The sequence below is a fragment of the Lathamus discolor genome, chromosome 6, assembly GCF_037157495.1.
Source record: "Lathamus discolor isolate bLatDis1 chromosome 6, bLatDis1.hap1, whole genome shotgun sequence".
Taxonomy (NCBI): domain Eukaryota; kingdom Metazoa; phylum Chordata; class Aves; order Psittaciformes; family Psittacidae; genus Lathamus; species Lathamus discolor.
This window is the reverse complement of record NC_088889.1, coordinates 29,009,059-29,111,178: the sequence shown is the minus strand read 5'-3', so window position 1 is coordinate 29,111,178 and position 102,120 is coordinate 29,009,059. Positions and strand designations below refer to the sequence as shown.

General features: G+C 41.8%; 1 protein-coding gene across 1 annotated transcript; it reads right to left on the bottom strand.

Moving 5' to 3' along the window:
- Positions 1–14,158: 14,158 nt before the first annotated feature.
- On the bottom strand, positions 14,159–91,953 carry CLMN (calmin). Its single transcript, XM_065685514.1, has 13 exons — positions 91,722–91,953; positions 39,844–39,905; positions 36,808–36,903; positions 35,466–35,549; positions 32,647–32,739; positions 31,211–31,401; positions 29,205–29,398; positions 28,125–28,207; positions 25,365–26,681; positions 24,171–24,352; positions 21,267–21,327; positions 20,195–20,256; positions 14,159–18,633 (listed from the first exon to the last, which is right to left on the bottom strand). Exons 1-13 carry the CDS (start codon positions 91,801–91,803, stop codon positions 18,480–18,482), a joined length of 2,661 nt encoding a protein of 886 aa, XP_065541586.1. The 5' UTR covers positions 91,804–91,953; the 3' UTR covers positions 14,159–18,479.
- Positions 91,954–102,120: the final 10,167 nt, after the last annotated feature.

Sequence of the window (102,120 nt, the reverse complement as noted above, 5' to 3'; positions counted from 1 at the left end):
CTGTACTCGCCATCTTGGGGGGGGACGGACCTGCCGAGGCCGCCTCGAGGGCAGCGCCTTTCCCACGGAGGCAAGAGCGAGTAGAGCTGGCCTGCCGTGCGGCTTCAGGCAAGCCCTAGGAGAAAGGCGATCCTTTCGGCAGCGTCTGGGCAGAACCGTGCTGGGTCATTGCTGTGTAACAAGATCCCACCTTTCCGTACTTGCAGGCAGTCATTTCCATCAGGAATGGCCTTCCTGCCAAAGGCAAAATGCTGCTTTTCCACCAGGGAGCTGGCGTGCTCAGCTCTTGCTGGTGCTAAGCCCAGAAGGTGGAAGAGAAGGCTGCATGGAGACCTGATAGCAGCCTTCCAGTATCTGAAGGGGGCCTATAGGGATGCTGGACAGGGACTCTTCATCAGGGAGTGTAGTGACAAGACAAGGGGTAATGGGTTAAAACTTAAACAGGGGAAGTTTAGATTGGATATAAGGAAGAACTCTACTGTGAGGGTGAGGAGGCACTGGAATCAATTGCCCACGGAAGCTGTGAATGCTCCATCCCTGCCGGTGTTCAAGGCCAGGTTAGACAGAGCCTTGGGTGAGATGGTTTAGTGTGAGGTGGCCCTGCCCATGGCACGGGGGTTGAAACTAGATGATCCTGAGGTCCTTTCCAACCCTAACTATTCTATGATTTTATGAAGAAAGGACCACTGGAGGTGGTTAAGTTTGTGTACTCCCCAAGCAGCATCACTTTTGTCGTCGTTTAGGGCAGGTTTTTGACTAGCTGGACCTCACTCCAGTGAGGAGTCTTTACACCAGTTTCTTGTCAACACTCACTTGTTTGAGTGACATTCCTGGCTGCTACTATTTTTTTTTTTTTTAAGTGCCCTTTAAACAGCTAAACAGTTAAACCACTTTTTTAAGTGCCTAGATTAAACAGCTGATGTAGGATAACTCTTTTCTGCTCTCAAACCCTTCAGCCACAGATGAAGAACCGAAGGGAAACATGGTGCCAAAACAGGGCAACATAATTCTCTTGTGCCCCTAATGCTGCCATTTTCCAGCATTTATTTTCATTACAACTGACATAAAAGTCTGGAAGCTGCATCTTTAGGAAACTGGAGAAATGTAAGACAATGAGAAGGCTCTTACAAGACTGCCATGCAACACCTGATGTAGAAGGTTCAGGTGTAAGTGTGAATAACTGGTCACTAAGGTAGGACATAGGGCTGGAGTGAATCAGTTTACAAGAGCTAGCATACATGGAGGTACCTTACAGGTTTTTTTTAATTCCAATCTCAGTTAATTCTAATTCCATCATTCCCACCTCCCATGGCATCACCTACCAACATCATTCGCTTTGTGAATGGTGAGAAGATTGAACCCTCCTCAGAGAGATGTAGCTAATAACCAAACCTGCAGGCTTGCTTACTGCATGACTTAGATCCATAGCCACAGCCTGGACCAAATAGATGCTGTGGGCAAGCAATGAAATGGGTAATTCTTGAAAATCATAGAATTATAGAACCATAGAATAGTTAGGGGTGGAAAGGACCTTAAGATCATCTAGTTCCAACCCCCCTGCCATGGGCAGGGACATCTCCCACTAAACCATCTCACCCAAGGCTTCATCCAACATGGCCTTGAACACAGCCAGGGATGGAGCATTCACAACCTCCCTGGGCAACCGATTCCAGTGCCTCACCACCCTAACAGGAAAGAACTTCCTCCTTATATCCAATCTAAACTTCCCCTGTTTAAGTTTTAACCCATTACCCCTTGTCCTGTCACTACAATCCCTGATGAAGAGTCCCTATCCAGCATCCCTATAGGCCCTCTTCAGATACTGGAAGGCTGTTATGAGGTCTCCACGCAGCCTTCTCTTCTCCAGGCTGAACAGCCCCAACTTTCTCAGCCTATCTATCTTCATACGGGAGGTGCTCCAGTCCCCTGATCATCCTCGTGGCCCTTCTCTGGACTTGGTCCAACACTTCATTGTCTTTTTTATGTTAGGGACACCAGAACTGCACACAATACTCCAAGTGAGGTCTCACGAGAACAGAGTAGAGGGGCAGGATCACCTCCTTTGACCGGCTGGTCACGCTCCTTTTGATGCAGCCCAGGATACGGTTGACTTTCTGGGCTGCTAGTGCACACTGCCAGTTCATGTTCATTTTCTCAACGACCCCAAGTCCTTCTCTGCAGGGCCGCTCTGAATCTTTTCTCTGCCCAGCCTGTAGCAGTGCCTGGGATTGCTCTGACCCAAGTGTAGGACCTTGTACTTGGCATGGTTGAGCTTCTTAAGGTTGGTATCAGCCCACCTCACAAGCATGTCAAGGTCCCTCTGGATGGCATCCCTTCCCTCCAGCATATCAACCGAACCACACAGCTTGGTGTCATCGGCAAACTTGCTGAGGGCGCACTCTATCTCAGTGTCCATGTCAACGATGAAGATGTTAAACAAGAGCGGTCCCGACACCAGCCCCTGAGGGACACCACTTGTTACTGGTCTCCAGCTGGACGTTGAACCACTGATCACAACTCTTTGTGTGCAGCCATGCAGCCAGTTCTTTATCCACCGAGTTGTCCATCCATCAAGTTGATGTCTCCCCAATTTAGAGACAAGGATATCATATGGGACAGTGTCGAACGCTTTGCACAAGTCCGGTTAGATGACATAACTGCTCTACCCCTGTCCATCACTTCCATAGCCCCATCATAGAAGGCCACCAAATTGGTCAGGCAGGATTTCCCCTCAGTGAAGCCATGCTGGCTGTCACCAAGCACCTTGTTGTTTTTCATGTGCCTTAGCATGCCATCCAGGAGAATGTGCTCCAAGATTTTGCCAGGCACAGAGGTGAGACTGACTGGTCTGTAATTCCCCAGGTCATCCATTTTCCCCTTCTTGAGAATAGGGGTTATATTTCACTTTTTCCAGTCATCAGGAACTTTACCTGACTGCCATGATTTTTCAAATATGATGGCCAGTGGGTTAGCAACTTCATTCATCAGCTTCTTCAGGACCCATGGATGGATTTCATCAGGTCCCATGGACTTGTGAACATTCAGATTTTTAAGGTGGTCTTGAACCAGATCCTCTCCTACAGTGGGCCCAAGGTCTTCATTGTCACAGTCTCTGAGTCTACCTTCTAAGACTTTGGTGGTGCGGTCAGAGCCTTTGCCAGTGAAGACCAAAGCAAAGAAGTCATTCGGAACCTCAGCCTTCTCCTAATCCAGGGTAGTTAGTTCTCCCGAGAGCTTCCTCAGGGGACCTATGTTGTCCCTAGTCTGTTTTTTATTTGCTACTTACTTGTAGACTCCCTTCCTGTTATCCTTAACATCCCTGGCCAAGTTTAATTCTAACTGGGCCTTAGCCTTCCTGATCTTGTCCCTAGCTTCCCAGACAACATCCCTGTACTCTACCCAGTCCGCCTGTCCTTGCTTCCACCTTTTACGAGCCTCTTTTTTCATTTGAATTTTCCTCAGCAGCTCCTTATCCATCCAAGGAGGTCTCCTGGCCCTCCTGCTGCACTTCCTTCTTGTTGGGATGCAGCACTCCTGAGCTTGTAGCAGGTGATCCTTGAATATCAACCAAGAGCCTTGGCCCCCACTGCCCTCCAGGGCTATATCCCATGGAACCTTACTAAGCAGGTTGCTGAAGAGGCCAAAGTCTGCTCTCTTGAAGTCCAGGGCAGTGAGCTTGCTGCACGCTGTTCTCACTGTCCTGAGGATCTCGAATTCAGCCATCTCATGATCGCTGCAACTGAGGCTGCCCAGGAGCATCACATTCTCAACAAGCCCTTCCCTGTTGGTGAGCACGAGGTCAAGCATGGCACTTCTCCTTGTCACCTCCTCTATTACTTGCAGAAGGAAGTTGTCTTCCACACAATCGAGGAACCTCCTGGATTGCTTGTGCCGGGCAGTACCGTCGTTCCAACAGGTGTCAGGGTGATTGAAGTCACCCATGAGAACAAGGGCCTGTGAGCGTGAGGCTTTTCCTATCTGTCTGTAGAGTGCTTCATCCACAGGTTCTCCTTGATCAGGCGGTCTTTAACAGATCCTCACAGTAATGTCTCCCACAGCTGTTTTCTCTTTAACCCTGACCCACAAACTCTCTGTAAACTGCTCACCTGTCCCCAGACAGAGTTCCATACTCTCCACCCTATCCCTAACATAAAGGGCAACTCCCCGCCTGCTGGGCCTGTCTTTTCCAAAGAGCCTGTAACCTTCCATTCCAACACTCCAGTCATAGGAGCCATCCCACCATGTTTCTGTGATGCCTATTATATCATACCCCCATAGACATGCACACGTCTCTAATTCCTCTTGTTTGTTCCCCATGCTATGGGCGTTTGTATACAGGCATCTGACCCGAACTCTAAATGAAGCCGGCTCGTTGGCTGGAGTGGCTGGAATATCTCTACATTGCTCCAAGCATTTATTACAGGTGTTGGCAACTGACTGGGTGTGTTGGGATGGAACGATGCCCCCCTTCCCCAGCACACCTAGTTTAAAGCCTCCTTGACCAGTCTGGCAAGCCTCCTACCAAAACTGCTCTTCCCCTTCATTCAGACCAGCTCCACCAGCCCCCAGTAGACCTGGCCTACAAACTTTGGTCCCGTGTTCAAGACACCCAAACCCCTGACTATGACACCACCCTTTTAACCATTTATTAACCTGGCTAATCCTCCTAGCTTTTTTAAGGTCCTCCCCTGTGTCCTGGAGAATTGATGAAATGTGGAGTTTGAGATCAAATACAAAACATGAGACATTACCTGGACTTGTCCAAGACAATGTCCCACACAACATCCTTGCCTCTAAACTGGAGAGGCGTGGAATTGATGAATAGACCACTCGGTGGATAAGGAATTGGCTTCATGATCATATCTAGAGAATTGTGGACAATGGCTCGATTCCTAAGTGAGACCAGTGACAAACAGTGTCAAGGTCTGTACTGGGACTGGCCCTTTGTCAGTAATATGGACAGTGGGGTTGATTGTGTCTTCATCAAGTTTGCTGATGACACCAAACTGTGTGGTGTGGTCAACATGCTGGAGAGAAGGGATGCCATTCAGAGGGACCTTGGCAGGCTTGAGAGGTTGGCCAGTGCCAACCTCATGGAGTTCAACAAGGCCACGTGCAAGGTCCTAAACCTGGGCTGGGACAATCCCAGGCACAGCTACAGTTTGGGCAGGGAAGAGATTCAGAGGAGCCCTGTGGAGAAGGACTTGGTGGTGTTGGTCAGCAAGAAACTGAACATGAGTTGGCAGTGTGCTCTCAGCCCAGAAAGCCAACCGTATCCTGGGCTGCATCAAAAGAAGCGTGATGAGCAGGTTGATGGAGGTGATCCTGCCCTCTACTCTGCTCTTGTGGGGCCCCACCTTCAATGCTGCATCCAGCTCTGGGCCCCCCAACATAAGAAGGGTGTGGACGTGTTGGAGCAAGTCCAGAGGAGTCCACAAATCAGAGGGCTGGAGCACCTCTCTTATGAAGACAGGCTGAGAGAGCTGAGCTTGTTCAGCCTGGAGAAGAGAAGGTTCTGGGGAGACCTTAGAACAGCCTTCCAGTATCTAAAGGGGGCCTATAAGAGATCTGGGGAGGGACTTTTTACAAGGTCATGTAGTGGTAGGACAAGGGGGACAGCTTTAAGCTGGCAGAGGGAAGATTTAGATGTTAGGAAGAAAATCTTTACTATGAGGGTGGTGAGGCACTGGAACAGGTTGCCTGGAGAAGTTGTGGATGTTCCCTCTTTGGAGGTGTTCAAGGCCAGGTTGGACAGGGCTTTTAGCAGCCTGACCTTGTGGGAGGTGTCCCTGCCCATGGCAGGAGGGTTGGAACTACATTATCTTTAAGGTCCCTTCCAGCTCAAACCATTCTATGATTCTATTACTCTATGAAAGTTCCTTGGCATAGTGTAAGTCTTGATCGATCATCAGAGAGATGAAGGCAGTAATCACATCCCAAAATAAATGGCAGTTTATGGAACCAGAGGGGAATCATTCACCTGAATATCTACCTGTCGGTTACAATAGTAATGGAGCACAAAATTGCTGCTTCATCTTGAAGAGCTGTATTTGGAAGTGACCATGAAAAAACTGCATCTGATTGAAATCACACTGTTCTTCAATGGATTGCACTCATCTTTTGCAATGTCAGTGAATGTTTGTCAGTGTCAGTGTTTGGATCTTCAGCTTATCCTCTCTGTATGGAGAGGTCACATAAACTTGCACAGGGACTGGAGATCATCCTTGTTGCCCACTAAAGAGGAAAACTACGACCATAAATGCAAAACAAGGCCATTTCTCGCCAGCCACTCTCCTTTCAAGCTGTGCTGAAGGCAGTGTGTATGCAACAGAAGATCTGCCGCTGTAGGTCTTGCCTCCCTCATTCCTCTGCACTCTGTCAGGGACTTAATGTCTTCCTTCATATAACTGCCTACAAAATCAGTATGAGATAAAGCTAAGTGGAGCACTCTGAGGTTCATTTAAACTAACCTTAATAAAATTATTTCAGATTAAAAGTGATATAGAGGCCCATGGTATTATCAAATTAAGTGTTTTCTTGGCTCAAACTTCTATTTAGAGCATGTCTTCTGTAATGCCCATGTTGTTAAATATTACAGCATTAGGTATTTTTATAGCATTGAAGGGGCATCCTTCTGGTTTTTATGGATGGAAGAATAATTATATACTGTGACAAAAGCTTAGAAAGAGGAGCAGCTGTTCAGTCTTATCCAGTGGGAGCTGTCAGAACATATGAGTCTATTTTTCCAATTTTTGCTGAAGTACTGAAGGAAATTGGCATTCTTGATTTTTCTAACATAAAATAGAGCAGAGAGAAACCCTTCCTAATCCTCTGCAGGCCATGATTAAATAATGAATTTTATCCAATTCAAGTAAGGCTCAAAGAAAAGGCAAGCAGAATACTTAAAACACAGAAAACAAAACACATGAATGCCAGGAGAATTCTGGAAGTTATTTTGATATATAAAAAAAGGTTATCTTTCTCCACAGTTACTTCCTCCCTGAGCCTGCCTGCTGACAGGAGCATTTGATTTAAAAGCACATTAGGGTAAAATTTGTGCTCTTCCTTATTATTCTATCACCACTATCCTCTCTCCATTATATGAAAGGGATATGTCCTATGCTTGTGTAGTGACAGCTAACTTTCAGAGTTTAAGCCCAAAGAAAAAAAATTACATTTATGTTGATTTCACAAATTTCTGACAAAGATTTTTTAAGTAAGATGAACTTGTCAATATGATATACAAAAAAATGTACATATTTTACACTTCTTGGCATTCAGTGTTTGGTAAAAACCACAAACAGGCCGTTGGATGAAAAGAATAGAATAGCCCAACTACTTAAAATCCAGAACAGAATAAGTAATAATGTAACACATTACAGCTTTCCCCATATCTTTAGTACTGGAAATACTGATTTTTACTCTACGGGGTAACTGTGGTAAAGCAACAAGAAAACAGAGACATTTATCTCCCCTTAAAAAAAAAAAATCTTATCAGTAATAGATGGGTGTGTATGCGTGTGTGTGTGTTCTGGATTTTGGTTTGTTTGGGTTTTTTTTCCTGTTGGGTGAGAGTGAAAAAAAAATCCCTTTGGGTTAGGAAAGAGGAAAATTTCAACTAAAAGAAATTAAATCACTGTGTTACAAGTAGTTGACTTTGTTCATGCTATCATCATCATCATGGCTTGACTTCATGGATGAAGATTTGGGAAGGGCTTTACCCACACTTACTACAAGCGCACTGATGACTAAAAAGGCCAAAGTGGGATAGGGAAATCCGGTTGCAAAAAGCATAGTGAAAGGTCTCCTTGGGTGGTATAGGCGGGACGTGATTCTTTCTACATTGTCTTTCCTCCTCAAGGCTAATTCTGCATTTGTTCTCAAAGGAGACAATGGCGCTATGGAGCGACCAATGTCCTGAACCGCCTGCATGCAGGGTTGGGTCTGCAGATTCCAGTGCGCCTTATCACCTGCCGTTTCGTCCCTCGCCTATCGCTACAGGGCTTTGCAAGCGTGGGTAAACCCTTCCGGCCTGCACAGTGGGTTTTTTAGGTGAGGCACAGCATGCGCGGAACTGGCCCCACCCTTTACACCTGAGATTTATCTGCCAGGGCCTAGCGAGCTTGGATGGTGACAGCAAAGTCCTCAGGTCATAGGTTTGTTTAGAGTATCCTTCTCTTAGATGGATGGCCTTACAGAGCTAAATGAGCTCCATCTGCCCGGGTTTGAAGTTAGAGTTGTCCTTCTCCTAGGATGCTTGCCCAAAGGCTGGTGAGCCCATCCTGAGAGTTGTCCTTCTCCTAGGATGCTTGCCCAAAGGCTGGTGAGCCCATCCTGCCCATGGACACACTTTGTCTGACCCTTCAGCTGAGACCTGTCTGGAATGGGAGACCCTACCAGAAGCATATGCCACCACCAGCATAGCTCCCAACCTCACAAGGGCATGCAATCTCTTTCCCCACAACAAGGGGGTGTCCGTGAAAGAGTGTTCATGCTATAGAACTGTGTAATCATGCCAGTGGAGACCAGGCTGTGTGCTTTTTGGCTCTACATGTCTCACTAGGTTCTAAAATGGACTCTGAAGAGATTTCTTCCCATGAGATGATGGTGACCTGTGTCATTCCATCCTGTTGGTACCAGCCATGATGCTAATTTGTTATTGCATCACACACTATTTCAGTAATGCACTTGGAAATGAGCTGGCAGTTACCAAAAAGATATGGGCCGGAGTGTTACGTTCAAGTTTGTGGCCAAGAAAGTATGTGTCTGTCCTGCACTCCACTTGACAAAGTTTAACTTGAGACTCCTCTCAGACAGCCCCTCGTCTGGCTACCAGATTTTCGGTTCATAGCTGTGAATCACTGCAGAAAAGAGCAGTTGCAAACATTTGAAACCACAGTGCTAATAATAACACCTGCAATGTATTATGAGAAAAAGCTGCTGGTATGATTTTAGAGGAGGAAGTTGGAAGAAGGAAAGAAAAAGCCTATTTTGCAAAGATTCCATTCCTAAAATTGGAGCTTAGATTTTAAACAGGTGTTAGGTTGCACAAACATGTTTCTACCCCCACCTATTTTAAAGGGGCTTTGGGTGTGCTTTCACAGTTCAGTGATCCAGACTTTATAACTCTGAGTAAGGGTGTTTTCCCTGGTGCAAGAGAAACTTCAATATTTTTAACTGCTTTAGTGTTGGGGGGGAGAGGAGGAGGATGGGGTAGGTGGAGGGTAGTGTTGTCCTGTTTAAACTGCGGGTTTACCTTTTAAAATCAGTATAAAAAATAAGATATCAACTCATTCACTCTTCCTATGCAGAGACACAGCATTGGTGACAAATGCCTAAAAAAAGTGGTGCTGTACCTGAAGGTGGAAAGCCATTGCTCTGCAGAAGCATAACTGTGAATGTCTTTCCATCCACCACTGACTTAAGCAAGTCATGTAACTTCTGCATTTCACAAGCAGCTGCAATGACACAGTGCAAAAGATCTATCATACAATAATTAACAGAAGTTAATATCCTTGAAATATCTTTTTTATGCTCCTTTTTGCCTAAGAACTAAGAAATACCAGTTTGCAATGTCTAGATATACTTAGCTGTTGTATTTATCCTTATTCATGATAACATGCAGAAAATACTATAAGCAAAGTGATAAATCAGTTCCCCAGAGTACAGATCATCCATAAAAAAGTAATGCAAAAATAATCAATTCAAAGTATTTACAGCAGATGGAGCCATACATTTTGCTTTGATCATATGTTACATGATACTCCAAGGTAAGGCATATGGTTTGGCAAGGATAGAGAACTGCCTGGGATGCCACCTAACCAAGAAGTGGAGTTAGGCACTAGAAGGCGTTTCATAAATGTATTAACTTCTGGAAATAATTGTTGTAACATCAATAGAAACAGCAGCTTAAGAAAAGATTGTTGCTGTATATTGGTATCTTAATAGAAGTCACTGCTCAAGTCTAAGGCTTCATTATATCTGCCCAGTAATTTGAAGGAACTCCTGTGCCTGCTGGCTTTTGTTTATAGATCACGTAAAATAAGCCCTGAAGAGAGAACAAAGGTTTCAGTACACGCTATCAACCAGAATATATGTGCAATGTTCGTGGGGCATACTTGGAAGGTCTGAGCTCCTTCACAACCGAAGTGTGCATACTGGGTGCACACACTGGCATATTGTTCTTTATCTGAAATAAACACCATGCTTATTTTTACTGCTGCCATGATCCAGATGGGTATGTTTCCTACGCTGCATCTGCATCTTGTGTAAGCTACAAAACTTGTGTTTACACAGAAAGAGTAAGGGAGATTATTTTTGCAGTTTCTATCAGAATGACTTTTATCCCAGTGCTGTTAAGTCCAACAATTCCTATCTTACTGTATTTTAATTGGAACTGAAGTTTGGATCCCATATGCTTGTAGAAGCTTATTCTACTCCCGTGTTCTGAACTGAACCATTTTACATATTTGAACTTCACTCCCTGCAGTCCATGTGCAAATTCGTAACCACAGTGTCAGCTGCAAAAAACTAACTGAAATTAGAAAAAAACAAAACAACCAACCAAACAAAACCCCCAACATCACAACTTTTTTATTCTCCACTTCAGTATCCGCTTAAGTATCACTTGTGACACCAGTAAAAGTAACTGGTCTGAAATTGTATCTAGAAACTTCAAAGATACAGTAATGAAGAAATTGTAGATGTCCTGACCCTGGAAACATTCAAGGTCAGGTTGGAAAGGGCTCTGAGCAACCTGATCTAATGGAAGGTGTCCCTGCTTACTACCGGGGAGGGGTGGACGAGATGACCTTTGGTGGTCCCTTCCAACCCAAACCGTTCCATGATTCTATGACTCAGTAATGCTAACAGGACTGGACCCAAATATCCCAAATTCTCAACAGCATTATAAATATTCCCTTACCACCTAGAAGGATTAGGTGTGGGAGAGGATGGTCCAACAGGCAGGCACCAGCTAGTCCAGCTGTTGTGAGAAATACATTCAAAGCATATGAGGTGGCTGATTTTGTAGAAGGAACAGAAGAATATTTACAATTCCTAAAGCGTGATGACCACCAAACTTTTAGAGAAGCAGCACTCCTCCTCCCTTCACCATGTACTATATATACTCTGTCCAGTTTAGATATATTTTTCATCATCATGTGGCTCACTCTGAACTGTATTGCATCTCTGTTGTACTTCATTTTCTCATATACTGCAAAGTGAATTAAGGTGTAGGGGGAAGGACATAGTAAATATGAATCAGTACCGCACCTAGTAATCTGCTAATCCATATGTCTAAGCATTTATATAGAAACACACCAGATAAACTGCATTGTAAGAACAGTCTGTAATTAAGCATAACTGGTTTTGTAAGCTTTCCCATGGCTTGCCTTTATAATGCCAATTTCTAGGCACTGGTAAATTACTAAATATTCACCTTTATAAAAATTTTAAATTCATTCTGTTTGATGTCTGGAATAAAAGTTTAGATTCTTCCCAAAATTAAAAGTCACTTTTTGGGTAAGTGGGAAAACAATGCACTTTATTAATTTGCTGTGTTTACTTACTAAGATCTTCTCAGCTAAAAAGTGAGAAATATTTCTGGGCATGAAAATGAATAAAACCCAATATAATATATAAAATATGTACTATACATAATGCAAAACCAATTTATTATTATATTATTAATAATAATTTTTATTTTTTAAGTAAGAACTAAATGGTGATCTCTCCTGAGCTGTCTGAAGACATTTTCTCATGAGAAAAAGGACAAAAGCACAGATAACAGATTGTATACAGGAAGACTGTCCATTTATTTCAAAATTGGAGATTTCATAAAATAAATTGGAACTATTCACTAGTAAATACTATTCTTATTATGGCATAACAGTTTCTAAAAACATTTTCTTTTCTAGTGTACCAACTATACAGAATAATATATTTCTTTCTCACGAAAATTAGCTCTGAGCAACAAAGTGCAAACACTTAATACATACCACTGACTGAAAGCATTCAGAAGAAATGTATTTGAAAGTACATTAAAATACATCTCCTTCAGTATATCTTTTGGTACCGCTCAAATCCTCCCAGCATTTGCTCTCATTTAAATAACTATCATTCTTCACCACTTGCCAAAGAGAAACATTTATTTTAAATACCACATTCCTTCCTTATAAATTATTTCTCCAGGATAAGAAGTCCCTTATTATCTCTTTAGCAAACTAGCACTCCAGAGTGCACTTTAAACTGGAGAACTTTAACAAGAAGGGTAAAAAAGTTTATTCAGTTTTTTATACAGCAGAATACAATAGCACAGTGGTACGCCTACTAAAATATGTTTTAAGACAAAAGAAGTTGAATTTTTATTACAATAAAAATATACTTATTTGACTTGTGTAAGTTATTTGACATAAAAAGGTGACCACATTATTTCTCTCAAAAAAAACGAGCAGCATAGAATTTGAAAGTGACTTGATTTAAATCAGACCAGTAATTTCTAAGTAAACAGTAATGATTTTCTCTTACAGTCTTAATAATGGCCATGAATCAGGATCTCACTGTACAAATTGGTCCTCAGACACAGAGCAAATCTATTCCATGAATCAAGGAGATTCCAGGAAGGCCCAGTGAAAGTAATGAAACTACTTGGGGAATAAAATATTACCTGAACTAACACAGCAGTGAGGGCAGGATCGATCCTTTTTTGGAATGGTAGGTTTTAGTATTTCTCACTGAGGTAAAATTATTTGTATTGTTCCTTCTAACCTTTTCATGACAAAAGAAGTATACTGATCACTTGCGGGCCCATTTTATGTTCAGAGACATTCCCCTCATGGTTAGAAAATCCTACAGGTCTCATTTTCCAATGTCAGCAGTAGCAGCTACCTGGAAAGGAGTCATCAAAAGTGCCACTGAGGTGGAAGGAAGTTTCCCATGTACAACATTTAGAGGAGAGAAGAAATATTTTGATGTTCCACAATTTTAGTTAACCCTGAAATAGACATGGCACTTGAAAATAAAAGGGTTAATTTTTCACCCTTTGTTAGCTTTGGAGTCATGTCAAGCAATGGACAGAATAAGCAAGCCATCCTATTCAGACTATGACTTTTCCAAATCATTTCCAAATCATACATCTACCTCTCATTCTCCTGCATGAATAGCTTCATGATATTGTGGTGGCACGGGTGGGAACAAGCCATACTGCAACTCCTGTTTAGATACAAACCTGGGACATGAACAATCCTAAGTTGGGCAGCTGTAAATTAGTGTTATCACTGATATGTCAAGGGGAAGAATTTGATGTTATTTACCTGACAAAAAACTGCAGAGTGTGGAAATAACAAAACTTAAGGGTTTTTTACTTCTATTGCAGTCCACTACCTATAAGTTCAATGGAAAACAGCAAGCAAACTATTACCAAGGTAAGAGCTTTCAGCTGTACAGGTTTGGGAACTTTAATGGCCACATCCCAGCCTATAACCTCACCATCATCTTCCAGCCATTTGTTCCCTGCTGCTGTCTCTTAATAGAAAATGGAAGTAGCTGTTAACTTCCTAAAAGAAAGAGAGTGTTGATCCTGCAGAATTTAGGCAAACAAATGCTATTCGTATACTGGGGTTAACTGAAGTCAGTGGCACTGTGTTTGTACATTGGAGTCGAGGGGATCTTGCACTAAGGGCATTGCAGAGGCTACAGCTACTTCCTGGCCTGTGTTATCAACCCGTTTAAGTTCCCTGGAGGACAGATCCTGTAGTGTGTGCTTAGCACACAGATGTGTTGCATTGACTTCCACAGAAGTAGAGGAGCTGAACACATCACTAAATGCATTCAAGTTTGCGCTTGGCAAGAAGGGACTCTAAGTACTTAAAGCTAGCATAAGTGATAATGCACTATTATAACTATTATCTTGTTAGACAGTTGAGTATGATCCCAAATACGTTGGTCAAATTAATCTTTTAAAGCTCTGATTCTGTGGGGATTGATGCAGAAAACCATAAAACCAAAAATCACTGGGTATTGCGTGGTACCCCTGTAAATTCAGTGGAACACTACTTGCATAAAGCAGTTACAGTCAGTCTAGTGGGCTGGAGTAAACTTGAGAGTCTCCAGAAGATGTAGAAGATTTAAATGTATTTAGACACCAAATACCAACATGTAGAAATTTCAGCCTCAGGAAGTTTTAATGGAAGGAAGTAGCTTAATCACTCAGTACACTTTGCAACTGTAGCTGAAAGTTTAATATCACAAAATAACATATTGCTATGCAGCTTTAAGAATCACACAATCATATTCAATCATTTCCCATATTTTTCAAGTTACTGTTCATTACAAACTCTTCTACTATTTGCAGTTCCAGTTTTCAAATGGATGACACAATCGATGCATAGCTTAATGTTCATTCTCACAACTTGTAATTAATAAATAATCATATCACATACATAGAATTTTATAGGTACTCTTAAAATGGTTTTACATTACTATTAAATATATAGATAAAATAATCACTGCTATATAAAAAAATCATTTTGAAACAGCTGAACTCCCAAGCTTTGCATAAAATTCTGTAGACACATTCATTACAATCTAGAAACTCAATAAAAATGCATTTTAGAGCTCAACCATCAAAAATATTCATGGCATTGAAAAGTGATTGTCATTTTTTACTGTAATCTGTGCTTGCCCTATCTTTGCACCGATCATTTCTTACAATTTGGCAAGGGCTGTGTTCAATTTTTTGTAGATTATGTGACTCTAAATAATTTCTTGAACTCTAAGACATCTGTCCTATAAATTTTTAGCAGGGTTCTGTCTTCAATAGCATATTTTCCTTGCACTTCCAATAAAATCACAATGAAACATTTTGCGGTTAAGTTACATGACTACAATAACATTGAACCATCCAGTATAGTTGTCTCTCAGTCTTTAATGGCACTTCTGTGAACACAATCCTTTATCCAGTGATCCTCAAGCACTTCCTGACACTTACACTTCACAATACTCTGCTACCCACACATTTCTTCAACAACAATGGATTTTAGAAACAGTCTTAACAGATCAGTACCCTTGTGTATCTGAATTTGATGCTAAATCAAAATACCAAATGCAGTCAGTTCAAGTTTAGCATTTTTCAAAAACACCAACAAAAATTCAGGAAAAACTGTCTTATTCAGACATATGTTATGGAAAATGGATTGATGATGGATCATCCACCAGCCTTTAAAACCTGCACTACTTCAAGCCACTCCTCTAGCCACCAAGTTAAAATAGGCTTTGCCATAGTGAATGCTTCACCATCAGGCTTTTAGACTGTTAGCTCAGAATAGGACACAAAGTTCGACAACAAGAAATGTTTTCAGAATAGGGCACTTACACAGCGCCTGGATCTTGCACTGTGGAAGAGGTGCAGGCTTATAAGTCAATGTAAGTGGGGGAAGCTGCTGTTTATGCAGATGACATTTTTGCAGTGCGAAGTAATGGCAAAACTCCTGAAGAGTACAGTCTCTTCTTATGCACAGTTGACCATACCAGTATAATCAACCTTAACTCTTTATCCTGGATATTCTTACCTACAGGACAGCTGAGTGAGGTTCACTGCCTCTGTTATAGCAAAACCACAAACAAACCCAAATATGGAAAGCAACTTTCAGTCCAAATTGCGAACCAATTGAGTGCTTTTTTGATCTATTTTGTATGGAAGAAACAATCTCCATTTCTTAATGGGATAGGCTGGAAAGTGTACATAAGTTTAAATATTGGGAGATGATGATCAAGACAATTGCTGGATGCTGTTTGACATTTAAACTGCTCATTTTGCTGTTTCAGTCACTGTTCATCAGTGGGAGGTAAGAAAGAAAACCTTGGTGTTTCTCCCTCTTGGAAGAAAATACTGTGTAATGAAATTGCCAGCATCAGTGTATTCGCTTTTTCATTCTTTATGGATGACAGTTGTTCAGATGAGACAGCCAAAGACCTCTTCATTCTGATTCATTTTCATAGCAGGAAGAAGACAGAAGGGAGCTTACTTGATTGAACTTTGATAACTTTGATAACTGTAAAGCTCCATGAAGTCTGCAATCTAACCCCAGATAATCTCTGCTGAAGACTAAGAAACATGGAAGAACCAGAGAGGCTCAGAAAGAAGAAAAAGGCTCAGAAAAAGTTGTCATAAATTAAATGAGCCTTTGAAGAGTGGCAAGTAATGAAGAGCTGTCAATGCTTTTGCTCTGAACTAACGTACATTGCTACTTGCTGCTATTAAATAGCTGCTGTACCTCAGCCTGGTGTTCACTGGTTTTCAGATTAAGGATATAAAGTTTCTTGTATTGTTTTATTCTTTCAGTGAAAAAGCACTGGCCCTTCAATGTCGTATTTTAGCCTACTTCAAGAAAGCATCTTGAAAAATTCTAATAAGGTTTTCTTTCGGAAGAAAGTACCACTGTCTTCTTCAACAAGCAGAAACAAGTTCATGCATCACAAAATCAGATGACTCAAAATAGTGAAAATTTTCATCAGAAAAATTAAAAACTTTTTTTTTTTATTTATGTTGACTTACACTGAATTAAATTGGGAAGTTTCGATCTCTTCCTCAATAAGCACTAAAGATCTTAATTTTAATCTCTAGTCAACAGTGACAGGACAAAATAGGAAAGATCTCAGTTTTATATTGACTGAAAGAGGATCAGAATTTTATCTTCAGTCTTCAAGATCTCCTGCCATGCATTGCTGCTACTGAATTCTAACTTGGAAGAAAAATCCCAGGGAAACAAAAAGCTTATAAAGAACAATGAAGTATGATGGACAGTTAGGATTACTCCAGCAGGTAACATAACTACAAACAGGTTTTAAATACCTGCAAATAAATTGCTATATATCTGATGTGTCCCAATCCCAGGTATTTTAGCTGAAAACTAAGCCAGGGCAGAGATACACCTTATGCTAAAACAAAATATGTAAAACTTCTACACATGTGTTGTAAGTTTCTCACAGCGTAAATTATGAAGCCCCTCATTTTAGGAGGCACACTGCAACTAACCTAATGAATTTTCAGGTGGAAGCAGCAACAAGATGTAGTCTCATAAAGCATACTATCAAACTAAAAATGTGCTGATGCAAAACAGTGACTTCACTGTAAGTCACACAGAGAAAAGTTACTGCTATTAAACTGAATTTAAAAACTTCCCTTTTATCCTGCAGTGCATGGGTGCACCTTCTCTGGCAAATATCCTAAATCAAATATCCTAAAGTGATCATTATGTGGACAAAAATTACAAGATGCAGAAGTGGCTCAACAGTGCCCATGGACAAGCCACAGGAGTCTATTCAATTGCACTAGAAAGTCAATACCAGCTGTCAACATTTCTCTGTATTTAGTTTTACACGTCTTTTTTTTTTTTCCTCTATTGGCTTGAGCACTTAAAGGATATTTCTAATCCTTTTACCATGCATTTGCGCCTTAACAGCACCCTCAGCAAATCAGGTTACCTATTATTTTTTTGTATCTTCAAGAAAAGAGAAATCTTCACATATCTGGTAAATAAAAGCAGCAGAGAAAAGGGAGCAGAAGCAGCCTCAGAAGCAGTGAGGTGCTTAAATAAAAACCCAAACCACCCAAAAACCCCAAAACAACAAAAAACCCCCTAAAACCCATGGTATCTGTTCCTGATAAAGTATTAAGCTTCTTGAACATCTTTCCAAAGATGGCCACCATCAGTAACATATAAAACATGTATTTCTTCAGGTATTCTCTACAGAAGTTTCTGGGCTAAGATTTCCCATAGGATCCCTCCTAAGAAGCAGCTAGCATGTATGTTCTTCACACTTCTCTACACCCAACTTATTCCTGCAAATTAAACATAACAGAAGGTGCAGAATAAAAATTAATTTAAGTCCTAAAAACCCAAACTCCCCTACCCAAATAAAACCCTTAACCTGATTTTATTGCTCCACTGGATTGCCATGGGAGTTGTAATCAATTCTTGCGGTGTGTTCCACCACCTGCAGCTCTGCTCTGCCTCTAGCTCTCTCAAAGAATTCCATGGAAAACATGACAAAACATTTCTGTTCAGGTGGGCTGATTCAAGGGCAAGTCAACACCACCCCTCTTCCACAGCTGTCAGACCCTACATAAGCAAATGAAGCCAGAAGAATAATTTTTGAAGACTAGAGCTCTGAACTGTTTATATTTCTACTGATAATTATCTGGTTTTATTTAGCATCTTATAAAGCAAGGCACAAATGTACAAAATTGCATCTACTAAATCAGGTAATTTTTATATATATTTACACAGTTATCATAATATAAAATGTGCCAAGACACTGTCATAGCACAACAGTAGAGGAGTTGAGGACAACCTGATAATAAACACAAATACCAGGTCCTACATTTCTGTTTGTGCTTCACCTGAAGGAACATATTCATACGCAGATACACAAAGCAATCCAGCCACCATCCATTACTTTTCCACACATCATAGAGATCAAACTTTGTTGCTAAGAAGCTGTGGAAGGAGTAAAAGGCAGTAGGCCAGCACCCAGAAGAAAATTATGAAGTAGAATAGCTCTGGCTGCTCAGCAATTGTAATTTCATGAGTTGGTGCTGGAGTCTCACTTGCTTCCAAGTCCTTTTTCTTCCTGAAAACAGGAGAGAATTTGGTAAAAGGCAGGAAAAAGAAGAAAACTCCCCTCACTGTTAATATTTAGTGTAAAGATCAAAGGCTGACTAAAAGACAACACTTTAATGAACCATTTCAGTATAGTCAGTTGGAGTCCAAGCTAGACTAGACAGTGCATAATGGGATTCAGCACTGTGCTCCCTTAGGAGCCAATGTACATAGCCATTAATCCTCTGAAAACTCTAGACAAATTCTCAGGTACTTTAAATACATGCTGTTACAGCACAGTTGTTTGATCTAAGGTGATTTCCATCAGTTAAAAAGATGCCTTTTATATCCAGAACAGTAAACACAGCTGTGGGCAACACATCACATACCACACTTTCACAATTTTACTCATACACTATATCTGACTTGATACCTTTTCCTAAAGCCATCTATTTTCAGAGCTTCTCATGTCAGACACCAGAACATTAAAAAAAGTAAAATTAAGACTTCAAGAAACCAACTAGCGGTTGGGGTTTTGCAGGACAACTCCAGAATTCCAGCTTTCCAAAATTCCAGTTGTGGTTCATAAGGGCAAAGCTTGATGGACTGTCAGCCCACTGAGCTCTCATAAAGATAAGAAAAGGACTTATTTAAAAAGGCACAAGATTGCACACTCATTTTATGATTTTGCAGTACTATACGGATCACCCTCTGGTAGACTTTTTGTAAATCTACTTTTGGAGAAAACTGGTTTTTGGCCTGTTTTAATGAGTCCTTTTTTCTGGCTTGGGGCATCCTACTTGCTCAGATATTATACTGGATATATACCTGAGTATTGCACAAAACTTGCTCAATATCAGCAGTCTGCAAACAGGCATAACTGTGACACATATTCATGCTTGTTTCTTTTTAACAGAAGCATAAATGAGACCAGGATGCTGGATCCCAATAATATTTTCTGTGTTTTCTGCATTTAATGCAACCATTATTTTAACTAGAAGTTCTCGGAGGTACAATCCAGTATCAGCTAGGAGGGGAAATCTAAAGCAATCTTTGTTTCTCATAGATATGTAAGTCCTAATACCAAAGGGATACACGTTCTGCATGCAGGATCCGTCACCCTAAGTCTAAACTAAACACACATACAAATTATTAAAACTCATGTGTGCTCTAACAGAGGCCAGAACTCCACTGAAGTATTGTATTTCCTTAGCACTGACCACACTAAACATTGTCTAGACAGTCTTCCAAACCAGGAAAGAGTCATCACTGTCTGAAGACCTCACATTTGAAGTCATCCCACTCTTTTCCTTGTCTGAAATATCCACCATGTGGGGAAAGTGCTCACAATCTTGCTTAGACAGCTGAAGCTTTCCTCTCAAGTCAAGAGAAAGCATTTTAGTCAAGAGGGAGATCAAGCAGTGAAGAAGTTTTGTACCTTACACCTATGGGAAATATGGGCTCCGAACCATTACACAAGACATGAAGTCAATCTCTACCATTACAGGTAATTTCCTTTTGTTAGCATTGTTAGAAGCACCTAGGAGTTATGGATTCCATGCAAAAGGCTTCTCTGAATAAGAACCACTCACCTGATGATCAATGGATCTTCACCCATATCTGTCATCTTCTGCTTGTTTACACCATGGGTTTCCTTAAGCAAAACAGGAATTGATTATATAAAAAAATAAATCAGCATGTCACAAAGAGGTAATTGTGTGTGTGTTTTATGCACAGTAAGTCCAACTTTTGCTCAAATAAAATAAAAGTGTGCTTATAAATTTATTCCCTGCCAGGACACCTACCACTGCAGTCTGGCACATGCACACAATGGGAAAAAAATGTGAAATAAGATTTTTTTATTGCTTTCAAGTGCTTTCATTCATCTGAAAAAGCTTCCTCATTCATATATATGTCAGTAGCTCTGACAGCACTGCAAAACTAAAGCATCTATGTGAAATCTCCATTTCATTGAACATTGGGATGCTCAGAGTTTTATTTTGTGCCAAAAAAGAGCCATATTCCTATCTGTGCTGAGCATACCCAGATTACTGATGCTGTCCCTCCCTTCTGACTTAGAAAATACAAATCCAGAGCTCAGTTGTATAGTGTGTCTCAAGAAACCAGTATGAATTACATCTGCCATTGAGGATGCAGTTTCACATTACAACCAAAATTATTCTAGGGTTAGCAGCTCCTATTGAGATAATACAGCAGTACTATGAAGGAAAAGGAAAGAGCCCAATCTGTCATTAAAAAATACACTTCAAAAGGCACTCAGCCTTTTTGCATGGCTGTGACCAGCACACTGTTGAACATGCAAAGAATGTACAAACAAAACAAAACTCCAACAGCAAATCAAGGCAGCTTCAAAGAAGCAAAGTGGTTAGTACAAATTAAGCCTCAAAGTTAAAATAATTGTAGTATTATCTATTTCTTTGTGGGTTTGTTCAAGGTTCAATAAGGTTCAGTTCCATATATTTAGGAGAGTTCAATAAAGCTTTCCAGCTATGCCTGGTTTTGGCACTAAAATTATTAGAAGTCACACGGCTTTGTATTATTACAGAGCTTTCTATACAGAGTAGACTCTTTTCCAGTATGTGATTTTTTTTTTGAGTTTAAGAGAAATAGAGAAACAGCAATAGGAAAATTTCACACACTTACCTCCTCAGAAGTATTAGGAGATCTTTTTCGGAGATAAATGTTGGAATCACCATCACTGGTTCTGAAATGTGTGTAAAAGCAAAGTTTTTAAATTCATAAAGCTAAGTTTTGTTTGCACTTCAAAGACAGCCACTGCAATTGCACATGCTAGTTTCAAACTATGCAAAACCACAAATATGCACTGTAGCATGTATTAGAATATGGACTTGAATTTATCAGTAATATAAAAAATGGCCTTAGGAAATCTGACCCACAATAAAAAAATCCATATGCTCAAATTACAGTCTTTTCTGGAAAATGGTATCTGATATGGTTCTTTCATCTTTGACATCATTGACATCTAAGTAAGAGTATACCCCAGGTTTTATGGATGTCTATAAATAAAGAATTGACAGACTTTGTAGGGAACAGAAAGCTTGAAGGAGACAGCACCTCAGCTGTCTCTCTAACCCCCTGCCTCAATGGCCAGTAGGCTTGGTCTGAGCAAGAGGCTGGGAGGGGACATGACTGCAACAGCTGACCATGACTGACCAAAGGGATATTCCATACCATATGATGCTGTGCTTAGCAATTGAAACTAAGAGAAAGGAGTAAGCTGGCAGAGGGACACACACACATTATTAAGGCATTTGTCTTCTGAAGCAACCACTATGCCTGTCAAGGCTCTACTTCCCAGGAAGTAGCTGGACACTGCCTGCTGACTGGAAGTAGAGAATATTATTTTTTTTCATAGAATCATAGAATAGTTAGGGTTGGAAAGGACCTCAAGATCATCTAGTTCCAACCCCCCTGCCATGGACAGGGACACCTCACACTAAACCATCCCACACAAGGCTACATCCAACCTGGCCCTGAACACCGCCAGGGATGGAGCACTCACAACCTCCCTGGGCAACCCATTCCAGTGTCTCACCACCCTAACAGGAAAGAATTTCCTCCTTATATCCAATTTAAACTTCCCCTGTTTAAGTTTTAACCCATTACTCCTTGTCCTGTCACTACAGTCCCTAATGAAGAGTCCCTCCCCAGCATCCCTATAGGCCCCCTTCAGGTACTGGAAGGCTGCTATGAGGTCCCCACGCAGCCTTCTCTTCTCCAGGCTGAACAGCCCCAACTTCCTCAGCCTGTCTTCATACGGGAGGTGCTCCAGTCCCCTGATCATCCTCGTGGCCCTCCTCTAAACTTGTTCCAACAGTTCCATGTCCTTTTTATGTTGAGGACACCAGAACTGCACACAATACTCCAGGTGAGGTCTCACGAGAGCAGAGTAGAGGGGCAGAATCACCTCTTTCGACCTGTTGGTCACACTCCTTTTGATGCAGCCCAGGATACGGTTGGCTTTCTGGGCTGCGAGCGCACACTGCTGGCTCATGTTCATTTTCTCATCGACCAGCACCCCCAAGTCCTTCTCTGCAGGGCTGCTCTGAATCTCTTCTTTGCCCAACCTGTAGCTGTGCCTGGGATTGCTCCGATCCAAGTGTAGGACCTTGCACTTGTCATGGTTGAACTTCATGAGGTTGGCATCAGCCCACCTCACAAGCGTGTCAAGGTCCCTCTGGATGGCATCCCTTCCCTCCAGCATATCAACCGGACCACACAGCTTGGTGTCATCGGCAGACTTGCTGAGGGCGCACTCAATCCCACTGTCCATGTCAGCGACGAAGATGTTAAACAAGACCGGTCCCAACACCGATCCCTGAGGGACACCACTCGTTACTGGTCTCCAGCCAGACATCGAGCCATTGACCACAACTCTTTGTGTGCGGCCATCCAGCCAGTTCTTTATCCACCAAGTGGTCCATCCGTCACATTGATACCTCTCCAATTTAGAGAGAAGGATGTTGTGTGGGACAGTGTCAAACACTTTGCACAAGTCCAGGTAGATGACATCAACTGCTTTACCCTTATCCATCAATTCTGTAGCCCCATCATAGAAGGCCACCAAATTGGTCAGGCAGGATTTCCCCTCAGTGAAGCCATGCTGGCTGTCACCAAGCACCTTGTTGTTTTTCATGTGCCTTAGCATGCCTTCCAGGAGAATGTGCTCCAAGATTTTGCTGGGCACAGAGGTGAGACTGACTGGTCTGTAATTGCCCGGGTCTTCCATTTTCCCCTTCTTGAAAATGGGGGTTATATTTCCCTTTTTCCAGTCGTCGGGAACTTCACCTGACTGCCATGATTTTTCAAATACAATGGCCAGTGGCTTAGCAACTTCATTTGCCGTTTCTTGTCTCCTTCCCCTTTGCTTCCACATGCGGCCTTTGCTTTTTTCATCAGGTAATGAGGCAAACTGCTTTTACCTCAACCCATCATTTTTTCACCTTATTTTCTCCTCCTATCCTGCTGAGGGTGGGGAGAGAGTGGCCTGGTGCACACCTGGTGGCCAGCCAAGGTCAATCTACCACAAGGCTGTTCACTTGTTCACAGACCAAAAAAATGTCTAACAAATATCTGTTGGAGTAAAGCAGTGTCACACTTCTACATAGTGTCATAATGCACATAATGCACATTTCATCTATGTTACAAAAAACTCTTTCTGTTGGAAAAACAGTTGTAACACTGCCATGTTCAAAATGCATGGGGTTCCAGTTGGGTTTTGTGTAGCAAAGTTTGTATAGCAAAGTCAAATCAAGTCCCATTGGCAATAAATCATTCAACATGTTTAAGAGAAACAGATGAAGAAGCCAACGAGTCCTAGTACACTGCTCCAAAGAGAAGTCCACAAGGAACACAGAATCACAGAATCATAGAATAGTTAGGGTTGGAAAGGACTTCAAGATCATCTAGTTCCAACCCCCCTGCCATGGACAGGGACACCTTAACATCCAGCGGACCAGGAACTCCTCAGAAGACCAGGCATTCATACCAGTTAGGTACATTCAAGACAAAGTTAATGTGAAATACCTGGTCAATTCCTGACAACCAGCAATTTCTTCCAGTTTATCTTGTGACAGAGTAGTTGTGGCAGCTTCTGAGATTTGCAAGTCTTCTTCTTCTATCATGTTTTCCTCTTCTTCCTCCCCATTACTACTTTCTTCTGATCTCTTTACGTCTATTGATAAATCCTCTACATGTTCTGCTATGTCCTGTTGGAATTAAGAAACATTTTGCGTTAGACAACAACACTGATTCCCCACTTTTCCAAGTATTTTAGTGGTGCAGCCTACTCAGATGCTAAATTGCATGTAGTACGAGATTGAAAGTCTAAAGAAAACAAAAAGCAATTCATTTCTTGAAAGTCATTCTGCATATATGCAGCTATAAAGCATCATCAGTTCAACATACATACAATTAGTTGTGAGTTCTTTTTATGTAAGGAATCATGGCGTGACATGGCTCTTTGAAGTAATCTGTTAAAACTTTTAAATTTATCCTGCATTAGTCTTTGAAGCTAACAGCAAACTGACTGACTTCATTTGTCAGGACCAAAACATGCCCAGCATGTCTAAGCAACATGTAGAGTAACATCAAATAGACACTCATTCCTGAATAACACTATCTAAAATAACTGCACTGGAAAACATATAAGACAATTCACAGTAAATGTCTGCAAGAAGAGCTGCAGTAGCAAATTGCCTAAATCCAATATATTGAATAATTACCAAAAATCTCCCCTCCTCCTTCAGTGTAGAAAAGCCTTCATTTTACCCATGTAACTTATCCTACTCAAATTGGTTTAAGTTTTTGTAGGCAAATTTATTCGGATTCAGACAAAAATTACCTTTGCCTGTATTCTACATCAGCAATGCTACTTTCTGTTCATCTCATTACAAGTTATTAAAATACCCTCTGTGACAATCTTTACGCGTAAGGATTATACAGGAGCCTCAAACTACTTTAAATATAATTAAAATTCACATTTTTTGCCGTACTCTTAATATTTGGAATTGCTCTCTCAGCGTCAGAACTTCTCAGGGATTTGCAATTCCATTCATTCCAGTGGAGGGCTGTGACAAACTGTTACGGGACAGGAAACCAAGTATATGTTAACATATTTCTACAAAACGTGGCAAAATTAAAACATGAAAACCACTGAAGTCAGATGTGGATCTCCCATATACACACAAAGAAATGCTGGTAATAACAAAAAAAAAGTACCTCAGGATGCTGTAGAATAGTGGAATCTCGATGGTTGGTGATCTTTTTACCATCTTCTTCAGTTTCTAACTCTTCTTCTACTAGTAATGGCACTTCCTTTTCACTGGAAGAATTCACGTGACTGTTAATATCTGTTGTTTCCTCCGTGCCATTCTCACTATCTGTTTTGGATGAACGGACATCTGGCTTATTCCCTAAGTCTGGCTCTGGAGCATCTTCCTTGTAGTCCTGTTCTGGTAAGCCCTCCTCATGTAAAACATCTGTGACTTTTTCAGAAGAAGCTTTATCATTTGCAGCATCATAGTCTTCAATACAGGGCTCAAGGTAAGCATTCAAAACTGCTGATATGGGAACATTATAATGTGGATAATAAAAGAGATCATGGGGTATTACAGATACTTTCGAAGAACTTGGCAGCACTTCAGCTGAAGACTCAACTTCATCACAGCTGTCCAGGTCTTCTGGACTTTTAGGTACATCTGAGAGAGAGTCATCAGATATTTCATGCTGCGTAGATAATTCTTGACTTTTGAGATCAGAACCATTCAGTGAACAATGGTTAGTTTCTATCATCTCAAAGGTAGGTGATTGCTCTGTATGCTCATTTTGTGGAATATTCAGTATTTCCTCATTTAGAAGATGAAGAACATACTTACGTGTATCTTCTTGTTTTGAGGTATCTTTTGGTAAAAGAACTGAAGTCTGGGGTTTACTTTCTTCTACCTTATTTATAGATTCATCTGTAAGTATACCTGAAGTCGAAGATAATGGACTTAAAGAAGAAGTATTGGCTGAAAGGCTCTTAGTTTCATTGTCATATTCAGTAGAGGTTTCTTTAGTTAATTCTTCAGAGTAGTCTTCGAAAGAGTCAACAGAATTTTTCTGATCTGTCAGAACAGCTGGAGAAAGGTCATCGTTCTGTTTCAGTGGATCATCAGACATGCCCCTTTCACCTGGTGTGAATTTGTCACTTAGAACCTCCCAAGAGGAACTGGATTCTAAACTGACAGATCCTGCAATTTTCAGTGAGGTAGGCCGCTGAGGCTCCTCTTCAAACGTTTCCTGTGAATCACCCGACATGTGATTCAATTTCCCATTGCATTTTTCAGAAACGGTTTCTGATAGGATTCTGTCAGGGGTGTCATGAATATGAACCTTTGGAGGAGCAGGATGACTCCTTTCGTGATTAACAGTATACATGTTTTCTTCATTTTCACTTAAAATCAAGATTTTGCTTTCTTTTTCTGATGGTGTGTCTTTGATGTGAACATATGTGGACTCAATTGGAAGCTCCTTGTCAGGATCTGTAAAGTCCTCCTACAAGTGATGATACACCATTAAAAGACAAATCATACCTCAGATACCGTTTTACTTTTCTCAAACACTACAGGAAGAATAACTGCTTAGCCATCACCCCATTACCTTGTGAATGGCCAATTCATAACTCACTTATTTTGAAAGTAGAGAAAACAATTTGGAAAGTCAAGAGGCTTGAACAAAGCTGAGCGTCAAGAAGCCACTTTTACAGGAAGATTAGAATGCAGAAAAGGCCACTCCTCAGTTGTTAATGTATTCATCTCTCCCTGCTGCGCCTGTAGTGACAACTGACATGGCTTCTTGAAACAATCCCAAACCCTGGGAATAAAATAAATCTAACAAGCTCACTAAATTCACTGTGAAATTATTAATACAGTAGTTCATTCCATTCCAATAGACTGTATTTAAAAAAAAGTAGTCTTTTTCTTTGTCCATTAAAATGTCCACAAGACTTAATGCCAACAAATCTTACTGCTCATCTAATCTAAAAATAATAATTAGATTATTAAAATAATTTTAATTCCAATGACTTTAGTAATGCCCACCAATTTTATAAACTACAAAATTCATACCAACTGGAACCTTCAGTCAAGAAAGGAGAGGAAATGCCTTTCGTGCAGGAGCAATCATTTATGTGCATATACTCTAGCAACAAACTTACCCAGATACTAGAAGGACACTGAGTCCCTTAGGGATCCTTTCAAACCAAAAAGATTACATTGAACTTGGTTTGTCTGGAACCACAAGTAGCCTCCAGAAGAGTTTTTCAGCTTACCCAGATCTTTTCCCCAGTTCCTGGGACTTCCTATTTTAGCTTGCATTTTCTGTCTCCTATCCCTTAGTTCTTTTGTAAATTTACCCTCTGTTTCTCCAAAAGACCTGTGTCAATACCTGACTCTGTCAGCCCCTACTTACTACTCAGCTCTCTGTTTCTGATGAAGTCTGCATTGAAGTCCTGGCCCTTTAATCTGCAATGTATTTTGTGCTTACAGTGAGGGCTTTGACTGCTGCACTGAAAAGATCCAGCCTCTGGTATCTTGTGTCTGATACTGGATAAATTCAGATTGATTGTGGTCCTCAAACTTGAGAAGATAGAAGTCTAAATGAAATTCGAAGTCCAATGAATCATCATAGATTAAGGGATAAAATTCAGCCTTATTTAAGACTAATACAGCAAAGTAGCAGAACCCCACGTAACCAGGTCTAACTTCTGAAAGTTATAATTGCATGTAAATGTTTAAAAGCACAATTCTACGTAAAGCATTTTAGCAATCACCAGTGAAAGCCCATTTGACTGGATTTAACAAAATTGTGAACAATTAAACCTGAGTTTGTGATTTATTTTAAATAGAAACCTAGAAGATAAATACAGCAATATCTGACTTTCTTAAGTACACCAAAGCAAATTAAAAACAATGACATGACGTAGGAATAAACACATACCGCTTCCAGCTCCGGGAAGTGTTCCAGAAACTGCGCCACATACGTCACAATTGACTGTTCATCGGGTGATTCCACCATGATATCTATGGAGACAGACACAAGGTGCTTGAGCACACATGGCTCTAAAACGTTCTTGAAGAGGAACAGATCATCAGGCATTTATCCTGCCTTCATAATGGAAGAAACAGCAGCTACAAACACTTTTGTGACAGATGAAAGAAGTACTTTTCACTTTTGATGGTACTCAAAAGAGTTCTCAATGTCTTACTCTTATCAATTTTTTCCTACTTCCAAACACGTACCGAACCCTAATCAGGGTCCCTTTTAATCCACCTTCATACTGTCATTTATGTTGTTGTCACTAGACAGTGATCTTGTTGAGTGACAGCACGGACGTTTATTTTTAGCAGGATGGCCCAGTCACTTTACAGGTGATGCATGAAAGCCCACATAACCAATCTGTGCCTTCAGTCATAAAAGCAAGGCCTAATACCTGTCTAGTACAGTTCAGTAAAAAACACTGCAAAAAGCTTCATTTATATACATATATTTATATGCACACATATATACTTATGTTTACATATATAAATATATATATGTGTATATATGCATTGTAAAGGAAAAACCGGGAGATGAAAACACATCTGAATAGGTATCTACCCATTTTCCTGGTATGGCAGACTGATACACTTCATCCTGGAGTGATGCTTAGTGTCTGCAGACTGTAGGTCTTACAAAATGGTGCTCAGGTATTGAGACACCTCTCAGCACAACAGGGTGGTGATTAATCCCCACTAGTAATGCAGATGTCACATAGCATCTAAACATTAACCAAGACCACCATACGCAACTAAAACTGTAGTAAGAACTCTGCTCCCAAGTAGTTTACAAATATGACTGGAAGCATACAACTACAAGCCAGTGACCAATTCTTTTTTATTTTTCTTATCAATCAACCTAACACACTGATCATGTCAACAGCCTAATCACTGGGAGGTTTTTGGTAGGTATCACAACGCAATATTCATGAATTCATTATAGTTTGAATGTTACCCAACAAGGCTGATGTAGGCGTTTTACCTTCTGGTTCTAGGAGCCGAGGAACACCCAGCTTGTTTTGTGCTATGCTGAAAGCATCCTCCAGGTTTTCTCGAGCTGATTTCTCCAGTGCTTGCTTCATGTCTACCAAAGTACAGTCTATTGCTTTTATGACAGCTAAGAAAGCAAGACCACTCCTCCAACTGCTTGTAAAGTCCTGAACTGCAACACCGTACCTAAACAGAATTACACACAGTTCACATGGATGGTTGTGTTACAAAATCCAAAGAAAAAGCATCATCATTTTCAAAGCCTCCTGAAGGTTACAGGTAAGGTTGCTGAAGCTGCACTAGTCACATCCAAGATCTTTTTGGATTTTGAAACACACAAAATACATCCATAAAACACACATATTCACAAACTGGATCAACGTGGCCAACAGCTGACATCAACCTGCCTGTAGGAAGCAGTTAGTAAAAACAAAGCCCTCAAGAACTCAGCAACCACATTTAACATTCACAAAACCAAATGTCTGTGTGATTCCTGTTCCTGTTGCTCTCCAGCATTTTAATGCCATAGTTTGGGAAGACTGCCAACACTTAAATGCTTAAAAACATAAGCATGAATGATTCACATTCTTGTGTACTTGGCCTTCTACAGCAGCAAACTCTGCTTTGCCAAATGCAAATGGTGTCAGTATATGTAGAAACCACGAGTGTGTTAGATGCTCAAAGTTTTGGAGGAAAAAACAACTGTCAAACTTGCAATGAAGTACAGTCCCAGAACAGAAACTTCTGCACAGATCACTGCATAACAGGATTATAATGATGCTATTATGCTTTTCATAGTGAAGTTGCAAGAACAATTTTCTCCTATGTTTTCAATTTGTACTCTTTGTCTGAACTGAAAAGCCTATGGCCTTTACTTATCTTGTCCTCACTCTCCTTATACCACCTCCTTGTTAATGACAGTATCAGCATTATTTTGGGACTAAACCTGTGGTTCCTTTATCGTCTGCACTGGCAACAGTGAGCTACGGACCTTGATGGGACAGGTTTATTTGGACAACAAGCACCCTTAGCTTCACTGAAGATAACCAAGGGATGATGTGACCTGCAGGATCAAGTATTTAAGACGTAGATTTCTATTTTCAATACTAGATACAGAACAGTTGCATTCATAGACAGATTTGGACGTAAAAATCCACCAACAGACAAAAACGACGAATGTTCAGTTATCCAACTTACAAGTAAGTTTGACCAAGCCCTCATTAATACTCTCTGGCAGTCATCGCCTCAGATAACAATACATATAAAATACATTCTAGGCATTTACACGTGCACTAGACATCTTATATTAAAGTTTTTTAACCTAATGTTGCCAGGTTAAAGTATTACTATACAAAATGCTTTGGCGAAATAACTGCCTTTTTATTATAGAGAGATGTGTTGAGCGATGGAAATGGATCCAAACATTACATGTTCATGAGAATCGACTTAAGATTTACCCCCTTCCCCTCTCTAATTCTGAGGAAACAGTGACTTTAATAGGGGCTCTGTCCTTCAAGGCACTCTGCAGCACACGAGGAGCTGCCTCAGGGCTGCCACTTAATTTAAAAGGCTGTTGCTGAAGTCTTTCAATATCCTGTTTTTTTCAGTTCACCCCTTGTTCATGCCTACCCTTTACTTAGTGAAAGATATCAAACAGACTGCAGGAAAGCCAGGGGGCAGGAGGAGGAGGGAACGATCCTGTTTTAAACAGCACCAAGCAGAGTAGTGCAAGTTAACATTTAACACTCAAATCATTAAGCCAGCAGCACACACAGCTTCAGGGTCAGATGGCTGCTGTAGACACATGGTAACAGCGGTAATACCCCCCTGCAGAGACCCTGCGCCTCCTAACTTAGAAAGCAGAAGAAGCCACTGTGCACAGTAACACACACACGGGGCAAAGAGAAAGAGAAGGAAGAGAAAGGAAAGAGAAGGAAGATTCAGCTTCAAGACGGCAGGTGGCAAAACACGATTTTGTACATGGGTTTGTTAGCTTACTTTCTGGTTTTCCTCTGTACCCAGATTAAAAGGGCTCTGATGGCTTTCCGCTGATCCTTCACTGTAATGGACATATTCCTCTCCACACTAGGAGTGCTGGGGTGGGATGTATCTGACTCTGGACCACTGGGCCCAGAGGACAGGCTGGAGGAGGAGGAGTTCCTGTTGAGGTTGCCTGTCAGCTCCTTAATCTGCAATAAAAGGCAAAACACACAGTGTTCTTGTTTAACACTGGCTGCATAGAGAACTCAGAGCTTGTTCTCATGAAAACTTTAAAGATAACAGTGGCATAACTGAATTTTAAGAGGTAGTTATAGACCTGCCCATTATAATTCTCAACTTGCATTGTACAGGCGTGACAGCCAGCAGCAGCCCAGCTGCCAACCCCAGGAAAGAAAAAGGGCAAGGTACCAGTGCAGGCTGAACTGAGCAAACTTGTATTAAACAAAAAGCACAGACACATGTCCTTGACAATGCTTAACTGAAATTGTTCTCTTCGCAGGTCTTGCTTGAGTGAAATATTTTTAGTCAGGAAACGGTGACCTGCAGCAGCACTCCTGTCCCTGGTCAGCACTGATATTTGATTCCAAATTATCAACTACGCTGCTCTTAGGTCCCTCGTGCCCTCTGCTGCTGATGCAGCAGATTCTGGTCACAGCATCCTTGCCTGTGACTCCGTCTGGCCAAACTGGTGCTGTGCAGCACTGTTCAGCATCAGGAGCCCAGCCAGGGAGAGAAACCCCAGTGCAACTTTGAGATGAATTTTTAAACCTATAGCCATTTTTTAAATGGAAGAGAATGAAAAGCCTCGCTGTCTTACAAGAGCTGCAGAACCCTTCTGCCATCTCTCTCTGTTCATTACAATTTGCTATTGTCTAGAAGGTAATTTAAAAAATAAATGTAGATTATAGACCAGTTTTAATCTAAGCCTGGGGCTAAATCAATTTTCAAGCTCAAATCAGTTTTATCAATTCCAGGCCCTTCAAGATCTTGGTCTTCTACATCAGTTGCAAATTTTTGCCATGTTGAGTAAGCCTCCAGAGATCAGTGATTCTACATGGAATTTCCCACCACATTGTACCAAATCCAGAAAAGGTTATTGAAAATAAACTGTGACCTGGAACCAAACCCAAGACATTGGTTCAGATCCAGGGAAATCTGGAACAGAACCCTGACAACGCACAAGAGAGAAGGGAAAGTGGTAATATGAAGCCCTAATTCTGGTCCAAGTCAAACGAAGGCTTAAATTGTTTCCTATTTACACCAAAATAGTTCAAATGAAGTAAAATGAAACAGCTGCAGGTATAAAATTAGGAGGCAAAAGCTCAGGTTTGTTCTTTAGAATGAAAAATAAATTTGAAAAGCAGTGTTCAGCTGGAATCGATTGATACCAAGAAGATTGTTCATTTATGATTAAAGTATTCAAGTTGTATTACCTGAAAAAACAAGATTATATTCCATATTAGTCCAAGAACCAGAGAGGAATTTCCATCTGCTATTTCTGCTGCATCGATGCTAACAAGCTTTACCTGTAGAAGAGATCATAAATTCAGAGCCAAATTCAAAGAAGCAAGGTAAATGCAAAAAATGCACCCAGACTTTTGGGCATGTCCAGAACACTTCTGCCACTGACTGACCAGCCAAAAAGCAATTCTGAAATCTTATGTTATTGGTAATTTGCCCTGATCACAAACACCCTGCTCATGGAACTCCTATCTCAAGCCCCCAGCATAGTCTGCAGAACAGAAATGAGTCCAGTTCTGCATCCTGAGGACCACAAATGCATTTCCTCCTTATAAAAATTGAACAAGATGGTGCCGCCTCCAGGGGATCCTATTCTTAAAAAGTAGAGTCACTTCTCATACAAAAATAAAGTCCTAATAAGATCTGCTTAATTCTGTTTTGCTATGCATCTCCCTTCTCCTTGCTTATCTCACCTCACATAGCTTGTCACAGAGTTCTGATTAAATCAGTTAGCAAAGGATAGAGTTGCCTAATCCAAGCAAACTCTAGACTTTCCCACACTGTGGTTTCTTCCACCTGATAACACCAGGATGTTATTCCCTTCAACAACACAGACTTGGTTTTGGCAAAGGTCATGGAGGAGGGAGGAAGCAAGGAAGCTGTCCGTACTACACATGGCACCCAGACAGAGTTAAAGCCCAGCATACAGCTCATTTATCACTGAGAAATCCTGTGCATGAAAAATCACTTAGCAGCGCTTTACCCTGCTGCTCCGGTTCTACAGAAGCGTCCGCTGATGAGTTCCACCCACTGTGGTTTAATATCTAACCCTGAAGCTCTTGGCAACCAAGGCATTTTGCCAGCACTTTCATTACCACCCTTCACTAACCAGTTTGGTTAAACTGAAAAAAAGGAAAGCAAAATAACTTTTATGTAGTGGTTTGCACAACAGTTTTCAATCTTAGCAAGAAGACACCTCTAGCTGTCATATTTCAAGGCTCATATTTCTTGCTAGCTCCAAGATATTTGGCATGGGAAAACTTTTAAGACCTAATACGTCTGAATAGCAGTTTCTTCAAAATGGTGAGTGAGTGGCATTTATCATTAGATTGCTCTCAGTGTCAGCTCTGTCCTCTCACTGCTGCTTGTGTTTGTCACCTAGCTCAGCAGAGATACCTGGCTACAAGATACTGGATGCTTACCCTTAAGGAAACAAGAAATCCATAGAAAAAGTAGGTGGTTTAGCACTACTAATTAAAAGGTTGTCTGTGTCTAAGGCTTCTCCTGGAGCAAGGCCTGGCCTTGCTCATTTTGATTCTAGGTTGTCCTGTAGTGAGTTCCTGACAACTAGACATGCTCCAGCTGCAGCTCTGTAATGTGCTGGTATCAACCAAGAGAAAAATAATGCCATCTGCCAGTGGGACTGAGCTGCATTTGGGTAGAAAGCATCAACTGGGAAACTGTTAAGAAATATGTGAACATGTGAAATATTTCTCAGCAGTTCTATAGCAGGACACATAGACATACACATTGAGGGCCAGATCAGCCCCTGCTGATGGAGTTTCAAAAAGGAGACTGGAATACCTGGAAGTTTCTGGACAACTTCTTAACCTTTCACATCATCTCCTGGGGAAAAGCACATAAAAATATGCAGCGAGAATACCTACAGAGTCTTAACCTTTTACATCATCTCCTGGGGAAAAAGGCATAAGTAGGTTAAACCTCCCACATCCATGAGGTGGTAAATGAGAGATCCAGTAAGAACCTCACATCATGCTCATTCCCGCACAGGGTTCTCAGTGACTCTCCTGCATGACTAGCATGGTGCCACAATCTCCAGAGCAAGAGCTAAGCTCACTGAAGGGAAGCAGCAAAGTGACATCAGTTGCTGTTGTGGCATTACATGCAAGGCAGGGTTTTGCCCATAAGCACACACTGGATCATTCCTCACCCATAAAGTTTAAACCTTACTGCAGTCCTTTATAGGACATAGTTTAATAATTGTTTTCTCCTTCTGAAAGATCTAGGTATACCATATATATGAGTTGTTACATGGCTGGGATTTCCCTTGACCCCATTGCTTCTCACATTTTTCAAGAGCAGCAGTTTTTCAAAACACAAGCCACATCCACAGGGCTTTGCAATAAAGCCCTAATGGGAGAAATAATAACTAACTAACTAACTAAATAGATAAATAAATAAATAAGAACAAATAATTTTCAAGCTGCAGGCTCTCATCTTGCTTGGTCACTTAGAATAGAAAGTGATGGTGCAGTAATACCACACTGACTATGAAGGAAGTTATATCCTTATAAGGTTTTGATTCCTGGAATTATACTTTTATGTCATGTTCCCAGATTTATTTTTTTCCTGCCTTTGACTCATGATCAGCTGCTGCAGGAGTCTGCCAGATAAATACATGATTTGTAATACTGTAAGTAGTACTGACAAAGTCATCTACCTTCAGCGGAACTGAAGCAATGCCACTAAGACCCAGTTCATAAGAATTACTTGCATTTCTTTGTACTTCCTTTTAATATCAAATTCCTGATCCTTTAATCCCGTTGAATATTTACATTATAAAATGAAGAAATAATCCTTGTTTTAGACTCTGTAGGTGTTCTCGCTGCGCATTTTTATGTGCTTTTCAGCCTTGCTGCTAAGGTAAGTCATAGTGCCTTTAAGTGGTACATTCCTCTTACATACATGCAGCACATCAGACTAATTACAATTTCAATATAATTTGCAACATACATGGAGAGAAAACATTAAGACCTTTGGAAATACTCACATTACTGTCCTCCAAGAACTTCAGTGCTTTGGCTATGTTGTTCAAACGAAAAATGCGATGGCTTGAAGATTTGTATTCATGCATCTAGAAAAAATAAAAGCCACACTGTAAAAACAGTAGAATTATTCACCATGTTGTATGAAGCTTAAAAACTATTGACACAGAGGCAAAACAAGGCTAAGGTAACCTAGCTATATAAAATTACTGTCATCTTTGCTGATCAGTAAAATGCTTCAACTACATGATCTGCCCTTGCTGTAGCAAAACAGGGTTAACAAACAGCTTTCCTGCTTTCCAGATGTTATCGCTCTCTTCAACCTGCCACATGGATTATTTATGTAATCGTGCCCCAACCATGTTCAGTCACAGGATCAGATTTGCCTGAAAATTTATAATAATGAATTTATCTTTTTTCTTAAATTGAACTGAATGGTATGATCCTAATTAGGAAGTGTGAGCAGCTTTCGTTGCAGGCACAGGCAGGTGGGAGGCAGATACCTTCACTTCGGCAGAAATGAAACAGATTTGTTGCATGCCTGTCTCCCTGCAGTTCCACTTTAGCACACAGTTTCCATCACACGTGTGCAGACACACCTAACTGCCAGTGCAACAAGTCCAGCCAGCTGACCTTACCTCCTTCCTCGCCCTCCTCCCTGACCTGCTGGGCACAGCCTCAGGTTTACCATGAGGTGTCACCCCCTTCAATTCCTTTCCAGCCTGACTTTCAATGCAATATCTATGAATGCGCACAAAGGCAGTGATGCTTCTGCTACTGCTCCCCAAAACTGCAAGTGTATTACAAAACAAGCAGTTATGAATGTGTGACCGCAGAGGCCATTCGTGCTGCAGTATGCAGATGGCCCAGTCACTGTAGAGCATCATCGGCTGAGTGCATGTGCAGTGGTGAGACAGCTGCAAAACAAGTCTCCTCTTATCCAAGTGTGATACCAACACAGAAGAGGGTACGTGCTGAAAGGACTGATGGAGAAAGAAAACATTATGTTAACTCTAGCTGGTCACTTATATTTATACTGGGTGTTTCCATTTCTGGTATGTACAACTTTCTACAGCTCTTACAAAGAAAGGAGGAGGGAAAAAGATTCTGGTAAGTGAAGCTTTGCTCTTCTGATTTATACCCTGTCAGTAAGAGTAATGAAGTTTTAGCCAGGATACCAGAACTAAGTGCACAACTACATCGAGCATCAGCAGACCTATTAAGTATGTATCAGACAACATAGAAACAGAATTCATTAAAAAAAACAATACAGCAAATATATCCTTTCTTGGTAACATGACTTGGGTGATCTCCAAATGGAATATGTGAGCATTAACGTATACATACCAGCTTTTGTCCTGAGAGGACTTCCAGTAACGCCATCAAGATTTTGCCATCTTGTATATCAACGAACAAGTCTTTCACCTTCAGAGGAGGCTTGCACTGTGTAGAAAATAAAACAAACAGCTTTTAAAGCAGTACTGCTTGATAAGTCACTATGATTTCAGAGAGTAAGAAGGAAAATTTTACAAGACTGAGATGCCAGAAGCAAAACTTAGCCTGCAGGAAGAAAGGGCTGACTACAGAACCACAGAATGGTTAAGGCTGGAAAGGACTGTAAGATCATCTACTTCCAACCCCCAGGCCACGGGCAGGGACACCTCACACTACACCATGTTGCCCAAGGCTCTGTACAGCTGGCCTTGAACACTGCCAGGGATGGTGCATTCACTGCGCAACCTGTTCCAGTGCCTCACCACCCTTACAGTAAAGAAATTCTTTCTTATATCCGATCTAAACTTCCCGTTTAAGTTTTAACCCATTACCCCTTGTCCTATCACTACAGTCCCTAATGAATAGTCCCCCTCTGGTACCCTTGTAGGTCCCTGTCAGATATTGGAAGGCTGCTATGAGGTCTCCATGCAGCCTTCTCTTCTCCAGGCTGAACAGCCCCAACTTCCTCAGCCTGTCTTCATATGGGAGGAGCTCTATTCTTCATATCAGTGGCAATTCTGGCCTAGGAATGTCAGAGCTAGAACTGAGGTATAGAATTAATGTAATTGAGATCAGATAAGGACTTATTCCAGATTTCCCATAACAGAGTTTCACCCTAAATAGTCTGCCTAGGAAGTGACCACCCAAGGGTTAGGTGCTGATCCCTCAAACTACGACTAGTCCAGAAGAAGCAAATCCTACTTTTTCTTGAAATAAGCCTGCAATCCACAATGTCTCCTCTGTAAGGTTTCTTGTGGTGTCATTCTGTTTCCTAGTATTTTCATTTCCATTGCTGCCCATTTCTTTTCCTACTTTAAATAGCAGCTTCTTCTATTGTGTCTCTCTCTTCTCAGCAGACTCCTCTGAAGGGAACCATCTCCTCACTTCACTGAGGTGTCTGATGATGTGTGCACTATGAGGCACACAGCCAAGTCAGCTCAGCCCTTAGAAGTAGTCCCAGCTGCAGCAATTTTGCTCTTTTCAGGTGTCACTTACTTACGTATTCCTAAAGAGCACAATCTTTTCATCTCTGGTTGGGCAATGCACTACTGTTCGATTAAGCACCGCTTATGGCAAACTGGGACCATACGTTTTCGTTACTAGCCTTTAATCTAGCCAAGAGTACTAAATAATGCTCCATACTGAAAGAAAGCAAAGTATCCTTCATTTAAAAATCAAATAACCTATCTGAAAGCCTCAAACCCAAACCTTTTTTATCCTTTCAGTACTTAAGAGCAACCAGACCTCGGAAGATGCAGTCTACTCCTAATTATCCCATGACCAGCAGAGCCAGTTCCTCTCAAAAGATGACCCAAATGGGATCATCTGCTCCAAAAGAGGACACAGCACACCCTAAGTTTCCTGAAAAAGTACAAGAAGAAGAGTTCACTGCTGTTTTTAAAATAAATAAGCCACTCTGCAAGAAGTGCTCCTTTGAGGATAAAGGCCACCTTCCTCAGTGGGTGTCCTCAGAGAATCACCTGTAATTAGAGAGAGCTTTAGCAAGGCTTTGGTTATTTACACGGGTACATTTACTATGCCACTTCCGGGAAAAACATTTAATATAGGGCAGACTTTTGCCCTTTCTTCAGAGAAGCAGTTTTCTTGGTTGAATCCAGAGAAAACAGTTCACCTGCCCACTCAGATTCCAAGACTTCACATGTTTGGCAAGGCAGAATTAACAGCACCCTATGGCTTTTAATGCTCTAATTCCTTCTGTAAATCAAAGACCTCCACAGTCACATATTTGACAACCTTTTCTGACAACTTCCAAAGTTACTGTTAGTATAAAGCCCTAGATCCCGATTCACAAAGGCATCGTGTAACACTGCCTTTGTTCTGAGAGACCTTTGGGAGCACCTGCTAGTCAAAACACTTCCTACTAGTCTTATTCTGACTTTCCAGTGAGGATCCCTTTATTTCTTCAGAAAGACTCAGTGCAGAATAGAGGAATTAAGCATGTATGTGATGGCTTTTTTCTAGAACTCCTTCGCTTTACTATGTCTGAAATGCCATCACTTCCCAAGAACTACAGGAGCAAAACTGAGAGTCAGTTTGTAGCCCAAACTTGTTCCCAGTCTGCACTTCATGAAATTCAGACACAGATACTAAAAGCGCTGTGAATTCCAAACTCCAGTCCAAGTTAGGATTTTTTCTAGATTAGGAAGCTGGTCTCATTCCTTGATCCTGCACCAAGCTTTGCTTTTGTCTTAGGAATATTACAAATGTTTTCTTTTCTCTTTTCATCCTCGACAGCAGCAAAATCATTCTCCAACTGGCAGACTACTCAGAAGAGTTATCACTACTATCAACAAGAAAAGTAAATTAGGTTTAGTAGCCATATTGGGGTGTGACTAAGAAACAATTACATCTTAAAAATATGATGTCCAAAAATTAGTTCTCTAGTGGAAGTGGATACATAAAGATCCCATCATACAGCCCTGCTCCCCTCATGACTGACAAGTAATGAATGGCACCCATCTGCAGCTCTGGGATGAAGACAGGTTCTGAAGAACATAGGCCATGATGCCTCCAATGTTTGAACTTCCAGTCCAGGGAAGAACACAATCACCTCAGAGCAGTCTCAGCCATACTTGATTTTATGTGAGTATGTTCTGTGGGAAAATTCTAGCCTCATGACAACATTAAACTCGGGCTTAAATGCACCTGAGGTGAACTAAAGCCAGCCAAGCATCTGTTGTACCTGAAAAGCATTTTTCTTTTCATCAGAAATATGCTTTCAGCTTCCCCTCATTCTCTTCCAAATATCCCCATATGCACAGAAGTCAACTTTGTTTCCAAATTTAAACTACTTTAAAAGACACTGGCTGCAATACATCTATGGTTTGGTCCTCGTATCCCAATATCAAGGCGGTTAGTCAGTCTTACCTTTCCCAAATGTAGGTTTATCCATCTGGTAAAGGTCCTCTTCTGTACATTTTCCCGTTCCACTAGAAATACCAGAAACAAAAAAAACAGCACTTAATTTTCCAGAAGAGGAAAAACCTTGTAGGAAATTTCAAAAACTGATGCACAAAGAAGTTAGAATTCATGAGAGCCCTGTGAATAAAATAAACGTATTCCAAATCAGGAAATATAAGGTTGACCTATGGTGTTTTATACAATTTCTTTGCCCAGACATGAGCTGTGCACTTGTAGATGCATTCTAAAGGATGTAGGAAGAAATCTGTCTTCAGTTTCGCAATCTTCACTGCAGCTTTTGGGAGGTGAATATTTACATGTCGTGCACAGCTCCCCAGTGATGTTAGCCTCTGAGCAGGCAGCTTGACCCTTCTATGTCCATTTATAGGATTATTGCTTTGATGCCTCATGCAAATCGGGCTGCCGTGGATTCCAATGTACTTACTTGTACGCACAAGGCACAGGACCACATTAGCCACACAACAATTTTGTCTTCATTCTTATGAATGGGAAAACCTCATCAAATCTCATCTTCCCAGTCTCCTAACTAGTGCACTTAAAATCAAAATTCCAAGTCCCTACATTGAAGGATCATTTTACTTATATTGCAGTAAGAGGAGGAGTGCTTGCTTCTTGCCAGAAGTGCTACAGGCTAGGTGCTATACAAACAGCTCTTGAAGAGTTTTTAATCACATCTGCCATTTCCTGAATCCATTTCCATAGTGAACTACAGCAAAAGTGTAAGGGGAATCATATTACTGACCGACATTAATTTACCTTCTAACATAAAAAAGTAAACCATATGTCTAATATAAATGAAGTAAACTCACAAAGTAATATTTCATTGTAGAGACAATTATTCTCAAGTGGTTCTCAAATTTCACTTCAATTAAGGAAATCTGTCAATTTATGAACAAAACCCATTAAAACTACTTCTATGCTATATTTCAATTTACTCACAGAGCATATCAAATACATTTTAGAACCATTTTGTGTTTCTTCAGCCCTACAAAAATAGCTAACCTATCTACTGGGAAATCACTTTCTGTAAAAGTCTGGTTTGTTTTTATCGGTCAGACTAATTATAGACTAAGTAGTAGCTTATGTAAATCAGATTTTAATATTGTTCCTTTTGATCATTTTAACTTAAGGGTGAGCAGTCTCTAATCACATGTATAATTGTTTTCCTTATTTTGATGCCTTGCAAGAGAGCTTGCAGCATGAATCACATCTGTCACTGATGGCTGTTCAGGCCTTTTAAGTCCTCTTATTCCTGTGAAACCTGATTTTATGTGAGATTGGTTTAAAAAAGTCATTACCCTTTAAATGCTTTAGAAAACATGGAAAATGCCAAACTAATTATTGCTGCTGGCTTTTCCTTTAAGATATCTTTGAAAAATGTGCACAGATTTGAAACAGCTCTCTACAAATGAAACTGTAAGTTATATCAGAGTTCCAGAATATCTATAAAAAACCCACAGCATTTACCACCTACAAATCTCAAAGTACAATAAACTAAGAGATGTGTCATATCTTTCCTGGGTTTCCCTTCCTTCAACACCTTGACCCCGGAACTGGGTTTCCAAGCACTCACACATCCACAGCTATGTGTCACCTAGGGTGTAACTTCCACAACTGATCTGTTAAAATTAACTTTTGAGGGTGGGTGGAGGTTAATGTTAAGCCAAATCTGTTCCCAGATATACTTCTTTTTTGTTCAAATGCATCTGTTGGTGAAAAGGGGAAGACAGAACAGTCTGCAGCAGTGGCAGGCAACAGGGCCGCATCTTAAGCATGTCTGAAAATGCTCAGGAATTCTCAGGTGGGCAGCACCATGTTTCAGGGAGGACAGGGGACCTTATAAAATGGGCTGGATATACAGAATTCCAGTGTTGACGAGAATCAAAAAGGAAACATAGAAGGTACACAGAACCAAAATTAATGTTTTCTGATTTCATCAGAGCCTTGGCTTTTTGGCTTTCAGTCCAATTTTTCACCAGTCACTTTGGCAACCTTCATTTTCACAGTAAATAAGGATGAAAAAGAGGGCTGTGTTTATTTACAGGTCATCCGTGAAACTGAGCACACAATGGCTCCTATTTTTGCTGCAGAAATTCTACCATGGATGCAAATTAGAGCTGTACGTATGCCTCAAAGGATGGGTGAGCCAAAGTGGTATTACTGCTTCAGGAAGCTCACACACCAAAAAAAAAAAAGAAAAAAATCCCTAAAAGTCTCATTCAGGAAAGCACTTGCAGATATACACAGGTTTCTGACACCAATCAGTGATCCTTCCTACAGCAAGCAGCCTCTTTCAAGTCAGAATGATGACTCCAGAACAGACACTTATTTGATTCTGTAATAGTCTAAGGCAATAGTAACTGGATGGGCAAACGGAAAGAGCAGGAAATATGCTTATAAAATCCCTAAAGCAGACAAACCCCTAATGCAGGCCATATGTTCAATGGTAGAGTTAATGGGAAAAGTTCAGCACAGGTATTTACTGATGTGCCTGTCCTGGGTTCAGCCTTTAACTGTTACTCTTCTCCAGCTTTGTGGACCTCCCAGTTTCAGTACAGCCCCTCTTCTCCACAACCTTTTCATTTGAGACAATTGTAGAGACTATATAAATTTTATACAGTTCCTATAAATTAAATGTAATCTTTTTTTCTCCTTCACACCTACTATTGTATAAAAATGAAGAAAATCATTGAAGTCTAAAGTTCCTATGCCTATGTATATAGTTTACTGAAACTGTACTGTGTTTACTGGGCAGCTAGAGAGCAATAACACCATTATAAAATAATAATTACACACACCATATGGCTGGCCTGCACAGAAATTCTATGCTGGAAAAGAAGGAGGTCTGCTGTGAGGGTTGGATTCAAAGATGTAATGCTGGAAGGTAGCAAACAGGAATTGCCATTTTGGTTGAGCTCAACTCAGACCTTGACAAAAGAGAAAAATTACAAAGAGAAATTTTGACTACCACACAGAAGCTGGGGCTTCCATACTCTTCCAATACTCTCAGCTGCAACATGCTTTTACAGTAGGGTCTTAGATGTTGTAAAGGAACAGCTTTATATCAAAGTACACAGGTAAGGCACTGACAGGCATTTGCTGCATTAATTTATAAGGAAATAAACCCCTAGAGAAGCAAAAGGTGTACTGGTAGGATGATGAGCTTATTGTATAACCCACACAGTTCTCTGCCTACAACTATGACCTAAAAGACAGCAGAATGTGGCAGAATTTGGCTCAGCCACAGTATCTACAGCCTAGTCTGTTTGCAAAGAAATATTTACGAAGATATATATTCTGGTTTGTCAAATCTTATGGCAAAGGCGACTCATTTGTTATAGAGTAAAACTAAGCTAGTTCAAAAACCACTTGCGTAAATTCAAGGTTAAGTTATTAATAGACAACAGAGTTCAGCTGCTTTCCTCGGTGGCACTATTTCCTTCCCCATCAACCTAGAAATTCCTCAGGCATTACCTGATAATACCATCTCCTCCTTCTTCAAATCTCCTGAAGGGTCACTACTGTTGCAGTACCTAAAAGAAGCCAATCCCCTAACAGCATCTACATTCAAGAGCAAATTAGAGATAGCAAATATTGATTTACTTTTAAATACTATTTATTCTGTTGTTGCAGAACCAGTTATGAATACTCCTCTGAGACACATCACCATGGGGCTGGGCACATCAAGTAACTATTAAATGTGGAAGCTGATGTGAGTGGAATAATTGTCAGTGTGCAATTACGTAGCTTCAGAAAACTGCTTGATTTTCATGTATGTATATTACAGAAGTTCACTTAAATTCTTTTCCAAAGCTCTTAGCATTTCATCCAGGATATCATCATCAGATGACATTAAAAACTTCACAACAGGCCAAGCTGGCTTTTAGACCTACTTGCAACTTACCTTGAAGACATCTTACTAACTACTGGTTTTATAACACACACGAAAGCCAGCTTCCGTGTTTCTCCTGCAAGTTATAACCTCTATAGATGCAAGATATACCTGTCATTAACATTGAGCAAGTTTTCAAGACAGGAATGGTGGTGTTGGCCACCTAACTGTGACATACGATGTTTTGACTGCCCTTGGCTTCTGAGGCAGTAACTTGCCAGGAGAATCATCATATATCCACTTCAACAGTAACCAATGGCTACAACAGGACCAGCTTATAATGTGTATGGGTCCAGAGGTATCCAAGCATCTGCTGAAGTCTTAAATCAGAAGAAAACGGCACTTCTTATTACACAAAAAAAAATATATGGGAAACTGTACAATATTTAAATACTAGAACCTAACTCCAAAATGAAACATGGTTCAGACACTTGTCTTGGGAAATGCAAATCCCTCTCCTTTAACCTTCCTCACCCCAAAACTGTGGTCACACAGCCAAGCAATGGATCAGTCTCTAAAGAATATACATTGAACAGTCTACTTTTGAACAACTAGACTCAGGCCATTAAATAAAATGAGAACTGTATTTTAAACTGGGCTTCATGCTGTTCCTACACTGTGACTCAGCCCAAGTATTTCTGATTACTACTCATCGTACTGTCAAGTCTGAAGAGTGTTTTCTCTGCAAAGTTTATGTTCATGAAGGAAGCTGGAGTGACATCTTTGAAAATGGTTTTACCTAAAATTGCTTATTTGCTGCCTGCAATGTTCCAAGCTTGTGCTACTGTGTCTCAAACACTGAAGAGCATGTTTCCAGGCATGTTGTTTTTACAGATCATGACAAGGCTCTCCCAGCAATACCATTAGATAAAGAGAATAGTTTTCATTTTTTATTTTTTTTTAATTAATGCATTTTTACATAGACTCAGACCTATGGCACTGAGTAGCCAGGCTGAATTTTGGTGTCAAAAAAGAGGCTGGTATTGGACTACGATCTGCCTCACTGAGCTTCTGTATGCAGTACAGCTGAGACACATGAATCCTAGCATCTTCTACCTTTTTTTTTTTGAGTATATAGATGCAAGTAATTGTATATGCAACAAGCCATGCTATTACTTACAACAGTCAGGCATTAGGTACAGGAGGGTGATAATAGGCACAGGATACTGACAGCTGTAAGGAAGCACAGATCCTTGTCTATGAGACCTTTCACTGTTCAAACACAACACATGTGACAAAGTTCAGATGCAAAGACAAAAGACAGGGCACATGTAAGCAACACATCTGACAAGGGAAGGGTGATTAGAGATGAGCAAAAAAAAATAGCTGTGGTAAGAAAGGGAGACTGGGATTGGGGTAGCAACTGACAGCAAAATAAATGGAGAGTTTAGGATGAAATGGGCAAAGTAGGGCAGTGTTTCATCTCAACACAGACTTACATTAAATATATTGAACTATGAACCCTCAGAAACTTAATCTCTATTATGCAGTTCCACAAGAGGCTGAAAAGATAGCTCACAACATAAGGTAACATGTAGGAAAAGACTTCCTCTCAAGTGTATATGGTGCAGTCCAGCTACACTGCTCAGTCAAGACTCAGTACTTACAAGAAAATCTCCATATTTGTAGGAGTGTGAATTTTAAAGGCATAATCAAAGTATAGGGAACGATTTTTTCCAGTTGCCCACAAAATTCATTTTATAAGCTTCTGAATTCCTGGGAATTGTTTATTTTCCTTGTGCTTAAGAAACCTAAAACAGCTTAGAAGATTAATACAAATTTTCTTTTTCATCTATACAGGGGTTGAAGGCTTTGTTGTGTACCATATGCCAATTTTATGTAATTTGGAGCACATGAAATATTAAATCTTAAAAACTCTGGTTTTCTAAAGGAAACATTAACTACACTATATAACATGAGACTGCTCTCAAGTTACCTCCCATGAAACGGGGCCTCTAAGCCTTCCAGATGAAGTTGTTAAGTTAATTGTTTGTTGAAATCAACCCATTTATTAGGGTCCTTATTAAATTTCCATGGCAGGTGTTGAAAGCTTGAAGCTTTTTCATTCCCTCAAAGTTGCAGAGGCTGAATCTTACTGGCTCAAAGTTCTTTAAAACTCAGGTTGGTGCTGCAGAACACAAACATTGCAGGATCACGAGCATTACATTTTCATTAGCTGCAGCTAAACAGGTTTCCTTTGGAATTCAGGGTCTGTTATAGCAAAATATTTACTGCTGCAATTGGTATATTAGGATTATATACACCAAACAAGTATTGCAGGATGAACATGAGTTTTCTGAAAAACTCTTCGTGCTTTAATCCTCACAATATCTGAGACAGATGTTCCTCTTACCAACATACCGGAAAGATGAATTTACTTGTAAATTCTACAGAGCTCTGGAAGAGAAATCCTACATAAAATATTACTATTAGAGATGATCAAAATAGCTTCCAATGAGAGGGATTTATTTTTCCCCCTTGAAAACTAATTTGGTAGTGGCAGATGGCAGATTTCCCCCCTGTATCCTTCAATCACAAAGCAAACATATTTATTCTCATTACTTTTTATACACATGGAAAATGCTATTGAACAGATTAACAAAATTTCTCATTTACATACCAGGAATGTTCTTATGAAACTAAATTTGATAATGTTAAAAAAGAGAAATAAAATTTTGTTCTGAATACTCTGAATGAAACAAACATCAGTGTCTACTGGAAAGGTTACTGGATCCAACAAAGCAGTAATTAGGGTAAATTAAATGGGTTTGGAATTCGTCTAACAAGTTACTTCAGTTTTGACCCAGAAAGGGGTTTTCAGACTGTGCACACTACCTCTTGTGGTATATTCCATGCTGTACAAGGAAAATAATACCTCCTTCCATATATGAAAATAAGGATTTCCTATTACCAGCAATGGCCATTAGGGGCAATGTACATTTACAATGTCTTAGTTTTTTGTTGCTCCTAGCCCAGGGTTCACTATGTTCCAGTGCTGTTTACTGCTCCTACAGATGGTTCACCTCCTGGGACTGCTGATGTTTCTTGCAGGCATTTAGGCCCCCAGTTCTGCACTGGGCAAAACATCCAACCCTTGCCATTGCTGGACTCTGTTTCAAATGCTTACGTTTAATTTCAGCCTCTCCTTGCATCTTTTCTATCAACTTGGCTTTATTCTTTTCACTTGCTTAAAAATAAAATCAGGAGTGCCCTTCTAACAAATTTATAGCCACTGCATTTCACCACATACCTATTGGCCACATCTTCTTGTTAGTTAGAGGAATGGCTCTTGAATCAAGTTCACATCAGCATGGTTATACTAGTATTAGCACAGCCCTTTCCCTCCCAAATGGAGAATGCATATCTATACCAATATCTGCACTAGTGTCTATGTATCACTCCTAACTGAAGATCTCAGTGCTCAAACAAGAAGAAAAGAACATCTTCCAGAAGCCATCCTACCTCAACCAAGTAAAGGCAAGTGACAAAGTCCAGTCTGTTTCATCTCCACTGCTCGGCATTTACCCTTATTTGTTGTGGCAAACCTAGAAGGCCTAGACTGTGAAACATTCCATATTGTTTCTGGCTTTTTCCTGCCAAATAGCAAAAAAAAGTCCTTTTGGCTGGTTAATTTTGCTAAGACATCAAAAGCTGAAATTCAGTAGGATATTCTGTTTTACATCAGTTCTGACAACAGTGTTAAAGCCTGAATAATCTGAGATGAGCAAAGAAGCCCAACAAAACCCACACTATGTGTCAGGGTTATTTCTTGACATGCACAGTCAGATGAGAACTAGCATGTGCACAGAGTTCCACTGCTTGCTATATTCGGCAGTTAATGTTAATAGGTTGGTGGTTAACTGCACTTTAATGCATGTGAATCCATTGCAACTGAACCTTTGAGTAGAAGGAAGAAAACACAGGTGCAGGAGAGCAGCAACACATCCGCTTCCAAGAGAAGTCATGAGCAGCTTCATGAGCATCTTTACAGGAGTCAGTCTAACACAAAATTTGAACTCTCGCAATTAGTAGCCAGGACCTTCGAAGAACCTCAGGGTGGTACAGAAGGGCTGAGGAGACAACTGACAGAGACATAAGTTTTCTTTACCTGTGGGAAACTTGTACTTATAAGACAGTAGTTTTGTTTTCTACAATCAAGTAAGGAAAGGCAACCACAAATGTGTAACACAGAATTACCTTGCAGAAGCCATGAAATCACAAAGAGTTGCCTGTTGGGGTGTCTGTGGCTCCTGCATTTCTCTTTTCTACTTCCTCTATTATCCCCAAACAACTTGGGGACACTACCCAGTCAGTACACTATCCAAACAAAGAAATGCTTCTGAACAGTACAAGCCAGCACTAGAAGATGTTAAGAAGTAAAACTTAATTATATATGTGCAGTACTTCAAAAACAGAATTAAAACCCAAAAAGAGTAACCCACTGCACGGACCACCAAAACCTTCTGGTTTGTTCAAGAAAGGGAGCCACCTCAGATGGGCCTCCCTAGTGAAAAATCACAGTGTTCTGCCTCTCTCCCACTTATCCATCCCTTTGGTGTCTCTTATAAAAGCCATTAAGCAGCACAGAAGACATGGAGTGAGAAGCATGGTAGTCAGATGAATATTAGAAACATGCAGAAATATGTGCAACTCTAAGAGCAAAAGATTGAAGAGATTTTTTGAGATTAATATTAACTAGCACAAATCCTGTGGCTTTGGAGGAATAAGCTTTGTCTATTGTGAGCCAGACACATGATCTGAGGTAGAGAGTAGGAGACCGTTCTTGGAGGAATGGAGAGGAAAATAAAACCAAAACCACAACCTAAAAGACTGGAGCTACACTGTAAGGTGCTGTGCCACAGAGCAAGGCAACTGCCATATAAAAACAGATGAAGGCAGAGTGTAAACTGCCTAAATTAGATTAAAAAGGCTAAAAAGCGGAAACTACAGTAGGAGTCCGTTTTAAGATGCAAGAACCTAGCAGTGACCAGCAGATACCCCTGAGGAGTTGCCATTTGTCTTAAATGACCTTCTAGTTGGTATGCTTCAAGAGAGTCACACCTACGTTTCTAAGAAAAGGGTAGCTGCCACAGAATAGTACAGGCAGATAGCACAGGCAGATCAAGGACAGCAAGGTTCTGACTGCTCAGCTAAGTCAGTCAGGTAGCCTCCCCCATGAGACTCTGACCCTCACTTTGCTCCCCAGTAACCCTAACACAGTCTTCGTGGGCAGCAAAGCAGAAAGCCTGGTCCCCTCTGCATGTTGGTGAGCACTGCTTTAGGTAGCACAGGGAACCGTAAGTCTTGGACCAGGCTTGGATTGAGGCCTGCTGTAAGACTCAGGATCCCAGCTCTTTCTAAGAAGCTCCCAGAATGTGGCAATGCAGCCCTCAAAGTGACTGACTGAAGGTCTTGATGCAGCTCCACATTTTTATCTGTACGCCTGAAGGCATATTTCAGTTAATCTGCCAGGATGAAAACCCAAGGAAACATGTAGACAGGTTCTCTTGTTCAGAGACATTTCAGAACATTTTCTGGCATTAAAACAATGCCATGAAAAGACCAGAGCACAATAAGCTGTAGACACCGTATGCATCTTCAACATTGACACTCTCGTGCCTCTTTACTCTGTCCTTAAAGAGTTCACCTGTAACCTCCAGCACAACAACCAACTTTCTGCTTCCCTATTTTTTGCAACTCTCTTCTAAAATTCAAACAAGAACATGACAGGAACCATGAAAACTCACCCTTTATCCTTCATGGCCCACACTGAATATCCACCCAGAAGAAAAAGCAAACATGAAAGAGTTTGGACTAAAGTGCAAAGCAAGTATTTGTGTTATTTATGGACATTTCCAAAAACAAAATTTAGCAGAGGCACTCCTCATGTACATTACTCATAATACAACAAACTTCTTTCACGCAAAAACCCATTACTACATAGCTATATTCTGTGTTTGCACTGTACCTTCAACCTGTGATCCTTATTATCAGACTTTCACATCCTTGGGAACAAGACACAGCACTGTCTCCTGTTACAAGGGAAAAAACAGGAGCACCAAGAACTTCAACTACTAATTATAATGCAGACAACAAGCCCTTCTTTTAATACACTCAATGGTGTTCATATGGCATTGCATCTTTCCAAAAGACAAGGGTTTCCTTAAAAAAAAAAAAAAAACCTTATGGAAAGAACAGGTATTTTGTTGCTTTGAACTGTGCTCAACATGCATAACGATCCCTCCTGAGATGGATTTAAGTGATATACTTCAAACTGGGACGTAAGCCATTTTATTTGCAATGTTAGCTTGTATTCAGAAGAACAGTAATCAGACATTGCAGAGAAAGGCGGACCTTCAGATGTCATAGTCCATAGCACAAAAGGAACAAAGGCACTTTGGAAAGAGAAGGAGCTTTTGTCAGAAGTTCTGCTTTCTACAGCCCTTAGAAACAGTTCCCTACTTTTATTTTTCTTTTAATGCCAATTAAAATTATTTTTTCCAAGCTTCCTGGTGCTTTTGGCCACTTCCCAAGACTATTAGGGAGATGAAGACAAGGAACCGTTCAGTCACTGCAGCCTGCTTGGTGGTACTTCAAAGCTGCACCAAGCAGAAGCATGCTTTCACATACCCTTTAACCCAGTACAGCCTCACACTGCCACTAAGAACCTCAGCGAACACTTTGCCAGCACAAGAGAAGGCATCAAACAGCGCTTTGGCAGCAGAGCTGGCCGACAGTGTGCATCAGCCCTTGGCCTGAGAGCACTTATAAGTGTAAACACCATCACATTAGCTCACTCTCCTCCCTGCATTGCTCTTGCATCGCCTTGCATCTCTCACCTCAAGCCTGAATGATGGGATTCTGTTTAGTGTGTGTTCCTTGCATTTTTTTTTTTCCATTTCGCACATCAAATCATGAATGTTATGCAATGGGAATAATGCAGAGCATGAGGACTGACAGCATTCCTACTGCCGTAGGAGTCAGAAGAGGCCTAATCAGTCAGCTCCTGTTCTGCCTCTTTCTCCCTCTGACAGGCGCACCTGCCAGTTTCAGCACAGAGGACTGCTGCTATAGGCTGGATATGGTTAATAGGTGATATAACCACCTTCTTTAGGCCTGCAGGTACTTATGGAGCTGGAATTTGCATGCTCTCTAACAGAAAAAAAAAAAATCACTATTTAAATCACTATTTGACCTCCATTTTTCATCTGCATGGTGTGAGATGGATGAGCAATGGAACAGGACAGTGAGGACACCGCTGCTTTGGGATTACACACTCCAATTGCCTACAGCAACTTAGCTAACAATCCAGTAAAACAGGAAAAGACACTGAAAGCACCAGGAAAGCCGCATGCAACACACGCTCTGATGTCAGCAACACCTTAGCAGCAATACTGAGATCACCTGAGCCAGTACAAGCATGGATATTTAATTTTGGGAGACAGAGGATGACAAGATGTTCTCTTTACTAACGCCGTGTCTATGCTTAGACTTAAACAAAGCTGGTTTAGTACTATTTGGATAAAATGTGTATAAGATTCTTATTAAAACCCCATGTATCTCACAGAGCTGTATTACAGCCATGTCAGAGCCATTCTGTCTTCTCATGGTGCTTTCAGCTGAGAAGCTTTTGCAGATGGTCAAAGTCCTATGCAGCAATCAGTGCTTTGCCTACACCATTCAGCAACTGCTTAGAGAGCCTGGTTTTAAGGTGAGAAGTTTAACTCTTGTGAACAGTTTCTACTCTTTACAGGTGTATGAAATTACATAAGGCAAACCAAACACTTCAGGAATATGAGACCTGACTCATATGTTTTGAGAGCCTGAGTCCATGTATACCCAATGTCTGTCATTTTGGGGTCATGGAAAGACATTATTAAGTATCCCAAGTACTCTAGCAGTGTCTGAAGTGTACATGGCAATGAACCTCATCACAGCACTCACACCACACTGGGTACTAGCAAAGTCAGACCAAAGAATTGAGTAAGCATGACTAAAACATGATCACAGTCAGTTCCCCTCAGGATTAGAAACACAATGAATTCTTCATAGAGGGAGAGGAAAAATAAGGAATGCAATTACCTGATTGCAGCCTCTTGCATGGTAGCAGGGAAACAATAAGTCTTTAAGCAAAAGATGCTACTTTGAAACTGAGGTATCAATAAAAAAACATAAAAGGACTCTCAAAGCCAAACAGCATTTAGACCTGGCTACAACATATTGCTAGGAAGGTCATAGTGTATGACCTCTATTAAAAAGTACTATGTAGAAGATGGTGAGGAGAAGGCTCCAAGTCTTAGATGTCCAAAGGAATCCCTTTCATACCTTAGGCAAATTTCCATGATCTCTGTGCTTCTCAAGAGTGGAATCATTCATGCTTTGAAAGGATCTTGAGATTAAACCTACAAATACTGACTGCAAAGGCAGATACTTTAGTGACAACTACACAGTCAGGCCCTAATGTTTACAAAATAAGCAATTCATGGCATGATTTTTTTGATGCATCTAACAATATCACAACTCCTGATAAACAAGAAAGAACCATAGAATCACAGAATGGTTAGGGCTGGAAAAGACCTTAAGATTATCTAGTTCCAAACCCCCTGCCATGGGCAAGGATGCCTTACCCTGGACCATGTCACCAAGGCTCTGTACAACCTGGCCTTCAACACTGCCAGGGATGGAGCACTTACCACATCTTTGCGCAATCCATTCCAGTGCCTCATCACCCTTACAGCAAAGAACTTCTTCCTTATATCGAACCTAAACTTCCCCTGTTTAAGTTTAAACCCATTGCCCCTTGTCCTATTACTACAAGCCCTGATGAAGAATCCCTCTCCAGCACCCTTGTAGGCCCCCTTCAGATACTGGAAGGCTGCTGTGAAGTCTCCACGCAGCCTTCCCTTCTCCAGGCTGAACAGCCCCAACTTTCTCAGCCTGTCTTCATATGGGAGGTGCTCTACACAGTGAAAAAATGAATGCCAGCAAGAATGCCACACAAGAGTGTGCCACTCTTATGCTAGTTTTGTTTGCACTTGTATTAAGCTCAACCCCAGGGCAATAAAGTTGTAAAGACAGAAGCACCTTTTACCTACTAACCCAACCATACTAGAAGTGACCAAGGAGAAAAAGTTACGAGTGAACTTCATCAGCAGACCACTTTCCTTACTCACCAACATTAGATTCATAAGCAAGTCATCAGGAAAGTCAGGGTGGGAATTTTGTTTGGTGTAACTTCACTTGGAAGAAGAGAGTGAAACTTTTCATTATTATCTTTTAGTTTATTTCTCCATTAATAATAATGCTGCAATGTAGCTGTAAGAATGGCTTTGAAAATATACGTTCTCCATTTCAATTTATTTCTACAGCTGCAGAATTACATTGTTTAACTTTTCTTTCTTAAGTGGATTTCCTCTGGCTTTGGCTCCCATTTAATAAAGTGACGAGTTTACTGAAAACAGCCTTTGCAGTTTCAGTGGATTAGTATGGTAAAGCCAAACTTGATTGAAAAATAACTTTACTCCATGCTGCTTTATTGCCAGTCAGCTCACACGACTGACTACAGCTGCGTCTGGCCACCAGACCAGTTATTTCACTTTTAGTTTGTTTTCAAATGGTCAGCAATAGCAATACTGATAACATGCACACACTTCATTTTCATGTTCTGTGGTGTGTGCAGAGTAGTTGGGGACCATCTGAGTGCAGACACATCATTAGAAGAGGTCTTCTCCTGCTTTGCTGGAGATCAGCAGGTGATAAACGCAAAGAAAGCAAGTATGGATCAAAGTCAGCAATATAATTACTTACAATTCTATCCCAGATAAAATATGTGGGTGGCAATTAAGTAGGAAAAGCTTGTCAGAAATCCCTAAGCACATAACTTGATCAGGATTTGATACTATGACACCACAACAAGCTGCATACCTCTTCAAGGTCTGGAGAGCCTCCATCCCCCACTCATCTCACATCCTGCAGCACTCTGGGTGCAGCTGTGTCCCACAGAGGCTCTTCCCTGACAGCACCCACAGCTAAACATAGGCATCACGATTTAACTTTTATTTGTCTGCTGAAACAAACAGATTTAATCTGTAGTTCATTTTATTATGACATAAGTAATAGCTACTCTGTTCTTACAACACTGAATAGGTCTAATTTTATAGCTGTTTCACAGACGGTCACACTAAACCTCACATGTGTAAGCAAACAAAGGCTCTTTGACATTAACAGATGGGAAGCAAGGACCATGGGCTTTTCAAACTCCCAAGACAAACTTTATCAGCCCTCTCCTACCTTGGCCTAAAAATGGAGATAAATGCTGACTTTTACAAATGCCAGTAGTGGCTCATATGTCTCTGCTGGCAAAGTATTACTTCTGTGTCCACTGAACATAGGATTTTAAAGCTTAATTATGTAATTCCTTCCATTTACATACTTGCAGACCACTGTTTCCATTAAAAACCATATATATATATATATATATATATATATATATATAACAAAAGATACAATCAGGTATAGAAGTATTATTACATAGTAAAGGGCGCATTTTTGTCACCAAGAACATGCTGGCAAAAAAAAGCTTTGAGTTTTGCTATTTCAACAGAAGTCTCCTTGGTATAAAGAACATAAACTTTGCACAGTGAGCGAGAGCCAACAGTCTTCTAGAGAACTTGCCCGCCAAGGAATCTGCCAAGGGGTTAAGAAATGAAACTGTCTGGTTCCAGGAGGACAAGCTAGTCAAAGGGAAAACTCTGGGCCAGTATAAACTGGCCCTTTTTCTCTGGATTTCTAGAAGCTCAATAAATTCGTCTTTGCAATTTTAGGGACAAAGAAATTATCACTATACCAATTCTACAAAGAAGTTACAGTTACTTGACTTGTCTGTTGTCGTACAAGAAGACAAGTTAAATCTTGAGCCTTGCTCTTTAAGTGACACATTGCATGGTGTGCAAAGATATGCTTAGAAAGTGCTGATTTCAGTTGCTATGCAAGCAATGGATCTTTAAACTGCAGCTTGTGTGGGCCCTTTTCTTAATGGAAGTCACCAAGATACTGGACTCTGCAGTTAAAATAGATTTTACCATACAGATCCGAAGCAAATAAATCTGGAGCAGAATGTACTCACTATAAAAAGCAGGGAGGGGAAGAAATAGAAAAAATAGTCTTCAAACTTACATTTGTCCCAAGAGTCACATAAAATTTCATGTCTCAGGGTTGTCTTCCAGAGAAACTAATGTTTCCTTGGAAACATGTTTCTAAATACAGTTGCTCCACTCATATCTTGTACTAACAGTTTGTTCTTCAAGTACAGAGATGGGCTAATCAGTGCTGAGTCAGTATCCCTGAAACTTGCCTGCTCTAGTCAAATCTCGTAATTTCTCAGGATCCATCTGTTCTAAACAACTAAGAGTGCAACAACAGTAACCTGTGGTCCAAGTTACTTACAAAAGTCAATGGATGCAAGTCCTCATGCATTTTTGACCTTTGGCTTAAAAACAGAGATGCACTACTGCTAAATGCTCTTAAAATCTGAGACAGCTGGCACTTGAGCAGGCACCACAGGCATTCCAGAACAGGGACTGTACCCTGACTTTGTACCATGCCTGGCACACTGGAGCAGCTTGTAAAAGAAGGATCTGGAGCTGCCCCAGCTAAGCTATGATGAAATACACATTTCTGAGTTGCTGCTGGGAGCCAATGGAAGAAATCTGTGAAGTCACCATGGTGCTTGGTTTCAGGAGATGAGTTTTCTCCCTGCCCAGGCACTAATATATGCATTAGTCTTAGTTTCTTCAAGCATAAAGCATAAGTGGTGATGAATACTTCACTGTTAAGAGTGCAAGATGAAGAAGGAGCTGCATATTTCCAGCATCTCTTCTGGTTACCCTACATTGAACTTCTTGCCAATATCCACCTACAACTAGGAGGCAGTGCTGGTCCTGGCATGTTTCCTAACAAGATCTCCAAGTTGCAGTGGGTTTGGCAGAGTGCTTGCTGTTTTGTGTCTCTGCCTACAAAGACCTGGCTCTGAAAAAAAGTGGGTGGGTAATACCAGCCTTTGCCCTGCCTTCTTTATGCTTTACCAGAACAGAGGTGCTGGAAGACATCATGCTAATCTTTTGTGACTACCTACTTGGCAGATGGATTTTTTTCAGTGACAAAAAGGGCTCTTACCTTGTGATACAAGGAAGGTGTCATGAGTAAGATTATTTGATCTGGAGAAAGGAAGACCTGACAGGATTTTTTTTCTCTCTGTGTGAGGTCTCTCATGAGTGGCACTGAGGGAGACTAATTTGTTGTGTCTCTCCCAGCAAAAGAACTAGGGAATGTCAAATGAAAACACCAGGCCACAGGTTTAAAAACAAAATTAAGGGAACTGTTTCTTCACACACAACATAGGTGCATTCTGGAAGGGCTCACTGCCAAATGCTGTGGATTTAACACATTTAGTGAGGGCTTAAGTGGAGGCACATTCACAGAAGGGAAATCGACCCATGTTTACTAACTACAGTGAACTCCCTTCTGGCTCTGGAAGTGCATGGTTTGCAAGTGGTGGCAGAGTAGATGAGGAAATTGTAAAAACAACTTATACTAGGCACCTGCTTTTGGCTACAGTGAGATAGAGACACTTGGCTAGACAGATCTTCGGGGTGACTGCATGGCCTCCAGTATGTTCTTCTATCAGGTATTACAGTGGACGAGTCTCAGCTGTGGGACAGAACAGAGAGAACCTGGGCTGAAGGCACTCTGTCATAGCCATAGGCTGAAGCAAAGGATCATTTTGGATAAAAGGTCCTGTGAGTGAGGGACGAAGTGAGAAACCTTTGTAGTTTTGTGCTTGTATAGCAGTCTCTGTGCTCATGGGAAGGTAAGAGGTCTGTGTTTGGTTTTTTTTACTATTGTCCACTCTACAGTAGGGCTTCCACCACTGCAGGTAAGAATATGACTTAAATATGAAATTTAACATCAATTCCAGACAGACGTCAATTTACAGTCTTTTTTTTTTTTTTTTTTTGAGTGATCTTGGATGGTCCTGGCCTTAGACAGACAGAAACATTAAAACAAAAAAGCAGTGATGTGGAAGAACCTAGGTAAGACAACCCTTTTGGTTTCCTGCTCCAAGAGGTTTTCACTCACTTTTACTTGGTATAGTCAACTGCTTTAACAAATGACTTTATTAATTCAAAATGTATTCCCTATTTATAAAACAGCTAGCCTTATTAAACCAGCTGTCTGTTAATAGAACAGCCATGAAAAATTTCCGCAGTGTATGTCTTACAGGTGGAAACCCATGCCCATGGGTGGGAAAGAAGTACTGGCATCCAAAGTTGAACACACACACGCTCACACACACAGAAAAACCCCTACAGTAAGCATAAGAACCAAAGTAAATAAATAGGTCTCCTATCACACTCTGAAGGTTGCCACCACCCAGAGCTTGCCAAGGAAAGCACATTCCAGATATGGGGCCCTTCCTGGCCAAGACAGGACTGCCACAATTACTCCCAGAAACAGGTCTAATCCATCAGACTCCAGATCTCTACAGGAAATCAAGTATCAGAAGTCAAGTCAGGGAAGTGCTACAAAATTATTCCCAGACAGGTCACCACAGATAATATTTTTAGAACAGGAACAGCCTGCTTGATGTGGACTAGGATGCAAAGAGCAGTTACTTTCTCTAACCCTCATTGTGAGCACTATTCCACTGACGCCAGCATCCTCCTGAGATTTATTTCTCCGTTCCTTTGCAGGTCTGTTTAGTTCAGCCTGCCCCCTCGTTGCATCTCAGAGATCAGAAAATGCTACTTTGCCTTGGGCCAACTAGGCTGTATGAACACCCTTCTTCCCCTTCCTTCATCAGAAGGGATCCTTGTGCTTAAAGTGTAGGTTTGCTGAACAGCTAGGGATATGGAAAATGCTGCTATTAAAGGTTTTCCTAATAATGTAGTTGCTTCACAGACAAAGTCACCATGTTATTTGCTTGCTTCCAAAAGGAAACATTACAATATCAACTGAGTGTTTTTTAAAGAAAACTGCAGCTACCAGGAGTGCCGGCACCTACTGACCAATGTACTTGCCTTCAACCTGTAAGAGCATCCTGGAACTCTGGAATAAGCTCTGCGCAGAGAAGTTATCAGACAATTACCAAGCTAAGAATTTCACCCTGATAAACTCTGCCGGCATGGTGCTACATGAGAATGCTCTTTAAATTCAAAGCAACTCATTGCTGCCTCTATTCTCTTGAGTCAGGGACGGGGAGAGGGGAAAGTATTTCTTAACTGGTATTTTTTCAGGAATTGCATCTGGAGCAAAAGAGAAGAACCCCACAGTTGTCAAAATGGACTCTGTGTTCTTACTAGGGCAGCAATTCAGTCCCCAAGCGCTGCAACTACCTGTCTCGTGACATACACATAAGGTGCACATGCAAGCACTTTTTCCATAAAGTCACCTGCGCTGTACTCCCAAGGACATGTCCCCTTCAGAGGATCTGCCACCATGTGCAGTTTCTGAGCAGGAACTTCTCACTCTGTAGTCCTTAAACCTCAAATGATCTGCACTGGTCTGGACACTCTCATCAGCAATTTCTTACGGCTTTGAGACTCCATATCTGCATCAGACATGGAGGTGAGAGGGTGGAATTGTTTCACACTGAGGAATGCTGTCAGCAATCCACATATTTTGGAGAAGACATTTTTTTTAACAGCTTACAGTTTCTCAGGTTGCAACACGGATCAATGAGGGGTCAGTGGCCAATATAGCACACCTGAATTTCCACTTTTAGTTTGGAAGCACCAACTCATGTTTTTCCATCAGATGCCCTTCTACTTCTAGCTTCAAATTGCACCTGAGCATTCATCAATGAAGTTAACATCTGCAGTTGTCTGTACTTACAAGTTTATGATAGTAGGTGTTTCAGCTAGCTTTGCAAACCAGTATACTCATTCCTAGTTTAAAACAGCAAAACCCTTTGCCCTGCCTGGAGCTGGTAGTATGGGCAGTACCAGGCACATCAGCCCTTGGAAATGGATAATTTCTGCCCTCTGTTGCTTTAGACAGACAGAAGTTTTTTTCCTTGTTATGAAGCTACAGACCAAATGAGGCCTAACTCAACAATCCACACGTCCTTTGGGTGCCAGTTTGTAGACACATGCCCTTGTGCTCCACATCAGTTCTGTCAGTGTCCCAGATCATTGTCCCAGATTTGTACCCTCCTGACAATTCTTCTCAAAACTGCAGAAAAACTCACTGCTAACCCACTTCTGTCAAAATGATCCCCTTTTGCTAAACCACGTGAGCCATGAGAGGAGGTCCCAGCACACAGCATGGCAGACCCCAGGAGCAGCAATGCCATGGCTGGAACACTGTGCCTGCCCAGATCCAGGTTTCCCCAGATGCTGCAGACACCCAGTACTGCCCCGCAGAGATTTCTGCCATCCTGGGACACGCATGGTGCTGTCCTTCCTCCCTCCCTTGCCCCAGCCTGCAATGAGAAGTTTTACTTCATACTTTGTGTGCCACTGTCTAAAGTACACACAGTGGATGAGATGCTACTTTCTCTATCTTTGTTAATCTCTTTGAGCTCCTCTAATTGCAGTCTGGAAGCTTTTTCCACTCTAGTGGCTGGTATTATTTTATCCCTTCCCTGAAGAGTTCAGCTGCCTTTGCTATTTACAGGCATTTCTCTAGGGTTGAAACTCAGTACTTTCTGGGATATAGAGTCACATGTTCCACAAGTTGTCCCACCATCCATCCCTCTTCTGATTCTTGAATCGTCAGAAAAAAAAACAACAACACACATACTTCTCTCTCTCCCCCCCAAAAAAATTCTACCCCATTAAAAACTGATGCAACATACACTTTGAACAGCCAAAATTCACCAGCTTGTAATCTGCTCCACCATTCTACCACCAGAAAACCAGATTAAGGTGTTCTGTTGTGTTTTTCTTTTTTCCTCTCCCTATGGTCCTCTCTTGACTCAGGCTCTGCTCTTGCTTCCACGCGCACACAAGCATTTTCTGCCAAGAAGCCCCTTTTTTTTCAGGTAGTTCTGCTGTATATGTAGCCTTTCTAGTTAGTGTCACTTTGCTTTCTCTTTCTATTCTTTATTCACTAAATTGACAAATTCAACTCTTATTACATATACCAAGTACCAGAAAACATAACGTTTCAGAAGAGATCAGAAAAGGCTGGTTTCAGAAAGACCTGGGACACTCCCAAGACCAGCTCATGGAAACACTGCAAAGATAGACTGTATCGCACTAGGTGCACACAGACTTGCTGGCGCTCTCCAAATTCCTGTGTTCTGTAATCTGTGTTTCTTTCTTGACGTTGAAAGCAAATTGCTCCATCTTGCTTTTTAGCACTTCTTGTGGTTCCTTGTTCACTGCTTCTCTGGCTCTTTCTCCAGGTTTGATAATTTGATGTCCAGTAGGAATGTCCCTTTACACTACTGTGATACAAAATTATCTTCTTTTATTCAAGGGCAAGGGGAAAATGTGGGAAGGGGAAAAATCATTTTATTCTTACTTCATTTTTACTGCATACATACAAAAAGTAGATAGAAAAGCAAAACGGCAAACCAGCACTGTAAATAATTCAGGGGCATGAAAGATTCTCTAAACCAGCATCCACAGAAGCATCATTGTTTTCAGTTTAAGTGTTTTCAACAATTAGAAAACAGCTATGCCTGACACTTCCTTTTAAAAGCATCACTCTCATCAGCAAGTACACAATTCCTCCGCTGACTAAATGCTATTTGTTAAGATTTCCAAAAGAACCACTGACTCCTGTTGTATAATTTGGGAACAACTCCTTAGTAAGATTAATCAGCAGCTCGGAGCTTGTGGAAAGTGTGCAAGTGTGATGCATCAAAAAGAGCCATGTAATTGCAAAATGATGGAAAATAACACTTTGCATGCAAAAAGGATTCTGGGTGAAAGGAAGAAAGAGAGAAAAGGAAGTACTCATGTACATTATTAAGTATATAGCAGTCTCTAGATTTTGTCTTCACATCAGTGTTAGCATCTCAGATGTTTGTGTAGCTCCAAAGAAGGATTATCCAATACAACTGCAATTTACTGCAGCATTAATTTTGTAAGTTTTGGTTAGTGCTATCTTGTGTTGACGATAGTTTGGGGTTTTTTTTTTAATGCAAAGTGTGCTGAGTTACATTCAATCATAAGGAATAAGAAGTTCCTCTCAGAAGAAGTTTTTAATTACAAAACCCCAAATGTAATCCTGCTAGTTGAAAAATATCTTCAAACTGTGAGTAGGCCGTAAGCCCTGCAGCCGCGTTTCCAGAGAGATTCCTTAGACTACTCTGTTGGCACAAAAGCAGGAAAGGATGAGCGAAAAAGGTGCCACAGGAAGACTGGTGGTGTTCATGGGAAAGGACAGGTATCCTGGTGCAGCTCCAGAGCTCGAAGTATTATTTGGAGATTTCAGGCCACTTACATGTTAGGAGCCCAAACAATGTACCTGTTGTCTAACAAACTGTTGAAATGATTCACTGGGTATTTCTTTAGTAAGTTGCCAGTGTTTTCTGGACACATTTGGTCGTTTGTTTTTTTTTAACTGGATCACTTCCATCATCTTTTATTCCCTTGCCAGCTCAGTTTTTATGCTGCATTCTGAAACAGCTGGAGTATTTGCTTAATTCTTTCAGAAAAATGCACCCTCACCCTTACAAAAATGTCCTTTTTTTTTTTTAACATTTATTGATATTCCAAAACACATGACAAGAAAAACAATTACAAGACATTTTTTCCCACACACATTCAATTTCTCCATTTCGTACAGTAATTTGGGCCCCAAATGTAGGTTTTACTGATTTTTCCAGAATCATTCAGAAAGATACTTTTAACACTGGGTCGAAGCTGGTTTCCCTAGCCAAGAATTTGCCTCCTAAAAGCTTTGTGAGGTAAAGTCAATTTTGAATTAATTTCATTATCTTCAGAGATAAACACAGTAACTTAATAGCATAAGCAGCAAAGGAAACTTGCTGCTCGTTCAACAGTACAGTAAATCCATCCTAAAGCTTGCAGAACCAGATTAAAACCCACATCATACAAATGCTGAACTAACATAAACTTAACCTAGCAGCTTTGTTATTTAAAACAAGTTGCAAGTTAACTTTGCCTTAACAAGTTTTAGACCACATCAGTTAGTATCTGGTCTCCTGCAGCTGGCATGTAAGCGCAGAGCTGCCAAACTCTTTGTTGCACCTTCTGGTGACTTCAGTAGAGAAGTAACTGTGAGCCCATGTGTGATCTCCATCAATCTCTGTGTTGTTTTATCATACAATAACAACATACGTTCAATATTAACAGCTAATGGGCTAGGCAGTGTTAAAATAACCCCTGGTTTTAATGAGCTGGGGCATTAGGACATATTTCCCTCATGAGTTAGGCTGTCACCCGTTAGCCTGTGCACCACGTCCTAGTATCAAACAGAAGGAAGGGAAAATTTAACACAAATCTGTTCTTGTTTCATCTCAGATTTTAGCCCAGCCAGTTGCAATCCAACCAAGAGCCAGCCTCAGACTTCCTTTTATACCAATTGTGTGTGAATACAGAGCAAGAAGAGCAGATTTTGTCTGTTCCACTTCAGCTCCTCGCCAGTGAAGGTCTAGAAGCAACCTAAAGCCCTTATACCTGTAAATATACTGGCTGGCAAAAGCCTGGATCAGAGCTTATTCACAAGGGAAGGGATACTCTCACAGAAGGTAGTGAGAGACATCTTTAAAAGCAAACAAGTGTTATCTACTGCTTTAATATGAATATCATATTTGAATAGGTTTATAAACTCAATCACATCATTCAGTATTACCTGGTCTTGGAAACAGTGGTTGTAACTAAAGTATTAAACTACCTCTCTAACCGCTACATGACTAAACCCAGTGCTTAATGATGTATGTTTTTCCCTACCTTTATCACAGATTCACAGCTTACATACCCAACGCAGACACCCTTGTGCAAAGATTTGCTTTCTGTTCTCCAGCAATTCCCAAACCCAAATGGTCTGTGCAAAGTGGGAGACAGGAAAGAGCAGTCTAGATCCTTCTGTGATTCTATGGCAAACCAGATGCAGGATTTGATGCCAGCTTAAGTTAACCTGGTGGACAAAAGGGTTTATTTTAACTTGGTCACTCGATCCAGTTCACCACCCAGTCACACAAACACTTGTGCCTGTATGAGCCAAGGGGGAAAGGGTGTGTTACAGCTCTGCCTGTCTTGGCAGCAGCACTGGCTTATTTCTATTTAAACTGTATGTAAAAATATGCCTTAATAGCCCTAGAGCCATTTTGTTTAGTCTCCTGAGTCACACACACATCACACACAGATTTTTTGCTGCTGTCCAGACTGGAGACACTTCATAAACAAAGCATGAGTCCTCACAGGGGATGGAAAATTATGATATGTCTAATCAAACATTCAGTGATCCAACGGCTGTATATAATGGCTGTATTTTCAGAAATATTCTCAATCCAGTACTTAGAACAGAGGATGGCCGAGATATGCCACCAACATGAGAGAAGCAAACAAATGAATCTGTGCACCAGCGTCACCACCTTTCACAAGCTCTTTGTAAGGTCTCAGGATGAGAGCTCATCTTTTGATTGCGTGTCTATGAAAAAAACCAACAAACATGACAACAACTTAAGATTTTTAAAAGCATTTAAAAACATGACATAGAGCTGCGATACAAACCGAGTAAGTGTAATGTATACTAACAGGGTGGCTATCCATTCTTTCCTGCGTATCTGCAGGGCTGCTCCAAGAGAGCATGCCTGTACTACAAGAGAAGTCCTTAAGCATTCATTCATTTTCTCTCTCCCTTCTGTCCTTACCTCTACTTACCCTTTGATAAGCCACAGAATAAAGTACGCATATTGTTGATCTAGAACAGTTAATTTACACATTTTATTAGCTGCTCATCCCAATCATACTCCCAAAGATGTACAGAGGAACTTGTTTTGCACAAGTGGCTGAAGACATAAGTACTGAGAACTACCTTCCTCCTTTCCTTCTTTGCATTTATCATTCCTACACCCCTGTTTTGCTGGTGGTGATTTCCCCATTCAGTCTTTGATCTCATCTGTAATCTTGGTACACAGTTATCTGTTCTTCTTCCCTTCTGTTTGTTCTTTCAGTCTCATAGCAGATAAAGTGGCACAGATCTACAGAGGTAGTTCCCCTCCTTAACAGACAACCAGAACAATGCATAACCCATTTCTGATCCTCCTCCAAGATAGCTGTGGTTAGAAGAGGTTAGTCACTCCAGCTATAACATTTCAGGTCAGGACAAAATGAACAAAATGCCCCTCGGGCATCTATGCATTAGGCTGCCCAAAGGCAGCAGCTGATGCATCATCTAAGGAGGCCCAATAGGAGAATTCAGTCCCCGCTCATGCATTAAATATCAAAATCACAAGGGGCTGCTACCTTTTAAATAGAGCTAACCATAAAAGGACCCTCTATATTGGTTATTTCATGTCTGAAGGAATGAATAATTAAAAGGCAGTAGGTATTCTGCAGAAGCTAATTCTTTAGTTAGGAGCAGAACAACATCTAGTAGATCAAGACTTTTGTAAGCAAGAAAAAGCTTAGAAGGGTCAAAGATCAATCACTCAGACACACATAGAGCAGGCTGACATGCGAATTGCACACCTACTGTCCTGAATCACTGTGGCTCTCACTGGGGGACATGTTCACAGCACAGGCACATCCCTGCCTTGCACAGGACTCACACAACTGTCCTGTTTTCCCCATGCTGGTGGCACGTTACAGGCAGATGAAGGTTCCCTCTTTTTTAGTTCAACTTTACAAGCTGTTTCGGTATGAAACGTGCCACATGTGTTAAACAAGAGCTGTGCTCAGAGCATGGGATTTGACTTGCATTAGCTGCAAGATTCCACAGTGGTGGAAATGAAACAATAAACTTATCTTGTTCCAATGACTTCATGTTGCACAAGCAGAAGCCAGCTAAATATAGACCATGCCTGCAAAATCACTTTCCATAGGTAAAGCCTACTAAAATCCCTGCTCTCACTGAAGTTGCAAAGCCTGCTGCTGTCCTTGGCAGCCCCTCCAAGGGGGCTCAGTGGTGCAGCTCCACTGGGGCTCTCTCACTGAGATTGGCTGGGCACACAGCATGGTGCACACCCACCCACCCAGGCAGGGCGAGAGGTAGAACAAATGCTTCTCTACTCCAGAAATCTCTCTGTTGCAGCACAGCAGAGAAGGCTGGCTGTCAGAGATGGCTGGCTGTTGTGCCCACAGACACGTGCAAGGTCTGCAGTAGAGCTGGCAGCCGCACTTTCCTCTACAACAGCCTGGCAGCTTTTAAGTGCCATTGGCATAGCCAGAAGTGCTCTTATCCTCATTAGTGGGAGGAAAAAGTACTATGGATATACCTCAGGCTAAAAGGTGGATCTACCATTTGAGGCAAGGATGTGAAAACAAGGAAAATAATCTTAGAAGAGCTTTTGAAGACAAAGTTCCTCCAAATATGCAACTTACTAAACTGTGGGAAAACGCTGGAAAACAGATCATGGAAGAGCCGGCTGCCCACCTCCACTTATGAGTGAGTCCTCACTACTACAGGATGAACTGTTGCAGCATCAGTCACAACCAATATTCTGTGAGGAACAATCACACTGTAGTTGGCATTTGCTGGCTGTGGGAACAGAAGCCTGAAGGCAGAGTGCAGAGTGAGCACTGGGCTCAGGCACAGGTCTTGTTCTCTGGATCTCCGGAAAGACATTCCTAGGCACTTGTAACACTGCATTTGGTTCTGGGCAGGTGGTTCTGTAACACTGCTAATATTAGGTGGCATAAAAAACACTTGGATTTCCTCCTTCAGGTGTTTGGTTTTGGTTTGTTGTTTGGTTTTTTTTTTTAAAGTTGGGCTATTTCAGACAGAGAAAAGCAATTGTTTTAACGATTGGTAATTACCCATTGGCTTTTTGCCTTCCTTAGCATATTATTATTTTTTCAGGTCTCCTTTAGAATTGCCAACAGGCAAAGTTCAAGAACAGCATGAAAATGCAGACTATGCAAACGCACATTGGGTCACTCTTCATGCAGTTACAGGCATGCTGGATGGAAGAGACCTCTGGAAGCCTGTATCATAGAATCACAGAATGGTTTTGGTTGGAATGGACCTTAAAGATTATCTAGTTCCAACCCCCTGTCATGGGCAGGGACACCTTGTACTAAACTAGGTTGCCCAAAACCCCCATCCAGCCTTGTCTTGGACCCTGCCGGGAATGGGACAGCCATAAGTGACGAGATGACAGTCTCACTGCCATCATAGTGAAGAATTTCCTCCTAATATATAATCTAAATCTACCTTCTTTCAGTTTAAAGTCATTACCCCTTGTCCTATCACCACAGGCTCTTGTAAAAAGTCCCTGTCCAGATTTCTTGTAGGTACTGGAAGGCTGTTCTAAGGTCTCCCTGGAGCCTTCTCTTCTCCAGGCTGAACAAGCCCAGCTGTCTCAGCCTGGCTTCATAGGAGAGGTGCTCCAGCTCCCTGATCATCTTCATGTCCCTCCTCTGGACTCACTCCAACAGGTCCATATCCCTCTTTGTGCTGGGGGTCCTAGAGCTGAACACCGTACTGCAAGTGGTGTCTCACCAGAGCAGAGTGGACACGGAAAATCCCCTCCCTTGACCTGCTGGTCACGCTCCTTTTGATGCAGCCCAGGACACAGTTGGTTTCTGGGCTGCGAGCGCACACTGCCGGCTCATGTTAAGTTTCTCATCGACCAACACCCCCAAGTCCTTCTCAGGACTGCTCTCAATCCATGCTCTGCCCAGCCCACAACACATTTTCCCAGGACATGCTCTAGACATCTTACCATCTTTGTAGTCCCCCACTGGACTCTCTCCACAGCCCCCCTGACCTGGTGTGGGGGATAAAGCTGGAAACAGCACTCCAACTGTGGCCTCCCCAGTAACCAAGTTGTCGTGGTTTAAACCCAGCCACACAGCTTGTCCACTCACTCCCCCACTTGTTTCCCTCCCTCTACCCCTGGAAGGACGGAGAGGAGAATCAAAAAGAATGCAACTCCTACAGGTTGAGATAAGAACAGTTTAGTAACTAAGGTATAACACAAATCACTACTGCTACCACCAATAATAATAATGATAAAGGAAATAACAAGAGGAAAGAATACAACACCTCAAAACCAGCCGACCAATAACTTGCCCCACTCCCCCCAGCCGAGCACCAGCCGATACCTCCTCCAACCCTCCAGTCCCCCCAGCCCTTCCGGGTAACTCTCCGTTACATCCTGGGCATGACGTGCTGTGGTATGGAATACCTCTTTGGCTAGTTTGGGTCAGGTGTCCTGTCTTTGCTTCCTCCCAGCCTCCCCTCCTCCCTGGCAGAGCACGAGGCTCAGAAAGTCCTTTTGGTCAAACCAAACATTTGAGCAGCAACTGAAAACATCGGCATTATCAGCACTGTTCCCAGCCCAAAAAAAATGAAAACATAGCACTGCACTAGCTACTAAGAAGGAGAAAAATGACTGCTGCTGCTCAACCCAGGACACAAGTAGAAACTCATGATAACTTCCCACAGTCTGGTGGCAGTGACCTTCTCAATGTAGTCTAGTAGAGGGTTTGCCTTATTCACAGTCAGGGTGGACTGTTGGATAGTTCACAACTTTCATATCTACTGGCATCTTTGGGCATCCATGGCAATACCCACATCCATACCAGATGGGCTGCAAGCCATAGTCACCTCCCAGCCTTTACCAGTGCAAGCAATTGTTCTGGCCAAGGCACAGACTGCTTCACTTTTTCTTACTGAACTCCATGAGCTTCATGTTGGCCTAGTCCCCAGATTTATCACTCTGGATTTAGGTTCTCCCATTTGCAATGTCAGTTTCTCCCCCTAATTTAGTGCCACATTGATGTGCTGACATTTGGGGAAGGCACACTCTGTCTTCACCAGTCTGCTGATGAATATGTCAAGCAATGTGGACTCCAGCACTGAGCCCTGGGTACTCTGTTCACTACTTGGTGCCAGTTGGATGAAAGCCCTTTGATCCCCTAGAGTCCAGCCAAAGGTGGTCCCGTCAGTTGTCAACCCACCTAACAATCTGTTCCACAAGGCTGTGCCTGCAGTATCAGAAAGGCCATTTCCCACTGGCAGAATTTGGCAGCTTCGAGTCTTTCCTACACTGTCAAGGATAAAAATATGCAGATGGAAGGAGAAGCCATGGTATCTCTGATTTAAACTTTTCAACTTCAAAACAATCTGAGACTTCAGATTGCAGAGGTCAGTGCTGAACTATACCATGAATTTCTCTGCACAAGAACAGCAGCCTGTGTGGTCTTTAGCATACTGAGAAAGGATGATGATGTTCACAGATGAAATTGAGATCGAATAGAAATTCAGGTTGATTTTAGTCACAAATTGCAGAAATTGAGTAATTCCCAATGTCAACAACTGCAATTTAAGCTTTACTTCCAAAACCAAACATCTTCTCTTTACTGAGGCCTAACAGTTGATGAGATCACACTTTCAAGAAGATCACAGCACTTGTAAGAAGAGATTTTGTAGCTTTCAGAGAAACCACTAAAAAGACTAAGTATCATGCAATCCAAAACTGAAGTAAAAAACAGTAGCAACAACATATGGACTGACTCCAGTGAGAACCTGGGGCTGAGATGAAGAGATTCCAGTTTTGGGTGTACATACACAAATCAGCAATTAGGGGTAATTACTTTCAGCTGCATTTTGCTGTTTAAAAAATAAATAATAACTTCTAATTATCACTAATTTAAGGACAGATGAAAGCCCATGCTGGTGCTGAGAGCAGACACACCTGACAGAAAACAGCTACCTCGAACGCAGCTCCAGTGGTGTCAGCTAGAATGCTTCTACCATGTTCCCAAACCAAAATTACAACAGCTTTAATCTCTTTTTTCTTCTCAGGCACTTCCTGCCCATTAATCTTTCCCTTTGCCCATGGTCAGCAAAGCTACAAAGACGAAGAAACTCATTGTGCTTCCTACTGCTCTACATATGCTGCCAGATTATCAGCCAGACACTATTCCTTGGTTATCTACCCATAGCCTCATGTAATGGCACAGGACCTGCCATGCTGATGTTAGCTGCGCAGCTGAAACCGGAGCAGAAGCCTGTGAATCACACAGCCCTGTGATAGATGTTCTTCTATGGCTACATGAAAAGAGATAAAACATATCCAGACCCAAGATTAAAATGAGTTCACTGGAAGATTCCCTGGCCATTTCATGTAATCTGCCCTGAAATCATTTCCTGCCTTGAAATAAAAACTGTCCCACTCTGGGCAGCCCTGATTGTGTTCCTCCGTGCATCGTCATGTGAGGCAAGCCTGTGTGCAGGCTGCATGATGTGCATGACAACCACTCCTGTCTAGTAGGCAAACCAGTTAAGTGCCAGGCCAATGCTGGGGAAGAAGCTACTTGGCCATTACAGAAGTGGAGCTCAAATGGTCCTGGGGTCAGTGAAGAGGTACATAGCCAAGGCGAGCTCATCTCGTGAGTACCCTTCCCATTACAACTCAGAATCCCATAAATACCCTTTGAGGCAATATTGTTAAGAGTTTACATACTCCAATACTCCACCCTGTAAAAGTGCATGCCTGTTACAGGCTTAAACGCATCAAGCTTGTAAACTTATTCTAAATAAATGTGCTCCCAGCATCTGTTTAGCCAAGCTGTAAAGTCCTCATGCAGGGTGGTTTAGCATGCATTTTCTGGACAGTAATAAGGCTGGATCAGACCTAAATACCAATCTGACCCAGAATCTCCTCTGCAACAGTGGCCAATAGCATATATTTTCAACATACAGGACACAGGACCTCAGTTGGGTTTCAGATTACCAAACACCAGGCAAGTCAAAAAGCCCAAACCCCAAGGCTATGATGCCTCTGTCCAACATGGCCAAGGCACACCTATTTCTCTTAACTATATTCCCTCCTGTTGACTACTATAGTATTCCTTGGTTTTCCCACTCAGTCTAACCAGTATTTATATTTGGTCAAATGGGCAGCCTTCAGGAGGCAGCCTACATCCCTGGACCCACAGGAGCATTTCTGAAGTTCCCCAGCCCTGCTTCACTGAACAGGCGCTGAGGTTCCCCGCTGGGGCTGGGACTCAGGTTAACTGTCCAGTTTCCTTCACCACTCCTGCATACCTCTGGGCTCACTACATGTCACCTTCACTAGTGGAGCTGAGCAGACTTAGGTCCCTGCAGTATAACTACTTTGTACAGTTCATGTGGCTTCCTCAAAAAACGGTCTAATAGTTACTATTCTGAAGCCTCAACCAGGCATCCATATTCTTCAGACAGCGGGCAAGCTCAGAGATCTCATTTGATCTGTATTTCCTCTAACTCCAATTTCTACAGTATCAAGTTCAGAAATCTTTTATTAATAAAAGGCTAATCCCTAACAAGTCATTCCGAGGGACTCAGAACAGAATTCAGTCATTTTTATCACCAAAACTCCACAGCCAACAGAGGTTTCACTGTAAACAGGATTTGCAATACATTATTCAGACATTGTGATGCCTTTGGGGGCAGAGGAAGCCCCCACTTGTGACTATAACTTTCAGTTCAGCTCTGGGTAAAACATTTAAACTTTTTTCACTCCTTCTAGTCTACTGATTTTTGCAATGAACACACCCTTACCTGTTACAGACCATGAACAAAGCTCCCTTTTTGTGCTTCCTTGCCCTCCCCCATGACATCTGGAGAAATCCTGAGAAGCTGTAACCATCCTCAGACACCACTGCCCCAGGTCCCCGTGTCCCAGGAGGTGGAGAAGGCAGAGAGGAAGGTATCCTCCACCGCAGCTGAGCATCAGTGCAGGAAAACAGGAATTTCCCTTTAGGGATCAGCTGCAGAGAATTACCTGGTTGCTTAGAAACATGAGATTAACTACAGCTCAGTTTTCTCCTTACTTCACACAGGCACTAAAGGAGAGGCCATAAATTGGCTACTTGGGGGACTCAGGATGCAGAGCAAGATGTGGGGTCGCCACACTGGGTCCAGCAGCAGGCACAGCGGGAAGATGAGTATTCTGCTCCCCTTCCCCCTCCTGGGCTGTGTGACCTTTCTCTGGTTTGCAATGAAAAGTTTGTCCTTGCTGAGTTTCAGCCGTCAGAACGTGGGTCAGTGTCAATCACGAATAGACTGTGCCAGGATTTCAGCTCTGATGACAATCAGTTGAGGGAATGCAGCTAGGGCAAAGGAAATAAGACATCCAACCAGCAAGAGCAGCTGATATTTAAAGCAGATGATATTTTAAGTGAAAATTACATTAATTTCTGTGCCTGTTAGTAATGTTTTCTACGTGAGCTGCCAAAGCATCAGCGACTGGCAGCAATAAACACACTTACTGCCTGTTTGCATCTTCCATACCTCAAGGAGTTGGAGAAAAAGTGTGATTAGAAACAGAAAAACCCAGCTACTGTTTTGCTTAACCACCCTCACATAACATGGAAGAAGGGAAAAATGATCTAGATAAAGCACATGTGGACTTAACCTCACACAGTTTACAGTCAAACCAGTTTGACATGAAAAAGCACCATCACTAATGCAAACACAGGAGCACAGCCCACAGTGTGTGCTCAAGAGCTTTCAGGAAGTCTCTGCAAGAAGAATGATCCCCAAGCCTGACATAACAGGTCAAAGGATAGGTGAACTGACATCTGCCTGTAAAGTAACAGAATTCTGAAAAAGATACTAGGAAGTGTCCTTAATTTAAACTTACATTTATTCACATTCAGAGAAGTCAGCTCTCAGAGTGGGAGGGATATGCTGTGTAGCACGTACCTAATAATCTTCTGGACAAGAGCCAGCAGTGTGGTTATCATTATGGTGGATAGTTACTATGAGCTGAGGGTTAATTATTAGCAGAGCTTAAAATCAAAGAGAGTTTGATCCAGACTGCATAGCTATACACACACACACCGAGCCACTACCCTGAAGCACTTCCGGTCTCTTTCCAGACAAGCTCAACATAGTTTAGCCATGCACAAGGTGACACACTATGTTAAGGTAGATGTAACAGGGAGACCATAGCTAGGCAGCTCTTGAAAACAGTTAGTACCTATGTGAGCGGGTATTGTGGGTGCTTTCCCCTATTTTTTTGGCAATACCATTTCAGTGGTTGTTTAAAAACAGCATCATTAGAACAAAGTTACAATCTGAGTATTATTCAAGGTCTACACACAAAAATTGTCTTTGACATGGGAGGAAGGACTAGAATTGCCTCATGCTCCACAGTTGCATGCTTTGCTATGAAAAGCAATGAGATCTGCAAGGACAAGTTTGCAACTACCAGAACTCTGACTTTGTTAGAAGTTATTTAATGATATTTAATGATACTTCATGATTACAGGCTGGTGGGATGGGGAAGAAGAGGCCAAGTGAACAAAGTTTCAACATGGAAAAAAGGCCAAAACCTGAAATCACCTGGCAAGGGTTTTCTTCAATTAACAGAAACTCACAATTGGTAGAGTTGCTTATTCTTTTCCACAGCAAAATGCTCTTTGGGCCTACTGGAAACATGATGGATCTTTGCAAAGTCAGTCAGTAACTCTGCCTTGCTCCAGAGATGAACATCCCAAACATACCCAGGGTTTGTTGTTTTTTTTTCCACTTAGTTGCCCCATTAATTCAGTATTAACCCAATTAACTCAGTTCTAACAAACGCAGTTTTACATGTCCATAAGCACTTGATATTTACACTGCATTAGGAAAGAAAATGAGGAACATGGGTAAGCAGATAAGACTGAATTCGGCATACACAGTGGCAAGGGGAAATCGACTCACTCATAACATTACGGATGGTGCACATGTGTAAACCCAGAGGTTCCTAAGGCAGACACAGCGAGCAAGGACCACATACAATGAATAGATGGATCACACTCTTGTATAAACAGAAAAAGGAAAGGAGCTTATGCCAGCAAAATATAATCAAAATGACCAGCCAAGCTGCCTAAACAAGGCAGATTTTATGTACGATGGGGGGAGGTCTCAGCTGAGAACACTCTGCTCTTTTGTTTGTTCTCCTACCGTATGTGGTGCCTAAACATAGGCTGATGTGACCAGGAGATCCCTGTGAGTAAGTAGGTAACTTCCCTTTGGCAGAGAGGGATTAGTGTTTGCTGACTCTGCCAAAAGGAAATCGGGGACCTCTGCCTCCCCCCTGCCGCTCCTGCCATCCCAGTAGCAGCAGGGTTTACACTGCAATTTGCCGTGTTTACATTGCTGGCCCCAGATCTTTTTCTGTGTCTGTGGTGTTACAGCAGAGGCAAGAAACAGAGCCTAATTCTCTCACAGCAAATGAAAGTCCTTTCCCAGCCCGACATTTACCATTTCATATTCCCACATACTGCAAACAGCCATCAAAACCAGGGAAAAATAACAGCTCCAGAGGAAGTCTACACGACCAGCTGAGGAAGTTCAACTTCCAGACAGCTAGGGCTTAAGAGAGAAATGCCACCCATTAAGCCAAAATCGTAAAGAGAGTGTCAGGGGTCTTAGGAGACAGGGTGGCTCAGTTCAGGAATCACATCCAGCCACTGCAAAGTGCCATGACTCAAGGTGTTTGCCATTAAGTCACAGCTACGAGAAACACACAGCTTTAATGAAGGCTAAGTCAACACAAGGGACCTTTCAGGTATGTAATACAGGCAGTTACAGTGAATGCAGATAGGAGTAGACTGTATTTTCATCAAGGAAACATTTGCCAAAATAGTTTTGAAGTGAGCAGTCCAAACAACCTCCCTACTGTTGAGACTGAAGCTTTCCCAAATGTGGTTTTTTTTTTACTTAGTAAATTCAATCTTGCTTCAGTAAATTAAAGAACATTTCCACTTTGTTCTGCTAGCCATCACAAGAACAGAAAAGATGAATTCAATACTAACGCTGCTCCTGAGAGCATCTGATCCTGTAGCAACATCAACAGCCTGGTAAGGACCTGGGAAACACCCAAGCATCTCCCAGCCTTCCCTCATGCCCCCTCGCTGGAGTACTCCTCAAGTACTTCCCATGCATAAATCAACAAAGATAGGATGAACTTCAAATAGACCTCACCCTACACAGTCAAATAAGCTAGGGAAAATGTATGTATGATTTGTAATATTTACATTTTAAGCAAGAAAATGTCTTGTTTTGATACCGTATACAAGCTGGAATTACTAACAAGCCTGCAAACTGCATAGGTTCACTTTATGCATTGCTTTTTACCATGGAACATTGCTGGGTGACTTTGTTCAAGGACTAGGCAGACTTCAAAGAACTCGTTATGGCAGCTTGGCTAAATAATGTTCTATTTACAGTTTTAGTTTAATCCATCCATTTGCTATTTATCAAGGCCAAAATTTCATACTTTGCACCTGCAGTCAAGCTAAGTCCTGGCTGTGCTTTGTGGTTACTTGTCATTCTCAGTCAGTGAGTGCTGTAATCTTACTTATTTGTAGTCATGTTATTGAAGTAATGACATATCTTCAAGGGATTACTCTGTATAAATGAAAGAACATAATTTTTTTTCCTCAAAGGTCACGAATTAGACAACAAAAGCAACATAAACAAGGCAATAAATAAGCTGAATTTATATAAGTTAACATTGAACTTGTTTGTTTCATAGTTTGCAGTCTGGAAACACGACCACTTGCACTAGGCTGACTTCAGTGATTTCTATTACTCAAATAAGCATGGCACCAAAAAAAGTCTGAGGTGAGGCAGGAGCTTTTATTAGGCCAAACAGGAGCTGGAAAAACAACAAAGCAACTTATCAGCCAGCCTAATAAAAGACATTACCTCTCCCTACAAACCTTGCCTTGCTTATGTCATGACAGCAACTTCACTGCCCAAATACTTCTCATCCTAACCATTAAATTTTACATTTAGTAGAAGTCCAAGAGGTGCCTCGGTTTATAATTGATTTCTGTAGCTAAGCAAGATTTTCAGTGCCGAAAGGCAACGAAGGGATGGGAACACCAGTACTGGAAAGAAAGCTTGTGCAATTTCACCAGCACAAGCATTGGATCTCCGAGTTCCTCCACCCCCACATGCTGCAATCCCAGCATCCACCGAGTATCCACAGCAGCAAACGATGGGCCTTGGGACCAAATTACCTCCCAGCTGACACTGACTGGAATTACCATCACTGACGTGGGTGGGACTGTATCCCAAATAACTGATGCGAGAAACGAGCTGGCTCCCTCGCAGCCATTCAGGATTCCTCAGAGACTCCTGAGAAGCAACAACAAGCTCCTGAAGTGGCTGAAAGCCATTTTTCATTCCATATTCACTGTCACAGCACTGAATTAAGAGAGCATTTTCTGTGAGGCTGGAGGAATAATTGTATGCCCTGGACCAGCAGATGAACAGGTAATGTATAGCTCTGGGGTAGTGTAGCGCTACCCAGGAGAGTTTAGGGAAGCAGAATTTTGCCTAGAGCATCCTAAAGAAGGGAGAGGATTAATTGTTTCCAGGAACCAAGCACATTAAGGTATATAGCCCTGCCTTGTCAGCTGTACAGTAAGCACAGACACACACACAGAGACATGTGTCCCTTTTTCAGCATCCTTGTTATTAAGAAGAGCTCACGAATCCTCAGTGAGCTTCTTGGTGAGACACAAACTTCTTTCCTAGCCTATTTTTGTTTAGAGTAGCCACACTGCTCCTCCTCACTGCCTCAAGGCGACAACAAATGCAAAAGCCAGAATTACACACAAATTAGCCTTACCCCTGCTGCTCCAGCAGGGCAGGGCTCTGTGTTCAGCCTTTCCAGCTAAACTGCTTGCCTGCCTCTCTCAGCAGAGCCTCCAGTGCCAGCAGCTGTGCCTGAGTGCAGCTCCACATACATTGATCCTGGTACAAAGCACATGCTTGTCCTGACAGTCCGAACTCAGAGGTCAAGGTCCTCTCTTCTGCAACCCTCCTGCCTGCTCCACATCCAGCTCCACTGCCAGGAGTTCAATCAACTTCAAACGGGCAGCAATAGACCTGTGCTGCTAACAGCTTGTCTCCAGTAAACTGTTAGCAAAGGAAAAAAGCATCCCTAGTTCAGTTTACATTTAACTATAAGCACCTGAGGTAGAGTCATCATACCAGCATCCAAAGTGGCTTAATCAATCAACTTTTGGGGAAGTTAATTTGGATTAACTTTTGAGTGTATTCATGTCAACACACTCTACATTATTTCTTAGCTGCTCCATATCAGAGTAGCAGTGGCCAGTTTCATTGCTCTCTGGTACTGTAAATAAACACTAAATCTGTGTTTCAGTGGTATCAGGCAGGCAGCAGCTGTTGCTGCTGAATGCCCAGCAGATTGCTCTTGCTCTCAGGACTCATATGGGAAGCTACTGAATAGCCTGAAGATATTATTGTCCTCTCAGGACTCATATGGGAAAGTACTGAATAGCCTGAAGATATTATTGTCTGGCAACAAGCATTTTCTTTCACAAATACCACCTGAAAAAAAAGAATAAAAAAAGATGAAGTGAAGAGGCTTTCCTGTGCCCTGATCTGGGCACTAAGCTGTCACATTTTTATGTGAGGGGAAAATAAGACATTACACAATCTTCTGAAAGATCCTGTTAGAGAAATGGAAGGCAGGATATAGAATTTAATGCATAATTCATGGCTTGTGAGAGCCTTGAGGCAAGACCTATTGGACTCGCTAATTGCTTTGCTGAGAAGTAAGCCAGAAGCCGCAATAATGACTCCTACACCCAGGAAAATACACACATAAAGCTGTTGTAACATCCACCTAGGGGCTTCCACATCGCCCCTCTTGCACAATGTGCTGCTGGCCCATCTGACAACATGCCAACCTAGGACAAGTGCATGGGATATCAGGCTGATCCAAGGATCTGTATCTAATTCTGGTATGTATTTCTACATATTCAGGTTTTTAGGCTGCAGGCAGATATATTTATACAAATATACATGCTGTAGCCCTTGGAGGACCCTCACTGTGTACTCAGAGCCTTAGCATGCAGAATTGTGCACGTAAGACAGGCAGAGCTGAGCAGCTTCTCCACTGCAGTAGCCAGATTTAGCCCCACTGAGCTCAACAGCAAAAAAATTCAGTGGGTGCACAATCAGATCCTGGTTGCAGTCAAAGATATTGATATGACAAGTAGGCAAGTGTAATAGCTTATAGCTACAGAGGCTTGCACACGTGCACAATTTGGTGGATCTAAGTCATGAACAAAGCATAAAAATACCTTTTTACTTCTTATACCATAACCACCTCCTCCTCCATGTCCCCAGTGAACATGCTTGGATCTTCTCATCCCAGCAGGCAAAATCATAGGCTTTCATCTACCTACATGTTCAAATCTCCTATGCATGTTCTCCCATTTCAGAAAATGCTATTCCAGCCAATTCTCTGATCACGTCCTGCTGACCGCCGCCAGCCACTGCTGCTTCTACTCTTTATTAGACAGGACCAGAAGTTAGCCTCAAGGACCTAAGAAAGGCCTCACTATTGCTGCTCCCAATTTGTTACTGAATCCAATTACAAGTCATTCACTGTATCTGAAGAGAGATGGGACTTGCCTCTAAAGCATGGGGATCAATCGTCTTTCTGCTCTGCCAGCTTGTCGGACTGCAGCCCCTCCAGAGCAGTCTTCTTCAGGCTATCTTGTTGTAACTGTCTTCCACTGCAACATCCTTAGAGAAGTCTAACCCTGCATCCCTTTCACAACACATCAGAAAGAATCTCTTTTTAAGCCCTTTCCTCCCCCTTTGGTATTATTTACTGATGTATCAAAATTATATTAAAAACTCTTTAATGCAATGCAAATCAGTATCTTCCATAAAGCAGAAGGTTGCAGAAGTAAAACTACTGAAAGTGCAAGAAAACAGAATCTGTCCCTTAATCGGTACTGTGCAAAGTCATACTACATTGATGAATTTACTGAAACAGATTACATTTTTATTGCTAATATGCTTATTTACTGACTTAAAGATGTCCAGTCTGTTTCTCAGCATCAAGAATATGAAAAAGCAGAAGAATTTGCAAGAGATGAAGACAAAATAAGATGATTAAAGATCACTGGATTTGATGGGAAACCATGAGTACTTGTGAGTATGGATGAAGCTACCAGTTATATGATAATGGAATAAAGTTTCTGAGCAAGTAAAACATCTTTTTGGTGATACTTCAAATCGCATGATGGTGAAGAGACAAGACTGCCCTACAATACCTTCTATGTAAGAATCGTAACTATAAATCTTTAAAAGGCCACACAATGAAGGCAGAAGAATTTAAAGAGCAGCTCAAATGTCAGTGGAGAAGTACAATGAAGCTGAGGATCCCCAGACTTAGACCAGACTCAAAATGCCAGTGCCCACCTCTGAAGGTAAATAACCTCTATGCCACTTTATAATTGAGGTGAAACACAACTCAAACCAAGCTGCAAACCACTCAATGGGCAACTCTCGCCTATACTATTTTAAATCTACCTATACCATTTAAGCTCTAGAAATGTTATTATCCTTTATACAGTCTCCAATTTAGGTTTTGATATCTACAAGGAATACACAAGGAATTCACAGTTTCCCCAAGACCAGGGGTTTATAACCCAAATAAACAAATTAAAGCCAAAGCATGGGAAAGGCAAAGTGAGAACAACAACAAAATGTCAATCTTGTGAGGTCCACCTTTAATAAATTTTGATAGCTCTCACATTGGAAGTAAGGTAAATAAACATCAGCAGGAAGTACTGCTTGGTGTAGTTTCATTTTTTCTGTGACTGGCAGAGAAGTTAGTAAAAGCAGAATGGATCCATTGCAATCGCAACACAAAGGGCAGTCTTTCACTTCATACAAAGAATACTAGCACAGATGGTGAATCAACATTTTGCAGGAAAATCCATGTGTTTCCACATTAATGAGACACGGGTTAGAAGAACACAGTATTATACACTGTCATCATTATGGCAGAAGAGATTTGTTGTCCAAGCTTAGGTATCCAGATGGTACCAAAAATATTCCAAACTTTCTATAAGGACAAAGCTTTCACTATAATTAAAAAATGGTTTCAGAAAAAAATACTTGTTCCTCCGAGTATTCCTAGTTCATGTTAAACTGCTGAGCACGCCCTAAATCTTGTTCGCAGTGCTTTAACAAGGAGGATGTATATATGCACTAGCAACCCTCAAAAGGCAGAGCTGGGGAGTGATAGCACAGGAGAGGGGAGCTGTACAGAACCACGTGCCCAAAGTGCAGAGAAGGAACTGGTAAGCTAAGAGCTATATGGTGCTTCCCTGGCGGATACACTAGCAAGGTGTTCAAAAAAGAAAAAGGTCTCTGGTCACGCAGGATGGTACTGAAGCAGCCTCCAAGAACTATGTGATCTGTGTTCATATATGCGAAAAAAAGCTCCAAGTTCGAGCAGTGGCTTCTGCTGATTCTGACCACGTTTAACCCTCTCTCCCTGTAATGGGGAGAGGAGCCAAAACAACTGGCCTTTATAACTAAGTTCCATTGTTAACACACTTTCATTTCTGATAGGGGCCTAAAAACTCTTCATAAAAGCTCACAGTGAAATAATTGCTTTCTATTCTGTATTTTCACTTCATCCGATCAGACTCCCACAGGTTTGACTGTATTTTTTCTCTTAGAAGGAAATTGTGCAGGCTCTCTTAAAAGGCTTACCTTTAAAAAAGCAGCCTAGAAAATACCAGGCTAAATTTGACATGTTTTTCCCTATGTTTCAAAGCCAGGGAAGGGTTTTTCTGGAAGAAGATGACAGCTTTTCTACTCAAATAGACTGAAAATCTGCTTCAGAATAATGTGGCAGGGGGTAAGAAAGAAAGAAGAAAGGAAGGAATACATTTCTGTGAGAGTATGTGGGTGTCAGTATTCGGTCTTTAATCTGATATATCAGCACTTTTCCACAAACATACCTATAAGTGATCTGTTTTCCTCTTTGCATTGCTATAGGTTTGTACTGTTTTCTAATGATAGCCTGTATTTTTAGGTTAGCTTCCTACCACTCTCTTTGCCTGATGTCCAAAAACCTATCAGGTTAAGAAAGCATGAAAAATACCTTTCTTCATCAACGCATTTGCCCTTCTAAGTTTCTCAAGCAAATTTGTCTTAAAATCAAAAACTGTATTGTCAGCCATGCAACTGACAACATGGTCCAGATTGGCAACTAGGGAGCAGGCAGAGGAGGCGGGCTGCTCAGCTGATGGATATAAATAGCAAAATCCCAGTCAATAGGATATTATTGTTCTTTGGGGTTCCCAAAGAAGCCTTAAGCAATGGATCAGCTCCTACGCACATGCTGATCGCAAGATAGCGCCTGTGTGCAGTGGGAAAGCCCTGCTAAGGGAAGACTCAAGGCTATTTGAGGAGTTACCAGGTCTCAGCACTTCCCATTCTCCGATGGGAAGAAAGACTGAGAAAGTGGGGGGAAAGGGCTCAGCAAAGCATCCGTCATCTATTCATTCTTTTACATATTAGTAACTCATCTCTAAGAATTACGACACTAAACAGCATACTTCCCTCTGCTCATGCCATGAAGCCAAGCCTAGATGGAGATCGGCAGGTAAATACCAAAGAGCTTGAGCAACTGGGAAAAGAAAACAAAGAAGGAAAGGAGTTTCCCAGGAGCAGGTCAGAATGGCTTATTTATCAAGCTGTAACTCCACAAAACACCGGCTTCAACTGGCTTCAAGTCAAGGCAGCTTACACACTCAGGTATCACAGAGCTTCCATTTATAAACCACATTTCAAGGTGAGGCAATTAACTGCCTCATTCCTCTATGACCTTTGCAGTAAAGAAAAACAGAATCCAATTGCTCTCCTATTTCTAATTTGTTTCTGTTAACTTTCTGACTTCCTCCTCTTGCAGAATATATAATCACCCAGGCAGCCTTCTTTAGGTCGATGCAAAGTATGTCTCATCTATGTCCCAAGCAAGCTCTCCCTTGGTCTTCCTCTCTACCCTACCAAGCTCTTTCAGACCCCTGCACAAGGGAGACAGGATTTCAGGACAGTGGATATTGCACTGCTCTCTGTTAAAATAACATCTGGATGATTCTGAGAACTGAAGAGCATGATTTGACAGCAAGTTCAGGCTGGGATAAAATTTAATCTGACTCAGTTATGCATGCAAACGAAAAGCTTTTATTAGTATACATTCCTCAAAGAAAACAAATTATAGTTCCTGGAGATGTTAATCATGAATTAACCTCTTCCAGCTTACAGCAGCAAGTTTTCTTCCTTCCTCAGCTCCACTTTATCTCCTTTATAGAAACACATACTAAAACCAAAGCAAACAAAACTCCTGGAACAAACTCAGTGAACTGAAAACATAGTAAAAAGAGGCAGAGCATGCACAGCTGATTTAGATCCTGACTGAGGTAATGCCAAAGCACTTAGGGAGAAAAAAAGGTTTTACCTGAAGATGATAAATGGTAACTCATAAAGACGATCAACATGAGACTTGAAAAAAATACATCTTCAAAATAGAGAAAAGTAGAAGCAAGTAGGTTGATTCCAACCCACAAACATTTTGTTCTTGCATTAAAAAAAAAAAAAACAACCCTAAGCCAAGCCAAAATGAAATCTGATTGCACTCAGTCAGCCTTCACACCAACTGGTGTGCACTGGGGAGAACACCAACAAGCATGAGCAAACCCAGAAGGAAACACCTGCCACCGAACATGAGAACACCACATGCTGAGACAAAAGATGGGTTTGTAGCTTCATGTGAATCATCAAGTTGTAAAAGTTTACAACAGAGAGGGCAGCATACATGTATTACAGTTCATCTCAATTGCTGGATGACATTGTTAGCTTTTACTGATCATGCTAGACAGTGAAGGAGAGAAAAATAAGTTGTGAAGAATTTGGTCAGGTAGTTACAATGGTCAGCTTGAAAAGAGAATACCAAAGTTCAAATCTTGCTCCACCAAAACTTTCCATGTTCACACACAGAAAAATATGTAATTAGGTTGTCTGGATAACTTTGAAAAAAATCCTCTGGCTTTCATGTGCCTTTGATCCCCAACCCTAACACAAGGGTGTCATCTAGAGAAATACATCAAAACCATGAGACACCAAAAAAAAAAGAGAAATAAAACCCTGCTAGAATGTAGTAAGAACACATTTCAATTTATTTGAGTGAAATGCAAAACAGTTGCAAGAAAGCCCATATTATCAGTGGGCATCATATTATACAGGCATCAATACTATCCAAGTACCAGAACTCAAGCTTGGACCCTCTGTGTAAAACCACTGTTATTAAATGCTGCTTCCACAACCGTAACAGCCCCATCCTTCTGTGAGGATGCAACATGTGAGAACACACACGTGTAGCAGGACCAGCAAGCCAAAATGAAGTGGGTAGCCCACGTCAATCTGTTTGTCACATGGACATCACATTAGCACATTAAGCTGTGTTTTCCATGGACCTCCTGTGTTTAGCCTCCAAATCTGATCATTAGTGTGACAAATGAAACAAGCAGAAACTTTGGCTCAAAGAGCCCAAACTGCAGGATCTCTGTGGTCAGTCACTCTTCCTAAGTTTTGGCTCATTAGTGAAATGGGAATATAAGAGTTCAAGTGCACATTCAGTTCATAATTAAGTGCCTGAATGACAAAGTCATCTACTGGCTTGAATGATGCAACACAGGGGTCTCATCTGAGCTTGTTGTAGGCATCCAGACCATCTCTACAACTGGCTTTTGTAATCAGTCTCAAATTAAAAGTGAAGGACTGAATACGTATGAAAAAACTGTGATCCTACATTTAAAAAAAAATAAAAAATAAAAAATAAAACATAGCTGTAGAGCCATGTGTGGAATAGGCAAGAAAACCATGCTTAGACCTTCCCCAAAATTAAAGGAAGTCAAGGACTTGAAAGGTACCCAAGACCTGACTGGTTGAAACAAAATCTGAATATAACTTGCTTCATTGATTTAGTTTCCAAACAGCCTTGGGAGATAGATGGGTATCAGCTTTCCAGGCCCCCCCAAGCTACATCTGGATCTCTCAGCACCTGAGAATGGCTCCTCTCAGTTATATCTGGGACTGAACGGGTAGCATTTGCTGTCCTCCTGCAGACATGGGCTACCATCAACAGGGTCACAGCCACTTCCCAACTTCAGAGTAGTCACTCTGGTACAGCTCCAGGTTCTTCTACTAAAATGAACTCATGATGAGTGATACTGTCAGCTGCAGTATTACAGATGAAGGACTTTACTCTGTCCCTTAGCCTTACAAACAGTGAAAACATGGTGCTTCCCCTCTATACACAGTTTTTTGAGACAATTAAATATAGTATCTTCTTTGATCTTTCTGATAAACACACAATGTTTTAAAGTTTTTAAAGGCCAGCACTCCATACATCAAAAAGACCCTCTACCTTCAAAAGAAGAAATGCAGCTTAGCCAGCAAAAATCTGTATTTTGTCTTCTTTCAGTCAAGGTCAATAATCATATTAACTTCTGTAAGAAGCTTGAGCATAAGTCCTTTTTAACCAACATTAGGTCCCTTAACAACTTTTAGTTTATAATGGGCAGAAATGGAAAAACTCACACAAGAGTTCCTGTAACTTCAAACCACTCCTTGCCCTGTACTCAGGGAGACCTTTAAAAGAAAACAAAAAGACAAAAAAAAAAAAAACCACCCTGAGAGTAACAGGAAGTAAATGTTGTTCAGGTGCATTAATCACCAAGGCCAGGAAGTCCCCTACCTGGTGTGGAACTTAGAACAAGGACAGTGACCAAATGCTTCCTAGCTACTCTGAACAGTAACTGCTGAAATTGCTCAGGGTTTGTACCAGAAATAAGACTACTGAGTCCCTTGTCAAAAAGTGAAAATCAGTTTGAAGTTTGTTTGAAAGCTCGTCTTCTAATGTGGGCAGGATTTTTTATGATTAACCAATTTTAAGTATCACATGAAGGTCTGGCTGCAGTCCCTCCTGCACCATCTTTAGGTTTCTGATGATTTTCTCTCTTCCCTATTTGACTGCTTCTGTTTGCTTTGTTACTCTCCCTGAGTAAACAGCCCAGACAGATCTGTGTTTCCTTCCTTACACACATCACAGACAATAAGTCTGGACATTTCATACTATGTTATTTATAAATACTATATCTTTATTAAGTTATAACTGCAGTTCATGTTCATCATGCACATCACTAAGAACCAGACAGTTTTAATCGCGTACATGTCCAGCTGCAGTCATATAAAGGATCAGTTTTTAACAAAGTTACCTTCACTGGCATTGCTTTCATTTGTCATAATGCCAGGATTCTCTTGCCCTTTCCATTTTTCACTGAGCCAGCCACAAGAAGCATAACCAGCTCTTAGATGTGAACTACATTGACTGCATGTGCAAAACACCTACTGGTATACATTAGGGGGCTCTTTGCAAAGACTAAACCAAAATGGCAAAGTACTGTCTGATCATCAGAACACAACAGAAAGACGACCCATGCACATAACCAGTCCCAGGTGCTCTGGTTGTAATTCAGAGCTTGAGCTGGAGTCCCGTGAAACAGACAGTTCAGGCTGTGATATGACTCCAAAAGCATATGAATAGCACATGGCTGCCTGACCACTGAGGTGGTCATTGTACTGTGATTTGGGTTTCTTGAAGAAAACATAGGAAAAACAGCTGAAAGAATAAAAATGTAGCTTACCATAAGCACTGGAGACCTAGGAGACAATTGCATGATTAGTGCACATCTGAGGACTTCCACAGATTTCAGAAGTGCTAACAAGTGAATAATCCTAAGGAACAGATCCAAAACAGTAAGACCTGCCATGTTATTGACAGCAACTGTAAACTGCACAGTGGTGGTGGGAGATGCATGTAGGCAATTTGAGGTTCATCTGAAGTTAATTTTCTCCCCTATCTTCTTCCTGGTGCAACATCAAAATACTTTCTTCTAGGGGCTCTTTATTAACCTGGAGACTGCAGCTGCTGAGTCAGTGAACAAGAGCCACCTGGGAGAGCTGTTCCTCGGGTGCAGCACCTAAATGTGAGCTTCCATGTAAATCTGGCTAAAACACGGAGCACCCACCCTGGGGTCCCAGTATAAGAAAAGGAGCACCATGGCAACCACTGTGATGGTGGTTAATTAGACACTTGAAACTCATTTCACAACCAACTACAATTCTTTAACCTGACTCAAAAGTGAAAAGGAAAACTGAGAAGTCCAGTTGTCCAAAAAGCCACAAACCCACCAGTAAGAGTAACTTTTAAGATGCTACAGCATAAAATATGTTTTAATACATGTCTGGAATAGTGGAAAATAATTAATAGAATCCCTCAAAGTATTACACTATTTTAACAAATATTTCTTGAATGATGCCATCAAAGTAAGTAATGGGCATAGATATTTGAGTTGTCCTTTAAGTGTTTTGGGTAACATCTTTTCAGATCAAGTTGGATTTCTCATTTTGTAAAAACTAAAAAAAAAATAATAATAAAAAAAAAATCCTCTGTGTTTGGAACTTACATGTCCACAGGCATTCTCTCTCTAGATATCCAGGCTGTTGCTACTATGAGCCTCCTTAGAAGATGCCGACTTAAGCTTGTGTTCATGGCTATAAAGCTTCAAACTACAGCTAAAACACAGCTCAGCTGTTTGCACAGAAATATGCAGCGATTATAAAGAAGTAAAATTCATCCTGCAATCCTCCACCTACAGTCCCCGTATTTAACTAGTGTGCAGACATAAAAATAGAATAGCAGGTAAAGAGACATGTAGAAAAATACCCTTATTTCTTAAAAGGTGCTGTGAAGCCCTTCACCACCCCAGCAGTGACACAAATATGACTGCTTATCTGGTAATTTCTTCTCCTGAGTACATAATTTTAAGAATCTTTCTTACTTCTAGATGGCAAGACGGGTAATATTTCACTCTTTCCCTTTAGGCATATACCCTGAACAATTATCCTATACTAACAGTGAGTTTAAACAGCACACAACATAAACAAATAACATTTACATGAACACTGACAAGCTAAAATATCCAAGGTTGCTTCTTCTAGTCCAACAGAAAGGTCTCTAAAGTGGAGAAAGGAAATCAAGTCATCCCTTTGTAGTATTTTCAAAGTAAATGCTACACATACTTCAGGACTTAAGTGACATAACCTTGAAATTGTCTTTTGGAGAAATAAAATGGTTTAAATTTCTGTCCAAGCTGAGTGGAAAAAAACAAAAAGAAAGCAGAAGAAACTATGATAAGTATATCATCTTTTCAAATCAGTGCTAGTTTTAGCACAGTGTTTTGAAACTCATTTTTTAAACTAATGCCATCCAACCTCAGGCAAGTAGTACAGTCTGAGATGTTACCAGCTATCCAAACACTGAGGCTGGTCAGTGCTTGAACAACAGCTAACCAAGGAAAGACAGAGAAGGTGATGCTGGCAACGGACAGCAGACCAACCCCATGCCTCAATCCAGGTCCATGCTTGGATGCCAAACACAGACCCTCATACGATGAAGCGTTAATACATGGGTGTAAGAGTTCACTTGACTGCAGAGCTACCAGGCATGATTTGAATTTGGTGTAGTATCACCCATGCAATGGGACAGACAGCCCAGACTTCTAATTTGTCAGAGAAATTAGCCATTGACCTTATTACAGTTGCATGCTGAAACATGCAATCTGTACTTTGCCTTACCTCTTACTGCTTCTTTATTTCACTGCCAGGTTTTCCTATTTCAGGAGCAGGTGATTATTCCTTCCATTCCTGACAAACACTGTCAGGTATGAGACTGTACTCACAAAGACCATCCCCACCACAAAATTTATGTTTCCAGCATTATGTTCGGCTCTTTATACCCAGATTTGAACCTTTATTTGGGGGGCTGCATTTGTAACTTTCAGGCCTATTTATCTCCACTTTCGTACTGAATAGGATCACTCAGTGGTTCTACAGGGGTTTGTGTAAGGTTCTCCAGGCAATTTAATCTTTCCAAATATCACCCTAATCTACAAAGAGCTCAGCTGAAATGAACACATCTACAGGCAGAACAAAATCCTGCTGAATATGGCAAAAAGTTATGGAGGAGTTAAAGCAATGAACAGTTACAGCACCTTACTTTTGTCAGAAGGAATGGATACATTAACAAAGGTGTCCTCCTATTTGTAAAAATTTCCATGTGTTTGAAAGTCATGTCTGACTACAGCAAACAGCTGAATGCTGCTGTATCTTGTAATTTAAGAAAAAACAGTACTCTCTGAAGTTAAGTACAAAAGTCTTAAGGATTATGCTTCATACATATATGGATAAACAAAAATACAGAGAAACAAGACTGACTACAGCACCTGCCTTTGGTTGCCAATCACAGATGCCTAAGCCCCCAAAACTTAAGATATCTAGATACTTTCACAGCCAGAGTTAATTTTTATGAGTTAAGCATATGTATTACCTCTTAAGACAAAGGCTATGGGACATGACATAAACCTCAGCTTCCTTTGAGGTATGGTTGACAAGTAAAGTTACTACTGTCCAAAGCTTATAAAATCTAGATCTTAATGATCCAAACAGGAAGACAGGCAAAAATCAGAGAGTGCTGGGAGATTATGATTGATTCACCCAAAGTTACAAACTCAGGCAAGGACGGGGAACCAGTAGGGCTGGTACTGGTCAATTTATTTCTTCCAGTCTGTCACTTTTTTTGGGAGGCATTTCTGACAACACAATATATTCCCATGCAGCCCTCCAAATATGCTTGAAGGCCATGCAACCCTCATCAGAGGAAGCCTGAGGCTCAGGAACGTATTTAAACCTACTGAAATCAAGGAATAAACATCAATGTACTTCTGTGGTTTCTGGATCAAACTCTGAGTAGCAAAATGACAAGGAGCAGGACTTTGGGCTCTTTGTCTAGTCCTCTGATAGAAGGATAGTAGAGTTCTACACACCCAGCCCATGTATTCTATTGTAATATACAAAATGAACATTCAAACCATGATTACTTTTAAATGGTGGTAACAGCACTTGTTTGCCAGAGATGGACAAAACATCTGACTGCACAAGTATTTCTTTCCCAGGAAAGCAATGTACTAAAGATATGTACTTTAAACATACATTCAGACTATTGCAAAGCACAGGACCAAAATATCTGAAAGAGAATGATTCCTGCTGAGGATGTTGCCTCTTCCTAGTAAGCATAATCCATCACATAAGGGAGTATATTTCTGATGATCCTAAATCAAGCTTCCAGTAGGGAAGGTTTTAAAATATTCTTGCGTTGTAACAAAATGTTCCCGCTGGTGTTGTAATGAAAGAAAGAGGAAAAAAACCCATCTCCTGACAGGAAATTAATTATTGAGCATTCCAATGCTTGATGATGTGCTCCTACATTGTGCAGAGGCTTTCCATTTTTCTCTTTCGGTACATGGAGAAATTCACTATGGAGAATATACAAGCAGAAAAGAAAAAGAGCACAAGAATATCAGTTTATTAAATGCATATAGAAACTGAACAGACCTGGAGTGAACAACTTGGTCTGTGCATGACCATAGTTGATGTTTATTCCCTCTTTACAGGCCACTCTCCTCCATCAGATTGTCACTTTTTGTTCTGCTCTCTGAAATTACCTCTGTTAAGAACTGAAGCAGTGTGTCTGGCTTTTAGCATCACTTACCTGCAACAGCTTTGAACTATCACTTCCTCCACTGGAAAAATAAAGTGGAAAATCTTAGACCTTGATGGAAAGGGAAAATAAAAGCCCCATCATCATATGCCTATGCCTAAATATCAAAATGTAATTCCATTTTTAAACCATCCCCTTTTTTCTCCCCTAAGTCTAGTCCATTTGTCAAATCTCAACCCTGGCTGTCAGTTCTGGTCTCTCTGTGAAAAAGCTGAAAACCCCACACATGCCATAATTTTTCTCATTGTTTACACGACAATATACAATTCCTGAGGCTACTTCTACACTGAGCACACGTACCTAGAACATCTCAATTTGGTGGGATCATATCACTGCAAAAACATTCCCATGAGAGCAGATACTTCCCAGTAACCGGAATCCTGGATCCTTCCTGGATGTGGAACTACCAAACGAGAGATGGAATATGCAACAGACTGAAACAGCATATGCCATCTTCAAATAGTATTTTACATCAGCAGTGCTTTACAGCTTAGCTAAGGCATAATGAAGAATTTAAGAGAAATGAATAATTTTAGCTTTTAAAAAAGAAAGCAGAAAGGGTATGGAAAACTGCTGCAGCAGATGGCTGTATGATGCCTGCAGAAACTTTCATACCAGCTAGGCTGCTCAGGTGCTACTGGTACAGTTTCTTATGGTCGTTACCGGTTGTACTCATCTCCTTGGTCTCTGGGCAGGATGGCTCAGATGCAGCATGAATGTAATGACTCTTTAAATTTGACTGGTTCCGAGTATCAGCAGAAGTCTCCATCTCTGCACAAAGACATGCCAGTGTTTCCATGCATTACTCATATCCACAAATATATAGCTGCTGCCTCCTGTCCTCTCCTTACAACACACTCCCTCCTGGGTCTATATTTGCATCATGGGGTTTCCAGAGACCAGGAACCACATTCACATATAAAAAATGTCCCATTGCAAGGGAGTGTTCTGGAATAAGGCAAACCATACCCTAAACATAGCTGGCCTTTACAGGGAGCACTGAAGGAACAGGAGACACTGCAGCTGACAGGGACCCTCCCTACCCAAGGTCTTTTGCGCGGCCCTGAGCAGCAGGGCCCTGCAGCAGCTCTGATGGTGCTGCTGGAACCTCTACATGATCCTCAGCTAGTTTTTCATCCTAGAATCGTGACTTTCTAGCACATCAAACCTGTTATTCACTCTACAGCTGACAGACTATGATCCTAGTGGTGATTCAGATCTCATTGTTTTGAGAGAATGGATTTTGAATTGTAAAGCAGGAGTTTAATTACTACACATAAGCATAGAGCATATGCTGCCATTTTGCAAGAAAGTATCCTGTCGAGAAGCACCATGCTTTGCCACTGAGCTCCTGAGTAACAAAAAAAAATAAAAAAAAAAAAAAAAATCACACTCTTCGAGTATCAGGCTCACCATCTGTAAAATGCTTTTCATCTCTAAAAGATAATGTGTTACAAATCATGTACACTGTAAGTGACAGATAGCGTCATTTGCTTTGGAGCAGCATCTCAGAACACCTTTTCTCCCTTATAAGAGCCCACACGAGGCATAAAACTTCTTTAAACCCTATTTAGTGGTGCAAGCAAGGTGACAACTGAACTCTCTCATACAGTAAGAGGGGAACAGAAGCATTTTTTCATTAACATGTTATTCAAAGGAATTTGCCCTGTAGGATGACATTCTCCTACAGAACTATAGGAATTTTAGATAAGGCTGTGTGCATCTGTACAAATGCATTTTAAGTTCCAGAAAGGGAAATGAGCTTAACTCCTTCTTACACAAATGGCTGAGAGTCAAAGCCAAAACCATACTATTTTTTTTTTTAAAAACAGATTTCTTCTCTATTCCTTCTCAAAAAGTGCCCATGAATTAACGATTAAAGCAGGTTCAACTGGTACAGCTTAGAACACCAAGAAAACAGAGACAGACTATTCGTGCTACCACAGAGAACCAAAAAAGACAGAGCCAGCAGTCAGAAATGTAGAATTACACTGTAATGAGAGACTGACAAAACCCAAAGGGAGTTCAACCTGGAATCAGCAGCCCTGGCAGTACTCAAAATCTGAATTTCAGTGGTTATGATGATACAGGTCAAAATACTGTGGAGTGCACCCATCAGCAGTTACAACATTGATACAACATCAGAGATGACAGAACGGCTAATTGGATTCTCTTTTCTGATAAATTATACATCTGCTATAATCAAGCCAAACCAAAACTAATTTTCAGCAACTGCACTGCCTCTGCCAGTAGACAGTGCCTTAATGTCATTATGCATAAACAGGAAGAGATAATGACCTGTAATTCAAGTCTATTATTTTATGGAATATGAAGATACACTGCAGTATAGTGTGAGCTGTTGATTGAGATTGGTATGTTACATTAAACCAATCATTCTCCCATAAACCACTGCTGCTGTTTCTTCTTTCATCGATTCTTGCTGTCCTTGCCAATCACGAAGAGTCAGCTCCTAAGGGGCAAACATAACTTTGGAGGAACTACTACACTGATATCGAACTACATTCAAACCTAGGTATTTTCATCCTTTCCACTACCACAGCCTGTGGCACAATAGGGGAGCATCTCATAGATGATTTATCCATGAACTCTGCCCATGTTTATTCAACAGTAGTTTACGGGAGGTACATTAAATTAAGTACGCAGGTAGCCGTCGGCTTCCCTTCAGATTGCGCCGATACGGACCAAGACCCGCACCCTGACTGTGGCCGAGTGCCTCCACATCTCCCAGGCGAAGGGGGCTCTGCCCCCGGCTCCCGAGCGCCTTTGTCAGGCTCCAGGAGGAAGAACGGGGAGAGGGAGGGCGACCCCCCGTACCGCTCGATTCGCTCCGCACCCCTCAGCCGGCGCGGTCCCCCCGAGAGGGAGAGACGTGAGAGGAGCCTACAGCCCCCGACGGCCCTCAGCAGGCGGCGGTGGGCGGCGGTGGGTGGCCCCGGGGCGGGGACACGTCCTGCGCCGCGCCGCATCCCCAGCGCCCTCGAAGCCCCCGCGCCCCGTCCCTCTGGCGGGTCCCGGTGCCGCTCGCCCCAGCGCCGGGGTTCTCCGCGGGCTGTGCGGGCCCGGCGCGACGCACGGGGGAAACTTTGGCCCCGCCGTTCCCCTCCTCCAGCCCCGCACCGCCCACGTCGGGGGGCCGGGAGCCGAGACAGCCCCGCAGCAGGGCACGGGGGGAGACGAGGGAGGGAGGCCGGGGAGATGGAGAGGAAGGGGCGCGGGGCGGAGGGAGGGGTTTCCTCGGGAGTGTCGGTTTACCTTGGAGGTTCTGCACTCGGATGTCGCTGATGTGCCCGATGAGCTCCTCGCGCTGGAACCAGTCCCACTCCTGCCCGGCCATGGGGACGAGAGGCCGGGCTGAAGCGGGGCGGCGGGAGCCAGCGGCACCGGCACCGCCGCCTCCCCCGGCACCGACGGCGGGCACGGGGCGGGGGGGGCGGGGGGCGGCCCCTCTCCGCTCCGTAACGCCCCGAGGCCCTCCCCTCCTGCCCGCGTTTCTCCTGCTTTCCCTCCCTCCGGCCGCCCGGCCAGGGGCGGAGGAACGGCGGGGCGGGGCGGAGCGGGTTGCGGCGCGGGTTTGGCCGTGCCTCCCGCCGTGGGTAGCTGCGCACAGACCCCCCGTTTGCTCTCCCCGCCCGCGTTGGCGAGGCTCCCGCACCGCCTCCGCCATCAGCGCGCTCCGCACCGGCCGTCCCCCGCCCCGGGGGCAGGCGTGTCGGGGCCCGGTCTTGCTGTAGCCCCTTGCGACCGCCGGCCTCTCGCCCTGTCCCGCCCGGACACGGCCTGTTGGCACTCTGGATAAATACGTTTTCATTGCTGAAACAGCAGGGGGGCTGCGAACAGTACCCAGGTCTTGACCGCTTTCACTTGCCGCGCCAGTACCGGGAGAAGTGTCATCTTACGGAATAAATGTCATGCATCCATGGCAGAAATGATAAAAGTATGAACGGTGAAGGGGTTTTCCTCGTGGAGATTAATTAAGCACTACTATTCATTAAAAAGGCTAATATGCTGTTTGCATACTCATTTAGCCTGCTCTTGCTAGTCGGTTTAGGCTGTCACATTTCCTTTATGGTGAATTTTCACATCGAATATCTTCATTTACACAGTTTGTCATCAAAATTGGACAGTAGTTGTTATCGAGGCTCTTCAGTATCACTAATATCTATGCTCTACAAACTTGGTGAACAGCATGAGCATTTTCATTACATGCCAGGCATTTCATTACAGTGTACCACTATTTGTACTTTTGTGCCTGTTTTCTTTTCAAACCATGAAGACTGTATAATGTAAACAGCAAATTTTGACACAATCCAGTCAGACTAGTATAGCATCATTAGTTAGACTAGCAAAACACACAAGCCGAGATCTACAAAGTTACATATAAACAAAGTGGGATCTAGAAATTGGGGCTCTTTCAAGTTGGAAATGTTTATGTGATCCCAAGTAAACACACAATTAGTTGTTTCACCCAGCTCAGGAACTCTTCCCACAGCCCACACTGATGAATCTCTATTACATCTCAGAATCAAATGGAGTCATCCGTAAAGCATCTCATAGGTGAACTATTCGTCAGCACTATAACAGGCACCAGTCAACTATCCTAAAATTTGATCACCAAAAGCTGGGGTGGCGGGTGTGTCTTCAAGCTGTTTGCATATCAAAGTTCTAAAGGTTTGCACAAGGGTAAGGACACCATGTCAATCTAAGAATACCGTGCTCGAGAGTTTATAAACCTGAATGCAAAGAGCAGCAGCAGAAGCTTGTGAAAAGGAAAAAAAACCATCTAAACTCAGGCAGCGTTGGCACAAATCACAGTGCTGTGCTTTGACTTTATTTTGCACTGGGAGGACCTGTTATCCAAGTGGGTTGAATGCATCAGTACTGTGTTTAGAGGTGAAAGTGGAAACTGAGCCGGTGTGGCTGTAAGAAAAGCACGTGAAAGACTTCTCAGCATCAGTGAAGTACTATCCGCAAGGGGTGGCTGGAGGTCCCTAGTCCACGCTGCTGCTGCCAGTGCCGGATGGGGACAACTGAGGCTTTATCCCAACATGTGTGGGCATCCTCCAGCACCCCGGGCTGCATGAGGTCTCTAGATACCCTGTTCCAGTCTGCAGTGTCCTGTTCTGGCTCCTGAGACCTCCCAGTGGCCGCTTACTATGGTCAGTATGTCAGCTGGAGAAAGGGAGTTGGTATGAGACAAAAGTGAATGAACAAGGAGAAGTGGAACAGACTGCAACCTTCAGCAGCAGAATCACAGAATTGTTTAGGTTGGGAAAGACCTTTAAGATCATCAAGTCCAACTGTAAACCCAACAGTGCCAAGTCCACCAGTAAATTATGTCCCTATGTGCTACATTTACCCGTCTTTTAAATTTCTCCAGGGATGGTGACTCAACCACTTCCCTGGGCAGCCTGTTCCGATGCTCAATAACCCTTTCAGTTAAGAAACTTTTCCTAATATGCAAATTAAACCTCCCCTGGTGCTACTTGAAGCTGTGTCCTCTCCTCCTGTCACTTGTTGCTTAGGAGAAGAGACCAACACTCACTTCACTACAACCTCCTTTCAGGTAGTTACAGAGAGCAATAAGATCTCATCTGAGCCTCCTTTTCTCGAGGCTAAATAACCCCAGTTATCTCAGCCATTCCTCATGAGAATTGTGCTCCAGACCCTTCACCAGCTTCATTGCCCTTCTCTGAATGCTCCAGCACCTCAATGTCTCTCCTGTAGTGAGGGGCCCAAACCTAAACACAGTGTTCAAGGTGCGGCCTCACCAGTGCTGAGTACAGGGGGATGATCACTTCCTTAGTCCTGCTGGCCACACTATTGCTGATAGAGAAGGTGGACACTGAGGTGAAGCAGAAGGAGCAAAGGTCAGAGGAAGCAATCCAGTAGCTCCCCACTGCCAGCCCCACCTGATGTGTTACAGCTGTGAATCACTGCTCTCTCATGTTTTCCTGGGGCTAATTACTGCCTTCACCCTGTCCCTGCCCCTCTGTGAGAGCTGCCCAGCTCCACCGCCATGTGGCAGAGTGTGCCTCTGACATGGTGGGTATAGCTGCATTTGACCTGCACACTCTGGGTTTCAGAGTCAGGTTGGGTTTAAGATGTTGCAAATTATTAACAGTGTGGGTACAGGGAAGTTAAAACTTCTGCTTAGGGAGAGGAGAAAGGCATTAAAACTTTCTTACCTGGAAGAGCATCTGCTCTGTGCATCCTCATCCTCTGAAGGCAGAATGGCCCTGGTTAGTGTGGCCGAGCAGGCAGCACAGGCTGGGATTGCCCGCTCTTCCAGCACAGATGGGAGGCCAGAGCAACAGGGCAGCTTGCCCTTCTCCTGCCAGTGAGTCAGGACCTCAGCCTTGGCCAGGGGTCCAGGCCTACCTGGCAAGTTTGGCCACTCCAGTTTCTTGCCCCGCACATCAATAAAAGCTGCACTGATCTCCTCTTACATTAATACACTGGTCCATGGGCTACTGTGAATGAAAACTCTGTTCCAGTTTCACTTAGTAGATGTGCAGCTCTGTCCAGGGAGGCAGCAGCCATGTTACCTGCATTTGTCCATCCAAGATGTCCAGATAGGTCTTCAGCACCTTCCCCAAAACAACTTTGCAGTTAGCAGATCTCTGAGCAATATATGCAGAGCTAAGTGCTCCCCAATGAAAAGCTAAGACTCTAAAACTGTAAGGACACTAAAAAAATTGTAAAATCAAAAGGGGCATCCTTTATAAAACATTTTTCTTTAAGTTTTTACATTCTTCCCTGCAACCATGTGGTCTATGAATCAGCTCAAGAAGAAAGTATGAAATCTGAGACTCTCACATAAAGCCAGAACTCCAAACGTTATGTTACTTGGCATAAAATCTGTAAATGGTTGTGGGAAACTACCTGTGAAAATACTATATGCCTTCTAAGAAGTAACTGATTGATACAGTGATGACTAAAGAACTTCCCTTAAACAAAGAGTGATTTCAGATTTTTTTATTAAAGTCCACTTGCCTTTTCATGTTTAAGGACAATTCTGTAACTGCAAAATCAGGTTACTGATTTTAATTAAGTCCCTTGGCTCAGTCAGGCTTGTTACTTAGGGCAACGCTGTAAACACTTGGCAGAGACTCTGAACTATAATAACAGGTTTATTAAAAAAAGATTTTGGTCACATAGGAGAAGGAGGGAGTCTAATAGAAAGTTCGTGGGGAATTTACCACTGTTCTACATCTCCTTCATCTCTTTCCTTTATAGTGTATGTAGGATAAAGATATTAAAAAGCTTTCAGTTTACCGTCCGTTGCATATCTTACCTGTGAGTGATTTAATGAGTTGAATTCTCATTTTGAGAAGAAAACATATACTTAAAGATTGCCTGATAGCAGCAAAAAAAACCCTCAACTCCTATATCTAGATTTTGTGCCTGTCCAGATGGACAATACCATGTGGCTCCTGCTTCAAATGGCAATGGAAGATGTCTGACACAAAGGAAGCTATTAATGGAATTAAGGAATATATTTATACCATTGTGGCTAAATTGCTTTGGCTTTATAAGCAGAGTTTCCCATATGAACAGTCATTCCAGGAGTGGATTATTTTCTGGCTTCCTTTAAATCAGTTCCAGACTAATGGTAACCAGAAAAAGATGTTGTCTGTCTTGCAATAAGTATGCCTGTATGAGCACATTGTGTATATTCAACCCAAACCAGTGTTTCTGTAAACACTATTTAGGTGGTGGACATTTGGGTCCTGCCCCTCCACTACTGACATAGCCCTGGAGTCTTTGCATGCTCTTGTGGCTCATTGAAGGGGCTACTGAGGTGAATCTCACTCAGTTTTTAATCTGTTTAGATTTTCTCAAGTCTTCCTGGAAGACAACCGAAAACAAAGGCTTTCTTACCCTATAGCTGAATGAGGAAAGGGAGGACAGTTGAAGTCTGTAACACAGGAAAGTAATCCAAGTTCATATTTAACTCATATTTTACAGATACAGATACAGCCTGACCTGAAGGGTGACTCCATTTCAAGGCAATAATCGTGCCACCATAGGTCTCATCAACTCTTCATTTCCCTCGTTTAGACCGTATCTGAACCATGAAGGAGTGCCAACCGTGAGAAAAGACTCATTAGCTGTGCCAGATGAATAGCTACATGAAAGTTTTGTTTCTGTTACCCTGTCTGACAGCAGCCACCCCTTAGACTGGCTCGTCTGCCCACACACATGTAAACAACGGGAGGGGTACTGTGTAAAACAGACTTTCAAAGCAAAGCACCAGAAAAGTCAGGAGGAAAAGGACAGTCTCATTCAATCAAGTAAACAGGAGACAGTCGGGGAAAGGTGCAAAAGCAGTGAGAGAGATTGTAATAGTAGGATTAAGTGGAAGAAGTGAGGTCATGTGCAAAAAACCCTCAAACTATGAAATAAGATTTTCATGACTTCTTTAAAGGCAGCGGAAGGTACCTAAGATGTGTGTTCTACTTCTCCAACCAAAGTTTGATAATAAGCAATGACTTAATTTATAAGAGTGAAATAGTCAATAAAATAGAAACCAGCTTAGAAACAGGAGAAACCTCACTAAACCAGTCCTCCCCTTGGTCCCTTTCATATGCTAGCAGAGGAAGAGGTGTGGTGACAGTTGTCCCCACCTCAATGTACTGCTGAGCACGCATACAAACTCAGGATGCTGACCAGCTTCTCTTCTTTTACTCTGTTGTGTCTGTCTCCTCCTTCCTTGACGCCCAGAAGTCCACCACATAGGACACACTGATGAACCACACTGATTCATGAAACTGTTGCCACATAATGGCAATAACTAGTCTATGGGACTTGCTAAAAGGTCTCTATGTGCTGTAAATAAGTTTCATCACACACATCTCTGAATAACGCCAGGAGTTATGGTGACTTCTCACTTAGGCAAGTTCAGCTGGATTTGTTTTATTTGCTTGCTACCGAGGTGAAGTTTATGTGTACCAACTTAGTAGCAAAATGCCAGGGGCTTGAACAGTCAAGGATTTTCTTTGTTACCTCTCATGTATTTTTATACAAGTCAATGGCTTACCCTGTTTGATTTTAGCAAACTTTTATGGGAACTATTCGAGATTCCAGGATGAGGTGAAAGTGTGACCACATGTAATCATGTTAGAGGGTTCTGTCTTTCATATTCAGCAATTTTTACCTGCTTTTACACATCTTGTTGCCTCTTATTGCACAATTGATTAAAAAAAAATAAAAATAATAAAGTATCTGTCCAGGAGCTCTTCCTTATGACTGGTGAAATACCACTGAATCATTTCATGTAGAAGCAAAATGTTCAGGGCTTTTCACAGATAGTTAGTTTTCGTCTTACAAAGAAAACAGGCATCAACAGTTTTTCAAATGCACTGGGGACAAGGAGGACAAAAGCCAGTGGCCAGAAGCTGAAGCCAAGATGAATCTAAATGAGATTTTAATAGTGAGCCAGTCATCTAGAAAAATGACAATTTGCTAACCCTTACTGTCGTCAGAGACAGAGCATGCCTTTCTAGAAGATGTGCCATACTCAAACACTGTACAGTTTATTCAAAAGTAGATTGATAGTGCAAAGTGTAATGGCTTTTAACATAAAAGCCATATCAGAGGATCTGTCTTAATGGACCTTTGCCTTTAGTTTTGTGAGTGAGGCTTATCTTGAAAAGGTATTGTTGATTTTTTTTTCACTTTCCAGCTTTTACACAGACTAGGTCAAAAGAGTTTGAATTCCATTCCTTACAGATTTCTACCTTGGAAAATGGAGCTATTGAGTAATGCAAAAGTGGTAACAGCAACAGGGAAGTTGTAAGAGTTTTCTGTTAGTGCTCAGCCAGTGGGAACTAATTTAGTCATTCACAAAGCTACAAAGCTGCCATCAGATGGTTTTTTTTTTTTTTCTTTTTTTTTTTCTTTTTGGTCACTATCAAACAGATTGCAATTACATCCATTGACAAAGGTGAATGGTTTGATAGTCATAATTCCATCCTCTGCTACCAGTTCAGCAAGACAGTCACTAAAACACGCAGTCCATTTTTTGTAAGGTTATCCTGCAGTTATAGACAAAACCATTGCCAGAAGATTGGAAACTACGCGATGTTAGACGTTTGTTATAGCACAGTTCATACCTGCATATGTATGTAGCCTGTATGGCCTTTGTCATTGGTGTGTATAAAATTGTCTATGCATGTACATACATACATATATATATGGAATTAATGAATATGGGAGAAAACAGAAGAATGCTGTTGGTGAAATATGAACATGTGAACATGTTTGCTCTCATTCAGCACCATCCTACCAGTCGTACACATCTGTGCACAAGGAACCTCATGCTCCTCTCATGCTACTTTACAAAGACTCAGGACATTCACATGGTATCTGCAGAGAGAGGCTCAGATATTCAGTGGGTGTCCTGCTACTGGGTAACAGTTTCAAGAGCTCCTTTTTGTTGTTGAAATATGTTCTGAGAGTTAAAACCTAAATAGCTACACACCCACAGGGAGTTATCATCATCATTCACTGAATTCAGAGCACCTGAATTTGGAGACTCTAGACATAAGATTGGCTTTGGCTCTCCTTTAGGGCATACATGATTATATGTAAGTAGCTTAACTTTTCTGGATTCTTATTCTCTTATTTACAGGACTGAATGCTATTTGCTTATCATGCCCTACTTCTCCCAGCTTTTGTGAGCTGCTACACTTGCATGTCTTCACATGGAGGAATTTTCAGGAAAGCTGTGTGGTTTCATTATCACCTGTGTAATCATGAAGCAATGGCTGTATTTTGACCGGCAAAATGAAGCAACACTGAACAGAGATTTTACTCATGCACATTTTAAGGTAGAGATTCAGATACACCTATGTTCAACTCCTTTTACATCCTCTTTCAGAACAACCCCAGTTGGTGCTGCACATGCTTAACCCCTCTACCCTTCTGAGCTCCTCTGAGCTGATTTCAAGGATCTTTGAGCAGTGCAAGTGCAGCTGTGCTCTGCATTTCCTGCGTGGCTAACAGTTTAAATCAGTTCTCAGTTGATAAGGGGAGGACTGCAATCTGTTTGAGAGTGTCTTTACCACACACAAGTAGACATAATTTCTGAAGGAAAAATACTGGGTAGGCAGCTAATTTCCCGAGGATGAAGGAGACAGGCCTGCAGACATCAGTTATATTTGGGAGCACCACGTTGTGTGAGCAAATTACCCCCTACAGCCATGGCCTTAAGTGCACAACCACAACCACTGTCAGGTCACACCTAATGCATTTTATGTACTGTAAAAGCCACAGCTTTATTCCCACCCTGGTCCTCGACTTCTGACAGCTCTGTCTTTCTCAGAGCTGGAGTAGCAGCACACAATGCACAATATAACAGTCTCTTGCTGTTTCTTCCCACAAACCAGCCATTGAGCACTGGTGAGGAGCCATTAGCACCCAGTTCAAACACAATGTAAATTCTATGAGAACTCATTGTTTTTATGAAGATCACATGCAAGTTGTTGCCAAGCAGCCTACACAAATATTTAAAGCCTGCCTTTTTCCCCACACAATTTAAAAAAAAACCAAAAAACACCAACAAACCAACAAAACAAAAATAACAGACGCTTTTACTTTGTGCCATAAAGGCTCAGAGGGAATTAACCTCTTCCTGCACAGGTCCCAGACATTGAGATGATGGAATTATTGCCATGTGCCTGTGTTTTGTGGGGATGATCGTGGAGAGGACTTGACTTGGAGACTGGCCATGTATTTATTGGCTTGGATTTAGATCTTTATACATTTAGACAATGCCATGTGCATCTTCCCGATTCCTTCTCCTTTTGAGAGGTAACGTTTTTCTGGTTAACAGTGATGTAATTACCTGTTTTCTAATGACCACCTCTTCAGACCAAGATACCTCCAGGCTCCAGGCCGACCTAGGAAGGACTGCTGCCTTTGATCATGCTTTACTCCCTCCCTCCGTCCCTGCCATCATTCATATCTCAGGACATGCTAGCTGCTTTGCTGAACTGTCGGACAGGAGCAATGTCCAGTCTATTAAAACATGGCAAGCGTTGCCAGCTCTAGATTTTTGTGTAGAAACTTGGAAGTAGACATGTTTTTAAAAATACCTGTAATTATTTTTACTCCTACCAGACTTCAGTGTCACCAATATGAGTTATCAGGCTAGGGTTTTCTGCCTGTGGAAAAGGTCTCCAGGCACGGAGCTGTCTAGTCACCCAAGAATTATCACCAGTATCACACAGGATAGACCTCTTATGAAGAAGCAGACCAAGTATAAATATAAGCAATGGCTTGAATCCCAGCTGCATTTTTCCATAGGAACAAGCCTTCATACAGTGTGTGCCTTTGTGTGTGTGTAACTGCAATACTCAGAAGGAGTAATTTTCCAGCCAAATGAAGGCTTGATGTCCTGGATAAGTGACTCCAGGGTCTGATTACAAGGAGACATCTATGATCTGTGAGGAGGCAGGGTTATGAAGGTAATGAGGATAGCCCTACGAACTCCATGGAAAGTTCACCATTCATTTCCCATACATACCTATAGTATAGGAGAAAGACTGTTCTCAGGACATTTTCTGACTACCTCTCTCTCACATTTGACTTCCTAGATTCAGGTATTATTCTGCTTTTTGAAACAACAATTTCATGCTCTGAGCAGAATCACACAAATACGATCTGAGTTCCATAAGGTTGTAATTTATGTGATATACCTCATATAAGTTTTAAATATATTCCTCCAAAGTGATTTCAGAATTGCCTGGAAGCATATTGCAAATGCCATGTAGGGTGGCCTGACCTATTTTTTTGCCAGACAATTTTTAAAACTCGTAGGAAAGTATCCCCATTTTAGCAATGACCTTGTTATTTATAATCAGGTCTTGATCCTGTAATAGCTATTAATTATCATATTTTTTCTCAAAATGTCACTTACCCACATGGTCATAAGGATGTAATATCCTGCAATAACTGAGGTAGAACTGAAAGATTTTATCATAGAATCATAGAATCATAGAATAGTTAGGGTTGGAAAGGACCTCAAGATCATCTAGTTCCAACCCGCCTGCCATGGACAGGGGCACCTCACACTAAACCATCCCACACAAGGCTTCATCCAACATGGCCTTGAACACCACCAGGGATGGAGCACTCACAACCTCCCTGGGCAAATGATTCCAGTGCCTCACCACCCTAACAGGAAAGAACTTCTCCTTATATCCAGTCTAAACTTCCCCTGTTCAAGTTTTAACCCGTTACCCCTTGTCCTCTCACTACAGTCCCTGACAAAGAGTCCCTCCCCAGCATCCCTATAGGCCCCCTTCAGGTACTGGAAGGCTGCTATGAGGTCCCCACGCAGCCTTCTCTTCTCCAGGCTGAACAGCCCCAACTTTCTCAGCCTGTCTTCATACGGGAGGTGCTCCAGTCCCCTCATCATCCTCGTGGCCCTCCTCTGGACTTGTTCCAGCAGTTCCATGTCCTTTTTATGTTGAGGACACCAGAACTGCACACAATACTCCAGGTGAGGTCTCAGAAGAGCAGAGTAGAGGGGCAGGATCACCTCCTTGGACCTGCTGGTCACGCTCATTTTGATGCAGCCCAGGATACGGTTGGCTTTCTGGGCTGCGAGCGCACACTGCCGGCTCATGCTCATTTTCTCATCGAC

Coding starts and splice junctions, on each gene's coding strand:
- CLMN (XM_065685514.1), bottom strand. CDS start 91,803: ATGGCCGGGCAGGAGTGGGACTGGTTCCAGCGCGAGGAGCTCATCGGG. Junction 35,550..36,807: donor TCCTCTCAGGACAAAAGCTG/GTATGTATACGT, acceptor TATTTTTTCTAG/ATGCATGAATACAAATCTTC. Junction 26,682..28,124: donor ACTTCCCGGAGCTGGAAGCG/GTATGTGTTTAT, acceptor CATCACTTGTAG/GAGGACTTTACAGATCCTGA.